At 37.8% G+C, this 129377-nt stretch overlaps 15 protein-coding genes and 2 pseudogenes across 20 annotated transcripts; 9 read left to right on the top strand and 8 right to left on the bottom strand.

Moving 5' to 3' along the window:
- The first annotated feature begins 5681 nt into the window (after positions 1-5681).
- Positions 5682-18985, top strand: LOC113718973 (AP-1 complex subunit gamma-2). Of its 2 annotated transcripts, none has more exons than XM_027243920.2 (18): positions 5682-6136; positions 8442-8744; positions 9022-9163; positions 9743-9916; positions 10958-11137; positions 12195-12349; positions 12738-12828; positions 13402-13565; positions 14136-14190; positions 14909-15031; positions 15154-15249; positions 15914-16041; positions 16159-16263; positions 16394-16653; positions 16745-16993; positions 17085-17260; positions 17978-18082; positions 18553-18985. In XM_027243920.2, exons 1-18 carry the CDS (start codon positions 6105-6107, stop codon positions 18646-18648), a joined length of 2634 nt encoding a protein of 877 aa, XP_027099721.1. In that variant the 5' UTR covers positions 5682-6104; the 3' UTR covers positions 18649-18985. The 2 variants fall into 2 exon arrangements, with proteins under 2 accessions (XP_027099721.1, XP_027099720.1); XM_027243919.2 differs by having other exon boundaries at positions 13384-13565.
- Positions 18986-21495: 2510 nt separating this feature from the next.
- On the bottom strand, positions 21496-23406 carry LOC113717811 (RING-H2 finger protein ATL46-like). Its single transcript, XM_072072860.1, has 2 exons — positions 23132-23406; positions 21496-22929 (listed from the first exon to the last, which is right to left on the bottom strand). The coding sequence occupies exon 2, from the start codon at positions 22752-22754 to the stop codon at positions 21717-21719; it is 1038 nt and encodes a 345-aa protein (XP_071928961.1). The 5' UTR covers positions 22755-22929; positions 23132-23406; the 3' UTR covers positions 21496-21716.
- Positions 23407-24582: 1176 nt separating this feature from the next.
- On the bottom strand, positions 24583-25938 carry LOC113718632 (UDP-glucosyltransferase 29-like). The gene has a single exon (XM_072072192.1). It carries the CDS (start codon positions 25936-25938, stop codon positions 24583-24585), a length of 1356 nt encoding a protein of 451 aa, XP_071928293.1.
- A 4616-nt stretch (positions 25939-30554) lies between these two features.
- Positions 30555-41098, top strand: LOC113717999 (threonine--tRNA ligase, mitochondrial 1-like). The gene is made up of 20 exons (XM_072072368.1): positions 30555-30891; positions 30984-31221; positions 31345-31404; positions 31830-31919; positions 33019-33093; positions 33171-33299; positions 33584-33673; positions 34817-34905; positions 35000-35096; positions 35182-35268; positions 35829-35913; positions 36020-36114; positions 36470-36502; positions 36574-36660; positions 37427-37519; positions 38430-38522; positions 38721-38942; positions 39174-39245; positions 39538-39609; positions 40595-41098. Exons 1-20 carry the CDS (start codon positions 30611-30613, stop codon positions 40688-40690), a joined length of 2184 nt encoding a protein of 727 aa, XP_071928469.1. The 5' UTR covers positions 30555-30610; the 3' UTR covers positions 40691-41098.
- Positions 41099-42013: 915 nt separating this feature from the next.
- Positions 42014-44117, bottom strand: LOC113718778 (protein RICE SALT SENSITIVE 3-like). The gene is made up of 7 exons (XM_027243694.2): positions 43866-44117; positions 43688-43741; positions 43386-43559; positions 43195-43300; positions 43003-43044; positions 42850-42906; positions 42014-42735 (listed from the first exon to the last, which is right to left on the bottom strand). The coding sequence occupies exons 1-7, from the start codon at positions 44000-44002 to the stop codon at positions 42232-42234; spliced, it is 1074 nt and encodes a 357-aa protein (XP_027099495.2). The 5' UTR covers positions 44003-44117; the 3' UTR covers positions 42014-42231.
- Positions 44118-55271: 11154 nt separating this feature from the next.
- Positions 55272-57579, top strand: LOC113718781 (WAT1-related protein At3g28050). Of its 2 annotated transcripts, none has more exons than XM_027243697.2 (7): positions 55272-55646; positions 55750-55812; positions 55920-56033; positions 56126-56357; positions 56448-56606; positions 56804-56955; positions 57186-57402. In XM_027243697.2, the coding sequence occupies exons 1-7, from the start codon at positions 55474-55476 to the stop codon at positions 57211-57213; spliced, it is 921 nt and encodes a 306-aa protein (XP_027099498.2). In that variant the 5' UTR covers positions 55272-55473; the 3' UTR covers positions 57214-57402. The 2 variants fall into 2 exon arrangements, with proteins under 2 accessions (XP_027099498.2, XP_027099497.2); XM_027243696.2 differs by having other exon boundaries at positions 55274-55646; positions 57264-57579.
- A 2852-nt stretch (positions 57580-60431) lies between these two features.
- Positions 60432-61745, bottom strand: LOC113718779 (glutamine synthetase nodule isozyme-like; annotated as a pseudogene).
- Positions 61746-62209: 464 nt separating this feature from the next.
- LOC113718780 (WAT1-related protein At3g28050-like) lies at positions 62210-66520 on the top strand. Of its 2 annotated transcripts, none has more exons than XM_072072751.1 (8): positions 62210-62598; positions 62706-62768; positions 62875-62988; positions 63680-63914; positions 64075-64092; positions 64513-64664; positions 64812-65001; positions 66014-66520. In XM_072072751.1, exons 1-7 carry the CDS (start codon positions 62417-62419, stop codon positions 64957-64959), a joined length of 912 nt encoding a protein of 303 aa, XP_071928852.1. In that variant the 5' UTR covers positions 62210-62416; the 3' UTR covers positions 64960-65001; positions 66014-66520. The 2 variants fall into 2 exon arrangements, with proteins under 2 accessions (XP_071928852.1, XP_027099496.1); XM_027243695.2 differs by having other exon boundaries at positions 62211-62598; positions 63996-64154.
- A 1809-nt stretch (positions 66521-68329) lies between these two features.
- Positions 68330-81352, top strand: LOC140021762 (WAT1-related protein At1g70260-like; annotated as a pseudogene).
- A 1333-nt stretch (positions 81353-82685) lies between these two features.
- Positions 82686-83946, bottom strand: LOC113718785 (MLP-like protein 423). The gene is made up of 2 exons (XM_027243699.2): positions 83674-83946; positions 82686-83215 (listed from the first exon to the last, which is right to left on the bottom strand). The coding sequence occupies exons 1-2, from the start codon at positions 83852-83854 to the stop codon at positions 82944-82946; spliced, it is 453 nt and encodes a 150-aa protein (XP_027099500.2). The 5' UTR covers positions 83855-83946; the 3' UTR covers positions 82686-82943.
- A 2899-nt stretch (positions 83947-86845) lies between these two features.
- LOC113718631 (GCN5-related N-acetyltransferase 5, chloroplastic-like) lies at positions 86846-92664 on the bottom strand. Of its 2 annotated transcripts, XR_011825449.1 has the most exons (5): positions 91782-92664; positions 90973-91270; positions 89305-89446; positions 87903-88462; positions 86846-87540 (listed from the first exon to the last, which is right to left on the bottom strand). XR_011825449.1 is itself a non-coding variant. In XM_027243519.2 (2 exons), exons 1-2 carry the CDS (start codon positions 92441-92443, stop codon positions 91006-91008), a joined length of 927 nt encoding a protein of 308 aa, XP_027099320.2. In that variant the 5' UTR covers positions 92444-92664; the 3' UTR covers positions 90791-91005. The 2 variants fall into 2 exon arrangements, 1 of the variants encoding a protein (XP_027099320.2); XM_027243519.2 differs by lacking the exons at positions 86846-87540; positions 87903-88462; positions 89305-89446 and having other exon boundaries at positions 90791-91270.
- On the top strand, positions 87227-90196 carry LOC113719396 (probable serine/threonine-protein kinase PBL28). 2 transcript variants are annotated; one of them, XM_027244608.2, is made up of 7 exons: positions 87227-87366; positions 87493-87677; positions 87875-88073; positions 88153-88316; positions 88416-88520; positions 89363-89485; positions 89581-90196. In XM_027244608.2, the coding sequence occupies exons 1-7, from the start codon at positions 87297-87299 to the stop codon at positions 89815-89817; spliced, it is 1083 nt and encodes a 360-aa protein (XP_027100409.1). In that variant the 5' UTR covers positions 87227-87296; the 3' UTR covers positions 89818-90196. The 2 variants fall into 2 exon arrangements, with proteins under 2 accessions (XP_027100409.1, XP_027100407.1); XM_027244606.2 differs by having other exon boundaries at positions 87297-87677.
- Positions 92665-93524: 860 nt separating the features above from the next.
- Positions 93525-95043, bottom strand: LOC113718630 (xyloglucan O-acetyltransferase 1-like). Its single transcript, XM_027243518.1, has 2 exons — positions 94764-95043; positions 93525-94630 (listed from the first exon to the last, which is right to left on the bottom strand). The coding sequence occupies exons 1-2, from the start codon at positions 95041-95043 to the stop codon at positions 93525-93527; spliced, it is 1386 nt and encodes a 461-aa protein (XP_027099319.1).
- Positions 95044-99432: 4389 nt separating this feature from the next.
- Positions 99433-102516, top strand: LOC113719253 (uncharacterized). Its single transcript, XM_072072776.1, has 5 exons — positions 99433-99644; positions 99795-99959; positions 100056-100136; positions 101756-101879; positions 101978-102516. Exons 1-5 carry the CDS (start codon positions 99517-99519, stop codon positions 102023-102025), a joined length of 546 nt encoding a protein of 181 aa, XP_071928877.1. The 5' UTR covers positions 99433-99516; the 3' UTR covers positions 102026-102516.
- Positions 102517-104984: 2468 nt separating this feature from the next.
- Positions 104985-109590, top strand: LOC113719252 (nucleobase-ascorbate transporter 7-like). The gene is made up of 14 exons (XM_027244418.2): positions 104985-105523; positions 106094-106191; positions 106288-106464; positions 106548-106648; positions 106850-106925; positions 107115-107174; positions 107284-107468; positions 107734-107830; positions 107994-108080; positions 108359-108417; positions 108532-108623; positions 108712-108789; positions 108894-109054; positions 109136-109590. Exons 1-14 carry the CDS (start codon positions 105406-105408, stop codon positions 109352-109354), a joined length of 1608 nt encoding a protein of 535 aa, XP_027100219.1. The 5' UTR covers positions 104985-105405; the 3' UTR covers positions 109355-109590.
- A 9214-nt stretch (positions 109591-118804) lies between these two features.
- On the top strand, positions 118805-120463 carry LOC113717578 (uncharacterized). Its single transcript, XM_027242328.2, has 3 exons — positions 118805-119356; positions 119636-119787; positions 120163-120463. Exons 1-3 carry the CDS (start codon positions 119092-119094, stop codon positions 120265-120267), a joined length of 522 nt encoding a protein of 173 aa, XP_027098129.1. The 5' UTR covers positions 118805-119091; the 3' UTR covers positions 120268-120463.
- LOC113717579 (protein PLASTID REDOX INSENSITIVE 2, chloroplastic-like) lies at positions 120363-123336 on the bottom strand. Its single transcript, XM_027242329.2, has 3 exons — positions 123013-123336; positions 122732-122830; positions 120363-120739 (listed from the first exon to the last, which is right to left on the bottom strand). Exons 1-3 carry the CDS (start codon positions 123229-123231, stop codon positions 120545-120547), a joined length of 513 nt encoding a protein of 170 aa, XP_027098130.1. The 5' UTR covers positions 123232-123336; the 3' UTR covers positions 120363-120544.
- Positions 123337-129377: the final 6041 nt, after the last annotated feature.

Genomic DNA, 129377 nt, shown 5'->3' with positions numbered 1-129377 from the left:
CCGTTCCATTATCACTTCTAATCCTAACAATTTTTAAGCCAAGCAGATTTTGCACTTTAGCAAACAATGAAGTGAAATTCTTGAAAGCATCATCCTTATGAGTAAGAAATATCACCCAAGTATATCTAGAATAATCATCCACAATCACAAAGCAGTATTTCTTACCTCCCAAGCTAGTGATTTGAGTAGGACCAAATAAGTCAAGATGCAAGAGTTCTAAAGGTTTAGAAGTTGAAACACACTTCTTTGGTTTAAAAGAAACTTTTGTTTGCTTTCCAAATTGACATGCATCACAAATTTTATCCTTTTCAAAACAGATTTTTGGCAAGCCTCTAACCAGCTCCTTTTTCGAAATTTTCTTTAGTAAATCCATGTTAAAATGACAAAGTCTCCTATGCCACAACCAAGGATCTTCATTTGAAGCTTTAAGACATTTTAAGCTAGAAGAATCAATTTTATCAAGAACCACAATATATATGTCGTTAAACCTCTTACCTTTGAACACAACATTATATTTGGAATCAAGTACAATGCATTCATGCTTTTTAAACAACACATTCAAGTCTTTATCACACAATTGACTAACACTAAGCAAGTTATAACCTAAATTATCAACTAAGAGCACATTATGAACAAAAGTTTCACCATCCTTACCAACATCACCTATTCCAATTGTCTTAGCTTTCACATCATCACCAAATGTCACCTTTCCACTTGATTTTGATTTTAGCTTTATGAACAAAGAGGGATCACCGGTCATATGCCTTGAGCAGCCGCTATCAATAAACCATTTGGACTTGTTTGAGCCTTTTTCCTGAAAAGAGAAAATGTTTGGTACCCTTTTCAATTTTTGGGTCCACAATAGTTAGCATTGTATCTCACTAACCACATGCATTTCATCCCTTTGTTCAGATTTCTTTTCACATAGCAATCTCCTTTCAAATGCCCTTTTTGACAACAAAAATCACACATAATGGAAGAGTCCTTAACATGTACTGGTTTGACATATCTCAATCCACTTCTTCTATATGTTGTGAAACCATGTGCATTTTTGTTGCGTGCTAATGTTCTTTGATGAGCAGTAAGAAAGGTAGATGACATGTTCTTTTTGAGAAAATCTTATTTTCTTGCTTTCAAAGTCTCATCCAAGTTGTCCATTCTTTTCTTCAAATCACCATGTCTTTCCTTCAGCATTTTACAAATATTTGTCTTTCTATCAAGCTCATTTTGAACATTAAATCCGGCTCTTACAAGACAATCATTGTCAGTCTTTAGTTCTTTATTTTGTTGAAGAAGACTTGTATTTTCATGAATGAGAAAAGCAATTTTCTGTTTTAGCTGCTTGTTTTTATCATAAGATTCCTTCAAGGCATTATGCAGTTTTTCAACAAAGGATTCAAGATCATCATCTTCTTCATCATCACTTTCAGATTGAGAGTGTATGGAAGTTACCTCATTATCTCCAATAGCCATGAAGGCCATTTGAGCTGATTCTTCCTCTTCTTCAACTTCCCCTTCGGAGTTGCATTCATTCCAAGTAATCTGAAAGTTGTTGAATCTTGGCTTTCGATCAGCTTTCCCATCTTTCATTTTCTTCATGGGGCATTCGTTTGCATAGTGTCCAGGCTGTCCACATTCATAGCATTTGTCCACTAGTTTCTTGTTGAATTCTTGCTTTCCTTTGTTCCTTGCATTTGATGAATAATTTTGAAATTGATTGCTAGGTCCTCCCTTTCTAAATTTCCTTTTATTCAAGATTCTCTTGAACCCTCTTGTGATGAGAGCAAGATCATTATCATCACCATCCGAGTCTTCATCATCCAAGTGAGCTGGATCATCTTCACTTTGAGTAGTCTTTAGAGCAATATTTCTCTTTGCTCTAGCATCCTCTTCCTCCTGCACTTTAGATTTCAGTTTCAACTCATAAGAGGTTAGTGAGTTAATGAGAGATTCAATAGGCACAGAATTTAAATCCTTAGCCTCCTCTATTGCAGTCACTTTATTTTCCCATTCTTTGCCCAATGCATTGAGAATTTTCCCGTTCTTCTCTCCCAAGGTGTACTCTTTGCCCAACACTTCGAGATCTTTGATTAAGTCATTGAACCTGCAATACATTTTGTCAATATCCTCAAGAGGTTCAATTTTAAATGATTCATATTTTGTGACCAAGATAGCTTTTTTCTGTTCTCTCACGTTGTCACCACCCTCATGGATTTCTCTTAGCTTATCCCACATTTCTTTGGCCGATTTACAGTCTTTTACTCTAATTGATTCATTTGAATCTAAGGCACTATAAAGAACATTCATGGCCTTGATATTCAATGTGAGGTTAGTCCTATCTTGAGCATTCATTTCAGCTCTCGTTTTTTGCCGAAGCAACCCTGTATCTGCATCAAGAAAGTTAGCTTCATGCGGTCCTTCACTCACAATAAATCATAGCTCAATATCAATAGATTGCAAAAAGATAATCATCCTTTCTTTCCAGCTAACATAATTGGAGCCACTGAACATGGGAGGCCTAGTAACAGATTGCCCCTCAACAAACATAGCATGACAGGTTGTCATCTTTACTCCAAGCCGTTTGAGCTTAATCTCTAGGAGACCAAGCTCTGATACCAATTGTAAGGCCCAAAGACAACCTAAGAGGGGGGTGAATTAGGTTGATTAAAATCTTAATCAAATTTATGCAATTTTTTACTTAATAAAAATTTACCTTCTTTTCTAGTAATGATCAATCAAGTAGATTAGAAGAAGAGAGCAATATTGATTCGAAAAACAAGTATAGATAAGCAATGAGAATTTTATTAAACAAAAAAGAATAAGATAGAATATCAAACCGATTGTCTACCAAGCTTTCCTCAAACTTGAAGACCAATCACTAGGTTGAGCAACTTCTCTTTGATGAAAGATGATCAACTAGATGTACAATGGAGGGAGCACTTCCTCCTTGCCCTAAGTCTCACTTAGTCAAGCTAAGAAGTTTTACAATCACTCAGATAACCCTCAACAAAGCTACACTAAAGAAACTTTCAATCACAAAAGAAATGCTCACAAGAAATTCACACCACTTGGAGAACAAATCTAGCTTTGGAGACTATTTTCAAGCTAAAATATCTCTTGAGATCTTGTAAACAAAGTGTGCAAAAGTCCTTGTCTTGTTCAGAATCGTTTGTATTTGAAAGGGACCTAAAATAGGCTTCATTAATGCTTCCAACGGATAGAAGGCAGATGAAGAGTCAGCTAGCCGTTGGGGATGTCGGACGTCCTACAGCTTAGTCATCGTCCGATCCCATCGTCCTTAAATCAGTCAAGTTGTTGTTCGGACGTCCGATGGGATTTTATCGTCCGAGCTTCTGTGTCCGAACGTCGTCCAGAGAGTTATCAAATCTTCGTGGAATTTTTAGGACGTCCGATGAGATTGATGTGCGTCTGAAGCATGCGTCCGATCCTTCAGGACGTCCGATGCTTCCTTACAAGCGTCCGACAGAGTCTTGGCAGAGAGTCATCAACACTTTGTGGAATTTTTAGGACGTCCGACACGATCGATGTGCGTCCGAAGAGTACGTCCGATCCATCCGGACGTCCGATGCTTCCCCACGAGCGTCCGACAGAATTTCCTTCTTGATGTTCTTCATCCTTTCGGACGTCCGACAGATTCCTTCGGACGTCCGACATGAGTGTCCTGTTTTTGCTTCTTCTTTTGGTTGATTTTCATTTCATATTCGTACCTGATTCTTTGATAGGCAAAAAACACTTATATTTGAAGAGAGTTAGATAAACATTTCAAAGTCCTTTGTGATCATCAAAACCAAGAATAACATTGATATGACATAGTGAAATGTCTTCTCTGGGATGCATAGCAAATAGTAAGGGAAAATTGTTGAAAGCGTGGTGATTGAATGTCCAATTACTTGACACCTAGACAAGGAAACCACTTGAGTTGGTGAATGGAATAATGTGTTCTAATATTATATGTTCAACATTCTGGGATTCGCTTGCCGTTGTTTTGTACATTGCATGGCACTAATTATCTCAATCGTTTAAATACCAATTGATAGTCTAATTTCAGCATTGTCCAGAAACCCTTGGTTTGGCAGATTACTTTAGGATAGTACCTTAACTGTCAGCTCATGGTTAAGGAAACAAATTTGTATCTAATCATGTCTTTGAAGTTTAGAACAAGCATTTGATTCTCCGATCCCACCGAGTTATTGAGACAATTTACCGTCTTACGCTAATACACAAAAACAGAATCAGTCCTATATATATATATATATATATATATATATATATATATATGCATCAAACTGATCTTGATAATAGTCTTTATTATTATCAGATTTAGGGTTCGAATTCCCTGTCCAATAGTTAGATAAGAAGGAATGTGAAATGGGCTGGAAGGATAAGAAAAAAAGGTATTAAAAAGAAAAAGATATGACCATGGATAAGAGCAGAATTGTTTGTCTTGCTTTTGATCCCATACTCGAGTAATAAACCAAGAACCTAACCTCTTCCTATTAACCAAACCTCCTACATCTCCCAAGCATGATTAAGATCACAAGATTAAGGTCCTCGTATCACCAGGTTACAAGCAGACGAGCAATAGCAGCTTAATTTATTCATATGCAGTAGAGAAAATTAAAACAACAATTAATGCCCCCAAAATTCTTTTACGACCCTCCTCTTGAAAGTCAGTAGTAGATTGCTACAAATTCTCTTAACAAAGGCCTATGCAATAACGATTTTGGCACTCCACCACAAACTTCATGACCGTAATTAGCTAGTACTACAAGCTAGGAAATCACTACTAGCTCTTCAAAATCTGACAAAGATTAGTTGTTTCTTCATTGAAGTCTATAGATGAGTCGTACGTACAGTCTAGGGTTGACCTAACAACAGTTTTTCCGATGTCTAAGCAGAACTCGTCTCCTAGACTAGTTAGGCACGTTTCCATATTTCATGCAATCCTCCTCCCAGTCCAGCTTGACTCGGTGGCCATAAAAAAGGGACTTTAAGTCTGTAAGTCAGGGTTCGAATCCTACCTATAATGAAAAAAATTTAAAAGAGGTGTCAGAACACTCCTTTAGTCTAGTAAATTCTCATACCTATCTACTAGTCATTTATACACAGTTTCTTTAAACTCTCCTTCCCTAGATTAGAATAAATTAGATTATAGATATGTTATCATTGCCGTAAAAAAAAAAAAAAAGGAAGATCATTAGGCAATCCATTGCAAGATTTTCGTTTTGATTCCTATTTTCAGGAATTTTTGTATAAAATTTTATTATAACGATTTGATGTATATATAAAAAAAATTTATCATTATCATTCATTTAACTCCATGGCCCTATTTGTACGATGTTTTACACAATTGACAACATTATCGATTATTGCTCACAAGGGCACAGAAAAAAAAAATTATTACCTGAAAGCATTTTAATGAAAAAACAAAATGCAAAATACGCACACAGAGAAAAAAAACAAAAAAGGAAAATAAGCAAAGCAACACATCAAGGAGAGCAAAAACCACATGCCCATCTCGAGTCCACCCAATCATAAAGTAGGGGTGACACAAATATTTGACAGCCGAGACACCCAATCATACCTCCCACAATTAGGAAAAATTAGGGAGGAAAAGAAAAATAATTTTATTTTCCCCCACTGGCAGTGCGCATGTTCCCATTGCCATTCTTTTCTTCGTAAACAAAATGAAACAGCTACTACCAGTCTGCATCATCAAATGCTGGAAATAACACACAACACACACTAGATTTCTTCCAGTATTATTCAATTAATTTTATAACTACTACTCTCATTTTACTAGTCATACTTTTACCTCATTATTCATTCCTTCCCCAGTTTTTCTTCTTTAGAAAAAATTAGGGGACAAAAGCCAGTTCAATTCTCCTCTCTTTCGTTTCCAGATCCAAATCTCACAAATTATATACCTCAGATCCTCTGGCCTGTTCAGATCTTAATTATTTTGTGTATAGCTTTATTATTAACACGAATTATCTTCAAAAGCTATAAAGATTTGATTGGGTAGTCAGGGCGTGATCCTGGATCTGATCGAGCTATCCCGGAGTTTCAAAATCGACCCAGTCATGAATCCCTTTTCGTCCGGCACACGCCTAAGGTTAGTGCTACTGCTCACTCGAATTATCTGGATCATATTGGAGAGTAATTCGCTAATGGGTCCTTGTTATTTGACCTAATTTTGCTCAATTATTGAAATTTTAATCTTTTCGCGAGCTGGATTGATTTTTATTTGTTGGGATTTGATAATGTGTCACTTGTTTTGATGGATGGAGTTATCAGTACGTTTTGTTAATCGCGGATAGCGTAATTCTTGATTATGATCTTGTGTTTAGGTTAAAGTTGTATAATTGCTTGACTTCTAAAAACCCTTTTCGGGTTTGTGGTGAATGGGTGCCTCACTTAAAGTTCATAGGTCATGAATGATGTTTAGCAGTGGTGGTGAAAGAGAATGCCTATTTTTTGGGTGATTGTGTGTGACATAGGTTTTTATCAGAGGGTTAAGAGCGCTGCGTATAGGGACAGATACCCTGATATAGCTCAGTTTAAGCTTTAATTTTGATCTAAGTTTGCGTAGGAATGGGTTGTTTGTGATTGTGGAATAAATTCTTCAGTGGGTTATGCAACTTAGCTCATTTGTTATGGTTTGTTGCAAGCCTGAAGTTTGATGTAAGATTTTGTAGCATAGAGTAAATTGTACCGTCTTGAAGACAATGGAATAATGAACTCAAGAAAACTTCATCAAAGTCTTGAAGATGACAATGATTACTGGCTAAATGAAACAACAAAAAGAAAAAAAAAAAAAGAGAATGGAAGTGCTTGTTTGGGTTTCTGATTTTGAGTTTTTGAAGATTTAAGTGCTGAATGTTAGAAAAACCTTCTGATAATCATCCTTTAACTGTAGGTTTCAAAGTTTATTCAGTTAGAGTGTCACTTTTCTTTTCTTTTCAGTTTCAAAACAAATGTTTTTGGCTAAGAAAATGTTATTTCAGCTCTTTTTCTGGTGATGGGTCTATTGGGCTGAAATGTAAGCATGATAGAGACATCCCTTTTTGGCTTTGCAATGGACTCCAATTAGATCTCATGTCATTTTGCTTCGAGTCACCCTTAAAAAATGATTTTAGCAATATATGCTTGCCATTTTGGAACTTTTTCGAGAGGGGAGATCTTTTACACCAAAATTTACGGGCATATTGGGCCCAATTAACTTGGACGTTGACATAAATTGAGAAAGTTCTTGTGATTTTAAATTTCAGAAACTAGAGGGAAGGTCATTGTAATTCTATCAAATTTCTGGCAGGGTATTGTGAATACCTGAATGCTAACATATGGTAACCTCGGGGCACTGCTTTGATTTTACTGGTTAAGTACATATTAGGCCTGAGATCTTTGTGTCTGGCATCCATGTGGCGTTTGTAAGTAAATTAGTGCATGTGAATTTAAAGGCAAACAAAAAAAATTTAGTTAGTATGTTAAGCCTTTTTGAATTATCCAATTAGCTGACTATCCAATCATTTCAATAGTCAGCTCCCTGCTGGACTATCAATTGAGGTACTTTTTTCCATTCATTAACTTTTATCTGCCTTTCTGTCCTTTATTATTGACCTCCCTAGTATTTATCCACAATCAAACATTTCCAAGATTTCCTGCCCTTTGCGACAGTTATATATATTATGTTCTTATTAAGCTAGATTTGCATTGCAAGAGTTTTCATTTGACATTAAACTCCTCTGTTTGGGTTTCTCCTTTTCTTCTTGAAGCTAAAATTGAATCTCATGGACCCTTGAGTCTTAGCATTTTGCACCTGTAGTTAGTTGTCACAAGGCAATCTTAAAATGATGCAATGTCTTATGATGCACTAGTTTGCCTATTGCCAATCAACTGTCTTCCATGGGAAGCCTAATTGTGACTTGTTTGCGAGCAGAAGCCGTACAAAATAGGATGTCAAGTGCATATGTGATAGGTGCAAGCCCCAACCTTGTACATTTTACCATACAGGAATAAGGTAGAAAGAAACACTCTCCTGCTCAAGGCCACAGCCTATTGCCTATATGTACTAGTATGGCACCCTTGGTTACTATGAAACATTACAATTTAGCCTATGAAACTTTTTACTGTGTCTAAGTAGAAAACTATGCAGTTTGACACCCCAATTGCTTGGCTAAAAATTCTGAACGAGGGACAACTTGATGATCATAGTTTATAGTTATCTTCATTTGTTTCTAGCCTCTCGTGTTTGTCTTAGCATTTGGCTTCTCTTTCATTATGAAAATGTGAAGTTTTGGCATCAATTGTGACTTGAGATGGAACTGATTTATTTTCTTTTCGTATTTATGCACATTTATGAGAAATTAGCTTGAAAATGCAATTCACATCGTGGCATATGCTTTACTGTTTCAATGCAGGGACATGATTCGGTCCATTCGTGCTTGCAAGACTGCAGCGGAGGAGCGTGCTGTTGTAAGAAAAGAATGTGCAGCTATTCGTGCTGCAATTAGCGAAAATGATCAAGATTATAGGCATCGTAATCTTGCAAAACTCATGTTCATTCACATGCTGGGATACCCTACACATTTTGGACAAATGGAATGTCTGAAATCAATTGCATCTCCTGGATTTCCTGAGAAGAGAATAGGGTATCTTGGCCTTATGTTGCTCCTTGATGAAAGACAGGAAGTTCTGATGTTGGTTACAAATTCCATAAAACAGTATCCTCTGTAAAAACTGTATTTAATGTTTGTTTGTTAGAACTAATCATTTTACTGTTATACCACTACCTGCATGAAGGGAACAAAGTAGAAAAGACAAAAAACCTCAATGACTGCTTCAATTGGCAAGGGGCCTAAAAAAAGCTGGAAGCCTTTCTTCTCCTGTCACAAAAATAGGAATAAGTAGCACATGCATTCATTTAATAAGAGTTATCACTAGTGTAGATACTCTATTGGATTTTGGGAAATTAGTTCAGGCACCTTAACTCATCAATAGAGATCTTAATCACACCAACCAGTACATTGTTGGACTTGCTCTTTGTGCTTTGGGGAATATTTGTTCTGCAGAAATGGCCCGTGACCTTGCTCCAGAAGTTGAACGGCTTCTGCAATTTAGAGATCCAAACATCCGAAAGAAAGTAAAGTCTCCACAATCTTTTAATCACTACTGGCTTTAAAGTATTGTTGTCTGCACTGACTTTATAATTTGGTTCATGTTTACTGCCATGCTGTCATCAGGTTAAGTTGCGAATATTTAGTGCACGTGCACTAACACCAAAGAGTAGTTGATTTATGAGCTATTGTTTCAAAACGAGAACAATTATATACGTTGATTAGGAATTTTTCAACTTTAGCCTCCTCTTTTTATAGTTTCATCTTTGGACATTAGAAAGTCAACTTACTGAGTTGGAGAGAGCATCTGCTGTGTCAAAACTTCAGATGGTTTTTGCACCATGTAGTTCATTTATCAGTTAGCATTTTCTGCTTGAGGAATTCTGTGAGAAGCCACTGTTATATGGTCGTGAGGCTCATCAGCTTAGGAAATTCGCTAAACATTTTCATACGCATGCAGCTCTGGATGTGCATTTTTGGATTTTTGTATCTTTAGTTGACTGTATAAAGCTATAAATTTATATGAAAGACCTATTTTTCTTGTTTTCTCTGTTCCTTTTGTTCTTGAATCACATAACTCTTATTGGAGTTTCTCTGTAATTTAGGCAGCATTATGCACTATCAGGATTATCAGGAAAGTGCCAGATCTGGCAGAAAATTTTATAAATTCTGCTGCTTCTTTGCTGAAGGAAAAGCACCATGGAGTTCTCCTTACAGGAGTGCAGCTTTGCACAGATTTATGCAAAATCAGTTCAGAGGCACTCGAATATTTCAGAAAGGTACATTTTGCTTTTTCTCTGTCTACCTACTATTGCTTGGTAACAAAATCTACCTTCTCTTTAGTATGGTCAGTTGCACATAATTTTGAGCTTCCATTGCATCCAAAATTTCTGCGTGCTACCTTATACATTCTTTAGCACCTCTTTCCACACAAATTTTATGCCAAGAGATAACCTGGCTGATTGAACGAATTCAGTCCACAAATTTAACATTAGCTCCAAAATTTCTGCATGCTACCTTATACGTTCTTTAGCACCTGTTTCCACAAAAATTTTAGGTCAGTAGATAACCTGGCTGATCAAATGAATTCAGTCCACAAATTTAACATTAGCTTGCTGGATTAGATGATTCTGGATTGTGGGAGATATCTTCAACCTGATAAACATCCCGAATCCTGATAATTTTCTTGTAGCAATCTGGTTCCAATTTTCCTCTTAACTGAAAAGGAACATCCTTAAAAGAACTGCTATGCGTCCTCTGTTTCAAGTGATGTTTGCTTGACCAAGGTTTTCTTTCAAATCTTCCTTCTTTTAATTGTTTAAATCCTGTATTACTTGCATTAAATTCCATGGGTCATTTGGAAAAGGATACGGAGCAGATTATAGCTGGGAAGGATAAATGAAGGCAAAGTACTGCCTTCTCAACTTTGTGTGATCTAGAAATTAACATGAAGGTTGGAGCATGTTTCCTTAACCAAATTAAATTTTTAGAATGAGATACTTCTGCACCTTAGATCTGCTCTTATTGTCTTTACCTGGTACCTTTAAGCTTGGTCTTCTTAGAGATAACAACGGTTGATTTTGTACAATTCTAACTTAGGCCAATGTGTTGGCATTGTGTGATGTTTTCAGATTTGATGATGTTTCCACGTGATTTTACGTTTGAAGTGTTATACTAATAGTTAACAAGTGTAATTCTTGGACTGGAAATATGCTTTTGTTAATTTCAATGACAAGTTGACGTGCAAAGAAATTGCTTTCTGAGTTCTCCAACTGACGAGATTTTCATATTTCCCTTTTTCTTCTTCTGCTGCGGATCAGAAATGCACGGAGGGCGTGGTGAAAGTGTTGAAGGATTTGGCGAATAGTCCATATGCTCCAGAATATGACATTGCGGGGATTACTGACCCTTTTCTTCACATAAGATTGCTCAAGTTTTTACGTGTACTTGGACAGGGAGATGTTGACACTAGTGATTGCATGAATGATATTCTTGCTCAGGTCAGTTGCTGTTTGTTTCCAAGTGTTTCTGCAATGTGTTAGCTCCAATATAGTTTCTCAAATAATTTTGACCTTTACTAGTTTTTAAGAAAAATTTCAAACTTGTGTTTCTTCTGGATCTTGTTATGCTAATGATTCCTCTATCACTCTGGAACTCCAGTTCCTTAAATGTCTATGTGTGACATGTTTGTAATGCATCAAAGACTAAGGTTGCCATCAAATGTGGAACTTTTTTTACACCCTTTGTACAAATCACATGGTTTTCTAATCGCAGAATATCGTAGAGTTAATTAGAGTGATGTTAAGTACATAATGAAGTCTTATCCCATGCTTCTGCCATATTTTTGTATTTCCTTATCAATTATACAGTTATTTATCATGGAAACCCCTTGACTCTTCCTTCTTGTGTAACTTCGTTGGGGCATTAAAAGAACATTTTTTCTGTCAGCTGACAAGTTTAGTTTAGATATTTCTTCCTTTTTGAACAGTTACTGAGTTTCAATAAATTTTTTTTGGATTCTTAATTTATAGCAGCCCTGTTTAATCTTTCGTTCAGAACCCGAGTTTTATGTCTTTTTCCGGCCACTTACTTGTTCACTTTTGTGCTCCCCCTCCTTGCACTCTCAATGATTCTTCAACCTATTAGTAATGTTTAGAGTCTTGTGGGAACCTTGTTTGTTTTAGCTTCGTAAAGCTACTGAAAATACATGATTCGTGGAAAAGGTGGAAAAACTTTTGTAGGTATTTTGTAGTACAAGTTTTGGAATGGAAAAGCTATTTAAGAAATTGTATCCACTAGTGCTTTCAAAATTGATTTTTTTTAAAAGCTTTTTAAGTTAGTAAAACGGGTGAAAAGAAAATGGTAGCATTTTAAAGCTACTTGTTGTTAAGAAAATGTTAATCAATTTTGTTTAACTGGAAGACTATGTTTGCAGCTGTGCATATTGGATATTTTCCTTTTTCTTTTCTACAATGCATTGTTCAGATAGGATATTTAACTTTTCATGCTGAAATTTTGAACTAACTGTTGTACTGGCACTCTACATTCTTTTTCTAGGTGGCAACCAAAACTGAGTCAAACAAGAATGCCGGGAATGCTATCCTCTACGAGTGTGTTGCTACCATTATGAGTATTGAAGATAATGGTGGCTTGAGGGTCCTTGCCATCAATATACTGGGTAGATTTTTGTCCAATCGTGACAACAATATCAGGTTCTTTTTTTTTTCCTAATGCTTGCATAGTTTTCATCACATTTAATGAGACATTAAGGCTGGTTATGTCATTTTGTTCATCAGACCTGTCATGTGAAATAGTTGCCAGGAGAAAAAGAAAGTTTATCTGTGTCATTTGTGCCACTATAGTTTTTCTTTTTCTTTTGTTTTTCTTCGCTGTGGATGTTTAGAGGTGATGCTTTGTGCCATTATTGTTCACTATGGTTTTATAGGCGATGTTTTTGTGGATGGTTTATCTTTGACACTCATGTACGTGTACGACTGTCTGGCTTGGGGAACATGAAAGTACCCCTTTTTTTATGCTGCCAGCATAGTTGGTCATGCTCTTTCATCTTATGGAATTGGAATTTGAATGTGAATTTGTCAGATATGTTGCTTTAAACATGCTGATGAGAGCTATTACAGTAGATAGTCAAGCAGTACAGAGGCACAGAGCAACTATCTTGGAGTGTGTTAAGGTATCATCCGAGATTTTTTTTTTCCCACAAGCCTGTACATTGAAGTATGTGTGCTTTTATCTTACCTTTGCTGTTAAGAGTTACAAATACTTCATACCTGCAACTACCCACTACCAGTGCTATAGAAAGTTTGACTTCTATTTTTCTGCTTTTGGCCCTTCAGAATTTATTGTTTTGCTGACCAGAAAATTGCTGGATAGTATACTTCCTATTTTTGTTTAGGTTTATAGGTCTATCATTGTAGGGTTTTTCAAGAAAACAACTAATCTAGGTTCATGCGTAATCATCATGCCTACTTCCAGAACAAAGATGAATGAACAAGGAAGAATTATGTATATCTGTTGTCATCGGGTCCTTGAATGATCTGAAGCAATATTTTCTAGAGAATGTCTCTTCGTAACTTGATTTTTGTAGTGCTGCAACGATTGTTTCCCCCTGTCTAGACTTCTGTTGGTCATTGGACCTGCTTAAACTGTCTAGTTTGTATTATGCAGTTTTAGAATTGAAACCTCTTTGTGACAGTTTTCTTTGCAACCCTCTAAAATTATAGCTCAGCTGCCTATTGATTCTCAGGATTCAGATGCCTCAATCCGTAAAAGGGCCCTTGAACTTGTGTATCTTTTGGTAAATGAAAGCAATGTGAAGCCTTTGACCAAGGAACTAATTGATTATTTGGAAGTAAGTGAACCAGAGTTCAGAGGAGATCTTACTGCCAAAATTTGCTCGATTGTGGAGAAGTAAGTTGAAATGCTCAATTTCTCTAGTTTCATACTTAAGACATGCTTCTGCAGTGGTTTGATTGCTGTATTATTTACTAATGCAGAACAGTAGTTCTAGTGAGAATTGTTCTTGCTGATAATATTGGGTATATGTTTGTGAAGGCATTTACATACTCTAGTTTAGATGATTCAATTGGATGCTCCGATTATTGGATTCTACCCTGTTGTAAAGTTAGCCTAGAGATGGACTCCTCTCTCTTTTTGATGCACCAGAAATAAAAGTCTTACACTACATCTGTTAGAATATAGATGCATCAGTATGTTAACTTTCTTTGTTGTCTTCTAAATTATCCATCAATTGCTTTCTATTTCTTAGCTTCTCTGTGAAATTAGGCTATTTTTTTTCCTTTTGATTTTGGTTTTCACTTCCTTCCATTTCCATGTGTTCTTCATGATAGTAGTTGATATCCACGACACTGCACTGGGGATTGGTAAAGAATGTCAAAGAATTCAGTAAAATACTACCAGCTGTTCTCTGTGGCATGTTATTTAATATATAGTCTATTTATTGTTGTCCTGTTGTGCTAGGTTTTCGCCAGAGAAAATTTGGTACATTGATCAGATGCTCAAGGTTCTCTCAGAGGTACATTTGAAGTTTGCAGATAGTCCATTTTGTTGATCCTAAACTATTTGTTAAATTCTTGCCTTAATACTGACATGGACATCACATATCATTTTTTCATTCTAGGGTTGGCCTTTGATTCCTTTTTCTCCAACCCGAAGTTAAATTGGATGCCAAAAAACTTTCTTTCCTTTTGTGTTCTGGTTATTATTTTTTTTCTTGCGACTTGTGGTGGTTTTTCATCTAGATCATGAGATATAATTTTGCATTTTAAGTGTGTCATTTAGTAAACCGAATGCAATATCTTATGCAATGTTGTATATTTTCAAACAAATCATTATGAAGAATCATATGATTTAGAGAGCATGAGCGTCTCTTATCTCACTCTCTCACACTCTTTCTCTCTCACCTTTCATGGTATATGGACTTGTCAAAGTTCTGGAGAATTTTTTGAAACTGATGCACTCAATAGGTTTCTGATGGTCACTTGATATTTTCTTTTGAGTTGGTTTGCGAAGGTGATTGGTAGACATGCATTAAGTTTACAAGAAAGCAGTTATTATGGACTTGTCATGTTTTTTTATTCCTCTTCTTTTTTTAATTCACACTAAGATAATATCCATCTTTTATTTGATAAGACTAAGTTCCTCATGTGTTGGAGTGTTGAGTTAATGCTGTCCTTATTGCTGCTTGTCTTACTTTTCCTGGTACAGTGCTGATTCTGTACTCTGGTCTGCAGGCTGGAAATTATGTCAAGGATGATGTATGGCATGCTCTTATTGTCGTTATTACAAATGCTTCTAATCTTCACGGATATGCTGTAAGGTCTTTGTACAGATTAGTCCAAACAGCAGGTGATCAGGTACTTGACATACTATTAACATTCCTGCAGTGTGGTGAAAGTTATTGTGGTGGTTGTTATATTGACATACTATTAACATTGCGGTGGGGGCTGTTGTTATGTCTCTACTGTTTTTGCATTAGGAAATTCTCGTTCGAGTTGCAGTTTGGTGCATAGGAGAATATGGTGATATGTTGGTCAATAACACTGGATTCCTTGATATGGAGGAGCCAATAACCGTAAGTTAATTCTTACAAAAAAATTTGTCCTCACTTGTCTTTCCCAATGTTCTACCTTTTGGGGGGTTGAATATGTTCATATTTTCATGGTTCCATTTGAACAATGTTGCCTCTGCTCTCAAACTTCTGCGGCTTTTAGGGGAGATTTGCTAATGCTTTTAGCTTGGACTAGAGTTAAAATGAGATATACTTACATTTCCATACTCACATCTGACTTTGTAATTTGTCTTGCCGCAATTGTTTTATTAAGAGATCTGATCAAATTGCAGAGCTTTGAAAAGTTTTCTTTTGCTCTTTCCTCTTCTCTTTTTTCTTGTTATTTCTGTCTTTTATTGGTGGGGAGTACCCTTGGCTAGCAATGTTGGTTTAGAATGAGAACTTGTTGCTAATAATGCATTATCCAATGATCTTGCTTAATGTAAGTAGATTAACAATTTTGTTATTGTAATAGTATTCTAGACCACAGGCCTGCTCATGCCTACTTCATCTTGTTGTAATAGTGTTCTAGACCACAGGCTTGCTATTCATAACAAGATTGACTGTTAGGACTGAAAAAAATTTAAGCCTATGATGAATCTTTTGCAACCATGCTTGCTTCATCTTACTGCATGTTAGTGCTTTCCTTTTCTTTGACATGCTTGACAGGCATTATTCTGTAAAGCAGGTAACGGAGTCGGATGCTGTGGATGTTGTAGAGACAGCTATCAAACGGCATTCTTCAGATCTCACTAGTCGGGCAATGTGTCTCGTTGCTTTATTAAAGCTGTCAAGTCGTTTTCCATCTTGTTCAGTGTATGATGTTCTTTTAGTTTCCATTATATGATGGTGATCACTTCTACTCCAAATCTTGACCCCATTTTCTTGTGGAAGAGTTTGCAACAATTAGTTAATACATACTTAACCTTGTAGGAGGATAAACAATATTATTGTTCAGTATAAAGGAAGCTTGGTGCTTGAACTACAACAGAGAGCCCTTGAGTTTGGTGCGATTGTGGATAAACATCGGAATATTAGGTACCGATATATTTTTATCTCATTAAGTGATCTGGGCCATGTAGTTTCATTCACCTATTTGCATTTCTGCAAGTTTCATTATTTTAGGCTCCTTACCTAATTGAAAGTGCTGGTGGACACTTACATTCAGGTCTACACTGGTCGAAAGGATGCCAGTCCTTGATGAGGCCACATATAGTGGAAGGAGGGCTGGTTCAGTGCCAGCAGTTGTTTCAACTTCACAAGGCGCTCCTATTAATCTTCCTAATGGAGTTGCCAAAACCACATCTGCACCACTGGTTGATTTGCTGGATCTTAGTTCAGATGACGTACCAGTACCTAGCTCTTCTGGTGGAGATTTTCTTCAGGATCTTCTTGGTGTTGATTTGTCACCATCTTCGTCACAAACAGGTTTGTGTTGGTACAGCAAGAATTGTCGTTTCTGATCATCTAAACCCATGTTATTTCATACCTTTTTTTCCATTTGGTGATTGCACTTCAGACACAAATCAGGCGCAGAAAAGAGGCACTGATGTCCTGCTGGATCTTCTATCAATTGGGACACCTCCTGCTCAAAGTAACTCTTCTATTCCTGACATGGTTTCCCCTAGTCAAGACAGCAAAAGTGCTATAAATGTCTTGGAGCAATTGTCCTCACCTTCTGCCCCAGCTGGAGGAGTATCCACCCCTCCTGGAAGTTCTTCTATGATGGATTTGTTGGATGGTTTTGCTCCAAACCCATCAAAACCTGGTATGGTTTTCATTAGTCGTCATAATAGCTTGGAGTTATTATTATTATTATTTTTCCCCTCAAATATCATTTCTCCTGTCTATTGTGACAGAAAACAATGGTCCAGCTTATCCTTCAATTGTTGCATTTGAGAGCAGCACCTTGAAAGTGACATTTAACTTTTCCAAGCAGCCCGGAAACCAGCAGACAACAATTATTGAAGCTAACTTTTCAAATAAGACATTTGATGCTTATACAGACTTTATCTTCCAGGCTGCAGTGCCAAAGGTAATATCATAATCTGGTGTACAATCTTCCAATTCTTTATGTTTCTAGTTATATTTTGTATATGAAGAGGGAAGTTCAACAGCATCAGATGTACAGTCCTGCTTTATTCAGGGAATCTCTATTATCTCAGAATTTTTTTCTTCTTTTGTGTTTCTCTGCATGGCATACTGACTGCTTCGCGGGTCAAGTAACTGTCTGGTAAAAATATACTTTTCTGCTCCCATCCTCTTATGCAGAACTGATGATTGTGAATTTGTGCCGGAAATGTACATTTGTTGGTAGTCAAACACTTGAATTTGCTCTATTTTCTGGTATTTAGCATGTTTTGACCTGAATATTTTGTTAAGGAAGTTGTATTGAAGAAGTTAAGATGCATTTCTGTTGATGAATGGTGCTTTTAGAAATCTTCTAGTGATTATTTGGGATAAGTCTTTGAAGGAAAAAAAAATATTGTAGCACTTTTTAAATATGATGTATGTGAGATAAAAAGGTGGTTGAAAAATATGTTGATGATGTAAGCAAGTAAAATTGTGCAAATAACTCACTATCCAAACAAACCCCTTATTGACGTTGGCTCTGATGCTAGTTTTATTCCCATATACACTTTGAGTCAGTTGATTTTTTTTTCGTGAAACTGGATGGGTCAATCTGCACTGAGCACTTTTATATGGTTCATTTAAAACACTCGGTGACAATATGTTATGTTTACAATTACAGTTTCTTCAATTACATTTGGATCCAGCCAGCAGTAATACACTCCCTGCAAGTGGTAATGGATCAATCTCCCAAAAATTGAGAATTACGAACAGCCAACATAGCAAGGTAATTGAATCCCTTCTTTCTCTACTGTTTATCCTTGTTCGCATGTGCTTTATATTTTGCATCAGTTTTGATTATGAAAAGTGACTTAAATTAGGATTATAATCTGAATGCAAAAGGAAACGAAAACATTGAAAAAAAAAGTAATTATCCAAAATCAGAATCTATGATCAGCTAAAATAATCAACTGAAAATGAGGCCTTTGTCTCGCTAAGATAGATTATGAGATTTGTATCTGTATTCTTCCCCTACATGTCTGTTGATTGTAAACCATTTCCACTACCATTTCTTGCAAATGACTTGCAGATGTTCCAATTAAAAATGCATCTCATTGAGTGGCGGCGGAGTTGATAATTAAATCAGGCTACTGTTTAACTAAAATACGGTGGGAGGGCACAAAGTATATTACTAACTTAAAAATGGTCATATTGTTGGTACTATTCTGACGAAACTTGAAATGATTTTACTTCCAGAAATCCCTTGTTATGCGCATACGGATAGGTTATAAGTTGAACAGCAAAGATATGTCGGAGGAAGGGCAAATTAACAACTTTCCTCATGGCTTGTGAAGTTCCAAGGGCGCTCGAAGGATTTGTTTTGATGTATTATGAGATGAGAACTAGAATAGTTTGAGCTTGTGCTCGTATGCATGTAGTTTCCGGTGGTCATCAAATTCCGGGCGATCTGGCTTTCAGCAGTGTGTTACTTCTGACTGGACGAGCTTTATCAGATGAATGAATCAGGAATATCAGATGCATGGGGGATTGTGTTTTCGCCTTAAGAGGTGCCTCTTTTTTTTCTTTTTTTTTTTCTTGTACATTTAGGATGAGACAGTCGCATACGGCATTGTGGAAACCAAATTTTGCCTACGAGCGAGGCACATATAGAAAGCTCCTCTTCTCTCGAGTCCACCAATTCTTATTCGTCTTCTTCTCGTGCGAGCTGTCATTGATTTCTTCTTCTTCTTCTTCTTCTTGATAAATATCAGGTGCAGTTTTTTGTTTTGAAAAAAAAAAAAAAAAACCCTTGGCGATTCTGCTTGTAATCCATAATAGCGTTACATGTCGATCAAACTTCTATTCCAAATGAAAGATTGTAGTAGTACAGGTTTTCCTTGCATTGCAATATCCAATGTTTATTCCGTGTAATGACTCTTTTTAAAAGGCAAATGTTTTTGGATTTTTATTGCATGTTCAAGTTGAATGAGAACTCGGAAAGGCAAGCAGATGCAGATTCTGTCCTTTTTCTCTAAAATCCCACCTCGAATTATTGCCATTTATCGCCGTTGATACGGAATTTACAGATCTTAGCTCCATTTGCCAATACCGAAGGGTTAAAAAAGTACTCCAGCTCCTTTTGTACGAGGGAAGAGTGGTGCTAAATCTTGAATCTCTACACAAAAAACCAGCGACGCTACAGATTGTGCCTGCTAGCTAGAATGTTACAACAACTGATTGGATTTAGATCGGAGTCGGAATATATATATATATATATATATTTTTTAAAATTACAGCCAGTAGCCAGAGTGATTATTTTAAATAATCACCTGGGATCTGGATCTTCTCCTACTCACCCTCACCGTCCATCCATCCAAATAAGACCCATTTCTTTCTTTCTTGTCATTACGTTTGGGTTTGACTGCCAAACACTAAACCACAAGCTACTACTACTTTTCACGTGTTTTGGCTTGCGTGAAGTTTAGGTAATACAAATGAAACCAAACAAATTCAAGTTGATTTTGGATTTGATGGCAGGGCACTTTCACTAACGCCCGATATCTCCACACTCGAATGTGTAGACATTTGTTTGTATGTATGGCTAATAAATTTTGACTTCTTCACATTCATCATCAAATACCACAGCATCATATAGTAAGTAGCAAGTACATTTTTCTTTTGTCCTCGGCCGCACTTCCGGTTACCAATTGGCTGGATGGTGTTGGTTTGTGGGCTCCATCTTAGATTGTATTTAACACCAGGATTTTGATTATCTCTGAGTGTTAATCTAACTTTGTTGTATTATTTCTAGTAGTAATATGATTGATGAAAAAAGTACATCTTTCTTTTGGTTGCATAATTCGTATGAAGTAGTCAACAAGCAGCGTGCTGCTGCTCCAAACTGCGTGCGCAATTAATGACAACTGCTAATCTTTTTCTTGAATTGATTTGGTCTCAACCGTGAACCAACCTACTTGTCCTCACAATTACAAATAACCCTCTATTCTATATGTTACTCCTAAGCTGTTTGTTTCAGCAGGTTTCGCAACTGCAATCCACTGTTTATTAACTAGTACAAAATTTCTCCTGCTGGCCAATGAAAGTTTGATCTGAAAAACAAGAAATTCATGGACACACACAACAAACTACTACTACTACTTAATTATTTGGAGACTGTTTCATTGATCAAATCAAGGGGGACATCATAATAATACTAATTTTTTCATGAGCTTGTTGGCTCCCACATCTGCCCCCAAGCATGTCAACGTTACATTTCTTCTTCTTCTTCTTTTCAAAACTACCCCAACGCCACTTTTAGAGGCTAATTCCCCCAGCTTGTCATCTCCAATTCCCAGAGTGGGGGGACCCATAAGAAACTCCTCCGTTTCTAGAGAAACCCAAAGTTTCGCTGAAAGCAAGATGTCAATGGACATCACGGCAACCACTTTGAGGACCCCAGTATCTGCTTTTGAAATATCAGAGAGTGCCACACACACACACACAACAATCAAGAAGATGTGAAATTGCCTAACAAAAAAGCTGCTGTAATTTGTAGACCAAGCAGGCGGGGTATCAATGCATCTTTTATCAAAGTGCAACCCATGGCAGTCAATCTTTTTGCAAATTTCGCATTGATGTTTCGTTGAGTATAGATTCTCAGCAACTCTGGTATAGTGGCAATCGTGCAAGTAGCACACATTTATGTAACATCATCTTTTCACATTATTGCTTTTAGAATTTTTTTCCACAGCTCAGATTAATGGATGCATTTCAAAGATTTTATAATCTACCCGGATTTAATTCGGTTTATCCAAAAATTAATAGTACAAAGAAATGACTCAATCTTAGCCATGAATCGTCCCAACTTGTACTTAATTGTTAGACGTAAAAAATCCCACGTTTATGCGCTGTCCCTCCCAACCGGAAATGGCAAAAATTAAAAACTCCCATATTTCGGTTTAGACTTTTCTTGAAACCTCAAATCCCATATTTGGGGAGGTACACTCATTTGGCAACTGCAATACTAATGATACCAAGAAGTAAAGGAAAAGAGACAAAGCATGAGCTCATAATTAAGTTCATTTTGACTCTAATACACGATGCAAAGATCTAGTAATAATGCACACCATGAGCGCGGCCGGCATGAGGTAAATAGCAAAGAATTTACGAAAAGAAAAGCATGCTCTTTGGGAATTTGAATGAAAGATAAAGTAGTAAATGTTTGCCATCTGACCACAAAGTGATGAGAAAAGACGCATCATTCCATTGGTAGTAGACCACACAAAAAGAATCAAAAGGGAAAAGAAGAAAGCAAAAGCTTTAGTAACTAAAGCTTTTATTGATGGTTAAAATGGTGTGGAAAAATGAACTCAAAGTAGCAGACCAGAAAGGGAAAAAAAAAAAGAAAAAAAAAGGGAGTCCTAAGGGCATCTTGCTATAGACTTGTGAGTTCTGGCAGTCCATGGCAAACTTACATTAATTGAACTGGAAATCTGGTTCTCTGTAGAATTTTGGAATTTCCCTTTGTTGGAGTTGGACCACAGCCAGACCTTGGAAACAGAAAAGCTTTCACCTTTACTTCTCATGTTTATCTTCTTCCCTTCGATATCCTCATCATTCAAGGAATTCCCATTCTGTCCACCTTTCTCCTTGGCTTTCTGTAGCCTCGGATCAAGACCATTACCTCTAGGTCTCTTGTGACACAAAGAAACTTGCAATTCTGAGTCAGCAACTACATACTGGAAAGAACCCATTGAAAAACATCTTCTTGCATCCAAATTACTGTTACTAGTCTCTCCCACTTCAATATCTTCACCTCTTGCACAATCGTTTGGGCTTGTGTTCCTAAATTTGCCAAGCCTAACTGAAAACACCCTCTTTTCATTAATACTATTTTCAGCCTCAGATGGCTTAGGACCACAAGGAACAGCAACGCCTACGTTCCCTGAAACCACCCAGTCTTCATCTCTTGATTCATCAAACTCAAAAACTGGATTTTCAACGGAAAATTCAGGGCTGAAAAGGGTCCCTCTGCAAAGTGGGCAAGTTGAATTTGACAATAACCATGTGTCTATACAATCTATATGGAAAGCATGGCTACATAGTGGTAACAACCTTAACTTATCTTGCTCTGAGAACTCGCAGAGGCAAACAGCGCAATCAAACGGCTCTTTTAAGCCCATTATATCTTTGTAAAGAAAAACTGGTAAAGCATCAATAAAGGCTTGATCTAGACCTGAATCATGAAGATGGAATAGCTGTTGTAACTGTCTCTGGTAAGCTTCAGAACCAGACAAATCAGGATATCCATTAGATTGAGAATTTTGTGATGACCTCCTCCTCATGAGGAACCTTACAAGCAAGTGCAGCAGACCAGAGATGAAAAATACAACTGCTAATATCACAATAATGAAAAGAATTGCAGGACTAATCTTACTTCCAGATTGAATCCAAGGCATTTTTAGCACCAAAAGACCATAACTTTCCTCCTCAATTTTCTCGAAGTCCCTGAGCTTAATTTCTACCACTAATAGTTTGCTGCTTTCAAGAAACCATTTGCCGATATTGCCCAGCTTGAGGACAAGCCCAGCTCAGAGATTAACGCGAACAAGTAATGGACCCATATTTCCTTCCCTTCTCGCATTTACAAGAAACCCAATTGGATTTAATTAATGAAGACACAAGAAAAAGCAAATCTTTGATACGGATTCGGGGTGCAATCGCAATAGAGTACCCCTACTTAAGCATGATAAAAATTCAACCTTTTCTGTTGCTTTTGAGTAGTAAACTGGGAAACTAGAACTTTGGAGGTGATGTCAAGATTTTAGCAGCTTACCGAATAGAGGCTCCATGAATACCAAATCCCCAATCAATCAATCTATATCTGGTACAAAATCCACGAATGATGAAAACTCTTTGGAGTTGTCTTTTGTCTTCCTTGTGTTTCTTGGATGATGTGGCCTTGGACAGTTCTGTTTGCAGTGTAGCAGAGACTCTGGGACAGGCGTCTCTCCCTCTTTTAAAAGGATGCACAATTTTCTCCTTTTACAAGGTTTCAATTTATATCAAGTGGAGGGAGAAATCGCTGATTTGCTGCACTTAAGCCCATGGACACCAAAAAAAAAAAAAAAAAAAAAAGGAATTACTTGTTCCCCTTCGTGTTTTTGTTTGGTTTTGTTTTTTGCTACAAAGAAAAGGCCATTCCGCAAGTATTATAAGATTTTTTTTTGGTTTTTTTTTTTTTACTTTCAAAGCACAATAAGTGTTTTTGGATTGATCATTATTTGAAAATCCCAAATAAATAATTGCGTGATTAATATTATCCATCTTGGCAATCATCCCCGCCGATTCTTTAATTGCTGTAAAAAAAAAAAAGAAAATTATTATGTCAAGTATACCGAAGAAAAGCTCAATTATTAAAAAAAAAGGAAAAAAAGAAAATAAAAGAAAAGAAAAGCTCAAGTAACCAGGTCAAGGTCTAGCTAAAAAGAAGACCAGATGATCTTGACTTGAGGTTTCGGGTTGAATTCCACAGGCATGAGGCCGCAACAAGAGCCCATCATTTTTTATCCAAATCTTTGCTGGCACCCGAGAGAGAAAGTCTGGACAACAGAATTTATAAGGCTACTAATTTCGCCTTTATTGAATCATAAAGTTGGAATTTGTCAGTTTTTGTGCAAAAGCTTTGTCAATTAATTAGCTTGGCGATTCTTTTTCTTTTCTTGGTTTATCATAATTAACATATCAGGCAAAGATATTCTTTTGTCCTCGTAAAATTTTTTCGATTTTCATAGGGAAAATATTATTGTTATTATTATTATTCAAATGGGTCCTCTATAATAGTAGGATATTCGAACGGCAAAAACTACAAAAGCATGAAAAAGAAAAAAGTGAAACTCCAAAGTAACAGTAATATACTAAACTGAAGTAGGTAGTATTATATATTACTACTACTTAAAACGTAGCACCTAACATGGCATATGTTAGTAGACTGTACGTTGAGATGCCAACAATCTACGGCAAACTCACGAACAGATAAAACGCCAAACGACGACCAAAACACGACAATAGTAATAATATTTGATGGTTCTAACATTTTGACCATCATATCAAAACCTAGTCCAACCGCAAAAAAAACCTGATCAATATATAAGCTTTGATGGTTTTGATATTATAACCATCATGTTAAAACCTAGTTTAATTAAACACAAAATGCTAAACAATATACTTACTCGATGGTTGTGCTATTGTAATTAACCATCACATATACTAAACACGAAAAAAGAGCTAATTGTAGTGCAAACCATTTCTCTTATTCTTTGTTGCACAGAGTTGAACCAGCTCCTTCACGACATCATCGATCTCTTCGTCTCCTTTCAACTCCAATTTCTCTTGCAACTCTCTCGCCTTTTTCCTCACGGATTCTCCACTTGCCTCCTTCGTGACTTTGTTAATTGTTTCTGCCATTCTTTCCCTGTGAAGCTTTCCCTTCGAGTCTCTCAAAACCTCCACCCCTGCGCCAACTTCTTCAATCAATCGAGCATTAATAGGTTGGTCAAGGTGCATAGGCATGGCTATGATTGGCAAGCCAAATTTCATGCTCTCCATCACAGAATTCCAACCACAATGACTCACGAAGCCACCAACGTTAGGATGGGTCAAAATTTTTGCTTGCGGAGCCCATCCATTGACAACGAGTCCCCTCTCCCCAACCCTCTCGAAAAATCCTTTTGGCAAAGTTTCTTCAATCACAATGTTTTCTCCTTTAGGAAACCTCACTACCCATATAAAATCTACATTGCTAAGCTCTAAACCGTGGGCAATCTCTTCCATATCTTCCTTCGAGAGAAAATACTCACTCCCAAAGGAAACAAAAACGGTTGAACCCTTTTCTTTTTTGTTTAGCCATTGCATAATTCTACAATCTTCATCGTCTAGTACAGGGTCTTGGACAAGAGGGCCAACGGGTACAACTTTCTTGCCAGTTAAGCAAGAAAAATAATCGAAATATTTCCCTTCAATCTCCTTAAAACCCTTGATCAGAATAATCTTAGAAGATCGCTCCATGCAATTAACAACGCGATATGTATCACGGTCACGCCTTTTCAAGTTCTCAACAAAAACGGATTCATAATCGCGATAAAAGATTGTGTTACCATAAGGGTACTTCGTACCTGGATTCTTGAAGAAGTGCAGCCCAAAAGAAGTCATGGTGGCGCTACTGCTGATAAACACAACAGCCGGGATATTAAAGGCTGAGGCAGCCTCTGGAGCCCATGGCTGAAGAAGATCGTAAATAAGCAAGTCAGGCTTCAAACTTTTCAACACGTTGCAAAAGTTTGGTTCAGCCATGTCAAAAGCGTCCTTGAGGGTGGGCATCAGATGGGGTGGGAGGCCGTTGGTGGTATGATACTCAGCAGGAAGTTCTGGCAACTTGGGAAGATGGAGTTCAACAAGATGAATTGACTGAGAAAACTTTTCAGTCAATTTTGATCTCACAGAACTGAGGGTAGCCGGGGAAGAGCACAGGTAAACATTGAAGTTTCTGGCGGTGAGTTTCTTGGCTAGTTCCAAGTAAGGAGAGACATGTCCATGAGCCAGCCATGGGAGCATGAGAACGTTGAAAGTTGCATGATTTTCCATTGATGATAAACAAAAACTCACAGGAATTTCTCCCAAAAAAAAAAAAAACCTCACAAAAACGCTCACAAGAATTGCTCAAAAGCTCACAAAAAACTCTCACAAGAATATTAACTGGGGATTGAAGAGACGAACTTCTGTGTGGTGAAGGTGGGGAGGAGAAGGCTCCATTTATTGAGTTTTCGGGGTGATATCCATGGAAACTTACCTTGTTGATTGTGCAATTAAAAGGAATGAGAATATTTCATGAAATTTTGGGAATCAGAATCTTAAGGCAATCGTTCAGTATGTCAAGTTTCCATGCAAGACAATATATGCATTAGCCTTGTATTCATTTCTCAAAATATAACCGATTTTATCTCCCTTCCATGCATACCAAAATTTTAAAATTATTCACGTGACTGTTACATATGGAAAGGTGATTATTTTTTCCTTCTAGCATTCCTTGTATGAAAAAAATTTGATCCGTAGAATACTTTTAACGCTCATTAAACAACTTTATGCAGGTAAAACTGTTCAATTGTCAATTTCACTTGTACATTTCTCTTTTTATTTCCCCCTCCCCCCACAAAGAAGTATGTAGTACTTTTAACTGTCTTGTGGCTAGTGAAGTTGTTTGTAAATTAATTATCCTATGGATCGTTAATTAGTTGCATTAGTTTGGAGTAGGAAGCCATTTATTACGCATAGATCAGACAAATTTGGATAAAACGGTTAACTATCTTTTCGAGCATGCGGTGGCTGATATTAATACTGGAAATATTTAACTAATCAAAGATTTTGAGATTAATACTGAAAATTTTTAATTAACCAAAAATTTTGAGATCTTTTAGTACAAGATGCTATGAGAAAAATTCCTTATTACCCTAATACAAAATACAAAAAACAAGGAGGAAAGATATTAACCGGGGAATCGGGTGGTGTAAAGGATATAGAGCATAAATGAGCATAAGAAGAATTGGTAAATTTGCTGCAGATGGTGATATCATGACTGAAACCCTAACCAACACATCTAATTATGTAATGCATGGATACCGGGTTTGATGAAAAGATTCCAACTTCCCATTGAATGTAGAGTCAATAATGGTCTAACAATAAAAGACTTAACAATTTTGACAAAAATTTCTACCAGCCAAATTGTTTCTAATTTCCCTATTGGAGATTGATTTGTTATTAAGAATTTAGTTCATTTTTTGGCTATAAAAGTTTCTTAATTTTGTATTACAATAAAATCTATATAAATTAATAACTTCTATTAAATAATAATTTTTCGTCCTGATTCGGACTAACGAGCTAAATTAATAATTTTAATAAATAACATGACAATAATTGTTTTGAAAATCTTATGTAACTCTTTGACCCCATGCGTATCATAAATTAATATTTCATTGAAATTATATATCATATTTTCCTAAAATATGACTATATTGTTGTTTTTTTTTTTTTCCAAAAACCTATTGTTGCAATTATTTTTGAAAGTATGTGGGATGCTTTCTACCATACTCACATAATACTTTATATATTTGATTAATCGTAGTTGGAAAGATACAGTTTAATAATGAGATATGTAAGAAGATTTTGTGTTTGTTATTTCTAAAAAGATTTGCTTGTCATTTATATACATAATGTTATTAATTTGATTCTTTGTATGCATTTAATAAAATGGAAGTGGATATGTATCATTTAGTGTTTCTAAATCTTTTTTCCTTCTGATAATAGAAAAATGATATGAGTTTCGTATATTAATATAATTAAATTATACTTTCAAATCAAGAAAATTAGGATTGGTTTATATTCTATAAACTATTAGCCTCCTTTTATTAATTAAATAATTCATATTTTTATAAAATAAAATAAAATTTTAGTTGATTAAATGAGTTTTTTTTTTTTTGAATTGTATGTAAACTTGATAAATTAATAAATTATTAATTTATAGAGATTTTACTGTAGGTCAAATTAAGATACAAATTTCCCACAAATTGAGACTTTTTTGTTAGCATATTTTCTTGACGAGTAAGCTTAAGCTGCCCGAGCCCAAGTCCTCTAAATGGCCCCAAGTCTTCTAAATGGCCAATCAAAGACCGACCTAAGAGCGTCCTGGAATACCCACGAATCCCCTGAAGAAAAACAATTCATCAATAGTCCATGGGCCGTGATTCGGACGATTCTTTGGGTCCTCTTGAAATCCAAGTTACCCATTGTTTAGCAATGCTTAAGATGTTACACAACAAAATCAAAAATTAAAAAAAGGAAAAAATGATAATTTCTAATTTAACTCTCAATTATATTCCTCCTTTTTCTCTTTACGGTTTAATGTTTTTTTATTTATTCTTTTAAATTATAATCATTTAATACATGAGGCACAAATAACATGCAAATGCAAAAGAATATAGGCAAAACTCAAATTCAGAGGTTGTATACAACACCTCGAGCTTCTTTCTTTCTTTCATTCTTTTTTTTTTTTTTTTTGGTTGAATCAATGATCTTGAGCTTTATGTTGAAACATAGTTAAAATGTGAATATTTTGCTTTGCGAGCAACTGGTACTTGACATTCTGATTATTTAACCTGTACTTTTTACATTTAAGATACACAAATTACTAATTGAAGAACAAAATCCTCTTCTTTTTTTTTTGTTACTCTTACGTGGTAGGATATATTTAAGTTTATTGACGAACATAAAGAAGCAAGTTTGCGTTCTGAACCCCCCCTCCTCCCCTTTATAAACGTTCGACCAATTTAGCAAGAGCTAAGCTACCTTCTTGTTTTTTTTTCCCCTGGGTACTAGCAGAAGTATAGGGTAAACTCTTAGTACTTGAAATTCATACTAAATTGAAGAACTTAGATCAATTTGCCGAATAAATAGTGACAACTGTTAAGGGAAAAAAAAAAAAGGGAAAAAGCTGTGTGTAGTAAGACGAATAATTCGTACCCCATTCCATCCTCCTCGGACGTCCAAAACTTATGGCACAAGTAATTTTGAGTTTCTTAAAAATTATCGTACATAATTTGAGATTCTTTGTTAACCTTCTTTACAAACAAGTAAGTTTGTTCTATTGGTTGAAGGAAAGTCTTAGATTTGCTTCAATTTGGGAAATATGCCCTTACACAGATATGCTTCTCCTGCTTTTTTTTTTTTCCTGTATTTCCCGTTTTTGGTTACTACTCATTTGTTTATAAAAACTTTCTTTTTTCAGTTTGTCGGTTAGGTAAGATTACCGATTTCTTCTTTGACAAGAAAAAAAACACGTGCAAATTGTTTATTCACCAAATCAAATGGTGATTCCCTTGTAGCCCACGCCAGTGGTTATTACATTAACCAGAGCCCAAGTATGACCCGCTGAAATAAATAGGCAACCCCAACACGTCCTCCAACTAGTACCTTGTCCAAACTGTCCTTCCCTTCCACCGAACCCACAGCTTGAATTAGTAAAATTTCTCACATAACGCTTGATACAAAGCAGCAGTAGCTTTAGCTTGCAGAAAAGCCGGCCAGCGATTGATATCTAGGTGCCTTTGATATAATTGAAATTTGAAATTTAAAAATTGAAGTTTGAATTCATTAAATTATTAAGTATTAAATTTAATACATTTGAATGCATATCACATTCAGTGATAAGTAAATAGCTTATCACTTAATTTTGGGAATAAATTTTGTCTAAAAAATTTAGTGCTACTTAATTAATTCAGTTGTTCAATATTTTTTTATCAAACGGTTTGAATATATTAAGATTTGAATCTATTAAGTTTAAGTGCTGAATTGAGTTATTAAATATAACTTTCAAGTAGTTCTTCACTTTTCTTAACGTGTTTAGAGAAAAGTTGTAATTCAATTAAGCAACTCTAGTTGCTTTGGCTAAAGCCAAAAAAAAAAAAAAAAACTCTAGTTGCTCTAGCTGGTTAAACTAATGATCTAACTAAGCATATACTCACTCATCCTATGTTTTCTTCTTATTCATAAACTAGGAATAATCAAAAAATTTTTTTTTTGGGGTGCGAGTCTATGCTCCAAGCTTTACAAAAGAAACGAAGAGAAAGGGAAGGCTTTAAAAGTTGAACTACAAAATAATTAATTTGGTGCCACGTAAACGGCTCACTTTAATTCATTGGTTATTATTCAAGTTAGTTGAAAATCACCTAATCATAATCAAAGCCCAAGTAATATATTATAGTAGTCAAACCCGAAACAGCCTCCTACTAGTAGCCCACTGCTTGGAACCCACGCTTGTTAAAGCGACTCTCCTCTTCCGCAGTAGCCCACCGCTTCAAATCCACGCTTTAACAAGGTCATCCTCCTCCTAGTTTTCATTTATTTTTATAATTTCAGATTCTTGTTTGACATATTTATAATCCTCTCAATCTGCACAATGTGCATCAATTTAAGTCTCTGTTTGAATTGATCATTTAAAATTTTTTTTTTCAAATACAATATTATAGTAATACATAAATAAAAATAACTCAAAAATATCTCACTTATACAATAAATTAAATATATTTTTTCAAAAATATTTATAATAAATTTTTTTTATATATACTACTAAAATAAAAATTTTTAAAAATATAAAAAAACAGTTAATTCAAACATAGCAGCATTTTTCACTGGGTATTATTAGTATCATTTATACTCCGACGTTTGATCCTACTTTCTTTCAATTGAAACCCTCGTCCACGACTGTATGCTATTGACTTCCCAGCTCTGCTGGCGCTTCGCATTACTTCTACGCCGTCTTCCTCCTCCGCCGTCCGCTCTGCATTTTAGAACCCTTCTACTCCGCAACTGCTCTTCATTGCACTCGCCGCCCCTGCCAATGGGCACAGCTTCGAATGATTCCGGCCTCTCCGTCCCCAAAGACGAAGCGTATCTCGCAACAGTTATCAACAAACGCATCGACCTCTTCAAATCCATCCAAGACCGGGAAAACCTCCAGCGCCTCTCCCTGTCCCCTGACCCCATCAGGCACGAAACCCTGAACCTCTAAGTTATATAATATAAAGAATTAATGACTTACGTTTAAGAATAATTTAGTTCTTTGGGTTTTGTTTTGTTAGGATTGTGTTACCTGATGGGTCAGTGAAGGAGGGGAAGAAGTGGAATACTACCCCGTTTGATGTGGCGAAGGAAATTTCCAAGAGCTTGGCATCTAATGCGTTGATTGCTAAGGTGGATGGGGCTCTATGGGATATGCGTAGGCCATTAGAGGGGGACTGTGAGCTGAAGCTGTTTACATTTGATACCGATGAGGGGCGAGATACCTTTTGGCATTCAAGCGCCCACATTCTTGGCCAGGTTCAGTGCTCTTTTTTTTTTTTTTTTGAGTTTTCCCAGCTGCATTCTGGTTTTATTTGGTAAAAACTGCATATTGATTGAGCATTGTGGATGTTAATTCGATGTGTTTTATTGCCTGTTCAGTCACTAGAGCAGACATATGGATGCAGATTGTGCATTGGGCCATGTACCACAAGAGGGGAGGTAATTTACTAATTTGGGTGCTTTAGCTGTTCATCTTTGTAGTATACGCATTCACTCGAATATCTGACATCCAAGGTTTAGAATGGCCAGAGTTGGAACGTTGAAAACTTCTTTAAATATGTTAAAGTTGGAGGTGCTTCTGCGTCACACTGATAAGCTTTTGTGACTAAATATTCTTTGGAATCAAAAGCTTCCATGTCACTTGTTGAACCTTAGCTCTCTGTTTGACCCGTAATTCCCTCAAGAAACTGGATTTTGCTCTATATGGTGAATTAGCGTTTTCATATAGGCTGACCATCAAATGTTTTCTGTTCTCTCCTGTTTCTATTTTGCATTTAAGCTGTTTACCCTTTTGCCTTTTTGGTTAATTAGATAGAAAATGCATGTTTATCATATTTTCATGCTCTGAGTTGCTGCTTTTGCAGGGTTTCTATTACGATGCTTTTTATGGTGACTTGGGATTGAATGAGGATCATTTTAAAAGGATTGACGATGGGGCTAAGAAGGCTGTATCGGTATCTCTCTTTTCTATCTAAAATTGTATAATTGGTAAAATCTGTGTTCTATTTTGTGCTTGTGAACAGTGTGCCTGTTTTTCTTTTCCATCTCTTAACATGTTATTGTTATTTCAATTTGTAGGATTCTTTATTTCTGATTTTTGTGCTCTGATGCTTTAAGACAATGGCAAACACTTTTGATTAACCCTTTCATAGCTATTACAGTTTCACTTTCATACAACTTTTTCATTGTGATGTTTCATATACTTATATGGAGAGCTGATATTGTTGTGATGTACCATATATTTATACGGACAGGCGATATGATAAGCATTCTCACATAATTTTGTTATCATTTTGGGCTCATAGAAACATCTTGATCCTGGAATCCTATTTGAAATCCTTAGATCTTCTTTTTCAAATAGGTTTAGCAAACTTACTTTCCTGGTACTAAAAGTATGAAAGACTCTGCAGTCCTTCCAGTCAACATTTTTTGTTTGAGAATATGGTTTTCAGTGTGCACTTGTGATTCTATGATGCTTGAACTGAGATTCAGATGAATTATTGTCAACTGATTTTCTTGTAGAGATAGGCATATATTTTTCCCTGCTATATAGTAACATCCAATTCAGCAAGATGGTTTGGGGTCAGCTGGGATTTGGAAGGACATTCATTTAGGTAACAGTTGGGAAAATGTGGCACATTGTGTTACTAGTGATATTTTTACATAAGAATACAAATATATCGTTGCTCTGGAAATGTATAAAGCTTCCAAACGTATATCATTTTGGGGAAGTTTTAGATGCATTTCGACCTTTCAAAATAAAAGTATCTTACATGCTATGGGATAGATGTTAATGAAATTAAGTGTTAAAGAAAAATATTTTAGTGTTTACCAGAAGCAAGAAAAGATAAGAAAATGGGGAATGTCTGCAACTTCTGGTATCTCAAAAGTTGTGAAAACAGTAAAGAGGACTTTATTGTACTATCAGACAATTTTTGATGTATTGCATTTATCTTTCTACTAATGATTTATGCTTCTATGATTCCAATGATTTGGGAGACATGCCGCTTTCTTGCAACAGAGTTTGTTACTTAACTACCTTTTTGATATCAGGAAAAACAACCATTTGAGCGCATTGAGGTTACAAGAGATGAAGCTCTGCAGATGTTTTCCGATAACCAATTCAAGGTAATTTGATATCTTTTGATATGCTAGTTGTTTGTGGGAGTCAGTTTTATTGATTGTAGTTTATCTGTTTCAAACAGGTTGAAATCATTAATGATTTACCTGAAGATAAAACTATCACCGTATACCGATGTGGTCCCTTGGTTGATTTGTGTCGTGGGCCACATATACCAAATACATCCTTCGTTAAAGCTTTCTCTTGTTTAAAGGTGAGGTTCTGATTTCTGTACTCTGGCTGTAGGCCTCATCTATATTATTTACAAAGCAGAAGCAAGGACTTTTCCAGTTAGTTTTTATATTTCCATTCTTGCCCTCATTGATTGTTTCTTAGGACACGGATGAACCATTAATGCATTATAACTTGCATCATTGTTTCGCATCAACTTTTTCTTTTGACTTGCACAAGCAGAGGATGTGTGGCTTTTCCACAGTAGGTAAAGAAATGCATTTGTGAAACATTTATTCATATTGTTGCTATGAATTGTAAAATTAGGCTTCCTCAGCCTATTGGAGGGGGAACAAAGACCGTGAAAGCTTGCAAAGAGTTTATGGAATATCATTTCTGGACCAGAAGCGTCTGAAGGTAGGTTTCATGCTTTTCTGTTTCCTTTTTGAGTAAAGGCTTATTTTTTCATTTTGTCGCATCATGTAATTAGTATGGCATCTATCTTGTCTCCTGCTATTTTGGACCACCATAGTTCTTATTATTAGATATGGTTCTTTGTTTAACTTGTCAAGACATGCCATTTGAATGTAAAAGCAGTTATTAATATGAGTTGTAGAAAACACAACTAGTACATGTAGGTGTTTATTTTTCTGCTTAGTATAACAAAAGCTATTACTTGTATTCATGCCTATCTAAGTTTCATTAGGCAGTAGACATGACAAGATAAAATAAAACTTCTATGTGGATTTAATCTATTGAGCCATTTTGACTCTTTTCTTGTCATTCTGCAATCCTCATATATAGCAACAGATAATTGGACATGCAATTGGCACTTGCTGCTTCAAAAATATTTAGGTAGCTAGTTTTTCAGGAGTGGCACTAATTTTGTGCTTTTAGCTGCTAATTTCTGTACTCCATGAATTCCTCAAGTGCATTCGTTCAATGGCATCTGAGTAGCTTGAGAAGTTTTACATAAATATATTAGCTTCTTGAAACTTATGGCATAAGGCATGAGGTTTAGAAAATATGGTTTGTTGCCAGTTTGTTAATGCCTGTCCCTTAGCTGCCCAATAAAAAATTATCTGACCTTGTGAATCATGTAGTAACTTGCATGATAGTTGAAGTTGGATGTTGAACTGATGATGTGTGAAAAACTGAGTATTGAGAGTGATGCTTCAGCTTTTATGTTCTATTCTTGCTATCAACTCTTTGTCATTTAATATGATGGGTCATGGTTCTTTTTTCCTTCTTTAGAGAGTCAGTGGTAAGAAAGTTCGTTCTTGTTGAAGATTTCCCTTTGTTAGATGTTTCTTAATTTGTAAATCTTGCATGTTCTCTGGTTGATGTATCCTCAACATTTTGTTTGGCAGGCTTTTTAAATGAAAATATATGGCTTTCCACTTCCTGTTGTCAGTAATTGATTTCTTTACCAGTGGATAGTATATCTGCAAAGTGCTAAGATAATCTGTCAGAGCTTCGATTTGCATTTTGTATAATATTGGCAGGGTGAATTCTATTAGATTTTGAGCTAGGATTTTGACTTGATAATCTTTCTTGCAGCAATACAAGGATGACCTGGAAGAAGCAAAGAAGTATGACCATAGAGAATTGGCTAAAAAACAAGAACTTTTCTTTTTCCACCCACTTAGGTAGGACCGTGATGTTTTCATTTGTCGTACTGTCTGGTCAAATTTGTTAAAATGCCTATGAGACCTAGTTTGGTTGGTCTTGCATAATTTGCAGTCCCGGAAGTTGTTTCTTTCTTCCACGTGGTGCTCGAGTTTGCAACAAACTCTTAGAATTTATACGAAATGAATACTGGAAGAGAGGTTATGAAGAGGTTGGTAATGTATAATGAACTACTACTGTTGCAAACATGTTGTATTATCCATTGAAGTTCACATCTTATGCTGTTCTTTTTGTAGGTTTGGAGTCCAAATATGTATAACATGCAGTTATGGGAAACTTCTGGTCATGCTGCAAATTATAGGGACAACATGTTCTTATTTGAGGTCGGAAATCAATTTAGTCTTTATTATGTATTTTATGTTGTGGCACGACTGATATTTCTGTAGTTGCACTTGCAATTAAGGAGTTTGCTAGAAGTTAGTGTGACTTAATTTCATGTAAACATGAAAGTTGGCCTAATACATTTTTGCCTGATCCGTTAAAGTCCGTTCAAATTTTGAGACTTGAAATTAATAGTCACTTTCTCAAAAGATTGTATTTTTATTGCGTATTTTCCCCCATCCCTGAGAAGGCTGATATTCCCACTTCTATACTTCATGAATATACTTTTTCTTGTGCTGTTCATTTAATTTGGGTACTTAATACCAATTTTTAATAGGCATTGAATGTTAAGGGGGAGCCTGGGTTCTTGTTCTGATTTATGTTAATTTGTCATGGAGGAAAGAGTGGCATGAAACAATGAGTTTGAATTTTTTGCTAAATTCTATTTTGGATGATTCAGCAGATGGGTTTTATTTCCATGGAATGTGGTTGCATAAAATATGGTTGGATGATCTTAGTGAAATTTAATATGAATGAATATGTTTTCTTGGTTATATTGCAGATTGAGAAACAACAGTTTGGGCTCAAACCAATGAATTGTCCAGGGCACTGTTTGATATTTGATCACAGAGTTCGTTCATACAGGGGTGAGCTATTCTGATATAGTTTTCCAACTCTGTTGTCTATCATATTTGTAGAACACTAGTATTGCTCTTTAATTTTTACTATTCCAGAATTATGATTAATTTTCAGAACTACCTCTTCGCCTGGCTGATTTTGGAGTCCTGCATCGGAATGAGGCCAGTGGTGCACTTACTGGTTTAACTCGTGTTAGGAGATTTCAGCAGGTATTAAGACAATGATGGTGATGGTCTAAAATCATCTGCATTGGTTGATGATTGCGTCTTGATTCCATTCTTTTGAGTCATAGAGGAGAGGATAATCTAATAACACAAGTGATTTGTAGTCTCTTTCTAATAACACAAGGATAATCTAATAATGCCATCTTTCTCGATATTCTTCCCAATACAACGGTTACTCTAACTTGGCCTCAAGTAGCTATGTATAGTCTCCAACACTATATAATAGTCTGGTCTTGTGCTCAGTATTGTTTTTCATGGATATTATTGAAGTCTTTTGCCATTAATTCTTGTTCTAGTGCTAATAGGTTTGTTTTACTTTGAAACTTTGAATTTCTGGCAGGATGATGCACACATTTTCTGCCGTGAATCCCAGGTAAGGCTCTAGTTTATTAGCCTTTGAAAATCTGTTTTGACTCCTGTTGTTAAATAACCATCTTTCGACAGATAAAAGATGAAGTCAAGGGTGTGTTGGATTTTATCAGTCATGCCTACAATATATTTGGGTTCACCTTTGACTTGAAATTATCTACGGTATGTACATTTGGTCTTTTATTATGCGGCCCTTAGTATGCAAATTTAGGGCATCAGTGCATGCTGTTCTTCCTTTTGTTGGTGGTTTTGCACTAATAAGTATTGTAATGGCATTGCTAGTGTCACCAGAAGTTGGTAGCTTTTGCCTCCTTGTTTTTGTTTACATTATCTGTTCTTCACTTTGGTGTGTAGAGCCTTGTTGTTTATGCGTGCTGCTGCTTTTTGTTCTCTATTATTTCTTTTTTCCTTTTTAAACTTTTCACTGCTCGAGAAAGTAGAATTTGACGAACTAACATTTAATCGAGATTATATGTGTAGTTTAAACTGGGCAATCTTTTAGGTCAATGGAATTGCGCAACTTGTTTGTCCTCAGGAGAGACCTGATTATTTATCATTAGAAATGGAGTGTAAATCCAGAATTATGTCTCCTTTAGAAGTCACTTGATTGAATGCCAAATTCATCTACTGAATGGCTTGTTTGTTCTGATTAAAAGGAAAAAGAAGCATAAGCGCAACATCTTATTGCATGTTATTTTGGGGAAGTAATGGATGCTATCTTTTTTAGGCATTTAGACAAGATGCATTGGCTTCATCGCATTTGATCTACCACTAGTCTCATTACTGCTCCTGATTTACAACTTAACAGAAGCCTTACTTCATGTTGTCTGGGATTGGGTTGAAAAGACATGTTACTTTTGCATGAAAAATAGATTTAAGTTTACAGATCTCACATGCTTTTTTGTATTTCATAATCCTTGGATTGCAGAGGCCTGAAAAATATCTTGGTGACTTGGAAACATGGGAAAAGGCTGAAGCTGCTCTTAAAGAAGCATTGAATGAGTTTGGGAAGCCCTGGCAGGTTTGTCCTTATCTTTTCTTGTGAATGAACATAAGTTTGTTCCACTTGTTTCTATTAGTTTTTGTAATGAAAGAATTAGAGTATAGATGTATATGGTGTTAAACCATCAGTTGCTCAGCCAATTAGAGCTCTGGGGCAGTTTTACTTTCCCCGGTCAATGTGCTGTTACGGAAGATTTCTTATATGCTTATCTGTGTCAGATTCTCAAGCATAATTGAAGTGGAGTTCGTTCACAGTACCCTATTAGTGGGTTGGTCTGCTTCTGTCATGCTTGGGATTAGCACAACCTTTTCTTTCCTCTAATGCATTGCAGACTGGTTCATACCTGAAAACACTTCTTTTATTTTCTGCAATTAACCCTGGCATGCGATTTGGAAATAATCTCTTAACTCCATTCAATTTGGGAACAATTTATCTTACTATGACTGGCATTGTATGGTATTCAATTTATCTTAACTCCATTCATTTTTGATGCATTAATTTGTTCTCAAAATATGCTTAAAGATGATTTGAAGTCTTCATCCTTTGTCAAGAACAATGCTATACTAAACCCAAATTCTGCCCTAGCTTTTACACGCTCAAAATCTCTGGCTATAATCTGCAGTAATAGGTTTAGAAAATCTGGTGAGGCTTTGTCTGTATGGTCTTTCTAATGCTGGTTAAGAACATGAAAGAAAGTCAAAACAACTCAGTCATTTATCTGATTTCTTCACTCAAAACATCTTATTTTATCTGAATGGCTTCTCTAATTTTAACCTTCAATATGTATAAAGTAGCTTGCATTCAGTGATCTGTTCGAGTTCATTCTTGTTACCTTAATTTGCTGTTTCTTGCTGCTTATATGTATCAAGAAGTACTGCTTTTTAATTTTCTTCTGTTGGTCCCGTGGAACTCTTGTTTTGTTTATCAGATAAATGAAGGTGATGGGGCATTTTATGGGCCGAAGATTGATATTAGTGTCAATGATGCAATGAGGAGGCAATTCCAGTGTGCAACATTGCAGGTTAAGTTGTTTCTTAATTCTCTTCAGTAATCACTCTCTCTCTCTCTGTGCGTCTCTTCTTTTGCTTGCTGTTATGCCTGAAATTGTTTAGGATTCTATGTTTTCCTTTTATTTTTTTCTTCTTTAAGAATTAAGTATGCTGTTGTTAGATTTACCAATTAATTGCTATTTTTTGTTAAATTATTGTGGTTATTTCAGCTGGATTTTCAACATCCTTCTCGTTTCAACTTATCTTACACGGCAGAAGATGAGAATAAGAGGGAGAGACCTGTTATGATACATAGAGCTATTCTTGGTTCTGTGGAGCGTATGTTTGCTATACTTTTGGAGCATTATAAGGGGAAATGGCCATTCTGGCTTAGTCCACGTCAGGCAATTGTTTGCCCTGTCTCTGAAAAGTCACAACCCTACGCTCTGAAGGTCAGCACCATATGTGCTTATGCATTATGCTCATTGAAAAGCATTTATTTTGTTCTTGACTTGCGAATTTACTTTATGCATTGGTGCGTCAAATTATATTTGATATCTGGAAGATGACATGGCAAATCTTCTTAGTTGTGTATTATCATAATACAATGTTTAGATAATTGTTTTTCATTTTTTCATCAATGCTTCTGAAACTGCTGCAACATTTTGTTTTTCTTGTTTTAGCTAAGGGATCAAATTCATGATGCTGGTCATTATGTTGATGTTGATGCAACAGACAGAACAATCCAGAAAAAGGTCCGTCAAAAGTTGCTCAAGCAGCATACTTTTCCTAATTCTTGAGCGTATATTCTCATTGTGTTGGTAAACAATTTAATGCTCAAGGAAGCAATCCTTTCCTCAGGTTAAGGAATTTCTTCCTGAAAAAGAGAAAATTGTTTTTTTTTTTTTTGTTTTTTTTTGGGGGGGGGGGGGGAAGGAATTTATGAAGGGAGAGTTGTATTTAAAGTATAAATTGCTCCATCAATGTTCTCCTTTCTATTTATACTGTGTTAGAATATAAACATTACTATATTCTGGATTCCTTTAGGTACGAGAAGCTCAAGTAGCACAATACAACTACATCTTGGTGGTCGGAGAGGAGGAAGCCAAAACTGGACAGGTTGTACTCTTCTTGTATAATATTGAATCAAATTTAGCACTTTATGTTTGCATAGTCTGTGCATTTCCCTGCCAAATCTTGCAAACATGTCTTGCTGTATTGGTATGGGTTGTTGCTTTGACATGAGTTGATAATTTACATCTGCCTCCTGATTGATAAAGCTGGTCATATGGCATAATACATGGTTCTTTTCATTTTTGGTTGGGAGATGGGGGTTTAATAGTTATCTTTGATGGCTGGTTCATACCATCCGAATTGCCTTTCTTTCTCCATCTTCTGACACTGCTTCTACTATCCCTAGTTTTTCATTAAATAGTTACTCTTTTAATTTCGAATATTAGCCATCTATAGGATATGGCTGGGTTAATTACCTAAGTTCCTCGGAGCAAAATATCGCCCTTTGTTTGTGTTCCTTTTTGTAGCGGGACTGTTTAGGCAAATCATTCATTCTGTTCACGAGATTTTACCAGTTATTAATTTTCTTGAAAAGAAAAACTGATTCCAGTTCAATTTGATAATTCACCGGTTGTGTTCTGCAAGACAAATTTGATTGGATAACAGTTCATGAGATCTTGACAGTGTCTAAAGTACTTGTTGATTTGTGTTATCTGGAACATTGAGGTAGATGACCTAATGTAGTTACAAGAGGACGTTATTTAAAAAAAGCAAGCATTTTGGGATTTGCTAGTAGCATCTGCAATCTAGTAAACGGAATGAATTACAGAATTTCCTATAATCTATCAAGTGGTATTGTGGAAGAAAAATTTTGAAAACCCATTAGCTTTTAAGGAACTAAATAATCTATGTGAAAATTTTTAAAACCAATTAGCTTTTGAGGAACTAAATAATCTATGTGGTATCCAGAATTTTTATGCTTGTAGCTTTCTTTGATTAATTGTGCCTTTTCATTTAGCATTACGATAGAACAAGATTCTAGCATCTAAAGGGTTCTGATTTCCTTGGAAATGTCTTGAATCCATTCCAGGTTAGCGTGCGAGTGAGAGACAAAGCCAGCCATTCTGTCAAGAGTGTTGAGGAACTCCTATCAGACTTCAAAAATGAAGTTGCAGCTTTTCGTTAGGAGCTTGGATCTGCTGAATTTACTAGAAGAAACGGGAAAGGCTATCTCACAAGGTTTTATAAGCTTTGATGTGCAAATCAAGGACTTGTTGTAACCAAAATCAGTTACACACAATTAATTTTGTCACCAATATAGAGCATCAGTTCCATATTTCTGTGTAATATAGACATTAAGTGGTCTAATGTGACAGTCGTCTTGAACTAATGCTACTACTGCCCAAAAAGTCTCAGAGGTTTTGTTTCACGTTCCAATGTAGAATTTGTCCAGTGTGGTGGTCATTGTAATTTTCATCTCATTTGGATTAGGGTTCGACAATTTGCGCTCTCGAAGTGGAGACTGGAGAGGTAGAGTTGAAAAATGCTTAGACCATTTATGCAGTTGAAACAGAACTTGCTTTTTACCTTTAAATTATTCTTCGGCCTGTTTATGTTAGACTTGGTTTTTCTTGATAGGCGAATGTAAGACTTGTCAATTTGTAAAATTTACTTTTGTCTCGAATCGAATTAGATGAATCTGATAGTCGACCTTAACGCCGAAGTCCAGATTGGATCCTTCTTGTCCTCGCATACAGAACGATGCGATTCTTCTACTTTTCTTCCTACTTTTTTTTTGTTTGTTTGTTTTGTTTCATTCTATACAGATGATTGCATAAGCTTCTTATTATTCTCTAAAACCACCAATTAGAGGTTACGAAAAAAAAAACAAAGCTTTTAGGCATGGGAGGCTGGGTTTCATAATCATTTAGCAATGCCGAAAGCGAACTGTCTTACAGGTAGGTCCTCGTCCAAATGGCAAGTGTTTCATGACAGACACCAATGGTAATATGTCTTTACCATCAGCTACAGCGGATGACCGCCGAGAAACCCTTCAAATCCCGAGTTCAACTCTTGAGTATGGATTTCCAATCAAGAAAATCTGTCCATCTCTCAAACAGTGAATTTGATTATCCTCCGTATGGTGTCTCGTAATTTTTGACCTCACGTCCGGTTCGTAACTTTTGCAGCACTGCACAATGTTGTCTTGTGACAAAAAAAGATTCTTGACAATTAAGAGACATCTTCTTCTTCTCATCTTATGACTTACAAATTTCTTTTCTATTTACTCTTTAAACTTGACTGCCTCGGGGTTTTAAATTGTACAAACTATATAAGGTCCACAAATTCATAATGGAAATAAGGACAAAGCAAAAGAAGAAATGAAAGTGTAAAATTATAGTACTAGTATGCTAGAAATAAGTGCCGCCAACTTGCTGGTTTATAAGCACATTGTTCCTCATTTTTAACCAAGCTAATCAGTTAAAGATTATGAACTCCAGTTATCATGGATGTGCCCGGCACTCCAAAGAGATACAAAGCATATACTACTCTAAGAGAAATTTATACATTCCACACAAGAATCCGTCCTCATTCTACAACTGAAAAGAAGAGGTCAATAGGAATTACACTCGCTCAGACCTATCAGAACAAGCTCTAAAACAGTTGAAATTGCGGAGGCTGATATACTCTTCTAACATGAAAATGATCTTAAACGATATTAACCTCTCATTGGTATCCATGGTTATGCATAGCCTCAGTAACATTCAGGTCCTGATGATAGCCAAAATGATGATGATACGACGACATTGAGCTACTACTCTCACCAGCATCCTTCTCTTGCTTATCCTCCTCAAATTCTTCCTTGGCAACTTTCTCCGTCCCCATCAACTCCATTGGTTTATTCATCATTAAATACTGGGGTGGGGCTTCACCGTTATAAGCTGGCATTGGAGGGGATGAAGCCGGTACCACCACAGATGGTAGTTTGGAGAGAAGGGCTTCAAGACTGCTCATTGATGGAGTTATTTTCATGGGCTGATGAAGATGGTCGTAGTATTCGGCGTGTGGTGCAAGGTTTCCCTGGAAGTGCCATCCTTCTGTTGCTCCATAACCATCAATCTTGAAAGGATATGCTGCTGATGATGGATGAGGCAGAAGAACTCCGGGAATGCTTTCGATGTAACCGAACTTCTTTCTCAGTAATACGACATAGCTCAGATCCTCGACAACCTTATTGACATTATTCAAAACACAATGTTAGTAAGCAGAAAATTGACTTTTTGAGTTAATTCGACATAAATATGAGAGTGCGCATAATGTTGCGAGAGACAAGGAGGAGGAGACCTTGTGGACGGCTCCTAATTGGATGACACCTTCTCTAACAGCAATCAAAGCTATAGTCTACAAGATCATGCATAGGAAACTAGCTGTAAGTTGATCTAGCATGGTACGTACTTTAAGGTGGATGTATGAGTGATTAATTTCGTACATACATACCTTAATACCAGACTGAAATTGAGCTTCCCAAGTCCTAGGATGCTGTCAAGATGATGTAATTAAATTCAAGGTAGAGTACAAAAACAGTTTTATGTTTCCCTCCTTTTAAATAATGAGTGCACGTACGTAGCATGAAGTTAAGACTGTCATGTACACGGTGATGCATATGATATAGATAGAGGAGTTCCTTACTGAGTCAGCTGAGTTGTGCCATGCCGACAAGAAGTTGATTTCTTGGTCATTTGGCTCTTTATAGATCCACTTGTGGCTGTGATCAGCAGCTACTTTTCCAATTAAACTTCAACAAAGCATTCAAACTTCAATACCTACTTCAATTATTCAGAAAATATTAGAGAAAGAACGGGTCGATCTAGTCCACTTACCCTTCACCATAGTTGTAGATTTCATGGGACATCTTGAAGAAGAGTTCTGGTTGAAGTCCTTGATAGTGTTGATATTCACAATTCCCATAGACTGAAGAGCTTGGACATTCTCCAGTGTTGATCTCAGTTGTTGAGGCTGCAAAATTGCAGAAACCATCTTCCCAAACCAATATCCTGGCATTTAGTAATTTGTGACTCATTTATCTCGAGCTTACTTTATCAGCTTTCTCGTGCAGAATGCAGAGTGGTTACTCATGATCATAAATCTCAGGAATGAGTTATAAGAGACTAAGAAAGAATACCAGTTTCTTCTGTTTCCTCTTGACCTATCATATACTCCTCCTTGGCCATCCCACCTATTAATTAGAAGCACAAAAATGTCCCATGTCAGTTGAGCAAATTGCATTTTAGGTGAAAAAGAGGAAAGTCTTTTTTTTTTCTTTCCTTGGAAATATAACTAGCTAGGTTAGGCTCTTTTACTTGGGTGGTGGATAGTTTCTAGGCAAGATCCTCCAAAAGACAGCATAAACCCATTGAGAGTTTTCATGAATGCAGAGGCTTCTTAGAGTGTGTTGAAGAAGATGAGTAACAGCTAATGAGCTGAGTTGTTCTTCCATCGCTACTTTAGTTTTAGTCCTTGTTGAGTGTTGAGTCTCTCACACTCTTTCTTCTATGCTATCTTCAAAAGAAAGAAAAACCCAGCATCCCTTTCTTCCTTTATATAAGGCCACTGGATAGTTGCCACCACCATGGAAATCTCAAATTTATACCTCCGCACGAAGGCCCCCCTCTCTTATTCTCTCTTTCTTAATTAGGCTTTAATTTCTACCGAAATGATTTCTTTAGGCCCACACTCTTTTTCCTCTCTACCCCGTTTCCAACAGTTCCTTTGTCAAACCTCTATTCATATCCATCCAATACTTTTCACTACTTCTCCCTCCAATAATGAGTTATCAGACGGACCAAACCTTATACTAATTCTACCTACATCATCATGAGTAGATCCTCTGGAGTCTATATCAGAATTCATTTTGAAATCTTCTCAGCCCTCGGCCCCCAAGACCTTGTTTCCCAGCCATTCTGATTTCTGACACCATATACTCATTTCAGTCCCAGGAAAATTTCCTCTTGCTGTTACTAATTAATTTTTACTTTCCTCTTCATTTGACTACTCAGCATGTTTTTTTTTTGGGGAATTTTTTTTCTCTTATTTCCTCAAGTATTCATAATTAATGAGTTACGTGTAAAACTTGCATTGGGATATATATATATATATATATTTTTTTTTTAAGTGAGATTTTTGTAGTTAGCTTAAATGACTAATATAGGTCAACAAAAATGCAGAATGTCACAAGATATGCTCTATTTTGTAGATGGTCCTATACCATGTGTGCATGTTCAAATTTGCCTGTTATTAAAATGGCTGAGCTCAAAAAAATTCACATGATGATCTTTCCCGTTACGTGAATGAGTCTCTTTTGTAGTTTTGTTGACCAACTTATGTGTTTCCTACCTCAAGCTCAAAGGCTGATGGATGCAATTATCAGCCGCACTGGTACCATGGACGTACATGGTAGGATGATATGCTACAACCATTTAGGTGCAGTTTTTAATGTCCTGTGGTCCAATAAAGCAGAAGCATTAGGTCATGCAAGGCAACTGGCCACTCGAGATCACTACAATATCAAAGAAATGCGTTTTCATTAATGTCATTTTTCTTGCAAACTTAAGTAGCTTCTTATTAGTTATACTTTGTCCTCTCAGCATCTTAATCACTAGGCACCTTTCAACAGTGTCAAACAGTTCTCCTTTACGGCCATTTCCTGTTGGTGATTCTATTTCACATGAGAACAAAGAAAAGAAGGCAAAAAGCACATTCACACCGGCCCATTGTAGAATTTCAGAAGTGTTGATTAGCCTAATTATTTCTCAGAAGAAGGAATGTATGTTGCTAATCTACACTCTGTTACCCATTTTATGACTTCACAATTGCATACATACAAACGTTTGACTTGCATGCAAAGTCTTAGATGGAGTAGTATTATCAGTTCTGAAGTTGAGCATTTTTTTTCCCAGTGATTTAGATACTTTTTGGGCAAGTTTACATAACTTATCGAGAATGTTAATGGGGTATGCTCTACTCGTGAAGAAGTTATTTTGCTACCTTCAACTATAGCCAGTGCATGTAATTAATTAGTCATGCAAAAAACACACACGAAAAAACGTGCTGACACATACATCAACTGACATTAAGTAGAAATGATACTAACTGACTAGCCTTAATATCAACTACTCTTTTTGTATTTAGTCGACAAAAGAGCTGAGCTCATTTCATGACTAGTCTTCAAGAATTGAAGGAGGATTTTTATCTCATTTGTGATAATGATGATACGTGATGTGTTACATACATATATAAATTGCATGGTGACTAAAAGAGGAGGAAGGCAGTCCTCTCATCGCTTTCTAGGCTGCAACCTTGAAAACAAGGCAATTAATAGCCTTTGTGTTTGACCATTCATTCAGCAACCAAGTAACTGTACCGTCACTAACAGTAACAAATTATGGATAAAAGAAGTTTTTACAGTGATAAACCAGCATTTATGTCCATCATAAATTTTTTCTTGACAGTGACAGAGTTGTATCAGTTGGTATCTTCATTATTTTGTGTTTGGCTTCTTCTAAGGCAACCCCATTTCACCGCACACTGCACAAAGAGAGAGAGAGAGGGAGAATGAATGAGGTTCTTTTATTGAAGGGAGAGGGTGGGGACTGGGGGAAGAGAAAGGGAGAAAGAGAGATAGAGAGAAGGGCTTGTGTTATTGAAGGATAAATTCGCATTTTGCACGGTCAGCAAAGGCACTGAGTGGAAAGAATAGTGTTGTTGGGGACACGGTCTGAGCCAGTGATGTAAGACATTGAAGCGTACGTGATTGCAACGTTTTGTTTCTCAATATTGAGCGAAGTTTACACTTGTTTAGGCTCCATATAATATAGCTAATGCATCTATTCATTTGATGATCAGTGCAATGCAAACACATGCTAATATTTTCGAGGAGGGGTGGCTCATTTCACATTCAAAAATGGATAGTGTACTCTCTCTCTCTCTCCCTGTGTGTATATATATATATATATATATGTATATATATGTTCTTCTGGAGCTTCTTAACATGCGGCGAAATAAGAAAAAAGAAATGGGGTGGGGGGAGATGGGGAGAAAAGTAGGGGTGTGCATTCGGTAATTCGGTGCACTGAATTCGGTGAATTTGGTTATTCTACCTCTAAAAATTTAAACCGTTTTTAATTCCGAATTGGGCATAACCGAATTCATTCCGCAACCGATTTCAAATTCGAAAACGGTAATGAATTCGGTTAAACCGAATTCATCTATGATTTATAAATTATTACTGATTTGATCCCTAAATTTATTCATAATTGAACACATTACTTATGTTCTAATCATTTTGTGGTTTAATTGGCATTTATTTGATCACTTATACCTAGAATCCTTAGTCTATGATTTAAGAAACACATAAAAAGTGATTAATTTAAACTAGAATAAACCTTAGACTATACAATGATTGGTGATAATTTATGAATTTATAATTTACAATGATTAATTATAAGCAATATTAGTTAGTAGTTACAATGAATTTATAATTTACACTGATTAATAATAAGTAATATTAGTTACAAACTTACAAATTACAATGATTAGTGATAAGTTATATTAGTTACAAACTTATAATTTATTTCAAATCAAAATAAAAACTTATTTACTTACACATGTTATTGTGAAAGTCAATACACTAATACATTGATTTGCAATTCACATACATTCACTTACAGTCTTACACTGCTTAGTTGTCTTGTCTATACTTAAAGCCTTAAGATTAGTAAATAGATAAAATGAATTTTAACTTATTTGATAACTTATGCGTAAAATCATTAGTCTATGATTTAAGGAACACATAAAAAGTGATTAATTTAAACTAGAATAAACCTTAGACTGTACAACGATTAGTGATAATTTATGAATTTATAATTTACAATGATTAATAATAAGTAATATTAGTTACAAACTTACAAATTACAATGAGTAGTGATAAGTTATATTACTTACAAACTTATAATTTATTTCAAATCAAAATAAAACTTATTTACTTACATATATTATTGTGAAAGTCAATACACTAGTACATTGATTTGCAATTCATATGCATTCACTTACACTGCTAACTACTTAGTTGTCTTATCTATACTTAAAGTCTTAAGAATTAAGATTAGTGAATAGATAATATGAATTTTTATGTTAAATATGTAGAGTACACTAATACTTGCAAGTTAGAGATTACGCATTCAAATATTCAATAATTCAAACATGAATGATGTATCAAATTACCAATATCTAAATTTAATTACTAATTATGTTTATTGTTTAATATTTAGTATTATACATATATGTGTTAATTATTATCTAATTCTAGTCATGTTACTCATGTATAAAATAATAAGTATTATAGTTATCTTATATTGTTATGTATTACTATATATTGGTATTATTATAGTCATATAACAATTAACAAATACTAAAATAATATATTGTACATTATTATATATTATTATTATTATAAGTACATGATATGATGATAAATTGATAATACCATATACTAATTATTATTAATAGCATTTACCTATATAATATAATAAAGTATTAGTAGTATATACTAATACTAAATAGCATTTATCTATATATTATATAATTTTATATACCAATTTGGTAATTCGAATGCCGTAATGCGGTACCCGATTTCAATTACCGAATTTGAATGCGAAATCGGTTATTACCTAATTCATAATCTCATTACCTATTTCATACCATATTAGAATTCGGTGAATTTGGTACGTACCAAATTTGTACCAAATTACCAAATACCCGATTTCAAATTATCGAATTGAATTTGAAATCGGTTATGAATTCGGTAAGAACCGAATTTGCTCACCCCTAGAGAAAAGGAAAAGAGTGTAGTATGGGGGTAGTATAATTATTATTATAGCTAGTACAAGCATTTTGCATGGACGTAAATTGAATGACAGTGATGGTGGAGGTGTAGATTTGTATTGGGGACGTACGACATGTGATTTTGTTCTATTCAATGACACCAATTGTTTAAGAATTGTTTTTGTTATGGAATGAATGACACGCGATCGATGATAGGATTGAAGAAGAAGAAGTTGGTGTGGTATCAAAGTTTGGCAGAGAGACTTGGGTCAAGATAACGAAGTGTGGAATGCCCCATCCCTTTCCTCCATTAAGGAAGTGGAAATTCTGTCCTCCCCATCCTTACCATTGCTGCATGTCTCTTATATCCATACATGTACGTATTTTTATTCCCTATTCTCCACTCAATTATCAATAATGCAAACCAAAAAAAACAAAATCCAAATCACCAAGTAAATGTATCCATACATGTACATATTTATTCTACTCATAAAGCTAGTAATAGTAATCGATCGTATCCAAATTAAGTGTAGGTTAGGAGAGCTGTTTTTCTTTGTGTTGGAAAAAAAAAGATAGGTTCCCAACATTTAGTCTGGCTGGCGGAATACCTATACGATATCGTGGCAAAATGATTGTAGAAATCATTTTTTTTTTTTTAAAAGGCTAGCCGATTAGTTCTTTTAGTAATTATCTCACGCCACAAAAATTTTACTTCGTCGCCATGCACGTCAATTCTAACACAACTTGATGTGATGAAACACTTGTTATAAATAACTAGAGAGATAATGCGAAATATATAAAAATCAAATCGTTTTTTTTTTTTTTTTTTATCACAAGACAGGAGAACCAAAGGATCCGGAGATTGCATACTTCGGAGGAAGCAAATCCTACTCTACGGGTTATTATCGGTTGCTGTACTAATTAAAAGCAAGATGGAATACTTAGCAATTCACCACCATAAGTTAGATGTTTTTTTTTTTTTTTTCAATACCCCAATTCAGCTGGACTTATCCATTTCTTCACTTGCAGAGCCCTGTTCAAGAATGCAAGCGTGATGCCAGAATGGAGTTCCAACAGGTCACCTACAAGGTTGGTTGTGTAGTAAAATACAAGGAGGCAAAAGGGTACTAGACTGGTCCATGATGATTGATAAACCAATGGATTTTGGTTGCGTTGCCTCCTGTCCTTGCCAACTCAAGAGAAAGCCAAGTGAAGCTACAGCAGGCTAAACTCAGAATATTGGCAGCAGCTAATCATATACACGATCAAGAATTGGTTGATGTCCAGAAATCTAAATTTCAGTGTTTCTTGGAGTGATAAATTGGTAGTGTAGTTTTTCTCCTTCACCAATATATGTATATTATAAAAAGTATTTTCTACAATTTCCAATGCGCCTGTGATTCATTGGATTGGACCATTTAAAATCAACTTAAGCAGAAAATTTTTTCAATAAAATAATTATCGATTGCATATGAAGATGTGCATCGTATGGGGCACATAAACATATCCATCACTCCACTTCTTTGATTTTTGTAAACCTTGTTGTCCGTAGGAAAAACGATATATCCTCTCCTCAGTAACCGAAGGTTGGAAACTTCATTATCCAAGCACCACACATATATCATATATCTAAGAATTCATGCCATAAATTTGGAAAAACTAGGATATTGTGCTCATGATTTCACGATTATAGGTTTTCTTTTGCCATTTTTATGACTGACTACACACCCTTATGTTTAAAATAAAATTTCCGACTTGTACGGTGCCTTGGGGGTCCATGACATTGGAAAACGATTAGAGAGCAATTTTTTCTAAAAGGTCATCGAGTTTTTTGTGCATTATTAGGGTCCTCCCATTCTGCAGAAAGGAAAAATGAACTATACAAACGAGGGTCGCTATCCCCTCCATATTTTGGCACAAACATAAAGCGCAAAATGAAAGGATTTTAGCCTTTTAGGCCATAATAACAACACTAGTGTGTGTTTGCACTGTGCAGCATGGCCCATGCAATTAAGGATGCATGACACGCAATTGTGTTATAGGGCCTTTTCTTTAATTAATTATTTCTCTCTTGCTTCTTCTAATTTCATGAGCTTCTCGGATTGTAGAGGAACAAGTCTTTTTTCCTTTATTGTGTGCTATTATTTTTTTTTTTGCTTTTTGGGGTTGCGAGGGTGGTGGCGGTTTGGGGAGCTGGGCTAAGGGAGATGAGAGTGACCTCAACTCTGAAGTTGCGGTAGAGTTGTAATGCACTGAGAATTGGTGGTGAATGAGACTGCTGGTTGGTCGGTACTAATTTCTTTTCGGCCACTAAGTATATAGTAAAAAATTTTTGAAAATTAGACCAAACCTGTAGGTCAGGGCTATGGAAATAATAAGTCGATCAATTTGGTGCCCTTCGACTAATGAGCTAGGACGGAAGTTTCTTCTTGCCAGTGATGAAGCAGCTGGATCCCAATTCTCGTCATGTCCAGTATGCAATTATGCATGATAAATATAGCTAGCAGTCACCCTTTACAAAGTGTAGGGCATGCAAGTCATGGACAATAATAATACATAAAGGAAGAAGAGTAAAAAATTACTGTCTGCTGCAGAAACCCTACACCATCATCCATGATTATCACATTTGTTTTGTCCCCTCCTTTTTTCACCATGAGTTGTAACTAAGGGGAATATGGGCAGACAAAGGAAGGAAACATGTAGCGAATTTTTGGAGGGTCAGTTTGTTTAGGGTTTTGTCAAACGAAAGTACTTGTAAATTATTCTTTCCTGAAATGAAGTGCTTATCAAAGTTTAGTTTAGTGGAGTCATGCTCGGTCGCACGTAATTAATAGTAAGTTTTTAGGAGATCGATGGTTAATATTAGCATACGAATGAAACATATTATTGAAACCTATATATATGTTCTTGTTTCGTATATATACTCCTGTGAAGGAAATATATATATATATATATATATATATATATATATATAGAGTTGGGTACGTAACTCGATCTAAAAGCTTTTGAAACGCTCCCAAAATATTCCAGTGGGACTGCAAAAAAGTATAAATAGTAAATTCAATGGAGTGGGTGGGTCAAGAGAATCAAGATATGGAAAAAACTGCCCATTAATTTGATCATAATTTTTTTCCAACTTCCTCAACTGCGAAGCCATCATCACGTGGCTGTCTAGCCGCTTATGATTCTTTTGGCCCGCAAGAGCTTTATGCACGCATCCAAAAAAACCAAAAGCAAAATCCTCTTCATAGTTCATATATGCTCGCTCCTTCATAGTTCATACCCCATGGATTGGAAAGAAAATAAAAAGAAATGAAAGCCATCGTCGTTTGTCAGTCGCTTTCGCCTTTCCCTGTAGTCCATCCTTTGCTGCAAAGTGCAAATAATGAAAGATTCAGGACCCTTCGGATCAGATCTTCTTTGCGTTAAGTTATATTGCATGATATGATTACTTACAAATTATTTTAACACAACATAATTAGCTGATCAATGTGTTCCCCTTACTTTCTTGTCTCTACTTTGGGAGCACAATATTGTATCATCATCAACGTGGAAAGCTGAATTATTTTAGTGGTCTGGTACAATTATCAGTTTTCTTTTCTTTTATTTTATTTATATATATATATATACTCCTTTTAAATTTAAGGGTAGTACCCGTACCTGTGGCCTTTTATAACTCTAGAATCTAAATAGAGAAAGCGACACCTTTTTACAAATGATAATTTATTCATTTACAAGGGCCAAGCTGAAGGCCGTCCATAACTTTTTGGGTTTAAGATGAGATGCCTGCGGAAACATAGACCGGAGCCATTCTAGCAAGCAAAATATTCAGATTGCTATTATGACATCCTTAATCTAATCTAAATCGTTTCCACCTAGAAATCATTTCCTTAACAACGGGGCTAGCTGCTACTTTTAGTTGCAAACTTGCAATGGAAAAACTCGATAAACAGGCAACATTTAGTTCGTCTCTGTAGCACAAAATAGTCAACTTACACAAGTACCCTCGCTTGTTCTATCGAGAGGGGAAATACATTAATCGGTGTTCTGATTTATTATATGCTTAATTAGTACATGAAACAATTTAGCCATGCATCTGGCATCAAATTAACTTAATACTTGTACGGTGGTATTGCATGGAAATGAATACATATCTCCAACATCATGGTCTATATATAGTTGATCAATTCCGTTTAGATTATAGAGTACCTTCTGTTACTTTGCGATTGAAACATATTCACATGGAATTAATTTTGCTAGTCCTCGTTGCAATGCTCAAAACAATTAATTACTAAAAACCACACATTAATTAGGAGGAGGGGGAGGTTGATGCAAATGAGGTGCCATGCATGATTGCAAGAGTTGGTTGTGGGATCTATTGATGATGCTACATCCTTTACCCAACAGAGTTCTGAAAGGGACTTACAATCATAGAAAGATGGAATAGGCATCTTAGGTCAGTGATTGAGGACATGACTGAGATATGTGGGGTTCCATTTTCCATTTGATAAGGACGTTGGAGCAATCTCACATAAAGTGCTGTCCTCCCTCTCTAGTTTCTTCTGAACTTTTAAAATTAGAGGGATACGATCATTTCCAAAAGGGCTGCATGCTATAAAATTATTTTGACACAGTATAAGCATTAGGGTACCATGCTCTACATCTCTAAGGTGCTTTCGTTTTCCTCCTAACCACCGGCCACGCTTGATAGTTGATATTACGTTAGCTTGACAAGTCTGCATAAATTTCCCAAAACTTAATTTCCTGCCTGTCACACGCAGACTCTTTGTATATTTCTGTTTTGGTAGTACAGACTCTTGCATAAATGAGATGATGTTGAATAGTGCCCTTAATGTGGATTGTTCAATTGGAGGAGTGTGTCTTTACAGAAGGATAGCAATAGCATGTGGGGGTAATGGGGCTGGGCTCACTAGTCACCGTGCGTGATTTCGCTACAGGCACACAGTATTCTTCCTGCAAGTACCTATCTAGCTAATTCCTTGCCTATACAGACCTCCACAGGCCATACCATTGTTTGGACTTGTACACCTTTGTTTTGCTTAGTTTAGATAATTAGATTTGAAGAATCTAAATTCTTAAAAGCACTTTCTTCTTCTTCTTTTTCTTAAAAAAATTTTTTTTTTTAGCAGGATGGGGGTGAGAATTAAGAAATAAGGGGAAGGAATGGGAGATTTGAATTGAAAACTTCTAATTCTTGAGGTAAAGTCTTAATCTTAGCCATTAGATCAATACCTCTTCAGCATTTAAAAGTACTTTTGGATTACTACCTTAAAAAAAAAAAAAACACTTCTTGATTCACTTTTACGTCTATCCAAAGGTTTTATGACGAACCCTTTTAAATATCTAACATTATTCTATACAGCAATTTCAACAAAGTCTAATAAATAGCAGATAATTAATTAGTGCTTGGATATCTTTTTTTTTTTTTCAAATATTATTTTACTTGTATCATAAATATAATTCTCAACCACATTTTATATTTTCAACCAAATTTTTATCTCACATTACAAAATGTGTTACAGTGTTATTGTAAATAATTTTTTAAAATAATCTCCTGCCTAGACACATGAATTAGGTCCTTCCATATGGGCGAATGACTGTCATGACTAATTGCCTTGTTGAATTTTTTTTTTTAACTCATTTTTTGACATTCGGTACAATGGTTATTTTGTTTTGCATTACATATTAAATTCAATACTGTGTTTTCATGCCTTCAGTCGATTAATAAGTAGATCTAATAACGTGAACACCATCTTACATTAGTCATTAGTCATTAGTCATGCGCTAAAATTGGTATCGTTTTACGATCACAAAAAGTGATGAAAATAAAAATTCCAAATATGTGGCTTACCATGTCATCTGAACTTTGTCGAGGCAATAGATAGTCTGTTAAGATTGTCCATTTCAAGATTTTGCGGGTTCTCTGGGGTCTCTGTGTCGTAGACGCAGTGGCTTGAATACTCCGTCTGCCGTATTAGTATGAAGCCCAATTTTTTGGGCCTACATGCACTTCTTTAGTGTTGCTAACGACCTCGTCCTTGTTCAGACGATTTGCATGATAAACATGGAACACGAGCCTGCACTTCATGACGTGCATGTGCTTCTGTCTTGCAAATTTACCTGCTTATCATCTGGCCCATTCAATTGGTGGCCCACTATGCTTGGCAGCTCATTTGTCCTGTTTTACGGCTGTCAACAAATTTCTCAAAAATATCTCGCGTGCTGATTGGGCCAAATTACGGCCTCAATTTAGTGGATACATCTAGATCCAAATTCAACAGCAAACAAAAAAAAAAAGAAAAAAGAGGAAGTTTATATTTCAAATGCTATTTTATCTGTAAACATATTTTTCAATCACTTTTTATATTTTTAATTATATTTTTTTTAATCTAAAGTACATCATATCACAAAAATATTATAATAAATATTTTCAATAATACTCTATCTAAACACACTCAATGATTTACTTGACTTCGATTGAAATTTGAATCTCAACTCTACTCTTCCCATTTCTCCTCCTAAAGTTTAGACAGTAAAGTATCATTTGAATTAAAAAAAAAAAAAGCCTTGCCATTTTCTCATTTTCTGCAGTCAAGCTTGGAGGCCCACAAATCAATCCCCATTCTTCCAATCTTGTTCCTTTTCTTTTCTATTTATTTAATCAAGGAGTTGGGTGTAATTACGACCAGTTATACCTTGATCAGCTGTTAGTCGACGCAAATTCATTTTAAAATTGATTCATTTATCCTAAGTTGATCTACTCCCTAAAATTGGTTGATGCGGACACTAATTATTAAACAAATGCGTCACAAACCAAATAATATTCGTAATGTCCGCTTTAATCTTCATGCAGCACAAATTAATTATCAAAAAAACATGCTAACCACTTCCTGAAATTTTGTATTTACTCAAGGGAAAAACAATTGAAAATCCCTTGAATCACTACCTTTAATTCCATCTGCGCTATCCATTACTTGTAATTGTTACCCTTCCAATTTCCAATCCACAGTTATAACAATCCGCAATTGATCTGCACTCTGCATAGTCGCATACAGAAATCTTTTGAGGATGGAGAGTTCACTGCCTTATGTGGGCATGGTGGTTCAGCAGTTTGCACAGGTGGGGCTTTTGATAGTAACCAAGAAAGCTATGTTAAGTGGAATGACAACATTCAGCCTTGTTTTCTACTCCAGTGCTTCGGGTGCACTCATTCTTCTTCCTCTTTGTTTTCTCATCAAAAGGTGGTGCCCTCTCCATATCCAAATCCAATCTTCATTTCATCTGCAAAAGTTTGCTTCTTTGCCTGATTTTGTTCTGTTTTTTCACTACTTCGATCTGGTTCAGATCAGCCCGTCCCAAGCTTTCTTTCCATTTTCTTGGCTGCTGTTTCTTGATTGGCCTAATTGGGTATGTAAAACGCTCCAAATAGTTTCATGTACTCTGTGCAACGTAAACTTTTATTGTTATTTTAATCTGTATCATAAGTGTAAACTGAAGTAGTTCATCATACACAGGTTCTTGGTGCAGATATTTGGCTATGCTGGGACTTTCTATGCCCCTTCATCGCTTATCTCAGCAATGATGAACCTTATCCCCGGGATTACCTTTTTATTTGCCGTTTTATTCAGGTTCGCAGTACTTCGTCCATTTAGGCATTTAGTTGGGGTAGACAGACAGCTAAAAATTTTTCATCTGAATAAGATTGGAATGGGTGGCTCAGGATGGAAACAGTGGACTGCAGAAGCTTCAGCACACTGGCCAAATCCATTGGGACTATTGTAGCAATCTCGGGTGCTCTGGTTGCAACTCTTTATCAAGGACCCCCCTTACTGATGCTCCCATCTCACTCAAATCTCACCCTTCAACCTCTTACCCAGTCAGCAAATGTGCTGCTTGGTGGACTGCTTTTTGGCATTGATTGTGTGATTGCTTCTCTGCTTATGATTGCACAGGTAAACTAATGGTCTAAAAGAGGCTATCATTTGAAGACAGTTATAGTTCAGATATAAGAGACTACAATTGTTTCCCTTTTATGTTTTCAGGCATTTGTCCTTAAGAAGTATCCGGTGGAGTTGATCATAATGTTCTTTTATAGCTGCTTTGTGGCTATTTTTTCTCTAGCTTCTTCTCTAATTCTGGAAAGAGACCTCAGTGCATTCAGCTTAAAAACAAAGACGAGGTTGGTTGCTGTTCTATACGGGGTATGCATTTAAAGACTCCTGCAGCATTTATCCTGGTTCACTGATTGCTAGAACTCCATTTCAATGAATTTGTTTCTCAAAAGTCTTAGTGAAAGAAGATGGTCATACCTGATGAGTCATAAAGTTTCTAGTCTTTTCTTGACTTTTTTGATTGTCTAACATCTTTCATTTCTTGTGCTAAATGTACACAATTTTAGGGATTCTTTGGCAATATTTTTCAACTGACTATTGGTTCCTGGTGCGTGAGGAAAAAGGGCCCTCTTTTTGCAGCAACATTTCATCCCATAGGCGTTGTCCTCGGAACTGCAATGGGGGTGATCTTTCTCCATGACACTTTCTATCTTGGCAGGTATTGACATTACTCTCTGTGCTTTCCTGCAAACCCTAATACCTTATTTGATTGTACATTCATTTTTTTTTTTGGGGTACATTTTTTGAAGTTAGTTGCCAAATTCGAGGGAGTGCAAGTAAGAGGGCCCAAATTCGAGCCCTCGGATTTACACTCTAAAAAAAAAAAAAAAAAAAAAAAAAATCTTTCTTTGGTTTGAATAAGCAATTGATTGGAATACATTCTTATAGGTTAGTTGCTGTTTGTTTTGGCTCGTGATTATGTTCTCTGCAAACAATCAGTGACAAGAAATTTCAATATATTTGCAGTCTGGTGGGCTCTATAATCATTCTAATTGGATTTTACTCTGTGATGTGGGGAAAAGCTAAAGAAAGGAAGCTGGTTGATGAGAATGGAGTGAACAACTTGGAATCAGGGGGTGAAAAGGCCCCTCTCTTGAGTACCAAAGATGCCAATTGAGAAGAGAATGCATCAAACAGTCTCAAAGATGGCGTAAAATAAAATCATTTCTTCTTTGGAAGAATGAAATGTTGCACTATCTTGGATAGGTGAATTTGGATTCAAGAAGTGAACAAATTTGAAACACGCATTACTTGAAATACATTATTATTGTTTGGCAAAGAATTATTAAGAACGAAGAAATTTACAGCTGAAAAATCATTTGGGGTAAAAATCTAAGAAAAAGAAAGGTAGGGGTGAGATATCGAATTTCTCGATTTCTTTTCTGCTTCCCACGTCACGTCTGGAAACCTTCATTGGCGCGGATTCTGTTCTGGTTCTCCACCGGCCGGCTATGGTGGCAAAATTATTCTTAATCTTTCTTTTCGGATCCAGTTGCCAAATTCTATGATGAAAAAATAAAAAATATATATACTATATGGTATGCTATCCATGTGGTCCCAATATTTGTTAATTTTCTTTTATTTTCCCCGAAATAGAGTGGTCCCAGTATTTCTTAATCGAGTTGTGGGTGTAATTATCAGTATTCACTTAGTTTTACTTTGAGCAGCTGATCCCTGACGCTGACGCAGGGTCATTTTAAAATTGATCCACTCCGATCAGAAATCGACGTAAATCAGTTAAATTAAGAGGCCAGCAAATGCCCATCTTACTTTCAGGGGAATCTTTCTCGTAACTCGATAAGCTTCCATGTCAATGCGTAGACGGCAACTAATAAACAAAGGTTCCGCCAACGAAAGCAAAGTTGTGTTGTCCGCTTCATGCAATTGCAAGCCACCTTCTCTCAAGTCTTGCATTTAGTAATAAACAAAAAATTACGAGTCCCGTTGAATTACTAAACTAACTAAGCCATATCAATCACTCGATTTCCACATCAGCGCCAACAATGAACTTGTCCAAGCTGAAGAACGGAATGCTCAAACTCCGGAATCAGGTCATTGTTTACATTAATCATTTCCGTCCCCCTTGAATCTTCACTTATCCAATTTATTAACATGGCACGCTTTTTTATTTCAGAGGGAGAACGATCTTCTTCTTCATGACTACAAATTCGTCTCTAAACAACAACAAGGTTTAGAGATGTTGGAGAGATAGAAAGGGAATCTACAGAAACTGATAACTCTGGCAGTGCCCAAAAAAAAAAAACAAAAAAAACAAAGACTTGTCTGATCTTAATTTCTTTATCCATGGTACTCCTTTGAAGCTGCATTGATGTAGTAGGAAATCTTTTGGATTATGTCGAGATTAGACAAACTTGGACAGATGTAAAACTTATGCATTCATGGGCTTTTTTTTTGTGTATGCCTGGAGTTGCATTTTGATGTTTTTGCTTCAAACCCATGCATCTGTTAACACAGCTGAGATATTCTGAATTGATAGCACCAATGGGTTTTGTACCATTTGGCTTCTGGATATTTATTTTATTACCATTTGGTATATTATTACCTTCTCCATTTACCTACCAAAGCACCTAACTTTCAGATTTGAGTAATATTTTTCTGCTTATTAATTAATGCATATAAATTGATTTCCACGATCCTATATGCTAAATCAAGTGATCTGTAAGAAGTAAGAAAATCATCTGCTATATATAATGATCTTTGGAGCCAATGGAATAGAGATTATGTACCCCTGGCATCACACATTCAGAATTCAAGTACCATTATGTTACTAAAGTCCAAATTATCGATGCAATTGTTCTTGGCCGATGCAATGTACCGATCACTGGTTTCGTATTTCTAAATGGCTTCACTTGATTTAACCTTCTGTTGAGCTTCACCTTTTTCTTCACTTGATTAAATGTGAATTTAGGGATTTTTTGGCAATGCTTTTTAAGTCGCTATGGGTGCATGGTTTTTTGCAGCAACATTTCATTCCCTCGGTATTGTCATTGCAACTATAATGGGGGTAATCTTTCTGCATGATGACACTTTCTATCTTGGAAGGTATTAACATTCTCTGTGATATACCACAAACCATAGGATCCGATCTTATTCTGATTAGTTCCTAGTTGATTCTGTTCATGGTTGTTGCATGGTTTGTAATCATTAAGCAGGATTTAGTAATAATAACTAATTTTCTCTGCAAAAAAATTCACTGACACGAATTCTCAATTTATTTGCAGTTTGGTGGGCTCTATTATCATTGTAATTGGATTTTACTCTGTGATGTGGGGAAAAGCTAAAGAAATGAAGGTGGTTGACAATAGTGGATTGAACAGCTTGGAACCAGGCAATGAAAATGCCCCTCTTTTGATAGCCAAAGATGCCAATTGAGAAGAAATGCACAAGCAGCGCCGCTAGACCCGTCTCTTGCTGCAACAAAAGAAGCCCATTTTTCTTTAAAGCTCAATACCCAAAATCACATTATTGAAAGTTGGACGAGTACTAAACAACATTTTGTTTGTTGTTGACTTGAATGTACGCGAAGTTGGTCCTAAGACTCCTAAGTCCTAACGTGTGATGTAAACCGAAGGAAAGGGATTTTGTAGTTATCAAACAAGAATTCATAAGTTTAAACCGCTTCTATTCCAGCCACAGGAGGAAAAAAAATGAAAAAATGCAATTCAAAAAACAAATCCAATTTATGTACCATCTCAGAATCCTGTCATTTTAATCTCCTCCAAGCACCCCTCGGGGACTACCCGAAAAGTTAACCCTACGGTAATTTGATAATTACTTATCTACTTTTTTTCTTTTAAATTTTTTAGTGATTGCTTGGTCAAAGGCGTGATTTTTGAATCTCAAACACCACGCTTTACTGAATGAATAAGGGGATAATTTCAGATACCTCCCCTGAGGTTTCTAACAATCTCACTCCCCTCCCCTGTAGTTTCAAAAATACCACTAACTTCCCCTAAAACTAAATAGGCAGTCTCAAAGTAGACCCAATTAAAAAATACAAACAATAAAAAAATGGGAAACTGGAGAGAGGAACAACTATATACCACAAATGCCCTTATTATCTTGCATTAATGAGCTAATCTCATATGAGCTAATCCTATGAAGAATCATATGTCCGGGACCAACCGACCATTGGACTAAATAAATTCCATTTCTTTGTGTCAGATTATTGGCATACACAGACAAAGGATAATGAAGCTGATATATAAGAATGATAAGAGCGTACACTTCATCTAAATGACTCCAGCGTTCAAGAATGCGAATAAATCCATGATGCAGCAGAAAATGGTTTAAGCCTCATGGCTTCCACACAATGGTTGTTTCTGCAATCATGGAAGTCACAACATAAGGATCCATGTTTGAAGCAGGCCTCCTGTCCTCGAAATAACCTTTGCCAGCCTTCTCTGTGTCCCTGCCAACCCTTACAGAGGCTCCGCGATTTGCTACACCCCATGAGAAAAGGTGTTAATGTCTGCTGTTTCATGCTTCCCAGTAAGACGTCGTTCATTGCCTTCTCCATAAGCAGCAATATGATCCTTGTGCCTCAATTTAAGCTTTTCAATAGCCTTCTTTATAACATCGAATCCTCTATCACTTCTCATCGACCTGGTACTGTAATTATTATGAGTACCAGCACTATTCCAGTCACCCTGAATGGGTTTTGGATCAAAAGAGAAGACCACTCCAACAATTTCAGTTATCCTCTCTAGAATGTAGCGAGCCATCCAAAGCTCATCGCCAGCAGAGATGCCGACGGCAGGACCAACTTGGAACTCCCACTGCCCTGGCATAACTTCTCCATTGATGCCACTTATGTTAATGCCGACATAGAGACAGGCTTTATAATGTGAGTTAACAATGTCACGACCAAAAGCCTTGTCAGCTCCAACCCCGCAATAGTATGGTCCCTGTGGTCCAGGATATCCTCCGACCGGCCATCCAATAAGCCAATTAACTTCCTTCGGCAGCAAGGTATATTCTTGCTCAATTCCATACCAAGGTTCCTCTGCAACTACTTCAGGACTACTAAATATCTTTGAAGCATTGTACCTCTTGTTTGTTGGAATAGGTTCCCCAGCAGGAGTGTAAGCATCACACATAACAAGAATGTTGTTGCCCCTTCTGAATGGATCCTTGAATATTGCCTGAGGATATAAGATCATTTCACTATCTTCACCAGGGGCTTGACCAGTGCTTGAACCATCGTAGTTCCACTTGGGAACCTGAGCAGGATCATTAACTGGTCCATCTAAAGTCTTGCCCTTGCTTCTGATGTCCATACCAGATCCACCGATCCAAACATATTCAGCAATTATTTTCTGCGTGGATTCAGAAAGATCCAAGTTAATGAGATCCGAAAGGAGAGACATCTTCACAAAACCCAAATACTCCCACAAGTCAACAGACTAGTGTACTAGTATGAAGAAGGGAATAGACGGTGGGTGTGGTGGCTGCACCATATCAAAGTCTATAATGTGAATATTTGCTGCATCATCAAGGGCTTCAAGAAAGGCCTGATTGGAGGTAAAATTCTTGAATTGGATAAGCGGTGAAACTTCAGAGAGCATTTTATAGGCCCCCATCTTGAAGGTGCCTTTAACAACATTCATGATGATTATGCTGAACGAAATATTAACAAACTTGTAAGGGTATTTAAGTCTTTTTCACCATGATGATGTAAGAAATGGATATAAAATTCTGACAGGGGAGGTTAGTGGTATTTTTAAAACCACAGGGGATGGGAGTGAGACTGTCAGAAACCTCAGGGGAGGTATCTGAAATTATCCCATGAATAAGTGGTGCCCAATTAAATGTCTAATTAACCAACAGCAATTTGGATTGTTAGTCGTTTCTAAAGACTTTAAGTGTTGATGAGACGATTAGAACCTTATCTCCCATCATTAACCACAGCACTACAGCATGTAGTTTCCTCAAATTCGTATAGGTACAGGAGCAGAGTAAGGTACGAATGTAAAAGTAAAAAATAAATAAATTAAACGCCTAGTTTCGCATCTTCAGAAAGCTTGCTGCTGCCTCTGTTTCACATACGCACTCTTCAAGAGGCAGGGAGGCTGCAGAGCAAGAACGCCAAGAAAAACATGGAGAAGATGAAGAGCGTAGCCCCATACTTGGGGATGGTAATAGCACAAACTGCTCAAGTAGGCCTAATTATTGTAAGCAAAGAAGCCATGTCAAATGGGATGTCCAAATACGTTTTTGTCACCTACTCCAACGCTCTTGCTTCCCTAATTCTCCTCCCCACTTCTTTTCTAGTTCACAGGTGTCTGTACCCATACTCACATAAAGCTGCTTACTTTACAGAGGTTTAATATTTGTCTTATGACCCTTCAATAATTTTCCCTTTTTCTTCTATCTTTGTTGCTGCAGATCAAATAGGCCTCCCCTCACTTTCAAACTGGTCAGTGGGTTTTTCTTGCTGGGTGTTCTGGGGTATGTTTGATGTCAATTCGTAGACCCTTTATATCTTCATTGAATTTTTGCTTAAAGGAAAGTTAGTTTCACGAAAATAAGGTCTGATTTTTGGGACTATTTTTAGGTGCACTGCTCAGGTAACAGGATATGCTGGAATTGACTATACCTCTGCGTCATTTGCTTCTGCAATGCTCAACCTCATCCCTGGTTTCACATTTGTTCTTGCTGTAATTTTCAGGTTTTTCATTTTATACTTCGTGTTTAACTAGCTTGACCTCTGGGTTCAATTACTAGTTCCTTTTACATTTGCCAGCCTTGACTTGCATTTGGGGAAGTAGAATCAGAATGGTCTGGAAAATGGCTAAGGATGGGCCTCGTGAATATCTAATTTTACTTTTAAGACTTTCTGCCTTGCTTCTTAGTGGATATTCAGAAACAAAGTTCAGAATGTTATATAGAAGACTCTTTTTTGGTTAAAAAAAAGATTTGTCTTTGCTGGATATTGTATAGTTCTTTGGAAAAGAAAAATTCCTGGATTCGTTCCAGAAAGTTTCAGGTGCTGGCTCAAAGGTGAAAATGTTACATGTGTTTCGCTAGTTCTTTTTATTTATTTATTTTTGAATCTTCCCCCACTCCTCTATTCCCTCCCTACCCCAGACCTGGCAGCCAGGATCAAACCCTGGTCTAGCAGTTGGGAGTTGAATAGAATTGATGTGGGATACTTTTGACCAAATTAACCAACTTAAAAATCCAGCCTTTTGAAGGAAAGATTATCAGCTTTACCATACTGCTTAAAGATCATTCTAACATGCATTATTTCAAGCTATGATTATCGTAATCAGTTTTTTTTTTTGGTTGATATTTTGGACATGAAGTTCAGACAAGGTTAATTGCTAGCTTATTAATTCTTCTAAAATGACTGATTTTAGGATGGAGAAAGTAGATTGTAGAACCTCAAGTACTATTGCCAAATCAATTGGTACCATAGTGTCAATTGCTGGAGCCTTCATTCTGACTCTCTACAAGGGCCTCCAAATCCTGATGGCCTCATCATCGCCAATAACCCATTATGATCTTCTATACCAGCAACAATCCAACTGGGTCTTGGGTGGACTTTTTCTTGCTATAGACTGTTTAGCGGCTTCAATGTTTATCATTGTACAGGTACCACACTAGTTGATAGGAAAATGAACACAAACATAATGGGAGTGACAGCAACATTTCTCCACATAATGGTTTTTTCAGGCACTTATCCTGAAGGATTTCCCAGCAGATTTGATCATGGTCTTCTTCTACTGCTTCTTTGTGGCCATTCTATCTGCAGGGATTTCTCTCGTTTCAGGTGACAATCTAAGTGCTTGGACACTACAACCTACTATGAGACTGCTTACTATCTTATACTCAGTAAGTGAATAAAGCTTCTCTTTCCATAAGTTGGAGAATCTTGCTTCTTCTCACTCATTCTTGTGGAATTGTTCATTTTAGCACAAGCTAACATGTCTTCTTAATTACCTAGATCATGGCAATTATCATCTGTCCTCTTCAGTTGCTTTCTGTGACTGCTTTGGCACTTATTATGAATGGCGCTAAATTTGACTATTTAGTCCGAAACAAGATATCATACGTATTCCTTAGGGGAACAAACTTCGCGTGCTTTATTATGTGCTGAGTTTGAGTGCTATGGTTGCTTATCGGGAATGGTATCCTGCAAGGACATTTCATATAACTTGGTGGTTACCTTCCTCCTGTTATGTCTTTTCAGGGAATTTTTGGTTCTGCTCTACAAGTCAGTTTGTCTGCATGGTGTGTTCACAAAAAGGGACCCCTTTTTGTTGCTATGTTTCATCCCCTGGGCATAGTCATTGCAGCTGCCTTTAATATTATCATTTCAAAAGATGCTTTTTATGTTGGGAGGTATGCAAGATAAATTAACATCACATAACTTTTATGCAGGCCTTTTGAATGAATTTCAAAACTGTGCTAGTTGCTTATGTCTTCGTGTTGCTTTTTCCCCTTCTTTACAGATGCATATTTTTTACATTACTATTCTAAATTTTGCAGTTTGGTGGGGTCAATTCTTATTGTCATTGGGTTTTACTCTGTGATGTGGGGAAAAGCAAGAGAAGGGAAGGTTGTTGAGGACCAATTGCGAGGAAGCACAGTATTCAATGCTGAAAGTTCTCCCCTTTTGCAAAATCAAGATCCCTAAAGATTGAAGATTAGTATGTATCTATTGCCACAGAAGTAAGAGGTATATACATTTTTGTTACTGCAAATAGGAAATTAAATGAGTAGAAATGACTTTAAGATCTATTAGTAGCTGCAACAATTTTTCCAACAATCAATTGTTTGATTCAGTGTTTCTTGCATTCTATGGGGCTGGGGTGAAAACTAGAAGTAATACATTAGAACCTGATATACAGCATATTCCCCGACTATTTGAAATCTTTAGAAGAATAAGATGTTTCAAAGATACAGATTGTAGGCATTTTTTAGGAATGTGCTTAGCATCGATCACTAGTTTTCTTCTTATGTGATTGTGAGCTTACGCCAGCGTACTACCTTGGCTTGGGTATACGACCTATCTTGGCCAATGGACCAAGTAAAGAGAATCTGATAATCCATTTTTGCTTTGCAACACTACAGGCTGCAACCTAATGCTTTTTGCAAGATTTTATGCATCAGTTATTTCATGAGAATTCTAGCCAGAGTACTACTTATCCTAAGCTAACTAGCTTGTATTACATCAAACACTTCATATGTGTTATTTCATGACTCTTGCACCAACGTTGCTTTTCATATGGCATACTTGTATCAATAATTACACATGAGAAAAAAGGTTGAAAATTACTCCGGATTGCATCTTAAGATATCAGAACAGTTGATGTCATCTTGTAGCATTCCTAGCGGCACAGCCAGCACAAACTGAATATTAAGTCAACAAACCGAATATTAGGATTGGCTCTGCCAGCACAAACGTTTGGAGCCTCTAATAGGAAGAGGCACATTTATTACTTGCCTTTTAACCATCCATTATTAGTAAAGTTTCATTAATACTCCTTCAGATATCTGATTTTGCTTGCAGATATTCTTGAATCAAAGCATCTTTCTTAATCTCTTTACCTGTCTGTTCAACCCTTGGGACCGTAAATATGTAAAACCATTCCACCAGACTACTGATGGTCTCTCAATTTAAACCTGTCTTATGTTTTTCATTGTATTTAGTCAATGTTGCAAGTTTCTTTTCCTACGTTTGCTCGCAGAATAAAGAAGTAAAAGCAGGTTTAGTACGTGTTGCATGTAGATCGTAAAAAACAATGAAGCTTGTGGAGCAAAGAAAGCACCGTGTAGGAGATTCTTGCCTTGAAGGAGGCTTGTAGGGTTGGAGCCAGAAACTAGACTACCCTCTTGAGGGGAGTGCAGCAATACGCAAAACCATCAAATGGAATCATTTGAGTTTTATCAGTGGGTGTGAGGCATCCACAAGTACAACATTATCGGCAGGAAAGCGGGATGGGGTCTTGTCAACGATGAACTTTATACCTGGATTACTTTGTCATCCTCTTCTTTTTTTGTAGGTAGCATCTTTTTTTTTCCGCTTCCTCTTCTTATAAAGGAGGGAGCATTGTACATCAATTGTATATGATAAGGATTATCAAAAGGATTCTCTATGACCATTTCCGTGGTCTGATGAGCTCTGTGGTCATTCAAGTTCCGTTTGAAAATCAATCGAGTTTAGGCCAGCAATTTAGTCTTTGACCTGGTTCGAATTCGCAGGAGCTTAAAGATATTTTAGGGGTTCAGAAAGAGTGCTCGAGAGCCTGATATGGCCAATCAATATTCAGTCCAAAAAAAAAAAAAAAACAGGCGATGAGACGTTGACATTGTGTGTGTCATGCAATTGCAAAGGGATTTCGTTGACTGTAAATGTAAAACAAAAAAAGGAAGGAAATCACTACGCAGTTTGACATTGGATCTCTCATAAGGGCCCAAAGCATTTGTCCGTCGGACTGTTATCTGGGCATTTGGAGGAGATCTACCAATGGACTACCCAACTAAGAATTTCTTAAGAACGGAAAAAAAAGAAAAGCAATAATTCAAAACCCTTCTTCCTTGAGGTTTCTAACAGTTTCACTTAGCACCTTTAAATTTAAAACTTTTTTTATTTGGCTCTTTTACTTTAAACCTTTTGTAATATCTGAAACGCATCTCAAAATATAATATCATTTTGGGAAAGAGAATACAATTTGATTCCAAATTTGCCCTTTTATGTGATTTCTTAATCGTCATAACACATTGGATTTATTGCTTAACTTTTCTAAATTGATCGATGTAGTTCTTTAATGAAAATTCAAGAGTTGATAACAAGATTGAAAGCCTCTTTAACAGTTTTTGTTTCATTGGTTCAGACAAGAAAGTTTAAATTACTCAAAATTATGAATGATTTACAATACTTTTAAAAGTAACTTGCAATAATTTACAAATATGAGAATACCTTTTTACACCAACTTAAAAGCCATACAAACAAGTTTATAAATAAAATTTAGCATGTTGTATCTTTTTAGTTGTCAAGCCATCGATTTGGACAAAAAAAATTAGAAAATTCAAAAAATATGTAAATGATTTATAAATTAACTAAAAACACCATACAATAAAGAAAATATTATCTGTGTAACTTGCAAAAATTTCAAATAAACTTTCAAATATATACTCTTGGTATTTTAGAACACGCTATATTTTATACCATCAAAATAAACCTTTATACTTTTTATTTTTATTTTTCATTTGTTATTAATATACTCACGTTTTGGTAATAAAAAGTAAGACAGCAAAGGGCAAAATTTGAAATAACATTAAATTTACTCTCCCAAAATAAATTTTTTAACATTATATTTTAAAATGGGTTGTAATGATACAGAAAGCTTAAGGCAAGGGAGGCAAGTGAATTTTTTAAAATATTAGGGTACCAAGTGAAACTATCAAAAACTTTAGGGGAGGTTTTTGTAATTATCCAAAAAAAAAAAAACAATTTCTTAGAGCCATACCAGTCACCGAAGTGTTTTCAACTTTTCTATTACCTCTATACACGAAGGTAAAGAAATTTTATATTGGTCCCGGAAAATGCAGGGAGTTTTACGTAAGCAAAGGGACCCCGAAAAGTTTATACAATGCTTATAGCTGGGCCCTAAGATGTTCTAAACCACAAGGTTATGCAAATCGAAATCTTAATCTTCACGGGTGTTGTTAGTTAAAACCTCATGCAATGATCTACGTGTTCTGCCTCGGCAGCTTCCTGTTTCTTTAAAAAAATTTTCGGGGATGATTTATTCTTTTTACTATTCTTTCTACTCCAAAATAGACAAGAAGCAAGAGAGATAAAAGCAAGATGAATTGTTGGGAAAATAATTAGTTTATGTTTGTTTTTCATCTCCATCCTACCTTAGATGGGGTCACTCCACTCGAGTCGCTCGTTCACTTCGCCAAAGTACCTTCACACTTGCATGAAGGGTTAACTTCTGCAGTTTTGTGTCCCTCCCCCATCCCTCTCCGAGGCTAGAGAGCCACCATAAATGAGAGAGGGACTGAGAAGAAACAGCTAGCCACCTTGAGAAAGAAATAAAAGAGAGAGATCAGAGAAATGGGAGGCATGAGGACTGTGTTGGGTGAAGCAATACCGTCCACAGTGATGTTCATAATGGAGTTTTGCACTATTAGCTTAACCATCATGGCGAAGACAATTATCTCAAGAGGGATGAGCCCTTTTGTTTTTGTTGTTTATACTAATGCTCTTGGCTCAATCTTGCTCCTTCTATATTCGTGCCTATGTTATAGGAACCAGTATGATCTCCCACACTCTCCCCAGTAGCTTCCTCCTAACACAGACACACACACCCCATCGGGCACATAGTACAACAGCACACTTCATAAACATCAGAATCATGAACACAAGATTCATATTCACCTAAGCTTCTTCCTTTGTTATTCTCGTTTTTTGGCAGATCAGAGCAGCCGTTGCTTACCTTGCAACTCCTCCCACGTGTTTTCCTCCTTGGCCTAATCGGGTTTGTTTTCCTGCGCACTCTCTTTATCCCACAATTCATCTTTTACATGCTCAGACTGCAAGGAAGTTAGAGTTTCATTGTATGAAAAAATGTAAATTAATTTAGAGAATGGAGATTTTTATTTCATGCAGATGTTACTAGGCTTATAAATGGTAACCATTTTCTGAGTAGAACTTCCTTCAGGTGCTTCTATAATTACTGAAGCATTTGCGAAGAATTGAAAAGAAAATCGGCTCTTTTCTCAAAAATAAGAAAAAAAGAAAATGAGATCTGCAAAAAGGGCTGTTCCTTGATTTTATTATCTTCAAATAATTGTGGTCGACTTTAACTTGTGGTTAATTGCACCTGGCAGGATAACTGTAGCTCAAAACCTTGCATTTCTTGGACTAAGCTACGGTTCTCCCATTGTTGCATGTGGCATGGGCAACTTGATCCCAGCTTTCTCCTTCATCCTCGCTATAATAATCAGGTAAGCTTATAACTATTCTCTCTTTGATTTAATTTAATGTCTTCATCAGTTATTCCAATCCAAAATATTCTAACCCTCGCCTGGCGCTGTGGTTGGTTAACATCAAGGAAACAATAAGTACTTCAATCATGAAACAGCCAGCTATAAAGAATATAAACAATATAAAGGGGAAGAAAAGAATATAAAGAATCTTCAAGGCATCCGCGTTTGGACGGGGCATCTTTGGTCGAACCAAAAACTATTGTTAATATAAGCTTAGTCAAGATTCATCCCTCTGGGATATTCATTGCAGATTCAGTTGCCTGGGGACAAATTTTGGGGTGGCGAATATGGATTTATGGTGAATATTCTTATAAGGAACGCGTGGTGTGGTGGGTTTTGTTGCGCCTTTGGCATTTGCTTACCATTACAAAACAAGAAATTAATAGTACTAATAATAAATAAATACATAAATAGCTGAGAGAGGGAATGAAGTGTTGTAGTTGGAGTATGAAATAGCTGACTCAAGAACTCGACAATAATTCATACTTGAGGAGGTGATTTTTGGGGGGCGGTTGAACCAGCCGAAATCAGCCTCTCCGGAGGTGAGTGGTATCTGTGTGTCCGAAGTGAATGGCGGGGCTTCTCCCCTGGGATCACTCCGACGATCAAGTTAGTGTGAGAACGAGAGAAAAGCAGTAGTATTGTCAAATGAACAGTCTGCTTACTTGCGAAATGTACAGGAGGGGTATTTATAGAGTGGGAGTGGAGGTCAGGATGGAGGGTTCATGCCGGTGGGACCCATGTCCTGACATTACGGCTCTGTTCCCTGCCAGGAGGCCTGACTCTGACACGGTAGCCGCCTGGGTCGGATGACGGGGTCCTGCGCAGCAGTCATTAAGATCACCCAGTGCTTTTCAGATAAAGCACTGGTCCTGGGTGTCGTCAGGGGTGTTGACATCATCAGCGTCTAGCCGAGGTGACAGCCAGGGGTGCAGAGGTCATCCAAGTAGGAGACCATGGACCGAGCCGAGCTCAGGGTTCGGATCGGGGAATGACTGTGTTCGTGTAGAGACGAAACGAGGTCACCTCGGCAACAAGGTACTGCCGAGGTGAGCACCCTCAATAAGCCCCCCAAGCCTCGGGAGCTTCGGGTTAGGGAGGTATCGAGACTTCCTTGTGCTGAAATCATGAAGAGTCGGAGTCCCGAAACTGCTCCGGAAGATGCGGGGACGGGACACGTGGGCGAGTCAGTTGACAGGACGTGGTCACTGGTAACCGTCGCGTCGTGAAGTAGTGGGACGTTTCGTGCAGAGGGAGTGTCAGTTGAAAGGACGAGTCATTAATGAGGAGAGAGAGGGGCACGTCTTTTTGAATTCGAACGTAGTTGCCTTTTCGCATTCTCGCCGCCTCTTCGGATTCCCCCCGACTCCCTATAAATAGGGGGTCCTTTTCACCATATGGCCCATCACTCTCTTTCTCAATTTCAGACTTGTAAAATTCTTGAGCGTCGCCGAGGTCAGTCCTGCCAGCCAAGATATAAACCGAAGTCATCCACTTCGTCAGATTCCGTAGTCAACAGTAAGTATCTTTCTCTTCATCTCATCATTCACTTATGGCCAAAACGGCTAAAACCCACAAGGAAACTGTGAAACCGAGCTACCAGGCCGAGGAGGTGCCGGACACTTCGGAAGAGTCGACTTCATCCAGCTCCACGGGGTCGGCCCCTACCGATGTGGGGGAATCGGCCGAGGAAGAAGTGACAGGGACAGCACCGGGGTCAGAGTCATCAGAGATGAGCGAGGGCGGTTCCGATGTCGAATACGACACCGACCTCGGAACTGCAATACCCCACGACGAGGGGGTGCTGGAGCCCGTCGCTCCAAGAGATGCTGCCAACCTGGACTTCGGCAAGATGCCGCAGTGTAGGAGTCGCGTGGGAAGAGACAGGGCCTGGAAGGTGATAAGGAAGTATCCCTTCAGGCCGGGGTATCTCATGACATCGCCCGGGCCGAACGATTCGGCCGAGAAGCCCCCCATGGGCACTGTGGCCATCTACCTTCAGCAGTTGGAGGCCGGGCTGAGGATGCCGACGTCAAGATTCTTCCGGGACGTGCTCCGTCACTTCGGCTTAAGAATCACCCAGCTCGTCCCAAACGCGGTTCACATTCTCGTAGGTTTCGAGATGCTGTGCCGACATCAAGAGGTGACCCCGACCGTTGACCTCTTCCGCCGATGTTACACCTTCAAGGCACATGGGACAGATAAGGGATGGTTCTATGTCTGCAACCGGAACAAAACCATCCCGAAGCTAGTCATCGGCGCCCCCTCTTCAATAAAGAATTGGAAGCGTGACTTCATATTCGTCTCGGCCGTGGACTTCCCCCGGGGTTTTTGGTGGAGGCCCATCAAATCGAAGGCCGACACTTCCGCGGGGGATCATGAGGAGGAGTCCTTCCAGAAGTTGATGGGGTCCGGACTTCGGATCTTCAGCTGGGACCACCCCGAGGCCGTGCTGGTCGATGGGGGAATTAGCCGAGATTTGATCCCTCCTGATAGGACTCCCTTCACTTCCACAAAACTTAAGATACCTTGTAAATTTCTTTCATTGCTTTGCTTTCACTTCGGCTAAGGCATATGATAATATTTGTTTCTTGTGCAGTGACTAAACTGTCGGACATCATCATATCGAGCTCGGCCGAAGTGGCCAAGAGGTCGAAGAGAAAGAGCTCGGATGAGACATCGGCACCTCCGCCCAAAAAGAAGTCGCAAGGGCAGTCTTCCAAGACTTCGGCGGAGAAAGGCACTCCCACCACGGCAGCCCAGAGCAGCTCGGCTGCTGCGGCCACAGGCTCCGCCTCTTCGGTGCCAGAAGGGGTGCCATTAGGGGTGACCACGGCACTTCCACCTCGACATGGCCGAGGCAAACAGTTGAAGTCTCCGGTCAACGCGGTGACGGCGTCCTCACTATGGAACCTTTACCAATGCCCCCCGGTGTTTGCTGGGAAAGAAAAATCTCACCCCGGCGAGCATTGGTGTCCGGACTGGTCGCTCAAGGTCAACGACCGATGCAGGCACCCTCGGGTTGCACAAGGCCTGGTGATGCAGTCCACATTGCCGAGAGACTTGGATTTCACCAGGAAGCTGACTCCAGCCGAGATGCTCCAAAGCGTCATGGTGACCACGGCCTCCAACACAGCCTTTGTGGCCGAGATGGCACATCGGTACTGTGAGTTGCTTGAGGAGCAAGACACCGGCAAACTGCAAGATCAGATTGCCAAACTGAAGAAAAAACAAGTAGTGTCTGAGTCCGAGAAGTCTGAGCTTCAGAGACGGCTTCAAGAGGCCGAGACTAAGGAGGAGGAGGCCGAGGCCACTATCAATAGTCTGAGGTCGGCTCTGGAGGAAGAGCAGAAAAGGTCGGAGGAGGCGAAGAAGACCCATGAGCAGGCTCTCGAGAGCGCGAGGACCTCGGCTGTAGAGGATTTCCGGAGGTCCAAGACCTTCATCGGGGACCTCGGCCAGCTGTCGAGGCCGACCTTCATGCTAGGCTTCACTTCGGCCATAGACGAGGCAGCAGTTCATCTACCCTCTGAGGCTTTGGAGTCCTTGAGGAACAGTGCCCACTATAACGAGGACTCCAAGGAACTGTGTGATCGGATGGCCGAGGGCATCCAAGCGGGAAGGAACTTGGCCGAAATCCAAGATGAATTCAACAAATGGCTAGATGAGCTCGACGAGGTCTTTGAGGAGGAAGGAGGAGATGAAGCTGGGGGTGACGTCGGCGAGGAAGATGCCGAAAAGCAAGGAGGAGGTGAAGCAGATACTCACCCCGGCGGGGGAGAAGCCACGGAGGCAACTGGCCAAGAGGGAGCCGAGGCTGAAGCTTAGTCACAGGGTCTTAAGTGAGAATCCGAGGTGGGAGGTGACTAGCAATACTCCTGACCTCGGTTTTTTTTGTACTTCTTCTTGTAATGCATTTTCTTTATTGAATGAAAGATTTATTTCTTCTCACTTCGGCTCCTTTGATTTCTTGCTTCGTCCCCTATTTGTCCCCCTTATTTTTGAATAACGGATGTGTAGCATCTTGGTATTGAAAAATAACTAAGCAGCTGAAGTGATAACTTAGTAAAATTTTCAAGTATAATACAGTCTGAGATTCTCGGCGTGCCAAGTCCTCGGCACTAGAGTGCCATCTCGGTAACTCAATTTACAATACCCACTTAGGCTAGATTCCACAACTCGGTAAGGACCTTCCCATTTCGGGCTTAATTTTCCTTGCGGTTCAGCTCGGCTGACCGAGTTTTTTCTAAGCACCAAGTCTCCTGGCAGGAACCGCCGATGCTTGACGCGGGCATTGTAGTAGTGGGCCAGGATGTTCTTGTAGGACGCTATCCGAGCTGAGGCGAGGTCTCTTTTCTCGTCGATGAGGTCGAGATCTAACTGCCTCTCTTCTCTGTTCATCTCGGCTACATAGGCTGTTAGTCGAGGGCTGGGTGTGAGGAGCTCAGCAGGGATGACAGCCTCGGCTCCATAGGTCAAGGAGAAGGGGGTCTCTTACGTGGATGACCTCGGTGTGGTCCGATATGACCACAGAACACTGGGGAGTTCCTCCACCCAAGATGATCCAGCTCGGTGCAGTCGGGTCTTGAGGCCATGCAAGAGAGTTCGGTTGAAATTTTCTGCCTGACCATTGGCCTGAGGGTGGCCTACCGATGTGAAATGTTGTTTGATGCCGAGGTTCTGGCACCAAGCCTTAAATGGGTTCTCGGCAAACTGTCTTCCATTGTCCGAAATGATGATCTGAGGTATGCCGAAGCGGCAGATAATACATTTCCAAAAGAATTTTTGAATGGCCAGCCCTGTGATAGTCCGTAGAGGCTCGGCTTCAACCCACTTAGTGAAATAATCCACAGCGGTTACCAGGAAGGTATAGCCCCCGACCGCTTTAGGGAAAGGACCGATGATGTCTGTCCCCCATTGCTCAAACGGCCAGGGTGAGGTGATTGGAACCATGAAATTCGAGGGTTGGTGAAGCTCAGGGGCGTGGGCTTGGCAGGATGGGCAACTGAGAACAAGATTTTGGGCATCTTGTCGAACTGAGGGCCAGAAATGTCCAAGAAGCAAAGCCTTCTTGGCTAGCATTCTGTGGCCGACGTGAGCTCCACACAAGCCTTCGTGGATCTCGTGGACGCACCTCAGCCATGGGCCGAGGTAGGAGCGTTTGTACAGCTCTCCATCGCGGAAAGCGTACCGAGCCGCCTTGCGTTGTATTTTTCTCGCCTCTGCTCGGTCTTCGGGGAGGGCTCCTTGACCCAAGAAAAGGATGAACGGGGTCATCCAGGTTTCTTCAGAGTGCACGGGGCAGGCCACCTCTTCCACGTATCCTGGTTCACTCAGGACTTCCACTAAGACTGTTTTGTTGAGGTCAGAGAATGATGTGGAAGCCAGCCGGGATAAAGCGTCGGCTGGCTTATTCTGGGACCGGGGTATTTTTTGGATTTCGAAAGACTCGAAGTACGCGGTGAGTTGGTGAACTTTGGAGAGGTACCGTTGTATGGTTTCATCCTTAGCCTCGTATTCACCAAGAACTTGGCGTACAACGAGTTGGGAGTCGCTGCGGACGTGGATCCGCTGTGCACCAAGCCTGCGGGCTAGTTGGAGTCCCGCGATCAAGGCCTCATATTCGGCTTCATTATTGGTGGCCGGGAAGTCAAAGCGGAGGGCGTATGAGCACACCTCTCCCTGGGGGCCCTCTAGGAGCAGTCCTGCTCCACTTCCATCCCCATTAGAGGATCCGTCCACATACAACGTCCACGGGTGTGGGGTGGACACTTCGGCTATGGCGGAAGTGGACTCCCGACCTTCTGTGAAGGTGAGCTCGGCCAAGAAGTCGGCTAAGGCTTGAGCTTTTATGGCGGTGCGCGGCTCATACGACAGGTCGTACTCCCCCAACTCAACGGCCCACTTAGTGAGGCGCCCGGAGGCCTCAGGCCGCACCAGTATCTGTCGGAGTGGTTGGTCGGTCCTGACAGAGACGGGATGAGTTAAGAAATAGGGTTTCAGCCGTCGGGCGGCGTGGACTAGTACTAGCACAAGTTTTTCAACTTGAGTGTATCGAGTCTCCGGCCCACGGAGAGCTCGGCTGACGTAGTAGACTGGCACTTGGGTGCCCTCATCCCGGATAAGAACAGCGCTGACAGCCTCGTCGGCTCCGAAAAGGTAGAGGTAGAGCTTCTCCTCGGACCGAGGTGAAGCGAGAGTGGGTAGGTGATGGAGGTATTGCTTCAACTTGTCGAAAGCAGCCTGTCACTCTTCCGTCCAGGCAAACTGATCAGCCTTCTTGAGCACCTTGAAGAAGGGCAAAGCTTTCTCAGCTGATTGGGACAGGAAGCGATTCAGCGCGGCCAGGTGTCCATTCAGCCGTTGGACTTCTTGGATGTTCCGAGGTGGGGATATGTCCTGGATGGCCTTGACCTTGTCGGGGTTGGCCTCGATTCCCCGGTGGAAAACCAGATACCCCAAGAATTTCCCCGAGGCGACGCCGAAGACGCACTTCTTGGGATTCAGTTTCATCCTTGAGTCTCGCAGGACACCAAAGACTTCCCTCACGTCTGACAGAAAGGATGAAGTGGCGAGACTTTTGACGAGGATGTCATCCACATAGGCCTCCACATTGCGGCCGATCTGATTCTTGAAGAGTCGGTTGATCAGCCTTTGGTAGGTCGCTCCGGCGTTCTTTAGCCCGAAGGGCATGGTAGTGTAACAATAAGTACCCTGGTCGGTGTAGAACGCCGTTTTCTCTTGGTCCTCCTCACTCATTCCTATTTGATGATACTCTTTGAAGGCATCGAGAAAGCAGAGGACTACATACCCCATCGCCGAGTCGACGAGGTCCTCTATCCTCGGCAGAGGATAACAGTCTTTGGGGCAGGCCTTGTTGAGGTCGATGAAGTCTACACACATTCTCCATCCACCGGTGTCCTTTTTGACCATGACTGGGTTGGACAGCCAGGTGGGATATTGGATCTCGTGGATCATCTTGGCCGGCAAGAGCTTGTCGACCTCATCCGATATGGCCTTGCTACGTTCGGGGCCGAAGTGCCTTCGTTTCTGCCGCACAGGTCGGGCATGTGGTTTAACGTTGAGTTGGTGAGTCATGAGCTCGGGTGGCACTCCGACCACTTCATCTGCGGACCACGCGAAGACGTCTCGGTGGTCCATGATCAGGGAGATCATTTCTTCTTTCAGGGGTGAGGGGAGTCCGGCCCCTACTTGGACCACTTGGTCAGGTTTCGCTTCATCCAAGACCACTATTTCCACCTCATCCCCGAGCTCGAGCCTGCTGGGCTCTCCTGCCTTCTGAGGGTCGATGCAGTCTATGGAGAGGACCGCTGGCCTCTTTTCTTCTGACCTCGGCGAGGGCCGGGGCGTGACTGCTGCTTGAATGGTGGCGAGGTAGCATTCTCGGGCGGTGCCCACATCGCTGCTCACCTCGACCACCCCCTCAGGTGTTGGGAATTTAAATCTCAGGTGGTAGGTGGAGTATACGGCCCTCAAGGCGTTGAGTGTGGGTCGCCCTATCAACATATTATAGGGAGAATCTGCCTTGACCACCGCGAAGTTGACGGGTATAGTCCGGCAGCGGGGATGACGCCCGATGGTCACCATCAGGGACACCATACCCTCGGGGTGGACCACGTGTCCCCCGAATCCAACGAGGGGGGTCCTGACCGGAGTGAGCTGCTCTCTGGTCAGTTTCAAACTTTCGAAGGTTCGGTAGTACAATACGTCTACCGAGCTTCCGGGGTCCACGTAGACCTTTTTGACTATATAGTTGTTGGTTAGGACCTCGATCACGAGGGTTTCGTGGTTGCTGGAAGCGGCGGGGACGGGGTCAGTGGGACCATAGGTGATGACCTCGGATAACCGAGAGCTCGGCTCGGCCACCTCCATCCCGGCCTGGCGAAAGATCCGCTTTCGGGAGTTCTGGCTGTCTCCTCCCATTGGTCCTCCCGCGATCGTGTTGATCACTCCGGCGATGTTGGGGCCGTAACCCGGTGATCCGTCGCGTGGAGGCTGCTTGTCCTCCCTACGATCCTCGGGACCTCGGCAATGCATGTTCGTGTCCCGCCTGTCCTCTCGGCGGGGGCCCCGGTTCTCCCGGTGGGAGACGCTTCGGTTGAAGCCTCCATCCTTGAGGACGAATTGCTTCAGGTATCCCTGTTGGATCAAATTCTCGATCTCTCGTTTCAGATCATTGCAGTCTTCAGTCTCGTACCCAACATCCCGGTGGTAGGCACAATAGAGGTTCGAGTTCCTCTTATCTCTCCTCCCTGGAATTTCAGGGGGATTTCGGCCGAGGTGATTCTGCCTCATCACAGCCAGGACATGGGTCCGGCTGGAATTGAAAGGTGTCATCTCGGCGTCCGAGGTGGACGACCTGCCTTTCACAATCCGGTCGAAGAGACTTCGGCGGTCTCGGAACTGAGTCGACGAGCCACTGGGGCCTTGTTCGACTCGGCCGGCGTCTTTTTTCCTCCGGGAATCTTGCCCGGTACGAGCGGCTTGAGCCTCTCGCTTCATGCGGTTTAGATCTTCACTTCGGATTCCCTGATCTACTCGATCCCAGAGTTCGCGAAGTGTGCGGGGGTAATTCCGGTGTATCTCAGTATTGAAGATTCCCGCGATCAGCCCATTGGTGAAGGCAGCTATGGTTACCTGCTCGTGCTGATCAGGTATCTGCACGTTCTCCTCATTGAACCTCTGCACGTAGGAGCGCAGTGACTCGCCGGGGGCTTGCTGCAGGTTCAAGAGGTAGGCTGAAGTCTTCGTAATCGGACGAGATGATACGAAGCGGTGAATGAACCGATCTATCAGTTCATCCAGTGAGGAAATGCTCCTCGGTTCTAAACCCCAAAACCACTTTCGGGCCGTGCCCTGTAGGAAGATGGGGAAAGCTCGGCAAATTACCGCGTCGGGGACGCAATAGAGCCGAAAAGCAGAGAGGAAGGCGCGGAGGTGATTCTCGGGGTCACCTCGGCCATCGTAGGAACGCAGGGCGGGAAGTTTAAAGTTTGGGGGGGACCATCTCCCCATTGATATCATCCGTGAAGGGCGGAGCTCTCAGGTATTCGGCTGCTAAACCTCCGGGACGCCGAGGTGGGTCCTCAGCTCGTTTTCCCAGGAGGCCCCGGGAAAACGCCCGGGAGATGGAAGCGATTTTGGATGTCGCTTTGGTGGAGGCGCGCCTGGAAGTGCTCCGAGAGAGGTGCCCCTCATCGGAGTCTTCGCCGGAAGGCACTTCAGGGGACTTCGTCGGTCTCCTCTTGGAGGATTCAGCCTTCTCCTTTCCCTGCCTCTTGAAGTACCTCCCCAGTTCCTCGAAGATGTTTGGGTTATCAGCAACGAACTCGGCCATCTTGGCGATGGCTTCTTCGTTGTTGGGCTGGGTCCTTGGGGACCCCTGTTCTTCAGAAATACGATCTTGCTGGGCTCCCGATGTCTGCCCAGCTCCAGTCGAGGGGACTCTTCCACTTCTGGAGCGCGTGGATCTCATTTTAGCAGTAATCTCGTTCCCACAGACGGCGCCAATTGAGGAGGTGATTTTTGGAGGGCGGTTGAACCAGCCGAAATCAGCCTCTCCGGAGGTGAGTGGTATCTGTGTGTCCGAAGTGAATGGCGGGGCTTCTCCCCTGGGATCACTCTGACGATCAAGTTAGTGTGAGAACGAGAGAAAAGCAGTAGTATTGTCAAATGAACAGTCTGCTTACTTGCGAAATGTACAGGAGGGGTATTTATAGAGTGGGAGTGGAGGTCAGGACGGAGGGTTCATGCCGGTGGGACCCATGTCCTGACATTACGGCTCTGTTCCCTGCCAGGAGGCCTGGCTTTGACACTGTAGCCGCCTAGGTCGGATGACGGGGTCCTGCGCAGCAGTCATTAAGATCACCCAGTGCTTTTCAGATAAAGCACTGGTCCTGGGTGTCGTCAGGGGTGTTGACATCATCAGCGTCTAGCCGAGGTGACAGCCAGGGGTGCAGAGGTCATCCAAGTAGGAGACCATGGACCGAGCCGAGCTCAGGGTCCGGATCGGGGAATGAATGTGTTCGTGTAGAGACGAAACGAGGTCACCTCGGCAACAAGGTACTGCCGAGGTGAGCACCCTCAATACTCATAGGGGAAAGTTCAGTGGTCCGCTTTAATGAATTTAAAGCAATTATTTTCGAGTTTTTGTTTGGTAGTGTGGCTAAGTGAATTCATCCGCACAGAAGAAAGGAAAATGATTGGAAAAGCTTGAGCAGTCAAGTGAAAGCGATGGCACCGTGATTTCATTTGTGGGAGCAACATCGGTCGCTCTCTACAGGGGCCCTGTGGTCAAGCAGTCTCCGCTGCCCTCATTTTCACTGCAGCTAATTCCACCGCCACTTTTAATCTTTTCCTCACCGCAGGATGAGAATTGGATTCTCGGTTGCGTTTTATTAGCAGCTGCTTCATTAGCAATTTCAGTTTGGAATATTATTCAGGTACATACATGTGCAAGCACGAGTAACCTCGCTATTTTCTTCTTTGTCACTTCTTTTCTTTCTTTTTTTTCCCCTTTATAAGCATTTTTCCATCGATAAAAGATGATACACGAGAACTTTTGTGTGGACCTAGCTAAAGATTTAGGGCCGTTTGATAAAATTGAAGTTTGAATTCTAAAAATTAAGTGCTGAATTATTTAAATTACACGTGTTTAATAACTAACTAGATTACAATATTGAATTGAAATATCGCACAAATAATGTGTTTCTACTTTCAAAAAAAATTATCTTTATTTGTGTATTTGGAGAAAAAGAAAAATTTGCATATGTGTGGAAGAGAGAAAATAATAAAATAATTTAGAGGTAGTGTTTAAATGTGTGTATTTATATATAAGAGAGTGTGTGTGTGTGCATACGAGTGTGTCGAATATAAAGAAAACAAATCTGTACCATATGCAAGAATAGTATGAGAATGTATTATGAGTGTGTGAGGTATAGTATGTGTGGTGAATTCAAAAGAAATTCAATGAAACTTTTTTACTTAAAATTTTGTATACAAATCAAGAGTGCTTAATACATGAAGTGGTAAGGCATTTATGTTATCAAATATGCTGAATTTAGAAAACACCAAATGAATTAATTTTCAATATAAAGTAGAGTTATCAAACAGACTCTTAATGGGTTGGTTCTCAGTTGTTATATTTTAATTATAGAATTTGATTTTAAAAAATCAATTTTTATGATGTTACCGTTTGATTTTGTATTCAGATTATAGATTTCTTTAATAGCTAAACAAGCTAAAATGCATAATCCATCAAAGAGTAACTTTTACTGACTTTAATTATTCTCTATAATTATTTTCCATAATCAATTTTACAGAATCTAAAGCAACGAGAACAAAGCCAATATTACTATCGCTTAGTTATATAATGTAGTAAGGTGAAATCCATCATCTATATATATTCTCTCTAACAATTAAGCTTATACTAGTATACACCAAATTTGATATCCATAGACGTATTTTTAACTGCTTTTCTTTCTATCTTGCTACTAAACAATTGATCACATTAGACTGTAGTTATATTTCATTTTTTTTGTTGTTGGGTCAGGTGGGAACTGTCGAAAAATACCCACATGTCATGAAAATAGTTTCTTTTTATAGCTTAGTCGGGACCCTCCTGTCTGCCATACTTTCGGTAATCATAGAAAGAGATGTCGATGCTTGGAAATTAAAGCTTGACATGGAGCTTCTCGTTATTATTCTAACAGTAAGTATATTTTACATTTGCATCTTCCAAATCGCATTTTATTGCATTTTTTTTTTTAGAAAATTCCTGCCAATCATGCAAATATTTTGACGCATGTTTACAGGGTATTTTTGGGAGTGTAATCCGTAGCAGCGTCCACCTCTGGTGTATGCAGAAAAAAGGCCCTCTTTTTGCTTCTATATTCAAGCCAGTGGGAATTCCCATTGCAAGCATGTTTGGCTGTTTCCTATTTGCAGATACATTTCACTAATGGAGGTAGTAGCTTCCTCTGTTTACCTTTACACTTTTTTTTTTTCTTTTTACCCCTATTTATTCCCTTAATCTTTTAAACGTATAACGAATTCTTGTTTATTGGCGGAAGCCAAGAACTTGTTTGGACTATAAGTTTTTGTAGAAAAATGTATGTAAGGTAAAAAAATGATTGAAAAATATGTCGAGAAAATTTTGTCTTGAAACTCGTTATCCAAAAAAGGAGCAAGGAAAAAGAATGTCAGTATCTTCGCTCTTTATTTGCTTTGTACCATATAATTTGCTAGTAGACGAAAAATTACGTTGAAGATTTCATGGTTAAGTTACCGTCGATGGGTGCAGAGCTTCTAAAATTTAAATTACAAGCAAAAAGTTCAGAGCAACATTAATGAAGAAGTACCATGTAAGATCAAACGTTTAATTTCACGAGAATTTTTAAAACAAGTGTTTAGTGGACATTTGTTTATATATATTTAGATTACATTTAACTTCACTGTTTTCCATTTTATATTTGGCAATTTTCCAAATTAATTGTATTTTTAAAAATTAATATATAATGTCTCACTTAACAGGAGTCTCTTTTAACAAGTGACTAGTAAACACCCAACCTTAGTACAAAAATTCCAAAAAAAAAAAAAAAAAACACATTTTGTGAATCCGTAAATCTTGAAAACCCTCTTCTAAATTATTAGCATAAAATAATTTTTGTTATCCACACATATATCGAGTTAAGTGAATAACGTGATCGTGCAGCATCATAGGAGCTTTGGCATGCGGATTGGGTCACTACACCCTGATTTGGGGACAAATCATCAGTTATGATGAAGCGGGCATTAAAAACCACAAGAGCAGGAGTTCTCCATCTGATGATCAGAAGACCCCGCTTCTGCAGCAAGAAGACTCACAAGTATGAAGAGTGCCTAAGTAGCAAAACTGGTACAGAAATAAAAAATCACTGCAAAATTAATTAATTAATTTTTTTGAACAAATCAATCCTGTTGGAAAGGTGTATTTTAGAAACACAAAAAGGTACGAGTGGAACAATGAACATGTTGTTGTTCATCGTTTCCTTTTTCTTTTTTTTTTTTTAAAAAAAAAAACCGAAAATAGAAAAGGCCTTTTCTTTTCTCACAAGTAGTGGGAAATTCAATTCTGAAGCTTGTAAATGGATGTATCATATGCCCAGAACTGTTGTACAAAGAAGAAAAAGAAAGAAAGATTGTACATAAGAATTTGAGGTGATTTTCGTTCCATGCATTTTTTGTGGAGTAACAAGTAGTAAGGTTTTTACTTCTTGGTAAATGTTTTTACTTTTATTACGGGTAGAATTTGTAACCCGAAAAAGCATGTAGCTATTATAATTGATGAAGAATTCCAATGGGTTTGTTTCCCAAAAAGGAAAGATATATGGTCGGATTAAAACATTGATGAAAACAGAGTACTGAAACCTTTTACATTAAGCTCCCCAAAAAAAAAAACTTACATAGTAGTTGTATTAATATTATGGCAAACTACATAATGTGACAGCATCATTTAACCCGTACACTGCAAGGTGGGTGGGGCTGCAGGTTATTTTTCAGAGAAAGGAGAAAGAAAAGATTTCAGGATTATTAAATGGACCCTATGAGAGAGAATTCCATCTATGCCTTGAGGAGATAAGCATCGAGCTCCTGGAAATTCTTGGCTGCAAAATCCTTGATGATGTCTGGGTTTGGAATTTCATCGCTTGTCTTCTCAAACTCACAAATCCATTTCACCAAGCTCCCATCACCCTTTGGACTCACGACCAGGGTGGCCTTGAAAAGCTTGTAGAATTTCAAGAGATCCCCCTCGATCACACTGTACCTCACAGTTTTGTTCCCTTCGTCGACAAATTCAATCTTCTCCTTCGAGAAAGTAATTTCCGGGGATCCTATACAGCGGCAGATTTATATTAAGAACTTTCAGTGACATTTAATCTAAGTAGATGCATATTCTCTCCAAGAAATCGCCAGACCAGAATTCTTTATCCCCACCCTTCTGCAATTAATCGCCTAGCCAAATACATCCCTCCTATAACAATGAATACCAGGGAAGAATGACATAATGTGCCGGACATCAAGAGATGACCATTAAGTTCATGATGTATAATTAACAACCATTATGGAGTTTAATCAGTGAACATACCATGCAATTGTGAATAAAATAAGCATTACACCAAATTTAGCCTTTTAGCATTGACCAATTAATTACTCCATGAAAAGCGTCTGGTCCCTATAAAATTTGGATTTGGGAAAAAGCTAAAAAGACAAGCAGAAAGGAATATCCCAAGAGTAACCAAAAGTTGTCCTACTTATTATTTACTAACATATAAGTCGACCGCTTAATTACCTTCAGCATACTTGACCAAACGAACAGAGCCAACTGATTTTCCATCACCTTCAAGAACTTCAATGCTCTTGTACTGATTAGGGCAGGCCTTGGGGAAAAGAGCAACGGAGTCCATGATGGCATCCCAGAACTTATCTGCTGAAGACTTGACCTCCACTTCCACATCTAGTTTCGCTGCCATTCCCGATTCTTGTTGTGTACTAGTAATTGATAGACTAACAAAGAAAGTGAAGAGCAAGCTTTAGAAGACTGAGCTGTGCAAGAACCTTGGTGAAGCAGGCATATATATATATAGAGGCAAGTACTGAATAGTAGTACTAAAATCAATGTCTTGAATGGCCCCCATTTTTCATATTGGCCATTAAAAGCTAGCCGTCTACTTCATCTGCCACCACTCACCAGTCACCAGCGACCAGACTATGAGATTTGCACACTTCCATGCCTTCCTAGCAGTAACATGTATTTATTTCTTTACGGCAACCGTTACCATTCAAGGCTTACTAATGGTAATGGGTGAATAAATCTGTCGAGTGTTTCTTTACGTTACGTTTCTTGTAACAATGATGGTGTCTATAGTCTTCTGGCTGAATAGGGAAATTTTCACTGGGCAATTTGAAGCAAGAGTAATAATTCAAGTGAATGAAAACGTAAACAATCAATTTTTTGTTTGTTTGTTATGAGCTGTTTAACTGATTCAAAGTCCAAAGGAAAAGTCAGTGATGGATATTCATTACAACACTAATATTTTCTTAGAATATGCCACTATCGTATTAGGAAGTAAAGTGAAACAAAATATTCCGATCATGGCAATATTGCAAAAGCTACAACTCTTCCTTCACTTCTCTTCAACTTTTTAGCTAACCTAACCAACCGATCTTGAAACCAAAGCCATTATTCAAGATCTGAAACTTATAATTGCCCATTTACGTGCTTTTTCTTTTAAAAGAGCCAATTTTAAGCTGCTTATAGCAAAAGTATTGGAAATGATAACACTCTTACCATCACATTTCTTTTCAAACGACTCTATAGAGAAACACTAATAATAAATGCATCCATCTTCGTACCCAGACAAGAAAGAGAAAGAGAAGGAGGGGGGCCTTGGCGGGCTAAGCCATCTATCTATCTTCACTCAAATCACCAGAGAGTTTGTGATAAAGGGAATTAATTACATATGGAAAATGAAAAGTCCTTGTCCTTGTGTGAGTCACAACTGACAATTCAATATGAACCGTTAGCTTAATTTTGACGTACAACACCAATCTATGACATAAAAAAAATTTCCTGATTTATTTTGTCCTTCCGTTATGGTTGGTCTACTCTTCTAAGCACTGGTTTGGAGCTTCCTTTCCTCATGGGCACGTTATTCTTTGTGAACAGCAGTTAGAAAAGAATCTGTTATGAGTCAAATCTGGAAGAAACATCCATCCCAAACGTCCAAGTCATTAACCAAAACAGTTGAAACTCTTCAATTTTGTTATTGAAGTTTCATTGATCCATTCAAAGGGAACATTGAATTCCTGGCCTCTCATCGGTATGGGTTTGGGAAATTCATTTTTATTACCACAGCGGTCCGCCCTTTTAATAGTAGTGCCAGCAATAAAGATGCCCACAAAAGTGGATAGACGCAGAGTGGTGTCCCACAAATTAATTAATGGCTCTGCGGTTCCTTTTTTTTTTTTTTAAAAAAAAAAAGAAGGCATTTTGCTTAGAAATTAAAATTCACTACTCTCAGGCAATCTAGGATGAGGAGGATCCACAGTTTCCACAAAGGTAGACCACTTACGTTATCTCTTCGCGGGACTAATTTTAACGTAAATTAGATTATTACTTAGTTCATGGGACCGGAATTAATTCACTGGCTTGAATGGATTGTTTCACGGATAACACAATAATAGCGATAGAGATGTAAACTCTCTCCAAAATAGAAAATATTAAGCGGGGCCGGGCTTTAAAGTACACCAATCCATACGCGGCCTCATGATGCAGCTCAAATCGCTCAAGCCCAAACAAAGGCCCGTAGCTAACAACAATCAAGATAAACAAGGCTCAACAGCTGAGCTGCACTACTGCCACCTCCGGTACTAAGTAAGCACTGACGTCGGCCTTGGAACTGCCAAGAAAAATCAAACACCATTTTTCGCAATACATTTTCGATCCGATATTAGTATATCATATAATTCACTACAAATTACTTGTACCAATTTGTTAAGAGATGCTATCTTTTTTTTTTTTTTTTTTTTAAAAGAGAGATGCATGTTAGTTGCGATCATAATTTTGGGTGTTATCTCGATCCCATTTTGAAGCTATTGAGATTATTACTCTACTACAAATCATGCTTCTTCTTCTTTTTTTTTTTTTTAAAAAAAATACTACAAATCATACTTATAGTTCATTAAGTTAAAAAACAGCCAAAAAAAAAGAAGAAAAAACACACTCTCTCTAGTGCATGGAAATAACTGTTGAATCCGATTCTACATTTTAGATATTTTGTTTTTCTTTTTTAAGATGCCCTGTTGGATTTTGAGTAAACTTTTTCCAAGATACACTTGTATTCTTTGGGTTAGAATTTAAGCTGACGACGGTAGGTAATGAAAGAGGTATAATTTTTATTTATTTAATTTTTTTTTTGTTAATGATTGCTGGAAGCAATTAATCCAGAAAGTCATGCAGAGGCATCAAAGTTTCTTGCCGTGCTTTGGTTGAATCGGATATGTCATCCATATCTTAAACAAACACACAATATTAGGGTGTGTTTCGATTGCCATTTTTCCAAAAAAAATTGTTACGTTTTCCGCGAACACATCTTCCAATTACCTTTTTACCTCACATACATAAAATCGTTACAGTAATTTTTCTACAAAAAATCCAAAAAAATGCAATCCAAACAAGACCTTAGTTTCTCACACGACGACTCGCCAACAATTGTCATGAACGTCCTTTTTCAAACCACTAACAGCATAAAACAGCCCTTTTTCTTGCTTACTAAATTCTAATTGCAACACAGGTAAATCATATAAAAGATTAGAAAGTAATCAAAATGAAAAGGAAACAACAACAACAATCTTTTCCCAAGTCACACAAAATCGTAAGGAGGTGAGGCTGCAGCTCCTCTTTCCTTTTCAGAGGTACCTCCCTTACCCCACCACACCACACCACCCCCCTCTATCAAAGGTAAGCAACCGGTTTGGCCATTTTATTCATTCCTTTGTTTACTTTTTCTTGTTCATCAAGTGAGATTTGCAGGTTGTTGGCTGATTGGTATTACTACATTTTTTTGAGTATTTCTCAAAGCTAGTCTCTCAGTTCAGTTGCTTTGTACGCACTCCTACAGGATTCTGATGCTACATAGTATCAAATTCTGCTTATACTTAATATCCTTCTCCAATTCTCTCAATCTGTATAATCAGCACGACTCCGGTTCAACACCAACCAGTCTATAATGAGGTAATGACCATCATCTTAACTTCTCTTCCTCCATATTTTTGTGAGCCAGCTTTGTAAGTTCTCATTCTCCTTTTCCTGTTGCATAGCATAGACTGCCATGAGTATAGCCCTTCACTCTTCAACTGAATGCGTGCTTTATTCAATCCACAAACTGGAGATCATCTTAAGCAAGAGTTGTCATGCCGTTCGGTTTGGTTTCAGCGTGGAATAAGCGCCGCAGAAGCAAGTCTGAAGATCACATCAATCCTTGTATGTTTCAGTTTCTAATATCTCGTGTTCTTCTACTCCTGTTGCGTTACAACTTAGTTGTTGCACCCATGCAATTCACTTGCTTTTTTGGCCATCAATTCTTTAATTTCTGCTTTTCCTTTTCAGGGGTGTATAAACCAGTGGAATGTTGGAAAATTGAGGGCAGCGCTCCACCTGCAAAAAGACACCATGGATCAGCAGTTTTCACGCTTAAAGAAATGGAAGAGGCAACACATTCTTTCAGTGAACAAAATCTACTTGGGAAAGGAGGATTTGGTCGAGTCTACAAGGGTACTTTACGGTCTGGAGAGGTACATTTGCTAAAACATAAAAAAAAAATTTCTAGGCAAAATTGCTCGTGCACATCCATGGTATTATGTTTTTTCACATAAAATTGGTGGTCCAATTGGAGTTCGATCTTTCAAGTTCACAACAATAGTTGAAAACAAATGAAGAAAGAGGAAGACCAAAAAGTATGGTTTATAAGAATATTTTTTTCAAGTCACAGATTGTAGCAATCAAGAAAATGGACCTACCGTCATTTAAAGCAGCAGAAGGGGAGCGCGAATTCCGGGTGGAAGTTGATATCTTAAGCAGATTGGACCATCCCAATCTTGTATCTTTAATAGGCTATTGTGCAGATGGGAAGCATAGGTTCTTGGTTTATGAATATATGCCACGAGGGAATCTGCAAGATCACTTGAACGGTTTGTTTGTTTGTGAATTCTGCACTACTTCTCTAAACTTTTGTGCTTGAAGATGTATTAGTCTTACAACAGCTTCCAGGTATTGGAGAACTGAAGATGGATTGGCCTTTGAGACTCAAAGTGGCTCTTGGAGCAGCAAGAGGACTTGCATATCTCCATTCCAGTTCTGCTGTCGGAATTCCCATTGTACACCGAGACTTCAAATCAACCAATATCCTGCTAGACAACAACTTTGAAGCCAAGGTACATCCACTTCATAAAAATCTCCAAAAGATTCCAGCATGATTCGTAGGAAGTGCTTTTATGATATAACAATTGTTGCAAGTTCTGGCGTTTTTGCAGATTTCAGACTTTGGACTTGCAAAGTTGATGCCAGAGGGCCAGGAAACCTGTGTAACAGCAAGAGTGCTGGGTACTTTTGGCTACTTTGATCCAGAATATACGTTGGTACGTATCCATAAAGACAAAGGATTACAAATTTTATCTTCTATTCTCCATAAATGAAAATAGGAATTTCTCTTCATTATATAAGATATCAGCACTAGAAAACTAGAACTCGAGATTTTTCTGATTTCTCTTCTATCAACACTAGAAAACAATAGGCTTTAACCACTTCATGTTCATAATTCCTGTTTCAGAACTTAATGCCACAACCATTTAAACAAAAACTTGGAAGATACTTTCAACCGATCAAAAGATAGAAAAAAATAAACTAGCAGCCTTGCAACAGTTAAATTCTTTTAACTGCATAATAAAGTGTTCCGAGACAAACCCTAACTGTTTATTTTCACTTAAAAACGCATCATGCAAAAGCACAAAGAAGTGCAATTAAAAGGAAGAATAAGCAGAAACAGAATTTCAGAAGCCAAGTAGGCGGCAATTATTGTGATTATTCGCTTATCATCTTCTTTCTTCTTTTCTTATTTCCCCATTGCCCCCTCTAATTTTTTGTTTCTTGGTCCAAAGGGAGACTCCAAGCCTTGTTCTCTTTTCTTATTTCACCATTCCCACCTCAATTACAAAAACATACATTTAAATTAGCAATTCTGTTACAAGGATGTTTTATTTATTTTCCGGTCTTTTGTATACAGATTAATGCAGTTTCCCATGCCACCTTGATCTTATGTATCTGCGTTTTTTCTACAATGAACAAGGGATTTACGCCTTTCTTTTTCCTTCCTTTGAAAACTTATGAGATAAGAAAGTAATACTATCAAGGGTTGGTTCTTACTTGGTTTCATTAATTGGCAACAAGGACTGAGCCTTGGATCTATCTACCTTGGCAACAGACAGGAAAACTCACTTTACAAAGTGATGTTTATGCATTTGGAGTGGTTCTGCTAGAGCTTTTGACTGGACGGAGAGCAGTTGACCTGAACCAAGGACCAAATGATCAGAACTTAGTACTGCAGGTAACAGCAAATGCTCATTGTCATGGTCATGACATGACAAAAACAGTTCAAAATATCTCCATAAAAGCCTAATAGCTGCTTCATGGGTGCTGCAGGTTAGGCACATATTGAATGATAAAAAGAGGTTGCGCAAGATAATTGATCCAGATATGAGCAGGAATTCATATACAATGGAGTCTATAGCCATGTTTGCTAGCCTTGCATCGCGCTGTGTACGAATTGACAGTACTGAACGGCCCTCAATGATAGAATGCGTTAAGGAGCTCCAACTAATTGTCTACACAAATTCAAGGGGACTAGGGATGACACTGCATACTTTCAGAATGATTTAAACAAACAACAATCTTTTTCATACAAAAATTAGAGATGCATCATGATACACCGTGTAAATGATCTTCCAGCTAAGAAGACTGTACTGCAACCTAGAATCTTCAAAGTTCAAGAAATTCTTAAGATTTTTACAAGCAACCCTCAGTTTATTGATTGGTCATATATGATAAACATACTCATAGGTGTCTGAAGGAAGATGGTATTTTTATAATTTAATGACTCAAAAAGAGTTTCTGATAGACAGCCAGAAGCATCAGGTGTCATATTTTTCCTTCTTTTTTTTTCCTCTTTTAGCTTCACCATTTTCTGATAAGGTATTTCTCTCGTGTAATTTGAAGATTTGTACAACAATGTGAATAAAATCTGAGACATTGCTCGTCTTTTCCTTATGTATAATAGAGAACTATTCCATAACATCCTTTCACGGATTGTCATGGGAAACAATATTGAAGTGAACTGTAGTAACCTTCAAACAGAAGTACATAATATCCTTCTATGAAATATATGGACCAGAAGAGTTAACAAGAGCTATCGGCTTCCAAATAGTTCGCGTATTGTCACTTGCTTTATAGGTTCCACAATGTTCTTCAGGTTGTCCAGAGAGTAGTTAAACAAGTTCAGCAGTAAATAAGAAGTTTACAGGACTGGAGTTTCACATATAAATGGTAGATTTAACATGTTAACACGTTCAAGAATCCAGGTTTCACTTGCTTGTCAGCCAGCAAGCAGGAAAGAGTAAAAAAGAAACATGCTCTAAAAGCAAACAGCTCGTTTGACAAGAATGTCAGAATAAAGTGTAGTGGAAAATAGCTATGAGCAAAAGGTTGAAACTCAATAATAAAATCATCAAAAAGTCAGCTAGGAAAATCTAGTTGCCCTTCCAATCTAAACCTATCTAATGATTATCATTATCAAAATTAAAGCAGGCAATAAATGCAGAATCAATTAAAGAAACCAAAAAAAGAACAAGTAGAGTCACCTGAACAGATTTTAATCATATAATAGAGTTATGTTACAAAAGGTCCGATGACTTACAAGCATCTGCCAAGAAGATGCAATTATAATTTCAATTACAGCAAGCAAAAGCTAGGGAAAGAAACCAAGTATGCACAATGGGTTTCTCTAACGAAGGCAATTAAGTCAGAACGCTTTAATACCTCAAAAAGTACAAAATCATTTTGACTCTCCATTTACGAATAAGGTTCCTGGCTGTAAGTATCCATTTCAGAAGGGCTAGTCAAGACTGGAATTTGCTTGCACATCAAGTGTTTACGCCTCTGCAATGTCAGCAGGACTAAGATGGTGTCTGTCCTGACAATGCTATATCCTGCTTTTGTGTACATATTCAAAGGAGCCTCATCAATCATTCTACAGTGTAAGTAAACATCCCTCGAGGAAGTCATATGAGCAATCAATTCCTCACTTGCTTTCAGTAAATGCCATCCAATGCCCCTCCTGAAAATTTGAATTCAACTTTCACTCACAATAATGTTGAAACAATTAAGTTATAGTCATCAAACAACAGCAACACAACACAGCAAGACACCGATGCAATGGCAAGACAAATGAAACTAACAGCCCCCAGGATATACTGCTTATCTTTGCAGTGCAAGTAGGATATGCAAAGTTGCTGCCTTAATGCGGACGGTAAAGTTTAAACATTTGTCAATATAAGGTGCAAAAGGTCTTTCAAAATTCAACACGTACTCAGAGTAAGTCAAGGAATATCATTTACTGGAGAAACCAATCCCTTTGTATTGGTGTTTTTACACAGGAACACCTAACCCTTTCTAGCTGATATTTCTTTTTCTTTTTCTTTTTTTTGAAAATTACGAAATTATACAGACAACAGGGGAGAAATACTAAAAAGTGAGTTTCTCTGCTGCCCTCCATTGATGGTTTGTTATAAAATTTTGTCATCCACATATAATAGAAGGAGTAACAATTTAAAATTTCAAAGTTATACCTTCTAAGTGACTCCTTTACAGTCATATTGCTTATATATGGAGAATTTTTGGGAGCAGTAGGTGTAGGAGGAGAAGCATTAGCACCCTTCTTGTTAAAGCACACCTCAACTGTCCCAGCTAACTGTAAATCCTCCTCTTCATCCTCCTTATAGAAACCGACTAGTGTTGCAGTATGAGGCATTAAAGTCCTCCTCTCAATCAGATACTGCTTCACCAAATACTCCAAGAATCGGACATACCCTTTAGGCAACAACATGGATTCAGCAAAAGTCTCGGACAATAAACTAACCGTCATATCCATTTCTTCTTGATCCATCATTCTTATGTACAAAAACCCAGATTTTAATTCCTGAAAATACCTATAACTCTCAAGAAACTGAAGCTTTTCAAGCTCTTCATTAGTAAGAAATCGCCCTGTTTGAAGTGCATTCTGGAGGGTCGGCGTAGAAGAGGTGGAAGAAAAAGAAGATTGGGAGGTCGAAAGTGGGAAGATGAGATTGAACGCTGTGTGTTTAGGGAAGACGACAAAAGGGTGTGTCCTTTTTGGGGTAAAGATTGGATTTTGATGAGTTCTGAAGTGAGGGATGTGATAGAGGTTGTGGTGGGAATGAGGCTGGGTGCCCAAGTATACGGGAAGATAGGATGTGGAGGCGATTGCCATTGAAGAAAGAGCACTTAGAAGTTGCAGAGTTGAGATTGATTTTGCAGTGGAAAGGGAGATCAGATGAGGTATGGAGTCTGAAGTCTGAACTGGACAAATGGATAGACTTCTGTAGCAGCAAATATTAATCAATCCTTAACACTAGGCAGCGGGAGGTTTTGCTAATTCAGTAAATTCCATGTTCTTTATTATCAAATTGTGGATTCTTCTTATAAATCAAAAACAGGTTTGTTACATATAAATGCACTATAGGGTTCTTCTTAAACCTATTATGGAAACGTCCCAGAGTTTTTCTTGTTCTTTTTATTTTATTGTTTATTTGGATGACCCCATGGGATTTTTTTTTCAATTTTTTTTTATGCTTTTGTCATTTTCTTTACCTTTTTTTTTTTTTGGTCATTTTCTTTACCGCATCAAACAATTCCGAGTTTTACTGTTTTACATGAACAAAGAGAGTACTCAGACAACTGAAGAGAGGTCAGCAGAACTTCATTTCCATTTCCATTTCTTGTTCTTTTTTTTTTTCCAGCATTTGACCTATTGGCATGCAGAATAATTAACGGACTAATACGTGATCTTGCTCCTTATTATTGTCCTCTTAAATAGTTACTTGACCTTTCACATCTCCTTTTGGCTTTTGTATGCCGGCTCAAAAGCAAAATCATCCAAATGACAAAAAATAGTGGTAGGCAAAATACATGGTACATGACGCTTAAGAAATAGGGTGTCTGAACTTTGAACCCTTTCGCTTTCTTGGGTTACATGGAGAATGTAGTGAACCATTATAATCACTGTATCTTTCTATCCCTATCTAAATGTTATTTCACCTTATGAGGAGGCTAGGAGCATGTTAAAAATTACAAAAGTTTGACTGTAAAAGCGTCCTATGTTAGGTAGAAAATCAGTCACAAATTGCCACGCTCCAAATGATGTGCTGTACAAAACAACTCCGATATCTCTACATTACCCTTTCTCATTCTGTTTTCCTGATCTCATGGCGGCCAGTAATCACTCGCAAATGGAAGAGGACAGCATCACTGCACATTCGTTTTCAAGAACAGGATGATCTTACCATTATCTACTAAACTTCAGTTTCCCGTCTTTTCATGATTTCTAACAAAATCTCATTCCATGTATCGATAGGCCCTGGTAAACACCAATGCACACAGTCATTCTGTACACGATCTTTAATTCCATTGGCAAATGGAAAAGGATACAAATACGGCCCTGGATGGCCATCTGCTCTAAGGAAAGATAATGCAGACACATCTACATACTCAAATCTCAAGCTACCAAACTTCTTAGATTTTTCTCTTGCTGCCTTAACTTCTTTAATCCCTATATTTCTCATTTCTGCGTCCATCCCTTCTAGCTTCTTTTCACTTGCATTATAAGGCTTTGTTTTGGGGCACGCCCCAAATTTATCCCATTCCCCTTCGAAGTGAGCAGGTGAAAATGTAGTTACAAAAACATCAGTTGCATTGCAACTAGATGATCTCTTCCTGTCAATTATTGAATTAACGGCTGTTTGATATGCCTTGCCATAAACATCATAGAATCCAATTTCAGTGCAATTTTGATCAGAGCGGTAGTGGCAACCTAGTATGGTACCATTATAATAGTACACTGCCCGGTGTAAAAACCAATGCCCCACAGATAAAACTATCATGTCCAGATGATCAATTTCCCCTGCCCATTTCTCATCAACTAAATCCAAGTACAGTTTATTGTAATTTCGCGTGATATCAATCTCATCGGATTTCTCGATGCCTTTTACAAGAAATGGTGACCAAAAAATGGACACGGTAACATTATGAGAAGGGAAATGCCATTTGCGAAATTTGTTATCCTCACCATAACTACGAACAAGCTTAGGAGAAGAAACAGTGGTGATCATGCAGAGCAGGGATTCCAATTGGTTTCTAGCAACAGAATCACCCACAAAAGCCAAATGCTTATTGCTAAGGTATTGGAGAAATGTCCGAGGCTCAAACCTTGGCAATTTGCATTGTCTTGGCTTCCATCTCCAGTAGAGATAATCTTTGTCAGGCCTCCCATGGCTCATGCAATTCTGGCCATCTTTAATTGTACCACAAGTTGTCCCATTGTACAGAGGTCCCAACTTGTCACGTATCCATTCCCCATTCGAGTAGTCACACGCAGTTGGAGCATTAGAACTATTAACATCTGCAAGAAATCAAGACAGAAGCTTTTGTTCTCATACATACGTAAAAATTGGTGACTAATGCAAGCCTGAAAATACAGGAAAATGACAAACACATGTTGCCTTTTGATTATTGTGCATCCTAGACCAATGTACCTTGCGAAGGAGAAGGGGAAGTGGAGTCATTGTTGATAACGTGATTTTTTGCATGAAGCTGACTGGATGGAAATGTACGTCGCGAAGGAGGAGAAGCGGAGTCATTGTTGATAGCATTATTATTATTTGAATGAAGCTTACTAGATGGAGAGCGTAGGAAGGGTATTGGATGAAAACACAGATGAATGAGGAGGAGGGGGAGGAGGATGGAGAAGGTCCAAGGCAATAATTTTGTTAATAACGAGTTAGATTGATGTTTCAGTGGCTTTTTAGAGCCCATCTCTGGCTTCAAGTTAATATGCTTGTTTTCTTTTTTTTCTTGCGCGCTTTGCTTATGTTTCCATGCTTTTGGTTTTTGGAACTAGTGGCCGAGAATCCCACTATTTTTGGTTGAGAGAGAGAGATAAGAGGGATGGAGGAAGAAGATCAAAAGAAGAGAAGCTTGTGGGGAAGATTCAGTCAAAAGCCAAGCAGAAAATCCCATGTTATTTGGACAATACAGCTTAACCTGGCCAGTTTTTGTCATCTTCACGTAGTAACTGATTGATATCTAATTGATTAATCTCATTTTTGTATCTTATGGATACCCCCAAAAAAAATAAAGAAAATATTATTAAATCTCTGTACTATACATCCACCTTCCTAATCGAATGTCCTTTTGCTGAACTCTTAGTCTTAACCTTATCTCTCGACTCTTTGACCATAAAGTTGGAGACGAGCTGCTAGTCCGCCATTAGTAATTGTTGGGATATCAAGTGTGAATCAATATCCCACATCGGAAAGAGATGAGTAGAATGAGGAACATATAAGTGGGAATGATCCATAGACCCAATGCCTTAAGGTTTTGGATTGGATGTGGTGTCAAGCCCATGGTTGTGGTTACCATTCTACCTCATGGTTAAATTCTCCCCTTATTTGGCTCTCTCTGAGCCCAACAGTAATTAGTATTGACCTGGAGGGAGACTTTGGGGGAAAGGTTTGCAGGACCTTTGGCATAAACCCAACTATTCTTGGACTACTACAACCAATAACTTGGACTGGTCCAGGAACCATTTTGAAGGCCTAAGGGCTCCTTTTGCTGGTCCAGGAATAATTGTTGGGAAATGCACGATTTAACATTTCAAAATGGGAAAAGGAAAAAATCCCATGCTCACATGTAGAGCTGTTAAGTCAATCGAGTAGCTCGAAAGCTCATTAGAGCTCGACTCGTTAAGGCTCGAGCTCGGCTCGTTAATTTTGGTTAACGAGTCGAGCTCGAGCTCGAAACATGCTCGTTTAGTTAACGAGCCGAGTAAGCTCGGCTCGTTTGATACTCGAGTAGCTCGTTAGAGCTCATTAATGAAGGGCATATTTGTCATTTTAGAAATCAAATTTATAAAAATTAAAAATTATAGATTTTTATTAAAATTAATTTGCACGAGCTCGAGCTCGAGCTCGTGAAGCTCGACTTGTTTGTGATAAACGAGTCAAGCTCGAGCTCGAGCTCGAGCCACATGTACATTTAACGAGCCGAGTTCGAACACATTTTAAAGCTCGTTTTCCTAACGAGCTCGAGTAGAGCTCGGCTCGAATTAAACTCGAGTCGAGCTCGGCAGCCAAATACTCGGCTCGACTCGGCTCGATTAACAGCTCTACTCATATGGGATTGTACAAGTAAAAGATAGAAATTGAACCCAATGTGGCAACTTAGCCCAGATGACTCCACACTGAAGTTTTGCTAACATAGAATTCCAGTGGAGGATGTATCATCATTCTGAAGACATTAATGTATTTCTCCCCATGCAATTTGAAAAGCAAGTTTATAATAAGCTTAGCTCGAGTGTTCTAAGTGCTTCTTCGGCATGGCCATTGTCCCCTTCCAGCTCCCATGCATTTTCTTCATATTAGCTCTCTATTTTAGTCCTTCTGTTGCCCATATTTCGCTCGATTTCTATGACAACAGCTGCCCTGATCTTCCTGCTATAGTTCACGATGTGATGAGTGCAACTGTTGATCAAGATCCAAGGATGGTGGCATCAATTATCCGCCTCTTTTTTTCACGATTGTTTTGTTGATGTAAGTTTTTCAAGGCCTAATTCACATAAAACAAAAATATATTGTTCGAAAAGAAACAGCGAAGACGACATATCTGAACACTAAATATAAGTGCTGTATTAAATTCGTGAATGTTGACGTTTCTTTATTGTAGGGATGTGATGGATGATACTGACATGGACTCGTTCTAAGGGGAAAATTCCAAGATTATGATGAATTCTAAAATCATTCTTCAAAAGGGTAGATTGTGACGTATGATTCCAACAAGAGAGATCTTTGTAATGCGAGCTTGACATTTTTCAAATGCGGTATGACTGAAATTACTGAGTTTTGATTCACATTTGAGCAAAAAAAGGATAGCATTTTCTCACTTGTGGTTGCTGACTTTTGTTGCAAAAGATGACAAACATCTGTTAAAAATTGAAACTTGAATTATGTAGTCGCTATTCTCTTGATTGAAACAGAGAGTTTGCTATCCTCGTATTTGAAGAATACGAACTCTTAGAACTACAAACAACCCTTTTGCGAAACGATTTTTTAAATCCATGATAATGTGGGGATTTGCTCTCGTTCTTCTTCGGCGATTTTGCTGATTACACGGTGACAATGAGTAATATAAATTCCTTAACTGACACTCAAGGAGAGATCAGAAGGATTTGTCACAGAGTAAATTTTGGAGGACGATTAATTATTAGAAGAATAATTGTTTATATTTGTACTTTCTAAAATTTGTTTAGTTGCTGTCCAACTCTGTTAGAATTAGAGGTGTCAAAATGGGTGACTTGGGCGGGTTTGGGTTGGGTAAAATGGATAATGGGTATAAGTGAGTCAACCCATTTATACCTATTTAATTAGATGGGTATGAATGGGTAAGTCAAAAAATGAATTGGGTAACCCAATTACCCATTTATAACCCATTTATTTTAATTTTTTGTAAATTCATTTAAATTTATTTTTGCAAACTAAGTTATCAATTTATACGACTCTTTGTACCCATCATTAGTTTTAAATATTTATTTATAATGTTCAATAAACCTAATTACCAATTTTTTTCATTTATACTCTATTTCACAAAATTACATATTATTTAACAATTGAATAATAAGAATATAAAAATGTGAACTAAGTACTATAAAAGTTAATATAATAATTTAATCCAAAAATTTTGAATCCCTAACATTTTTTTCATATATAAATTTAAATTTTCATTTTAGAAAGATAAGAAAAGAGGCTCAAATTTATCATAAATTGGTAATGCCGAAAAATGAGCAAGTTAACAAACTAAAAGAAAATAAAATAATAAAATAAAACCAACAAATAATAATAATAATAATGAAACAAAAGTAGTTAACATCATGACAAAATGAAAAATTTGAAAAAAAAAAATGGGTGGGGAAAAAAAAGAGATTTAGGGGAGGAGAATTCTAAATGGATTAATTGGGTTTGATGGGTTACTCAATAATACCCATTTATTAAATGAGTATTATTGGGTAACCCATTTATACCCATATATAAAAATTTAAGATACCCATACCCATCTATTCATGGACGGATATGGGTAAATTTAGTTAAGTGGGTTGATTTGCCACCTCTAGTGAGAATACAAATCTTGTAATAGACTACTTATAATGGAATAAGTTGCATCATGCGTGTGTCATCAGTATTGGAAGCGTTACATGTGCTTGCAAGCAGTTCTGCGAAATTGCTTCTTTTTGTTAGACATGCAATACGTTCTGTTGTCTAGAATTTGTGAGCTCAGCTCTTCTTGCAAATCTTAACGTTACAAGATCATATCATCCAGTCTCATACATTATTTGTCCAAACATAAAATATATTATAAAAATTTGATATATACTAGGTGAAAAGATAATTTGAAAAACAAAAAATATAAAAAAATTTTCTGTGAAAAACTATAATCCAAACAGTGTAAAATGTCGATCGCTAGGAAATCCCTATAATACTTCTGCAATTTCTCTATTGTCCCAGTAATATTCAACACCAGTTTGCAACTTACATTATTGACTTATTCTCAACCATATTTAGTGTTTGGACTACAAAGTGAATGGCAGAAATTGCATCAATTGACCAATTAACCCTTGCTGCAATTTGCATTCATATTTCTCATAAATGAGAAAATGTTTTAAAAAGGTTTTGACAACCATAAATGAACTAGTTGTTCACCAATTACCAAAGATGAATTGTTACATGCAATTGTGTATCTTTCCAAACAACCTCTTCTGGTAATTATCTTATTTTTTTGTGAAAAATGTTAATTGCACTGCACTCTCTCTTTTGTTAACCGCATTTTCACTATTATCATTTTTATTATATCATTTTTTATTTATTAAGCTATATAACAAAACAAATAGTGAGTGCGATTAAAAAAATGTGAGGTGCAATTAACATTTCTTCTTCTTTCTTTCTTTCCTTTTTTTTTTAAAAAAAAAAAAAAAAAAGAAGACTTGATTTTCAATTGGAATTGTGCAATACTAGCCACCACCTATCGCTTCAGACTCTTTTAGGGCTGGACTTTGAATTGGGCCTTTAGAATTTTGGGCTGCCCAATACGTCTCCGATCTGAAAAGTTTGTTTTGCAGCCCGTGTTGAAATTACCAAAAACGGTATGAAATAAGGAAAAGAAAAGAAACTGAACTGGTGCTCCATTACAAAACCTCAAATCAGGTGAAATACAAGCCGAAAAGACGAGAAGCCTAAATCCATGGAAGCTCATAACAGTAACGAAGATTTCGCAGTAGGATGCATACTCTCCATCAAGACCACTCTTGGAGAAGAATTTCAAGGCCAAGTTTTGACCTTTGACCGCTCATCCAACATACTTGTTCTCCATATCCTTCTCCTCCTGTTTTTCTAGATTTTCCCTTAAAAAGTTCCATTTTTTCTTTTCAGTATTTTCGCATGCATTTTCAGTATTTATTATGAATTGGTAATTTTTCTTGTGGGTTTTGAAATTCTTTAACTTTGGATTTGAAGAATACAAGAAGGATTAAATTCAGGGTCAGGGCCAAAGAGGAATATTAGGCTATTGAAAGCCAATTACGTAAAGGAGTTTACTTTTTTGGGTCAAGGTGAAGACCCTCTTGATCTCAAGAAATGTTTTATTGATCTTAATAATCTTCAAGCCAGAGAAGACTCTGCTATTAGGTATTTCGATTTTTTTTAAAAAAATTTCTGACCAAGTTGTGGATTTGGACTATTTTTGTGATTATTGTGGTTGATTTTATAAGTAGCATTTTTCAGGCAAGCTGAGTTGGAGGCTGAAAGATTTGGGATTGGTGTTACAGCTGAAGCTCAGAGCATTTTTGATGCTCTGTCCAAAACGTAAGTTTTTATGTTTGTCATTTCTTTATTGCTGTTTCTTGATCTTCTATTAGCGGTTTGATTTTCTCAATATGATTTTTCAGTATATTTTATGTAGTTTTTTCTTTCCTCTTGTACTAGTTGAAAATATTGGTTCTTTGCAGTCTTGACTTGTTATTTCTATTTTGTGATAAATAAGTTCTGGTATTGCTAGTGTTGTTATGACATCCAATTGTTGGCAAAAAGCAGATTTTTGCATGAACTAAATGGCTTGTTATTTCAAGAATTAACTGTGGTTATACAACTCCAACGGTCTATCGGCAAAAGGAAATCTTTACTAATCAAAATAATTGTTTCTAATGACAGATCATAGATGTTGAGTAGATAGTATGGCTTCCATTTAAAGGTACTATCAGGTTTGAGATTTATAATTTCATAAAGTTCACTGGAATAGCTCAGCCTTGAGCATCAGATGCATAAAACAACTCCATTTCGGAAGTAGTGTTAGATGCAGAATTGGGGAGTAAAACTGCTGAACAATCTTATTCCTGTGCAGAATCTCCTTTTTAATTCTTCAAATGCCATTGTGCACTATATGAATGTTGTACGCAAAACAAATCCATTCATGTTGTCTAAATTCACGAGAAGACTAACATATTTCTTCTTGCTACCTCCTTGCCAACACCACTAAGGGAGAAGTCAGAAGATGGATAGGGCCTTTTTTAGCGAAGCTGAAAGAAAAGAGTCAAAAGTATATACTGATATAGTAGCTGTTACATGATTCTAGAAAATGCAGCATTTAAACTAAGTCAGGGTATATTCTTTTCTTACCCTGGTTATCTAGTGTTATTTTGGGTCAATTTACCAATCGAATCTCAATGGTGTACTCGTTCAATCTTCATCTGAAGTGATCGACAAAACTTCAATGTCAAGGAAACATGCCAATCCTTCTGAATGGCAGTCTTCTGCTTTCAAGCTTGGTATTTAGTTTTCATTTCTTCATATAGGAATCTGGTTAGAATCATCTGATTAACTGCACCTGAAATTGTTTAATGTCTATGGTCTTAATCAGAAATTTCTGAGGAGAACAGAAGAATAAGCCCCCTGAGCTTCTTGAAAATGCAGTTAACTGACTCATGGACATGGATGCAAGTAGTTGGCTTTGGCACTTTAGTGAAACTCCACAGCATTTCTGGCATCCTGAATCCATTAAATGCATAGCATGCTGACATTTTTGGCAAAGCTAATAGAGGTGCTACACGGTGGTGATTCCCCCACCCCCCCCTCCCAAAAAAAAAAAAGAGTGCTTCTCCAAATCTCTCTCTCTCTCTCTCTCTCTCTCTCCCCCCATCTCTCGTGCGCATGCACGCATACACACACATATCCTGATTAGACGATCACATTTGAATATTTAATACATTCAGCTGCCTTATGATATGCAGAAAAGAACTATCTGGATGACCATTTGTATGTTATCGTTTAAGAAGAGTTGATTTAGTGATTGTTATGGTGTTATTTACTGTTAGTGGCTACTTTTCATTTAGTATTTGTTCTACCTTTAAATTTACCTTATGCATAACCCCAAATAAAGATGAGACACAGGATTATGATTCATATTACTAATTTCATCATGTATTCAGGCTTCCAGTGCGCTGGGACAAGACTACTATAGTTGTGATGAATGAAGTGCGCGTTAGTAGCCCATATCTTCCTGAGTCCGTCGTTGGAGGAACTCCAGCTGCCAATGAGCGAGTGCGGAAAGTGGTGAGACTGTCAACTCTAAAAGTTGAACTGTGTTGAGTGAAATGCATAGTGTCATCTCACCTGATTACTGACTTTTTGATCTTCTGTGTTTTTGCTAGCTTGAGTTTGAGAGGAAGAGATTACAAACTCGCTCTGCTGGTCAATGACTGTTACTCTGTCATGCATTGAGGGTGAATTGGTGCTGTCATGTTCGGATAACTAAGGGAATGGCTCCTCAACTATCTGAGGATCAAGTTCTTTTTGGATTGGTACCAAATTTTGATGGAGAAGTTTGTCTCGTGTAGTTGTAAGATGTTAGCAGTTTAGGCATTCAAGGAATTTTGTTGTCAATAAACCCTGAGCTTTGCTTTCTTTATCGCCACATTACTTCCCAATGCGTTTAGTGTTGCATGCTGTTAATTTGATAGAGGGCATGGGTTATATGCATCCAGACAGAATTACGCCAAGATAAGCTCATGGGCTGATGCCTATTATTAGATTGTAAAATGCAGTTTCTCATTCTGTTCTGGGATGATCAATGTATAGCAGGAAAGCTAGGCATTGAACTTCCCAATAGCTGCCTTGGAGAAAGACAGAAATAACCGTCTTTAGGTTGGATATGCTATTAATTTTTCACTTACAGCACATTAGATCAGAACTGGGTTGATTGTTGAAGTGGAAAACTGCTGTGCATACACATGTATACGTAAATGTAGTCATATGTCCTCAATTTTGTGGTCATGTTGACCACTTGTGCCTATTTTGAAAGGTCTGGTTGGAAAGGGGGTCGTGGAAAGAGTTTGGCTTTAGGGTAGAGTAATTTTTTTCTCAAAATTTTTAAAACATTTTTACTTTTCACTTTTTCTTTTTTCCCACCTTTCGGGCGCAAAAGGGAAGAACACAATGGTGTTTGTGTTGGTTGACAGCTCTCTTTTTTTTTTTTTTTTTGGTAGTAACAGTTTTATATTCGTCTGTTCATCATCACGAAGATAAAAGATTTCATACATGTGAAGTCGGACTGAACTCTGGTACAAAACAGAAGCATTTTCTGGGCTTTCCAAGAGCAACGCTCATTCATTAAGGTCAAAGTGACCCATGACAAGGATGGCATGGGGCATCAGAGCAGGGATCATCACGTGGAGCTCCTTTATGATTTGCCGACCAAATATGGAAAGTTGTAGTTCTTGGCTGTATTCTTTAGGAAGAAAGAAAGAGAGAAAAAGTCGACTGTAAAACTTACTTTCTTGATAACATTAATGATTTTTTTTTAAGACAGAGAAATACTGAGCCAGATAAAAATCTGCCACTTGTTCGTCAGATTATTGCTTTCAATATATATATGGTTCTGATTGATCGGATTGTTGTTGTTTTTTTTCACTTCCTCTCCTGTGACAACCATCTCAAGTGGCTAAGTGGGCAGAGCACCTAATCCTGGAATTGTATTCCTCATTAATCTTATTGCATTATTTTGACAAATGATGGAAGTCTTGCTTTAATGATTCGACCAATATTCGTCGATAATATGATGATGAGGAGACTGTGTCCTGTAGGAGTCGGAGAGCCTAGAATCTATTTGTCAGAAGCATGCAGCAGAAAATATGATGGTCTGCCAATCTCCATGCTTAACCGCGAAAATAAATTGAAAAAGAAATTTCACATTCATATAAGTAATTACATCTATGTATGAGACTCCTTCAGCCGAAAATAAAGCGAGGCCATTATCTCTACCGTCTAACTATGAGTTATATAGCGCTAGGACAAAGGGTCAACGGAAGTTGAAACAATCGACGCAATTTTCTTGTAACTTCAATATTGTTGTTGTTTTTTCACGAAATAGCTTCGAAAGTTACAAACATGTTATTTCATTAAAATGGGCTATCCAAAGATTATTAACATCAAACTCTTATTTTTTTTTTTTCTCTTTTACTTTTCTTTGACAAGTCATAAACAATAAACTCTCATCTTTATCTGGTAAAAAGGAAGAGATTGGCAGTGGAAAACACGGAAAGAATAATCCGAGTAAGTTTTTCCTATGTAAAAGTAGGAAAAGCTGCCTGGTGAACTGATGCCAGCTTGACGAGCAAAACCTTTTGTAGCTACTGCAAGTCTTGGTCCAAGAACATGCTATAAAAAGTATGTGTTGTACTATATGGAGATTGTACTATCATATTATGTTCTAGTTTTTCTCTTTTCTATTTTTGTAGCATAGTTACGTTGCATCATGCATGACATACATTGCAGAATCCTCACAACCAAAACCACTTCAAAATTAGCGAAAAAAAAAAGTTGCTGTTTAACTTCAACCAGCCAACAGCATAATTCTAAAACTTAGATGCAATTTGTGTTCAGTAATTGAAAAATGAAGTAATCAAATCACAATATCGGAATTAGTGTATAAGATTGTATTGGCTTGTACTCTACAATAGACATGTCAATGCATGCAAGGCACAGCCCAGAGTACAAAATGTCATGCATGCAAATGGCTAGTAACAAAAACTAAACAGCAAAAAGAAATAAAACAACAAAGCAGACAGATTTGTTGTTTGTATGCACATTTTGACATCTCTCCATTCTGCAGAAGAAAAAGACTAATCAAACCTTCAAACTCTGCCCCTTTTTATTTCTTCATTTGACTGATGACAAGATTTGCAAACAAACATGCAAAGTGAAAACCAAGAAAATGGACAAAGTGCATATGATTAAGAAAATGGCTGGCAAAATTATCACTCTTAAATGCATTTTTTTCCTTTGAGACTAAACATGCTGACCAAGATTTCAGATGCGCGCACACACATTCAAGCATGCATGCATGCATTGTTGCTAGCTAGCTAGCTATTGGTGTAGCAGTACTAATGAGGATTGGTAATAAAGTTGAGAAGGCTGAATTGGATGCTTTTATAACTTTATCTTTTCCGTGTGAAAAGAAAAAGGAAGGAAGAAACGCCTTAAGACTGACTTTAAGTTCCAACTTTCAAATCCCTGTAACGGATTTAAAATTTGAGAGTAGTAAGAGAAAGATAGATTCTTCTTTTTTTTTTTATTTTTTTGGGAAGTGTTGAAGAGAACCATTTTGGTTCTTTCTTACTTGAGGGATTTCTTTGCTTCTTTTTCTTTCTTTTGTTCTCTTTCTCCTTCTCTGTCTTCTTTTCTTTCTTTCACATTCGCTTTAGTGGAATGAGAGAAGTATGTTTCTTGGTTCCTTCAACTAGAGCGTTTAAGCCCTTTGTTTGTTGTATTGTGGCCCGTTACCCCATGGCCATCGATCACTCTCATTTCTCATAATATAACTGCTTATTCAAAAAAAAGAGAAAGAAGTCTTTTTGTTTTTCCCCCCTCTTACTTTAGTGGACTTGTAGCTTGTAAGAGTAGTCTTTTTGGGATTGGAGTTCTGGTTTTGGCGTATAATAATAGCTTGGGATTTGGTCAGACTTTCTAGAGGATTTGGGATTTGGGATTTTGTGGAGATTTGTTACTTGTTAGTGTATTGGGAAGTAAAATCCTTTACTTATATTGTTGTAAAGAGAAACGATCAAGAAGCAGCAGAGTAATGGCAGGAGGTGGAGGAGCTGCTGCGCCCCCACCAAAGCAAGATGAGCTGCAGCCTCATCCAGTGAAAGATCAATTGCCTAATGTTTCTTACTGCATTACTAGCCCTCCACCCTGGCGTGAGTCTCCCTAATCTTCTCTTAGGGACTTCTTCTAGGAGTGCTTGCTTTTGTTTTTGTATAGCATTTTTTTCCAAAATCTGTTTGATGGGATGTATGAGTTTTTCTCCGGCACCTTTCGAAAACTCTTTCTTGGAGCATTTGCATGTAGAAATGTCTCCCTGGAATTTTTGTCCGTGGTGATTACTGCGGAAAATTATCTCTTTGCACCTTAGTTTCTTTTCTGTAGCCCGTTTCTCCTCCGTTTGAGTTCAATTTTTGTGAAATGTGTTTTCAAGGACTAATGATTGTTTGGCATTTAGTCCATCTGCTTGGAATGTGATTCTTTGGCTTTTTCGCTCATTCTCTGTGTTGGCATTACGCTACTCCTTGAACTTTCTGTAAATTTCGCATTCCTTGCCTTCTTCTTTTAATTATTTTCTGTGCTTGCTCTCTGCTGTTCATCTTCTTCTAATTCTTTATTTTTTTATTTCTGTGCGTGTATGTCGGGTAGACTTATAGGCTGTTAACCTGCATTTTTTGTGAAGATGATGTGATTGTAACTAATGTGCATGGATCTTTTGACTGCAGCTGAGGCCATTATACTTGGGTTCCAGCACTACCTTGTCATGCTTGGGACAACTGTTCTTATCCCCACCACTTTGGTTCCCCAAATGGGAGGAGGAAATGTAAATTCTCTGACATGGGCACAAATGCTTTCTTATACTTTCACTTCATGTTGCTTCTAAATCTATCTAATGCGTATTTATAATTACCCTGGTCAGGAAGAGAAAGCAAAGATGATTCAGACGCTGCTGTTTGTTGCTGGGTTGAATACATTGACTCAGACATTTTTTGGGACACGATTACCTGCTGTAATTGGGGGCTCTTATACATTTGTACCCACAACACTTTCAATTGTCTTGGCAGGGCGATATAGCAGTATTCCAGAGCCTCAGGAGGTGCGCTATTGAGACTCCTCATACTTTTGTCTTCTATTGATAGGTGTTCATTCCATCATTCCCTTCTGGTGCTGCTTATGCAGAGATTTCAGAAAATCATGAGGGGAATTCAGGGAGCCATGATTGTAGCATCAACTCTCCAGATTATAATTGGTTTTAGTGGCCTTTGGCGCAACGTCACAAGGTAGGTTATATTTTACTATAGTAAAAACTCAGCAACAAGGATATGCAGAGCTTTTTCTTTTTTTCTTTTTTGTTTTCCTCCTTATATGTTTTTCCAGTAGCTTTTTCTTTTTTGTCTGGTGATATGATGTTTGTTGTGGATTGTTTCGTGACTCCTCTAAACATCTGTCCAACTGACTTACGCATGTGCTTACAATGCCAGGTTCATGAGCCCACTTTCTGCAATTCCATTGGTGGCTTTATCTGGATTTGGATTGTATGAATTTGGTTTTCCTCTAGTAAGCATCTAATTGTTCTTTCCTACACCACCCCCACCCCCCCCCCCCCCCCCCCCCCAAAAAAATCTAATCTAATTGTTCTGTACTTCCAAGAAAATTTCAAGTCAATTTGCTTTTCCCTAATACTCCAGTTGTATGTGCTGTTCAGCTTTCCGGATGTGATCATTAACTGTTGTGCTATACATGCAGCTTGCAAAATGTGTTGAAATTGGATTGCCACAACTTATCCTCCTGGTTATCTTTTCACAGGTGAGCACAAATGACAAGAAAAGCTTTTTCTTTGGACGTCTTGTACATATTAGTCCCCAGTGTTTGAATATATTCCAGCTTTTAACCCAAGTTTCTGATCGTTTTGCAGTACATACCCCACCTGACGAAGGGAGGAAGACATGTCTTTGACCGGTTTGCTGTTCTCTTCTCGGTGGTGATTGTGTGGATTTATGCCCACCTTCTCACGGTGGGAGGAGCCTACAAGAACACTCCACAAAAGACTCAGTTAACCTGCAGAACAGATCGTGCAGGAATTGTTGGTGCTGCTCCTTGGTAAGGCTGAATGTAGATAATGTATATGAAGGTAGAGACCACTGAGGTTTACCTCTAATAGAAATCTTTAGAACACAGTATTTTTAGTAACTAATATTATTCAAACATAAACTGCTGCTTTCATTTGCAATACATCAAGCGCACAAACGTGTAGTTACATATCATAAGCAACGAATGCTTTCTGTTAAGAGTTTTGCACAAACTGAAGGTGAATTGCCATTTTACTTCTCTATCTATCTTGAGAGCTTTCTGAAACTTACTGCAGGATTAGACTTCCATACCCATTTCAATGGGGACCTCCCACATTCGATGCTGGAGAAGCATTTGCAATGATGGCAGCTTCTTTTGTTTCTCTTGTTGAAGTGAGTTTAAACATTGCCATTACCATTAGCTCAGGACTAGCATTCTTTTTTTTTTTTTTTGGTTGATTGATTGCAATTTCCGATTGGCATATAATTTTAAGCAACTTATAGTGATGCTAAAATTTTATATAACTCGTGGTTGACATCTGATTTTATATACCAGTCCACAGGTACTTTCATGGCTGTAGCGAGGTATGCTAGTGCAACTCCTGTTCCACCGTCAGTCCTTAGCCGCGGTGTTGGCTGGCAGGTAATTCGAGTAGATGCTTTCTATCTCTTTTGCTAGTATATCTCGTTTCTTTCTCGGCCGAGTCTTTGAACCATGATCTCGAGTCTTCTCTAACTCTCCCTGTTGAGCCCTTCTCCGGCCGATAAAAGTGGTGGTTATCAGACAGAGTTGAGAACAAGGCTGAACAACTCAATTTTAGCTAGTTCATGCGTAATAGGAGGTTTTCAAAAACTAAAAAGCATTTTTGTCTGATTCTTGCTGGTCTAATAATCTAGTGGTTGTGTCTCTATTCAATGAAGGGAATCGGAATATTGTTATCGGGAATGTTTGGAACAGGAAATGGATCATCAGTTTCTGTGTAAGATTCTTATTAATCATTTAGCGAAGCTTTCATTCCATCACGTCCTGCAATTCATAGCCCGACTCCTAATCAGCGGAAAATGTTCCTCCTTTTTTTTCCCCTCTGAAACAGTGAAAATGCGGGTCTGCTGGCAGTGACACGCGTGGGAAGCCGAAGAGTAGTGCAAATATCTGCTGGTTTTATGATATTCTTTTCAATACTAGGTAGATTATCCAACAAACTTCTCTTCTTTCTTGGTTGAAGTGCAATTGCAAAATGCGCTGCATCTGATGCCTCGGCGGTTATTCACAGGGAAATTTGGAGCTATATTTGCTTCAATTCCAGCCCCCATTGTTGCAGCTCTATATTGCCTCTTCTTTGCCTATGTTGGTAAGCACGTCTACAAACCTACCTGTATAATCTCAAAGCCACCATATATTTTCAAGTTGTGCTTAACTAATCTTTTTTTTTGACATCGATGATGATGCGAACAGGCTCAGCAGGACTCAGTTATCTGCAGTTCTGCAACTTGAACAGCTTCAGAACAAAATTCATATTGGGATCCTCAGTCTTTATGGGCTTATCGGTGCCGCAATACTTCAACGAGTACACAGCCGTGAATGGCATGGGTCCTGTTCATACGAGGGCGAGATGGGTAAGTACCGTACATCAAATTTCTGCATTTCATTTTGGTAGAATATTGGCATCAAAAACTTGTTCGATTCCTTGTGGTCAGTTCAACGACATGATTAACGTGCCTTTCTCGTCTGAGGCATTCGTGGCTGGGCTGTTGGCGTTGCTGCTGGACGTCACGCTGCATAAGAAAGGTAGTGCAACAAGCAGGGACAGGGGGTTGCCATGGTGGGATAGATTCCGCTCATACAAATCTGACACGAGGAGCGAAGAGTTCTACTCTCTACCTTGCAACCTCAACAAGTTCTTCCCCTCAGTGTAATCATTCCGCTTTTGTTTTTTTTTTTTTTTTTTATCCTGCAATCACATCAGTATGAATCATACATAATAGACCTAGACATTCTTCTCCTATATACGTACATTTTAACAACTCCAAAGTTGTGGTAGCGAAGCGACGGATTCTGCATTTATGTGACGTAACTTTGTTAATTTTGGTTGTGAATTGTGAGTCGTGACTTGGGAGTTGTCTTTTTATTAAATTAACCATTTCTTTCTTTCTTTCTCTTTTGCCTAATGGTGAAATTTGTATACAGGATAAGATTTTCTTTTTTTAAAAAAAAAAAAAAGAGAGAGAGAGAGAAAGAGAGGAACTCTCTGAATCTGGCCCAGATCAAAGAGTGCCCATTAATGGGCTCAAAATTCCACCGTCCTCAAGCCCACTAGGCAAAGATCCATAATTAAAGTTTCTGACCATAAATTTCGCTTTCGCCTTTCTATGGTTCCTGCTTCCTACACATATATTCACAATTATTCCCTTCGTCCCACTTTGATAGTCATGTTTTCCTTTTTCGTCTGTCCTAAATTGTAATTCACTTTCCAATTAAAGAATGTAGTTGTATTTTAATTTTCTTAAAATACCCTTATTCAATGTAAGTTGTTGTTACTATAAATCTACCCTATTTAATGAGAGTTGATTCTTTTTGTACCATCAATTCAAGTTCCCATAAAGTTGTATTCTAATTAATGTGAGGGTATTTTAGGAAAATAGCTACCTAAATTGATTGTTCCAACAAAGTTAACTACTTTTTCTTAAATTGTGTGAAAAAAAAAAATCAGAACTATCAAAGTGGGACGGAGGGAGTACTTTGCCACCTCAAAATGTGGGAGGAGGAACGTATTAGTGCCCGGGAGAAATCATGCATGCACGCTGTGCTTTCGTAAAACTTACCTTTCGTTTGGTATTCCAAAAGGTTTGGAACCATCTGGGCTCAACACCAAGTCCCAGCGACCGTATTCTGTGCATGGCAGCCCTTCAAAACCAAAGCCAATAACTATTCACTCCTTTAAAAAAAAAAAGAGAAGAAAGAAAGCTAACAGTGGAACCTCGAAAGAAATGGTATTGTATCTCTCAAGGCAAGGCAACAAGAATATGCATGCGACTATAGAGGTGATGTGGTCCGGTTAGTAAAGGCAATTCCAGACTAGAAAGGAAAAAAAGGATTGAAAACGGAATGACCTATCACCTACACGCTTCTGTTACTGCAAATTGGATTTGGAATTATTCCATTATAGTGTCTTCAAAATTTGAGGCACCCAAAGCTCTTGATGTGATATCATCCTAATCAAACACCTTGCGAGCTAGCTCAAACTTGATCATGTGCCAATCTCCTATTCGTCCACATCATGAACATCTTCCAAATTAATAAAAAAAAAAAAAGTACCAATAATTCTTCCATTCACTCACTAAGATGAGATGATATGAGTTTCAATTTTGATCTTTTTTACGTACCTTGCATGCACACGAGTGATCGCAATCATGAAATGAAAAAGTGCACAACTTTGTTTCATCATTCATGCATTCTTTCTCCTTTTCCTTTGGCGTAAATTTACCAGACAACACCACTGTTCAAATGTCAAATGTGTAGGAGGATGACGTCTCTTAGTGCATTAAGCTCGACAAAGCTTTCCCAAAAGGTGCTCTTCCTTGCGCTTTTATTGGACTGATTTGTTGATGTTTTTTCGCTCTAAAACAAAACAGATTTTGCTCTTGATGTTACTGCGATTGTGGAAGAACGTTATTTCAACCCTTTTTTCTCCTGCTTTAGTGGACAACTATGCAAATCAACATGAAAAAGTGGGCAAATGTTGTCGCTCGTGGTCATTTCAGTGTGTTTAAAGGGCGGCACTTATAGCTGGCTTGACCGAGCATCCATCCATCACTACAATTACGCAAACATTAGAAAGTTTATCCATCTTTCAGCACTAAAATAAGAAGGCAAAAACATACTAATCAGTTTTAGATGGTGGTACTAACTGACTAATTTGATCTCGCAGAACTTGACAAAGTGATGAAATACACGTTTTCCTCGGTTCTATTTGTTTTTTTCTCCAGTTAGTTAGTACAAGGCAGGAAAATGGTATGAAAAGAATCAGTCAAAAATGTCGTCCGCTTAGCCCTCTTCAAAGTTCAAAGCACTCTGTAGTTTTGAAATTTTATACGACACTCACTCTGAACTAATAATATTACTTTTTTATAACCTTCACGCTACTAGAATCCCTGGCTGAAATATGCTTCTGCTTGCCCAAAATCGAAAGGGACACCTGGTCTCAATTAATAGAATATTATACTACTTCGCCAAATGAACATTTTAATGCCGTCCATTGGCGCCTGGCTTTTTGCAGTTTTAGGCCTTAGAATTTCTTGGCGTTGCCTTGGTATGAGCCCAACTCAATAACTCTCTATTAATTAAAAATGAAAAAGATTCTTTCCCTAGCTACTTGATTCTTTATCTGCACATATATATAGAGAGTACCCTTGATGATATGGGCATCATCGAATATTTTGAGTTTCTTCTTGAGCTAATCGCTCGCATGTTGACTAATCGATGCTAGTAATGGAAAGCGGCCGGCTTAATTCTCGCCTGACTTTTAAACCAATGGAACAAAAAATTATATATAAAGGTACGTACGCTAAACAAAAAAGTATTTCATCCGTATACCCTTTATCCAGACAATGAAGAAAATTGTTGTATCTTCTGAAGATCAGGCACGTGTTTGTATGTATTAGCTATGCTGCTCTAAGAGCTTGGAACAAGATAAAGGGAAGCCTCCAAAAGAGTACAAGAAACAGAACAAAGCCGATTACGCAACTGGGGAGATTGTGGTTGATCAAATGACCATAATTGGAGCATATGCCTAAGGTTGGCACTTCTGCATTCCGCTTTAGCACCATATTTTGGCTGCGTTCCAAGAAATGTTACCCAACTACCTCTAGATTAGTTGGCTACCACATGTCTTCTATCAAAATTACCACTTAATGTGACTTCTCTTAGATCCATATAGGTGCGTACTACACCCGTATGATTTGCTGATGGTTCAATCTCATGATCTGTTTCCGATCAACAGAGTCACCCCTAGAATAGATTAAAGTAAGAATAGAAGTAGGTGTAGATGATTACAATTGACAAAAAAATCCCCCTAGAATAGGTTAGAGTAGAAGTAGGTGTAGATATAGATGATTATAATTGAAAAAACAAAAAAAGAAAGAAATCTTTCAGTGTGACCAAATGGCATTGAATGGTCTCAGTTAACTAAGCTTGAGCCAATAATTGAAAGAATTTAGTCTGAGACCGGCGCATGGTACTTTTGACCAAAATCTTAGCAATGATGAGAATTTAATGAATAGATTTCTTTAGGAACATCGAACGCAAGCATAAAACCAACATCATTAGAGGCAACGAAAGTGCAGTTTTAGAGAAAGAGATGGTCCCAAAACCACCTCTGCCAGCAGCCTTACTCTAGAGCAAGTATATACTCTTACATCGGGAAAAATGCACTTTTCATCCCCAATGTTTAAGGTGTTCACTAATTTCGTCTCTAAAGTTTCATAAAAAACACATTTCATCCTCATAATTTTGTGATTTTGACCAATTTTGTTCCTAAAGTTTATGTAGAACACATTTCATCCTCATAGTTTTACAATTCCTACCAATTAAGGACAATTAAAGGATTGTTAACAATTTAGGCATAATATCATCACATGTCCCATTAATAATTGTATTATTAATACTTAATTCAATTATTGATTAATGTATAGAAATAACAACAAGTGTTTTTGGATAGGAGACTATCTCTTTTTTTTCCCTTTAAATTGTGATATGATATATTTGAAACTAAATAAATAGATTGAAAGATAAATAGATGATTGAAAAATAAGTATATGATGCAACAAAACAAAATTTTGCAAATAAATGACAATCCAAACCATTCATTCTTTTGCATTAATATTTTTCTCCAATTAGTTGTATTGGGTCTGTTTGACATTTTTCTTCAATTGGCTATAGTGGGATTGTTTCTTTCCCACTGACTTCATTTTCTTTGGATCTTCTTGTTCGATTGTGATTAAAAAGAAAGTAATCGTAGCTAAAAATTTCTTAGTCTTTTTTTGTATTAAAATGAGAAAGTGAATTAAGAAAAGATTTTTGAGCTTTTTGTCGATCCAATTTTTTTTTTTTTACCTAATAGGCATGCCGTGATCAAGTGACGCTATCCCATTCAAATTGCTTGACAATCTACCAATTGTCCTCAATTAGCCAAATTTAGGAAATTATGAGGATGAAATGTGTTTGCGTAAAACTTGAAGGATGAAATTAATCAAAATTATAAAATTATAAGGATAAAATGTGTTTTGCATGAAACTTTAGGGATGAAATTGGTTAACACCTTAAACATTAGGGATGAAAAGTGCATTTTTCCCCTCTTACATCTCTATAGGTTGTGGATTAAACTTTGAAAAGCACTTGTGGTTATGGGTGCTGCGTCGTGGACGCTTTCCTCTTACTCGAGTTATATATTTATCATATTAAATTGAATATTTAGTCGGTTCTATGCTATGGTCTACCGACGACACGGTCACCCTACCGTGCAATTGTTCTCTTCTATCCATCACATGAAAAGCGAATCACATGGACGTCTTTGTCCTTCTCTATATGTGCGTGTGTGCGTGCCTTTTTTTCCCCCCTTTTTCGTAATATTTAAGTGAACCCTTTGCCTTTTCTTCAAAAAAAAAAAAAAAAAAAAAAAGTGAACCCTTTGCCATTTTATATTAGCGAAGCCTTGAACAGATATTTCTATAAGAACAGCCTTGGACATAATACCAGCAATTCGGTTAATGTTATAACAGTATGAAACCAAATCTACAGATGACTCCGCTTACTAATTACATTACGTAGTACAAATTAAATAAAGTGAAGGTAAAAAAAAAAAAAAATTCACTGGGGGAGATAGATTATCAAGTCTTGGAAGGAGCTCTTAAAAAAAATAAGGGATGCAAATATTTTATGGATTAATCTTCCCTACACTGACAGTGTCAGCATTGGATGAATGACCACTGTGCAAATTTTGAACGTCAAATTTAACTTTTACACATATGTCATGAATATAACGGTAATAGTGTATACACTATCTGTGCATATAAAATTTACTCATATTTTATTAGCATGTGCTGATATTACCATAGACTTTTTCCTGGCCTTTTGCCTAAGATCAAATGCACATATAAAGCCAATACAATGGTCTAGACTAGAGCGTAAAAGTCTTTACGGGGAAGAGGATTGGAGGGAAAAAACACAAAAAGAAGAAAGAAAAAGGAAGAGATACTTCCTCAAATCTATCTACTCTTTCACCCATGACCGACCGATAATCTCACTCTTCTGGCCTCCACTCCAAAATAACTCTAGGAAAAGCTTAAGTAACTGTACCGGATTAGAAATAGTACTGTATTCTTTTTTGAATAACCAATTATAGCACCTTTAATAGTTGCTCATCTTCTACGTTATAAATTATAATTGGTTAACACTTGGTCAGGTCGAATTCCGGTTTGAAGGCAATAACTGTGTTCATATATTCGATTCTTATAGCTGATTTGAGAACTGTTTTAATGAGTAGTCTATAAATATTTTTTTAATCGATTTACGATCTCGAAACATTTCTTGACTCGTGATGATGCTGAATGGAGTCAAAATCATCCAAACTTAAAAAAAATAACGTTGTGATTGATTGGGAATGAGACACCACCTAGATAAAGTAGTCCACAATTTCGCGTTGATTAGTTGAGAAAAATATTGTCGAACAACAAAGAGGCGTTTTACAAAAAAAAAAAAAAACAAAGAGGCGTTTTACAAAAAAAAAAAAAAACAAAGAGGCGTTTTACGTTAGCTCCAGTGTTCTTCGATCTAGCTACAAAATTCTGACTGTTGACTCAAATAGGTGTCCACACTATCATGACAGGACTGCATAGGAAAAAACATGCTTAACTAGTAGTTTGCCTTTCTTTTTTTTTGGTGTCAAAATAGTAGTTCGCCTTTTTGAATCCTCATCAAACGCATATCGGCAGATAACATGAGCTTTAATATGTTTTTTTGTTCTAATCTTCTTTCGTCCTGCCATCACTATCTTGAGCACGAGAATATTTTAATCCTTCAATCCTTGACTATTCTTTAAATTAAATAAATCTAAATCAATACTTTTTGGATTGCTACAATAGGGGAGGAATGTGGAGAAAGCAACTTTAAAATCATGAATATACATCCTCCACAAACAAAAGGTCTTAACCAGTTAACCCCACTGACAACAGCGCCCGCACAATCCCATTATCCTAAATGGTTGAGAGTTTCAATTCCCATGACTTCAATTTTACTCAATAAATGCTGTTCATATTAGTAGAAAATATAGGTACGTAGTCATATGCAACAAGTCATGTCGCAGGTTTGTTTTGATAGTTTATTATTTGCATAATTTTATTTGTTTGCATTATAAATACATTTTTTAACTAACTTCTTATCTCATATACATCACATCAAAAAAAGTATTACAGTATTTTTTTTCCCGTACACACAGTACATATATCTGTAAGGTTACTACGGTTTGTTGATCATCTAAATTGATCGAGTACCATTTAATAATAGAAGGGATTCCATGGCGAGATAAGAGGTTAGGAGCCATTAAAAAGAAATGGTTGTAGTCCCCTACAGCACTGGTCATGTTTGAACAAAAAATTGTCCATTCATCATTTATTGTTTAAGCTGAAGATCCCCAACATCTCACATGGCTTACATAATCTGACATTAAACCAACAGATGTTTACTCATCTCGATTTTAAACTAGGCTGGATTAATAATAATAAGTACTAGAGAAGATCTTCAAACTTTGCTCTCAGATTCATACAAGTGGTTTTATTTAATTGAACCAGATTTACAGGAGTCAAAGATCTTTACTAAGATTACGTTCTCTTTTTTTTGCCCCCCTCCATTTACTAAATATTCTCTGTCTGTGCTCAAAGTTCAATAAGATACTCATCAATTCTAAGATAAGAAGTGTGTAGTAAATTAATTTCTTGGCGCTGCTTCAGGGTTAAGTTCTTATCTCTCTGCTGTCTTGTGGATTCTCATAACTACTTTTGAAGAATCAGATTTCTTTCGAGACCATGTTTTTAATCTTTCTATCCTGAAGGTTGCCAAGTGAATAAAGTATAAATTTAAACAATCAAGAAGCTTAAAGTTTGCCAAAATTTTATTTTAAAGTATAACTTTCTGATGCAGCGGCTGCGGGGGTGATGAGTATCCATCCGCTATGTTATAGTCATCATGAAATGAGAGTTGTGCGTAACTAATTATTCACCCTCCGGAGCTCCCATGGATGAAAGACTGAGGAATGAAAAATCTAAAGATCTGCTAATTAACACTTGCCAAGAAAACTCTTTTTTTTTTTTTTTTTGGCGGTTTCCAAAACTTTGATTGCATAGGTAAGTAGATCACACCAGGTCCTGTGATCAACATCATCAAATATGTATGGTTCATTCGATATGTATAGAATATATGTAACCCAAATGGCAAAGATATTAGAACGGTATGCGGACAATGGAGCTTCGACAATAACAGAAAGCTATCGTATTAAGATACAATTTTGTTGTTGACAATTTCATAGATACTACGGTACTGTTATTCTTGGCCTCCAAATCAAGATTAGATCATGGCCACTTTTTCTTTTTTCTTTTTTTTTTAAGCATAAGCAGCAGAGGAGGTCTCGTATCTGGAATCTTTCACTTATATTCTCTCCTCTGAATCATGATCGGTTAAAATATTTGAAGTCAGGATTCTAATGTTTAAATTTTCTGTTTAAACCAAGAAAAATGGTATTGAGAGATTTAGCATCGACAAATAATAAGCCATTGAAAATTTAAAGTGAACTTCCATGTGAGAGATAATTCAACCTATTTCATATATTGTTTGAATTGAATTTTTTGTTATTTTTAATTAGAGGTTAATAAATGGGAAAACAGCAGGGGACAAACGCAGCAGGCTGAGGTGAGAGTTAATGCAATGTTACACACCAACCAATGCTTTATTTATTAGGAGGTTATAGCAACAAGAACATTCTTTTTTATTTGCCCAGACAACTATGTGAAAGTGACTCTTTTTTCATCTTTTTTTTTTTTTTTTTTTTCCAAGGAGAAGTCATTCTAATGCTCTCTTAACACAACAACCACGAACTAAGGACCAAGGAGAAGTCAAACAAGGTGTGTCCGAGAACCCAAATAATTAATTACTACAGTACTATCTTTCCAGCTTTCTTCTAAAGTCGTGTTTGGGAATTCGGAAATTTAATCTTTTTTTGTTTGAAGGAGAAAATTAATAAATCTTCCAGACGAGACAGGAAGTAATTGATTGACATTCAGAAACAAGGAACGTTAACTTTCTTTAGATCAGAAGTGAGAATTTTTAATTTAAATGTTTATGTAATATTCATGAGAGAGAAAAAAAAAATTCTCTTTTGTTTTTGAAGTTCCAACTGACGGACTGACTCAGGAGGATAAAAAATGAACAAAGAAAGTAGAAGGAAAATGCAAGTCAATGGAAATCATAAATCCAAATTTTTAAGTATAGACAAGGCATCAAAACAACTAAATTATCCAGAAATCCAAATTTTTTAAGTATAAAGAAGACTTCAAGAAAACTAAATTCAGACAAATCCAATCCCATATCACACACTGCTGAATTTATTGAGCTTCACCAATCCACAATATTCTAAATTTATTGAGCTTCACCAATCACATTAATTGAAACAGAATAAGTCAAGTGGTTTGGAACATATAACATAGTTCAGGGCTACAATAATGAGCACAGCCAAACAATTACTACTATATGAGCACAGCTAAGATAAACTCTGCTGGAATCTCAGCTGCACGCCTTGATTTTGCGTTTTTATTGGTAGTACAGTTAAGTATAGGGCTAGAGGCACAATGAGTTGACCTGAGGATTATTTATGACGAATTTGAAGAATTCGAAAAAAAAATGAATTTATCGGCAGAAATCCAAATCTTGACCCCGTCGACACCGCCGAGCATGCCCGTCCAAGATCATCACCTTTGACGCCGAACCACGTGGCAACCTCAGCAGCATATGAGGAACGTTGCCGGCCCCATGACACAGGGACATAATCAAATTAGCCTGCATTTTACTAACATACTAAAAAATAAAAAATAAAAATACTGCCTTAACTAATCATATATGCCCATTATTACTACCATTATAGGTTCCAGAATAATACTGTAGCATTTGAGTTTCAGTCTATAATAATCAGCCATCAAGCAACATTAACTACTTGTATATCCCAGTCTTTTAATTTTATTTAAATTTTTGAATTTTTAAATAAAGAAAAAGAAAAACAATTTGTAGGAGTACTAGTAGCAACTAGCATGGATGGATGAGTTGGCTGGGAAGGGACGGAGGGACGGCTTTGGTAATTGAGTGAGACCTATTTTACCGTTGTCCTGTGCTGTGGGGAGTATGAAGGAGGTGGACTGGTGGAGTGGCCCTGCTTTGGTGGGTACTGCTTAGAAAGAGACTCTTTGCTTATTTGGTTCCATCTCCTTCCTTCCTTCCTTCCTTCCTTCTTCCTCCCTTATCTAGCTACCAATCTTTTGTGTTCTACTCTATAGACTTCTTGTTTCTTGATTAAATTTCTAGAGAGACAAGGATAGATAAAAGTGCATACACATAGATGGGAAACTGTCAGGCCGTGGATGCTGCAGCACTGGTAATACAACATCCAAGTGGAAGGATAGATAGGATGTATTGGCCTGTGACTGCTAGTGAAGTCATGAAGATGAATCCTGGTCATTATGTTTCTCTCATAATTCCGCTGCCTATGACTGGTGGTGAGGAGAATTCAGATGATAAAACGGTTCGGTTCACTCGGGTAAAGCTTCTGAGGCCTAGCGAAACTCTAGTTCTTGGCAGAGCTTACAGACTGGTCACAACTCAAGGTATCGTTCATGTTTTACTCTGCTACCAATTTTTCTTGTCCCCTTATTATTTTTTTTGGGGGGGGGGGGGGGGGGGGGGGAAATGGTATGTCATAAGGGCGATAAAGATTGAGCCCATGTGATTTGACGTAGTAATCTTTACATCATAATGTTGATTTCAGTTTCCACAACTTTTTCTCGTTTCTTGGAAAAATATATACCCCAAGTTGCTGTTATTCGAGGGAAGAGCTCATTATGTGATTCCTGAATTGAAGTTCGAGTTGCTTTTTGGTGTTTCAGAGGTTATGAAAGTATTGAGAGCAAAGAAGCATGCAAGGATGAAGAAGAACCAGGCAGAATCCATTGTCAAGTTGGAAGCACAACCAGAAAAGCAAGGTTCAAGCGGCGGGGCAGAAACAGGGAAGTCTGAACTGGACAACAACAACCGCCAGGTAAACTATTTCGGCCAATCAGCTGCAGCTCGAACTTGGCAACTGCAATTTCGCTCTAATATATTATACATTTATGCAGCAGTTAGGACATCTTCCTAAATTTTTGTACGTTTTCTTAGTCATAATAAAACTGGAACAGCTGGAGATTGTTATGTTTTAAAAAATGACCGGGCAGCTTTCATGGACATCTGATTCTCTGATTTGGCCTTTTCATGGATTTCTGTAAATTAAAGATATCAATTTCTGACAAACAAAAGCACATGATGGGCAAAAGTCCTACCCAGGATTAGGCTAGAAGGGTCAATACAAGCATCTCATGATGATTAACCTGTCCTACCCAGGATTATTGATCTCATTGACAATTAACCATTTCAGGTGACAAGACACGAAAAGCAATGGCAGCGGCCAGGATCAACAAACATTGGCAGGTCTAAATCATGGCGGCCCTCTTTGCAGAGCATTTCTGAGGCTGCAAGCTGAGGTATCTTCTGTTCATAGCGACGGAATACAGTTCAAGCGAATGAACTAAAGTGAATTCCAATATCTGTACACCGTTTCACTCTTTCAGCCGTAGATGCTCAGTAATCATATCGATGTATAATAGATAGGAGAGCAATGAGAACTTACACTGTTCGATGACAAATATATCATAATGAACCTGCAAATTACTTCTCTACTTAGTTCTCTCGGTTGATCGGAAAGGAAACAACGGATGGAAATATTGGTAGTTAGTACAGTACACCACAAAAGACTACTATCATTTCTCTGGTGTAGAGTTCCAAATTTCCCAGTCGCGGTCAAGAAAATTTTGAGCCCATAACAAGGATGTTCGTGCAGCTAAAGGCGCTCCAGGAAGTTTCTTCTCCTTCAGTGCCACCATCATATCAGTGAAAGGCTCCACCAATAATGTTCCAGGTCCTCCGTACTCCGAGTACAGAAATTCGCTAAATATCTGATGTGATAAAGAAACAGGTTTAAAAGGAGTGGCTTGGAAGTTGGAACCATTATCATTCTTAAGCCATTCAACACTTGGTAGCAGTTAAATGAAATCAAGGGCTTAGCTTTATTACTAGACAATTGCTGGCAGAAATTGTCAAATCCAACTGGAAAAAGGTTAGAACTGTGGTTTGTCTGGTTTTAAGATCAGATATTTCTTCCAAGATTCAATAGCTCAACCATATCTAGGTCAAAACAAGTCAGATCCCAAAGGAAAAGATGTTTCAAGTTCATAATAGGGAGTAATTTAATAGTTCTGCAAGCAATTACTTCGCCAGAGAAGTTCATCAAAATTCTGCAAATCTGAGCTCTCTTCAATTGCATTTATTTATTGAACAGTATGAACCCCCATGTCAAATTGCTCCAAACGGCGGTCACGGTTGGCATAAGTTTCTCTCCTCACTTATCTTTGGACCGTCGCATTTGGTTCTTCCATAAACCTTCGAATATCCCAGAGAAACAAAGAAACAACTGCGCCACCAACTTTTCTCTTGTTTTATCTTGAGAATTTTTTTTTTCTTAACGCGTTTCTATATCTCCTATTAATTGAATATTCTTCGAAGATAAGTCTGTGCAAGAAGAGGACAAGCAGCAGCTTCCAATATCCCAGAGTGCAAAGGATAAGAAGACAAACATGATGAAATATGGCCACTCTCCCGGGAAGGGGAAGGATGAAACCAAAAGGCAGCCCTTGCCTTTCCTCTCACTATGCAATCCATTAAAATGATACAAAAAAAATGCACTCACAGGAACTGAAATCCAAAAATACTACTGAATTTCAGATTCCCCATTTGTCTCTTTTCCCAGAAAAGTCAAAAGATTTATGCAGGTAGTGATTTGCATGTCTGTATGACAGCGCTAGTGCTACAAGGGAAAGCTTCCATCATATTATTATGGCCCAGCGAGACCCTACGGCACCACCTTTTGAAGCCGACTGTGATAGCGGTAGCATTCCCCTCGAAACATAATACTAATAAGCAATGAAAGATCAGATTTCATCTATGCGAAGAATAAAATGTCAAGTCAGTAGTACCACTCCATTCAAAAGCTGGAGTTCCTGCAATTACCGAGTTTTCTTCTTATCCATTGCAATTAAGTAAGTAAGAGAAGGCCTGATTGAAAGATTTCGTCATGTGTCCCTTCCACTGTCGGTCGGTAATGGGTTTTGTAGACTGTGTTTCGTCATGGGTTTTGTGCAATTAATTAACCAGGTCAAGTATCATGATGATGGAACGAATGAAAAACAGGAGACTGCTGCCTCTGTAGCTTCGCTGATGTCGGCTGGCTCTTGACTTATCATCGAAACTTAATGAGGTACAAGAAGTAATGGCTACTAATTACAATGATTCAAGGCCACAATTTCTCAAAATCTTAGTATGTCCCGATTGCGAGTGGGGAAAAAAAATCAAAGATGAAAATACTCTCAGTTTAAGTACATGAAGAAGGAAGTAGCAGCTCAAAATTAATGTGCTTCAGATCTACAGCTAAAAGAGTAATGAAAGAATAAATGGTGCATGAAATACCGATACATGATGCAGATTGCAGAGGTATCAAACCATCATCAGCCTTCACATTTCATGAAGGTGATAACGCGAGTTTTATTCAAGTTGTTGAGCCAAAAATATCGCGTTCATTCAATTTGCCAGTTTAAATGTCACATAATTGGTCTGAGTGAAAAACATAAAACTTCTACTGCACAATCAATTCTACTCCCCAATTGATCCAATCAAATCTCTCCAGGACCGTATCATGATTGACGTTTATCTCATTTTATTTTCTTATTCTAGAAGGTAATATTCCATGCTATATTTTTAACTGCACTGCGGTCTTTGATCCTCATGTTATTTGATATATTTTCCATTAAATTGTGCAATGAAGTGTCAGATACTTTTCAAAAATTCATTCAATCAACAGAAATTAAACTATCATTAAAAAACAAGCTACTTACATCTGTACAGACATTTACCACAGCATCAAGCTCACCCCCATAAGTCTCCTTTTCTTTTGATAGCTTCTTCACCAGCTCCTCTCTGAACTTTTTCGTCTCCTAAATTCCCACAAACATGTCAAAATTTAGACCAAATATATGTTGAGTTAAAAGTTTCAATTTTTTAAGCACGCGTAAAGTAAAACTTTTGATTTAAGAAAAACAGAAGAGACATAGGAGTTGTCAAAATTTCATGTTTCAACCAGGAAAAAAAAAAAACAAAAATAAAAGATGGGATTTACAGCTTCAGCAAATTCTGGGTTGGGGTCAGGGTAGATGTATTTCTGAGGTGGGTTTGCTCGCAAAGGCTTTGCTGAGATGGCATTTGCACAAAATAGAAGGGGATGAGTGCGTGGGATAGTGCAGAGGGTGCGCAGGATAAGGTTGCTCCGGACTGTGTGTTTGGCGGGAATTGGCTTGGGTGTGGCGGTTAGGGATAAAATGGTGGTTGTTTGAGCCATCGTTTTAGGTGGTGGAATTGGCGGGTGATTGCCGGGGCTGCGTAGGATAAGGAGACTCGGAGAGGACTATGCCGTGAAACTTGAAGCCCTGTCCTTTTGGGTCTTGGAACAACAAATCCCAAGACCACCCAGAATGGGTAATTTGGTTTTGTTGGGCTTGCTAGAAAAATTGGGCTAACGTGTTGCTATTTCAATTCAAGGCAGACTTTTTTAAACCTCACAAGAAGGAAAAGGGGTCCAACATATGTTCTCTTGCGGGAATTTTTTTATTTTTTTCAAATAAGTGAGGTTTCAAACTTTTCTCGTCTTTCTCTTTTGTTGGACAACCCAGCAATGCAAAATCAACAATAACAAAAAAGTGGGAAAGGTATGTCGAATTTTACAGGAGATAGAGTGGAGAAATGTTGAATTAATACAGCTCATAGACATAAAATAAAATAAAATAAAAGGCAGCAAAACCAAAGACAAGAAATTTATTTCTTTTGGGTCAAACGGAGGCCGAAGCCCAAAGCTAAGTCACTACAAAACTATGGTGAGTAGCTACCACTAAGTCTTATGCAAGAAAAGGTTTCAGATCCGGTATTTTTTTCATCCAAATATTATTTTGCTTGCGTCATAATTATAATTTTCAATTAGTTCTTTTTATCTTTTTAATAATCTTTTAATCTCACATACGTTACATCATCAAAAATATTGCAGTAATTATTTCAAATAATCTCCTATCCAAACACACTCAAGTGTTACTCTCAAATGTAGATTCGAACTTATTTTCGCAAGCATGTCACAACAACACGAAGAAAGAAGAGACTTGGTTGTTTTAGGATTTCTCAATAGGAAGGGGCCTTGAGACTCCACGAGAATCAGACCAGCCCACAGAGTTTAAAAGGCTTAACTAAATCGGGAGAGGTGCTAAATCACTTCACAATTATATACAGTGTTGCAAGTTTGAAGGTGTAATTTATATTCCCATAGGGGCATACCATAGTTGATCAACGTCTCTCCACCACTAATCTAAGACCCTTTGAGACTGGAGGAGGGAGAAAAAAAAAAAAAAGAAACCGATGGTCATGTTACATTCTCATTGTAAAAGTTGTGCATTGGCATTAAGTATTGTCTCCAATGTGCAAATTAATGATTAAGTTCCACAAACATTAGATTCCAGTCTTACATGTTAGGCAAATCCTAATTGAATACCTCAGACAATCCTTCTAATGTTATCAAATAGTATAAAACAGTGAGAAGAGGCGCTATTGCTAACCCACATTTCCTGCGAAATGTTGCTGTTGACATCGAAGAAGACAAGTTCCTAAGGTGCTAAATAACAAGCGCGAAACTTCGTGCTTCAGATAAAGTGCACAAGGTAATATAATCTTTTAGGCTCAGGATTTGCAGTCTCAATAATATAGAACTGCATGATTTCCCTTGAAGTTGGGACGCTTCTTAGAAAATGCAAGATGTCGCCATTTTTTAAATTTCCAGCGCGACAAAGTACACATCTTTCGTGAATAAGAAAATTAGTTGCATGCATTGAAAAGCAAAACAGGAGCCCAGACAATTAGTGTATGAATCAAGAAAGTTGAGAGAACAATTAAAATCTAAGGGAACAAGAAGAGGATTATGTTCCTGGATAATTTGCTCGTAAAGTAATGTGAAAAGGTTAGGTTTTTTCTAGTCCTAATCAACATTGGCCACTGCAAAAAGCAATTGGGGAGGGGAGGCATTCGTGTAGTACTAGTAATATAATCACGCGCTAATACTGTTTCTTTCCGTCTTGCTTTGTTATAGACTAAGGACAAGTGATAAAATCACGTTGTAAAAGTATTTGGTCATACTCTTTAACACGAGTTTCAATCATGCAAACTGATAATCCTTCTTCCACATTCTTCTTTAAACTATCTCTAATCGCTATAGTTGGAATAGTGCATATGCTAGACCACGACATTGCAAATTAATTAAGTTCCAACAATTTCTCCATCAAACTTTTCTTTCTTGCTTTATGGTGGGATTTTGATGTGGCTTGCACTAAAATGGATTTCTGTAAAGGCCTTTCAGCCATTTTTAGACCTTTCTTTCTTATCTTGATTTTTTTTTTAAAAAAAAAAAATTTTTTACTTTTTTGTTTTCTTAATCAAAAGAGGAAGGCATGGAGTCTTTTTTTTTTTCGGGATGTGTAGCGATGGTAAATTGCAGCATGTTTGCGACATATTGTGACCTACGAGACTTCACCAATATTATCATAACCAAGTTAACGAGTCCTACCATCAAGATTTCAGAGTTTGACTCCCTTTTTTCTCAGAGGACTCGTTAACTTGTTGTAGTGATATTGCTTGAAAGTAAAGGAAAATGTGACATTGCTTGTTGGTGAATTCGCTCAGCATACTAATACTCTGACTCTAGATGGGAATGCGGTGGATTTACGCGACAAATTTTCAAACTCAATTTGAGGAATCCTGATTAACTACGTAGCAATGTCACTATTTCCGGCCACAATTAGGCAAGCCTAGAAAATGTTCATTGAATTTGCATGATGCCACTGTTCATATTAGCTTTCGGCTGAGCAGCGCATCATCTTTCATTTCTTTCGATAGGTCCAACTGAAGAACTGGTAATACTAGCTTTATCATTTTCCTTGGATTTAACCAATCATTATCGGTCTGCTTAGCCCCATGAACAAGCAAAGATATAGAAAATTATGTCATATTCTCGATCAAAGCTGCCTACTTTCAAAAAATAATCTAGCAGAAAAGGCTTCGTGATTTCCTTTTCTGACTATGACAAGATACATTGTAGAGCATAAAAGACTCTAATTAGTGAGGCGGATATAGGTTGGTTGATCATTAGATAGGTGACTCTTTTGTCTCCACTCTTTGAAATGGAGGTCCAGGCACTATGAGAAAGCAATAAAGAACAAAAACTGCAACCACGCTCCCTCGAGGGAGCCCCCTTCCTTTCAATTTTCTCCTTTCAGCTTCTTTTGATGCAAACAAAGCATCCAACGAGAAAAATGCGAGTTGCCAAAGGCAGCTTTTCAATTCTCCCTTGTTTGTTTGCCTTAAAAATTGACCAAACCAAAGCTACGTGATGACTTTTATCAAGTAAATGCAAGACTGTGCAAAATAGCTAGAAAAGTTTGGGCATTTTGATGCTTGTGTTACAGCAATCTGTATTTCCTCCTAAACCCATCTCAAATATCTCTGTCTTCTCTTGCTTTTGATGATCAATAATGCAATCTTCTTCACACTATCAGCAATAGGTGTGGCGTAGTTTACTTTACTGTCTATATATTGTGCGAAAATAAATAGAACTAAGCATGTTGCATCCTCAGAAAGAAAACTAAAATTTGTCTTGTTGAAAAAATATATAGGAATCCGTATTCTTTGCTTTTGTGGCATGTTAGCCAAATTTTGGCGCTGGAAATGGGGACACTTGGGTTGTCCGGGAAATTGAGAGTGTTGCTGTCTCGCATTCAGCATAAAATCTAAGCTGCATCAGCAAACTCAGAATCATTCCAACTTTTGAAGCTTTTAACTCCACGGACCTATCTATATTGCCTTTTAGACGAACCCCACGAGCATGGTTTTAGTATTTTACAACCAGAAATAAGGTTCAAAAGCTGAAATCCCAGGGTCCTGTCTGTTATTGTCATGGCCACGAAAAGTTGAAATTCACCTGCAAAAAGAGTTGGGGAATCGCCAATGAGCTCCTTCTACGTCCGTCAATACCCTACAATGTTCCCATAAGGAAAGAAAAGTATTTTTGTTTTCATAGACTACTTAGGATTCTCCCTTAGCCAGCATCTTGGCTGAGGAGGAATGATAAGAAATTTGGGACATTATTGAAACTAGCCTTGTTATCTTTTGTTTTACCTTTTGGGCAAGAAGAATTTGGGTCACATTTGTTTTCTTTTCTTTTCTTTTTTCCTAATTAAAAAAAAAAAAAAAGAGAGAGACTAAGCAAATTACCCTACAGCTCTCCCAAGCATCCACATTTAATTTATGTAGTTGTTGCTGGCCATCCTCTACATTTGATTGGGAGAGTATTTTACAAGACACTGAGTGAAGCAAATGATCAATCAGAAGATTTTGACTGAGCACTACTGAGTCCTTCTTTTTTTTTTTTTGTTAAAAAAAAAAAAAAACCCATTCTGTAGAAAATGGTGATTAAAAAAACACGTGTCATTGTACATGAATAGTTGAAGTATTGAAATTTTTGATCAAGTTCTAAATTCGAAAAGCAGCTCAGCTGGCTTGTGTAGCCTCATTAGGTGAGACAGGTCTGGGGTTCGACCCCAAGGCTGAGTGTCCGGGGTGATACTCTCGGGGATCGGTGGGGCCCGCTCTCCCCGGGCGATGGGAATAGTGGCACAGACGGTATTACCAGTCCGGAGTGACCGATACCCAGCGACAAAAAAAAAAAAAAAAAAAAGTTCTAAATTCGAAAAGCAGTTGATCTAAAGTTTCTCTTTCACAACTCATTACAGACATTATGGTCCGCCTAATTAAATGTCTTCCCATTGCATAAAACCTGAAAAGTTGTCATCTTTTTTCCTATTCCAATCTACAAGAGAAGGAAGTTCATCTTCATCATGCGCCTGTTTACTTTTAAATTGGATCAACTTGGTACTCGATCGTATTTAACTTGACTATATCAGTATTTTCTACGTATTCTCAGTAGTATTACAACACAACCTTAATTAATTTGTACGATTTCAATATATACAGAGCACTTCACTTCACGTGTACATGGAAACTGTACTATAATGCTTGTAATTAAATTACGTACCATGTCTCGTCCTATTGATGGTCTCCTCGATGTTTTCATTAAATAAATCTCAAGCGGTTTTGTCTGATTTCATTAAATAATGCGTGGGCTGTTTGATTGCCTAACAAGTCCATGTACAATTCATAGAATATATATAGCTTTTGTGGTATTCTGTCCAGCGTGACATCACAGATGATTTGATGATCCGATCCCTAATTTATAATTCATCCTAATCAGCACTTGCTCTTCTACCAACCAGATGAGATGATGATTTGTGAATTGTGAATATCAATCTAATCAGCAAATTTTCAGCAATGGCTCCAACTGACCAGGTCCAAGCCAAAGATGCCACGTCTAGCAAAGTGATAAACAAGGGAATAGTTTGCTTTGTAACTTTAGGAGCCACAATTATCAACCGAATTGTTTGAAACAAACTAGGGGGAGGCCCTCCACAAAGTGATGAATTTTCAGTGAGCAGATTTTTGTATTCATCAGAATCCGTCGATTACCTAAATGTCCCAACTATTCTGAATTCTTATCAGTCTGGTGGTCCATTTTCTGAACAGACATTAACAGCCAGTGTTCCCATCTATCTTGACTTGAAGCCGCTGGCTCTACTTCCCATGGAGAATCCAGTCTACTCTATATAATATATATATATATATATCACACAGTTTCTTTTTTTTTTTTTTTTGAAAAAAAATATATACACTGCAAAATGACTAGGAATTAATTTCTCACAATTAAAACAGAAATTCGAATGTCTTAAATTCCAATACTACAGAAGGAAAAAAATCCCAGTTCGTGCTACCATCCAACTCTCAAGTCTTGTATAGGTCTTAGTAGTAAAGCATATCTGTACGTAAATTTTATTTATGTGACAGTTGAGCTGGGACGGGATATATATATAAGAGGTTCAAAGTTAACCCGCAAATTACGGATATATCCGGACCACCAATGGATGGAGGAGCTCTAAGATTAGCCACCATCGAATCGAATCGAACTGAACTTTTATTTTATAGGGGATGACCAATGGGCAACAACTTGCTAAATATATTTTGATATGGTGGTCCAATTGCAAGAGAGATACATGTTCATTTAGGACTTACCGTATATAGTGCGGTATTTCTCATGTATTAATATGCATTTATTGTACAACTGATGATGAGGCACTTGAAAACGCTGCGGTATTTCTCATGTATTAATATGCATTTATTGTACAACTGATGATGAGGCACTTGAAAACGCGGAAGCCCTCCCATCCATGATCCGTCCCACCACCATGGTCCCACCATACTGGAGAAAAAGGCATATATCTATATATATATAAGAGGAGGAGTTCAATCAAAGACTGATGAATTATAATAGAAGGTTAGATGAAGAAG

This window comes from Coffea arabica, chromosome 11e (genome assembly GCF_036785885.1).
Source record: "Coffea arabica cultivar ET-39 chromosome 11e, Coffea Arabica ET-39 HiFi, whole genome shotgun sequence".
NCBI classification, from domain to species: Eukaryota; Viridiplantae; Streptophyta; class Magnoliopsida; order Gentianales; family Rubiaceae; genus Coffea; species Coffea arabica.
The sequence above is the reverse complement of the archived record's forward strand: the minus strand, read 5'-3'. Positions and strand labels throughout refer to the sequence as shown.

Excerpts from the sequence above, each read along its gene's own strand:
- LOC113718973 (XM_027243919.2), top strand. The coding sequence starts at position 6,105 with ATGAATCCCTTTTCGTCCGGCACACGCCTAAG. Across the intron at positions 16,994-17,084 it reads TCCAAACCCATCAAAACCTG|AAAACAATGGTCCAGCTTAT; the intron begins GTATGGTTTTCA and ends CTATTGTGACAG. Across the intron at positions 17,261-17,977 it reads TCCAGGCTGCAGTGCCAAAG|TTTCTTCAATTACATTTGGA; the intron begins GTAATATCATAA and ends TTACAATTACAG.
- LOC113717811 (XM_072072860.1), bottom strand. The coding sequence starts at position 22,754 with ATGCCTTGGATTCAATCTGGAAGTAAGATTAGTCCTGCAATTCTTTTC.
- LOC113718632 (XM_072072192.1), bottom strand. The coding sequence starts at position 25,938 with ATGGAAAATCATGCAACTTTCAACGTTCTCATGCTCCCATGGCTGGCT.
- LOC113717999 (XM_072072368.1), top strand. The coding sequence starts at position 30,611 with ATGCTATTGACTTCCCAGCTCTGCTGGCGCTTCGCATTACTTCTACGC. Across the intron at positions 33,094-33,170 it reads TTTCCGATAACCAATTCAAG|GTTGAAATCATTAATGATTT; the intron begins GTAATTTGATAT and ends TGTTTCAAACAG. Across the intron at positions 33,674-34,816 it reads TGGACCAGAAGCGTCTGAAG|CAATACAAGGATGACCTGGA; the intron begins GTAGGTTTCATG and ends TCTTTCTTGCAG.
- LOC113718778 (XM_027243694.2), bottom strand. The coding sequence starts at position 44,002 with ATGGAAGAACAACTCAGCTCATTAGCTGTTACTCATCTTCTTCAACAC. Across the intron at positions 43,045-43,194 it reads GGCACAACTCAGCTGACTCA|CATCCTAGGACTTGGGAAGC; the intron begins GTAAGGAACTCC and ends TCATCTTGACAG. Across the intron at positions 42,736-42,849 it reads AATTAGGAGCCGTCCACAAG|GTTGTCGAGGATCTGAGCTA; the intron begins GTCTCCTCCTCC and ends AATGTCAATAAG.
- LOC113718781 (XM_027243696.2), top strand. The coding sequence starts at position 55,474 with ATGGAGAGTTCACTGCCTTATGTGGGCATGGTGGTTCAGCAGTTTGCA. Across the intron at positions 55,647-55,749 it reads CTTTGTTTTCTCATCAAAAG|ATCAGCCCGTCCCAAGCTTT; the intron begins GTGGTGCCCTCT and ends GATCTGGTTCAG. Across the intron at positions 55,813-55,919 it reads TTCTTGATTGGCCTAATTGG|GTTCTTGGTGCAGATATTTG; the intron begins GTATGTAAAACG and ends CATCATACACAG.
- LOC113718780 (XM_027243695.2), top strand. The coding sequence starts at position 62,417 with ATGGAGAAGATGAAGAGCGTAGCCCCATACTTGGGGATGGTAATAGCA. Across the intron at positions 62,769-62,874 it reads TTCTTGCTGGGTGTTCTGGG|GTGCACTGCTCAGGTAACAG; the intron begins GTATGTTTGATG and ends GACTATTTTTAG. Across the intron at positions 63,915-63,995 it reads CAATGTTTATCATTGTACAG|GCACTTATCCTGAAGGATTT; the intron begins GTACCACACTAG and ends TGGTTTTTTCAG.
- LOC113718785 (XM_027243699.2), bottom strand. The coding sequence starts at position 83,854 with ATGGCAGCGAAACTAGATGTGGAAGTGGAGGTCAAGTCTTCAGCAGAT. Across the intron at positions 83,216-83,673 it reads TTTGGTCAAGTATGCTGAAG|GATCCCCGGAAATTACTTTC; the intron begins GTAATTAAGCGG and ends GCCGCTGTATAG.
- LOC113719396 (XM_027244606.2), top strand. The coding sequence starts at position 87,297 with ATGCCGTTCGGTTTGGTTTCAGCGTGGAATAAGCGCCGCAGAAGCAAG. Across the intron at positions 88,074-88,152 it reads TCTGCAAGATCACTTGAACG|GTATTGGAGAACTGAAGATG; the intron begins GTTTGTTTGTTT and ends AACAGCTTCCAG. Across the intron at positions 88,521-89,362 it reads TTGATCCAGAATATACGTTG|ACAGGAAAACTCACTTTACA; the intron begins GTACGTATCCAT and ends CCTTGGCAACAG.
- LOC113718631 (XM_027243519.2), bottom strand. The coding sequence starts at position 92,443 with ATGGCAATCGCCTCCACATCCTATCTTCCCGTATACTTGGGCACCCAG. Across the intron at positions 91,271-91,781 it reads GTAAAGGAGTCACTTAGAAG|GAGGGGCATTGGATGGCATT; the intron begins GTATAACTTTGA and ends TCAAATTTTCAG.
- LOC113718630 (XM_027243518.1), bottom strand. The coding sequence starts at position 95,043 with ATGGGCTCTAAAAAGCCACTGAAACATCAATCTAACTCGTTATTAACA. Across the intron at positions 94,631-94,763 it reads TTCCCCTTCTCCTTCGCAAG|ATGTTAATAGTTCTAATGCT; the intron begins GTACATTGGTCT and ends GATTTCTTGCAG.
- LOC113719253 (XM_072072776.1), top strand. The coding sequence starts at position 99,517 with ATGGAAGCTCATAACAGTAACGAAGATTTCGCAGTAGGATGCATACTC. Across the intron at positions 99,645-99,794 it reads TCCAACATACTTGTTCTCCA|AGAAGGATTAAATTCAGGGT; the intron begins TATCCTTCTCCT and ends TTGAAGAATACA. Across the intron at positions 100,137-101,755 it reads TTTGATGCTCTGTCCAAAAC|GCTTCCAGTGCGCTGGGACA; the intron begins GTAAGTTTTTAT and ends TCATGTATTCAG.
- LOC113719252 (XM_027244418.2), top strand. The coding sequence starts at position 105,406 with ATGGCAGGAGGTGGAGGAGCTGCTGCGCCCCCACCAAAGCAAGATGAG. Across the intron at positions 107,175-107,283 it reads TCCTGGTTATCTTTTCACAG|TACATACCCCACCTGACGAA; the intron begins GTGAGCACAAAT and ends ATCGTTTTGCAG. Across the intron at positions 108,790-108,893 it reads CCTCTTCTTTGCCTATGTTG|GCTCAGCAGGACTCAGTTAT; the intron begins GTAAGCACGTCT and ends TGATGCGAACAG.
- LOC113717578 (XM_027242328.2), top strand. The coding sequence starts at position 119,092 with ATGGGAAACTGTCAGGCCGTGGATGCTGCAGCACTGGTAATACAACAT. Across the intron at positions 119,357-119,635 it reads CAGACTGGTCACAACTCAAG|AGGTTATGAAAGTATTGAGA; the intron begins GTATCGTTCATG and ends TTGGTGTTTCAG. Across the intron at positions 119,788-120,162 it reads TGGACAACAACAACCGCCAG|GTGACAAGACACGAAAAGCA; the intron begins GTAAACTATTTC and ends TAACCATTTCAG.
- LOC113717579 (XM_027242329.2), bottom strand. The coding sequence starts at position 123,231 with ATGGCTCAAACAACCACCATTTTATCCCTAACCGCCACACCCAAGCCA. Across the intron at positions 122,831-123,012 it reads ACCCAGAATTTGCTGAAGCT|GAGACGAAAAAGTTCAGAGA; the intron begins GTAAATCCCATC and ends GTGGGAATTTAG. Across the intron at positions 120,740-122,731 it reads TGGTAAATGTCTGTACAGAT|ATATTTAGCGAATTTCTGTA; the intron begins GTAAGTAGCTTG and ends TTATCACATCAG.